The sequence below is a fragment of the Cricetulus griseus genome, chromosome 8, assembly GCF_003668045.3.
Source record: "Cricetulus griseus strain 17A/GY chromosome 8, alternate assembly CriGri-PICRH-1.0, whole genome shotgun sequence".
In the NCBI taxonomy this organism is placed as follows: domain Eukaryota; kingdom Metazoa; phylum Chordata; class Mammalia; order Rodentia; family Cricetidae; genus Cricetulus; species Cricetulus griseus.
In genome coordinates, this window is record NC_048601.1 from 89703877 (window position 1) to 89825772 (window position 121896).

Here is a 121896-nt window from a genome sequence, read left to right on the forward strand (position 1 = left end):
TCATATGTTGAACCATCCTTGCATCCCTGGAATGAAGCCTACTTGATCATGGTAGATAATTTTTCTGATGCGTTCTTGGATTCAATTTGCCAGTATTTTATTGAGTATTTTTGCATCAATGTTCATGAGGGATATTGGTCTGTAGTTCTCTTTCTTAGTTGTGTCTTTGTGTGGCTTGGGTATCAAGGTTATTGAAGCCTTGTAAAAGGAGTTTGGCAATGATCTTTCTGCTTCTATTGCATGGTACACTTTGAGGAGAAGTGGTGTTAGCTGTTCTTTGAATTTCTGGTAGAATTCTGCACTGAAGCCATCTAGCCCTGGGCTTTTTTTGGTTGGAAGACTTTTGATGACTGCTTCTATTTCATTAGGGGTTATAGGTCTATTTAAATTGCTTATCTGTTCTGGATTCAATTTTGGTAAGTGATATCTATCCAGAAAATTGTCCATTTCCTTTAGATTTTTTTAATTTTGAGGAGTACAGGTTTTCAAAATATGACCTGAGGATTCTCTGGATTTCCTCAGTGTCTGTTGTTATGTCCCACTTTTCATTTCTGATTTTGTTAATTTGCATGGTCATTCTCTGCTGTTTGGTAAAGTTTGGATAAAAGTTTGTCTATCTTGTTGATTTTCTCGAAGAACCAACTCTTCGTTACATTGATTCTTTGGCTTGTTTTCCTAGTTTCTACTTTATTGATTTCAGCCCTCAATTTGATTATTTCCTGGCATGTACTCCTCCAGGGTGAGTTTGCTTCTTTTTGTTCTAGAGCTTTCAGTTGGGCTATCAATTCTTTAGTGTGACTATTCTCTAGTTTCTTCATGTGGGCACTTAGTGCTGTGAACTTTCCTCTTAGTTCTTTGAAAGTGTCCCATAAGTTTGGGTATGTTGTGTCTTCATTCTCATTGAATTCTAGGAAGTCTTTAATTTCTTTTTTTATTTCTTCCTCAACCCAGGAATGGTGCAGTTGCACATTCTTCAATTTCCATGAGTTTGTAGGTCTTCTGCAATTTGTGTTGTTGTTAATTCTAACTTTAAAGCATGGTGGTCTGATAAGATACAGGGAGTTATTCCAATTTTTTGTACCTGTTGAGGTTTGCTATGTTGCCAATTATGTGGTCGATTTTAGAGAAGGTTCCATGTGGTGCTGAGAAGAAGGTATATTCTTTTGTGTTTGATGGAATGTTCTATAGATGTCAGTTAAACCCAATTGGGTTATAACTTCTGTTAGTTCCTTTGTTTCTTTGTTAAGTTTCTGTCTGGTAGTCCTCTCTAGTGGTGAGAGTGGGGTGTTGAAGTCTCCCACTATAAATGTGTGAGGTTTTATATGTGATTTGAGTTTTAGTAATGTTTCTTTTACGAATGTAGATGCCTTTGTATTTGGGGTGTAGATGTTCAAAATTGAGACTTCATCTTGATGGATTTCTCCTTTGATGAATATGAAATTACTTAATTCATCTCTTTTGATTGATTTTAGTTTAAAGTCTAATTTGTTAGATATTAGGATTGCTAGTGCCCCGCCCCATTGTTTCTTGGGTCCATTTGATTGGAAAATCTCTTCCCAACCCTTAACTCTGAGGGGCCACCTGTCTTTGAAGTTGAGGTGTGTTTCTTGTATGCAACAGAAGAATAGATTCTGTCTTCATATCCATTCTGTTAGCCTGTGTCTTTTTACATACGAGTTAAGACCATTAATATTGAAGGATATTAATGACCATTGTTTGTTCATTCTTGTTTGTTTTGGATTTGTTGGTGGTGGTGGGATTGTGTATGGATTTCCTCCCCTTTTTTCTTTTGGCTGTTGGGAAAGTGGAATTATCTATTGCCTATGATTTTCTGGTTGTAGTTAACTTCCTTGGGCTGGAGTTTTCCTTCCAGTATTCTCTGTAGGGCTGGATTAGTAGATATGTATTGTTTAAATCTGATTTTGTCACAGAATATCTTGTTTTCACCATCTACAGTGATTGAAAGCTTTGCTGTTTATAGTAGTCTGGGCTGGCATCCATGATCTCTTAGTGTAGGTAGAATATCTATCCAGGACCTTCTAGCTTTCAGGGTTTCCATGGAGAAGTCAGGTGTAATTCTGATAGATTTGCCTTTATATGTTACTTGACCTTTTTCCTTTGCTGCTCTTAATATTCTTTCTTTATTCTATATGTTTGGCATTTTGATTATTATGTAGCCAGGGGACTTTTTCTGTGGTCGATTCTCTTTGGTTATTCTTTAAGCTTCTTGTACTTTCATTGGCATGTCTTTCTTTAGGTTGGGAAAGTTTTCTTCTATGATTTTGTTGAATATGTTTTCTGCACCTTTGAGGTGGGTTTCTTCACCTTCTTCTATACCTATTATTCTTAGGTTTGGTCTTTTCACAGTGTCCCATATTTCCTGGATATTTTGTGTTAGGGATTTGTTGTACTTAAGATTTTCTTTGGTCGATGAATCTACTTCCCCTAGTGTATCTTCAATGCCTGAAATTCTCTTCCATCTCTTGTATTCTGTTGGTTACATTTGCATCTGAAGTTCTTGATTGCTTACCCAGCTTTTCTATTTCCAACATTACCTCAGTTTGTGTTTTCTTTATTGTCTCTATTTCAGTTTTCATGTCTTGAACTGTTTGAATTGTTTCCTTCATTGGAACTGCCTGATTATTTTTTCTTGCCTTTCCTTACTTTCTTTAAGAGATTTGTTGATTTCTTGTAAATTTTTTTGGTTTGTTTTTTCTTCCACTTCTTTAAGGGATTTTCTCATATCCTCTTTGAGGGTCTCTATCATTTTTATGAAGTTGATTTTAGGGTCATTCTCTCCTGCTTCATCTGCATTGGGATGTTCAGTTCTTGTTGGTGTAGAGCCCCTAGACTCGGGAGGTATCATATTGGTTTTTCTGTTGTTGAATGTGTTTTTATATTGTCTTCTTCCCATCCCTTCTTCCAGTGTGTACAGAAGGAGTCTCTTCCTCTCCTGGTGTGTACGGGACCAACGATCCCTTCCGGTGGGTGCAAGCAGGTCCAACACTCTAGATGGCTCTCCTCTTCCTAGTCCCATGGGCAGAAAAAGGGACTAGGGCACTGGCTGGCAGTCTCTGACTGAGTCCCTGCCAGGATGGGATCCACAGTCCCCAGGCCTCAGGTGGCTCCGAGGAGGGTACCGGAGGGCGGGCTGGAACCAGGCCCAAGCCTTTCTATAGGCTTCTACAGACACCTGTAATTCCAACACTTGGGAGGTAGAGGAAGGAGTTCAAGGTCATCATTGGTTATAGCAAGGTCAAGGCCAACCTGGGCTACATACCCATCTCAAGGCATATGTACTGGGAGGGATGAATGAGAGGCCAATCGAGGTCAACCTGGGCTACATAGTAGAACTTGACTCCAAAAACCAAATAAATAAACAACAACAAAAGAAAGACACACAGAAAATTATGATCACCTATACTTTTGGAATGATTACTGGAGTCTCAGAACAGTGATGATATACTTCTTAATTTGGACATGTGAGTGCTTAGACATTTTATTACGAAGTTTCACAACTCACAAATGTCATAACATGGCATTCAAAACTGTTCAATAAAAAAAGGCTAGGAAATCCCTCCCTTGTGAAAACTGAATTCCATTTATCTCTGGCGGCCCTTCCCAACCCAGCATCTCATCCCATATGCTAGGGCTGTATCCCACAGCTACTTCTCTTCCACAATGCACAGTAATCAGGTCAAGTAGTGCTCTGCCTCTACTGGCACTTTCGTGTGTTTCTAAATATAAGTGTGCTATGTCTTGTCAGAATGACATGGCTGGTTGCCTCTCCTCCAGAGCCTTCCCTGCCTGCCAACCTCGGAGAGCAGAAGGGGGCTTGTGTTCCCTGCTTCACAAAGACACTGGCCAACCTGTTGTTATCCACTCTGGTACCTGAGACCAGGGATACATCCTGTTTCCTTCAGGCAGCTTCTCCTCTGCTTTACCCTCCAGGGTCCCTCATGTCCTGCCTTGGTGTCCCCAAAACCATCCACAAGTTCTTCTACAGGTCAGAGAGCCTTCCACCTGAAACTGAGAACACAATGAGGGGCTGGCACGTCAGGGATGAGGACCCAGTGGTAAAGACTACAGGACTGGTAATAAGGCATTGCCTAATTGGGCTTTAAATATGTGGGTACTGTTTATTATACACCAGCATGGGCCCAGAGAGAAGGAGCAGCTCACACATGCTCTAGGAGCATGCCCCAACACAGGCCAGACCCCCGCTCCCACAAAGCTACCCACAGCTTTTCTTTGCTTGCTCATTTATTTGTTTATTTATTCCTAAGATCTGGGGTGGGGGAGGAAAGAGAGAAGAAGAGGGAAGTGATTTTTCTTCTTAATAGGTTTTCTCTTCTTACTCTAGGTGGGATCAATGCAAGTGGGATGGAACTTACTCCCTCAGATCCCTTCTTTCCAAGCTGCTTCCTCCCATCATAAATAATTCAAGCAAAATAAAATAATCATGTGCTGGTAATTACCAATGTCCCCTCCCCCCAAAACATACAATTCCTGAAATGCTGTAGATTTCCCCTGGAGGCCTGGGGAGCCATCCCCGCCCCCCCCCATGGCAATGAAGGCCAGTTGAGGCTGGACTATGTGTGAGTAAAGGTGGACAGCTATTCTGTGGTCATTCCTGAAAAAAAAAAAAAAAGGTGATGAAATGAGTTCCTTCCTGTGCTTCCATGGAAATACCTGGCATTCTGCTCTGGAGCCCAAAAGCAGCACATTCTGAAAAGGGCTTTCTTTATAGGCTACATAAGAAAATTCACCCTTGCCGATAGTTCTGCTGCTAGTTCTGCTTTTCATATTCCCCTCTCTGTGTGCCAGGGCAAAGCTCTTATGCCCGATCCAAAGCAGGACAATGAGCCTTTTCTCCATCTTCACCTGCATGTATAATTTCTCTAATTGTTTTATTTTTTCATCTGCATACCTTGCTTCATCTGCAGGAGCAAGGCTTTGAGACATCAGTTAAGTCCCGTGCAATATAGAAGATGGCACAAGAGTGGACATTCTCAGTTCTAGAGGAGAAAGGGGCAACATTACAAACACACACACACACACACACACACACACACACACACACACCACATACTTTTGTCTAGAAGGAGGAGGGGAGCTATCCTAACAAAAACATGTATGAGCATATGAAAAGGAAGAGACTGAACTTAGAAGCATGAAGACTAAATCCTTCTTCTCAATCTCAGCCACACCTCTGAGGCTGGGGGAGGAGGCCCTGAGAAGCACAGATGTGGCCAGCCTGCCCCAGCAGTCTTAACTCAAGGTCAGTGGTCACCCAGGCAAGAGGCTCTGAATCTGACTTGTCTGGCACTATAGCCACCAGGATATTTGGCTATTTACACCTAATTAATTTATTAAGTAAACCTTAATTTAAATAAAATAAACTCCTCAGTCACACTGGTCCACATTTCAGGCTCTCGAAGGCCACATATGGCTACTGACTGCCACACTGGATGTGGGACATCTCTGTCACCTTAGAAAGTCACGTTGGGTGGGTTGCTGTAAGCCTGACATTCGGGGAAAGCCTGGTGGGTGTGTTGACCCAAATAGAGGGGAAGGGCATGGGTAGGGGAAGGGACCCATCCTAAGTCACTTCCATCTTCAGAGGCTGAACTTTCTGCAGCAATTCCAGTAAGTAACACATCCATGGCAAACAGGCACCGCATCTGGTGTTTGATACCCGTTTGCACACTAATGACCCTCAAGATACAGACACCAAGGCAGAGCATTATCTTTTATTGCTGTTCTTTTTCTTCTTTTGAAAATAGATTTTTTTCGTATAATATATTCTGATTACAGTTTCCCCTCCCTCTATTCCTCCCGGTTCCTCTCTGCCTCCCCTCCCACCCAGATCCACCACCTTCTGACTCTCATTAGAAACTCTCATTAGAAAACAGGTGGCCCGATGTGTGGACTGCTCCACTGACAAGAACCCCATTACTATCCTCAGCAGAGCAGGTGTGGTTACCTGCAAGGTACCCCAGGAAAGGGCCTGCCAGCCTTCTCTTGCAGAAGAACGAACAGGGTAGGAATGTAACTAGACCACTTCCTGTGCTTACACCCACTCGTTCCCCGCTTCCCTCCAGCTGTATGTAACATGATCTCAGGAGGTGATAAAAACAGAGTGGATGGTGAATTGCAGTGTGGACTCTTGTCTCTGCACCTGTGAAGGATGTGTCATCCATGTGGATATGAGACTGTTGGGCTCTGCAGCTGCTTTGGGGTGCCCTGATTTTGGTAGTTAACCCCTCATGCATGATCTGTAACTCAGCTCAATTAAAAAAAAGAAAACAGGTAGTTAGGTGATGGTGGCACACACCTTTAATCCCAGCACTTGGGAGGCAGAGGCAGGCGGATCTCTGTGAGTTCCAAGCCAGCATGGTCTACACAGCAAGTTCCAGGACAGGCTCCAAAGCTACACAGAGAAACCCTGTCTCAAAAACAGCAACAAAATCAAAAATTTGTTTCCCCAGTGAGACTCCCTTGGAGAAAACTAAATTTTTATTTATAAGTGGTTATCAATTGGAGAGAGCTTCTGAATTAGGGATGGGGGAATGCGACCACTTCTCCTTTCAGTTTTGGGACAACAACTGGTGGAGACCTGTGCAGGCCCAGTGCGTGCTGCCTCAGTCTCTGTGACTTCATGTGTGCATGGGTCCTGCTATGTTTAGAAGACCTTGATTCCTTGGTGTCTTCCACCCTCTTATACTTTTCCCACCTTCTTTTCTGCAGGGTTCCCTGAGCTCTGAGGTAAGGAATTTGATGGAGACATCCTGTGTAGGATTGAGTATCCCAAGGTCTTTCACTCTCTGTACAATGTCTATCTGTGGGTCTCTGTATTTTTTTTTTCTATCTGATGCAGGAGGAAGCTTCAAAATGGCTGAGCAAGGCACTGACCTATGAGTATAGAATTGTATCATTAGCACTAATTGCATTGCTACATTCCTCTTATAAAACAGCAGCATTTGATTTTACCCTAGGTCCTTGGCTATCTAGTCTCAGGTTCTTGATCACCCAAGCAGCGTCAGGTATGGATTCCATCTCGTGGAGTGGGTCTTAAACTAAATCAAATATTGGTTGTTTACTTTCACTAGCTTTATACCATCATAGCACCAGCATATCTTGCAGGCAGAACACCATAGTAGACTGAAGGGTTTGTAGCTGGGTGGGTGTTTATCTTTCACCTTTGGTAGCACGCAGAGTACCTTCCAGTACCATAAAAACTAAGCCATAGAGGTGAAGGCTCTAGGTAGGCACCAGCTCAACTTCTCCATATTCAATGAGTTGTGTAGGTGTTATTTTTCAGCCATAGGGTCTGGTTGTTTTTGGAGAGTAACCTATAGCCTATGCAACAGCCTGTGTTGTTTGGGGGTTCCCACACGATCCCTTTGACCAACAACTAGCTTAGATATAACTCTTCCTGGTGCTGTAGCTGCATTTGGTGGTAAGAGATGTCCAGTCGGGGTTCTGTCTCTCCTATGATTTGACAATTTCATTTAGATTGCTTTCTTATATGTATATACTTGAGGAAGCTGCTACTGTATTAGGTTTTTCACACAACCCCTCAAGGGGCCCTTAATTTTAGCTGTCCCTATCTGTATTCCCTCCCTCATCCCCCTCTACCCTCCTTCTCTCTGTTTGATGCTCCCATTCTAGTCGCCATGACCCAGTGATCCATAGCTATCTGTTCTGTTCTGTTGTTCTGTTCTACTCTTTTCCCCCTTCTCATGGAGCTATGTACAGATTGCTTATCTTTGACTTAACAGTTAACGTCTGTCCCGACCTGCAGGACATCAACCTGGGGCAAGAGAGTCAAGGATAGAGAATGGGGACAAGAGACGCAGAAAGAACGACCACAAGACAGGATTCTGATCAAGTGGCAAAACTTTACTTTTTCCTCAGGCTAGCTTATATAGTTGGCAGAGCAGGATATGGGGAGGGGTAGAATGGGTTGTTTGTGAGCCAGGTGTTAGTGTAGGCAGGATATTAGGAAGCCACAAAGAGGATGTTTGGCAGGGTAAAGACTTTAGGAGTAAGAGGTCCAGGAAGGGTTGCCTAGGTGACTGAGCCTGTGGGTGGAGAACTGGGTCAGGTTGTTTCTTTTCTTGAGCTGAGGTTCTAAGGAGCTGCTATGTAAAAGTTAACTATGTGGCCTGCCAAGCATGGTCTAGGATCTCATGCCAAGCCCTGAGATTTGGCTCCCAATAAACATCCAGATATAAGTAAATACAATATTTGTCTTTCTGGTTCTGGGTTAACTCACTCAGGATGTTGTTTTTTGTTTGTTTGTTTTTCTAGTTCTACCTGTTTACCTTCGAATTTCATGATTTCATTGTTTTGTTGTTTTAACAGAGGAGTAATCTTCCATTGCATGAATGACCACATTTTCTTTATACATTCACCCACTGACACACAGCTAGGTTGTTTCAAATTTCTGAAAATTATGAATAGAGCAGCAATAAACATTGCTGTAGTGGGATGAAGCATCCTTTGGGTGTATGCCCAAGAGTGGTATAGCTGGATCCTGAGGTAGATCAATTCTCATCTTCCTAAGGAACCACCACACTGATGTCCATCGTGAATGTACAAGTTTGCACTCCCACCAGCAAAGGATGATGGTCCTTACTCCACATCCTCCCCAGCATGAACTGTCATTTGTCTTATTGATCGTGGCCATTCTCAGTGGTGTAAGATGAAATCTCAAAGTAGTTTTGATTTACATTTCCCTGATGGGTAGGGAGGTTGAACATTTCTTTAAGTGCTTCTCAGCCCTTTGAGTTTTCTCTTGAGAATTCTGTTTAGATCTGTACCCTATTTTTAATTGGGTTATTTTTTTCTTGATATTCAGGTGGGTTTTTTTTTTAGTTCTTTATATATTTTGGATATATATCAATCCCTCTATCAATGTGCAATTGGTTAAAAAAAAATCCCATTCTGTAGGCTGACACTTTTGTCCAAATGAGGTCCTGTTTAATTAATCATTCATCATAATGCCTGTATGATGGTGTTTTGTTCAGAATTTCTTTTCCTGCACCAATGAGTTCAAGGCTATTCTCTACTTTCTCTTCTGTCAGGTTCACTATATCAGGTTTTATGTTAAGACCTTAGATCCTTATGAGTTTTGTGCAGGGTGGTAAGTATAGATCTATTTGAATTCTACATGAAGCCATCCAGTTTGACCAGCACCATTTGTTGAAGGAGCTGTGTTATTTTTTTTTTACAGTATGTATTTCTTGCTTCTGTATCAAAACTCAGATGCCCATAGGTTTGTGGATTTATGGTTGAGTCTTCAATTCGATTCTACTGATCACCATGTCTGTTTTTGTATCAGTATCATGCTGTTATTATTATTATAGCTCTATAGTACAATTCGAGGTTGGGGGTGGTGATACCTCCAGCAGTTTTTGAAGAACTGTGTTGGGATTTTGATGGGGATTGCATTGAATCTGTAGATTGTTTTTGGAATCCTGGGCATTTTTACTGTATTAATCATACTGATCTATAAGCATGGTAGATCTTTACATCTGCTGATATGTTCTTCAATATCTTAGAGTTTGCATTACTCAACTGTTTCACTTGCTTGGTTAGAGTTACTCCACGATATTTTACATTTTTGAGACCATTGTAAAGGGTGTTGTTTCCCTGACTTTTTCTCAGTATGTTCGCCATTTGTATATAGGAAGGCTTCTGATTTTTGTGAGTTATGTTTGTAACCAGCTACTTTGCTGAATTGTTTATCAGCTATAAGAATATCCTGGTGGGATTTTTAGGATCACTTATATATACTATCATATCATCTACAAATAAAAATACTTTGATTTCTTCATTTCCAATTTGTATCCCCCGATCACCTTCAGCTGCCTTATTGTTCTAAGACTTCAAATACTGTATTGAATAGGTATGGAGAGAGTGGACAACCTTGTCTTGTTCCTGATTTTAGTGGAATTATTTTGAGTTTCTCTCCAGTAAAGTTGATGTTGGCTATGGGTTTGCTGTAAACTGGCTTTATTATGTTGAAGTATGTCCCTTGTATCTCTAATCTCTCCAAGACTTTTATCATAAAGAGGTGTTAGATTTTGTCAAAGGACTAATTATTTAATAAGATGATCATGTAGTTTTTGTCTTTCAGGTTGTATGGTGGATTCCATCTATTGATTTTCGTATGTTGAACCATTTCAGCATCTCTGGGCTTTTTTTTGGGGGGGGGGTAGTGGTTACTTCTATTTCCTTAGGGCTTCTAAGTCTTTTTAAATTGCTTATCTAATCTTGATTTAACTTTATTAAGTAGGGTATATTGAGAAAATTATCCATTTCTTCTAGGTTTTCCAATTTGGCTAAATACAGGTTTTTAAAGTAAGTCCTTAGTGTTCTCTGGATTTCCTCGGTGTCTGTTGTTTTATGTCCCTTTTCATCCCTAATTTTGTTAATTTGGATATTCTCCCTCTGCCTTTTAGTTAATTTGGATAAGGGTTTGTCAATTTTACTGATTTTCTTTAAAAAGTAACTCTTTGTTTCATTGATTCTTGGTATTGTTTTTTTGTTTGTTTGTCTCTATTTTATTGATTTCAGTCCTGAGTTTGATTATTTCTTGCCTTTTATTCCTTTTAGGTATGATTTCTTCTTTTTGTTCTAGATCATTCATGTGTGCTGTTAGGTTGCTAGTATGGGATCTCTCCGGTTTCTTTATGTACAGGCACTTAGTGCTATCAGCTTGCCTCTTAGAATTGACTTCATTGTGTCCCATAAGTTTGAGTATGCTGTTTTCATTTTCATTCAATTCCAGAACATTTTTAATTTATTCGTAATTTCTGTATTAATTAAGTTTTACAGTTTTCATCCAGTAGTGAATTGTTCAGTTTTGATGAGTTTGTAAGCTTTCTGTTGTTACTGCTGTTGTTGATACCCAGCTTTAATGTGTGGTGGTCAGGTAGGATGCAGGGAGTTACTTCAATTTTCTTGTATCTGTTGAGACTTGTTTTGTGTCTGGTTATGTCATCAGTTTTGGAGAAAGTTCCATGAGCTTCTGAGAAGGTATATTCTTTTGTGTTTGGGTGAAATGATCTGTAAATATCTGTTAGGTCCACTTAGTTTATAATGTCAGTTAGCTCCAGCATTTCTCTGTTTAGTTTTTGTCTTGCTGACCTGTCTATTGGCAAGAGTTGAAGTCTCCCATTATCAGTTTTAGGACTAATATGTGATTTAAGCTATAGGGTAGTGTTTCTTTTGCAAACTTGGATGTCTTTATGTTTGGAGCATAGATGTTAAGGATTGAAACATCTCCTTGGTGGACTTTTCCTTTGATGAATATGTAGTTTCTTCACTATTCTGAATAGTTTAGGTTTGAAGCCTATTTTGTCAGATATTAAAATGGCTATACCAGTTTGCTTCTTAGGATTATTTGCTGGGAATACCTTTTCCAACCCTTTACCCTGAGGTAATGTCTATCCTTGATGTTGAGATAAGTTTCTTGGATGCAGCAGAAGGATTATGTTTTCACCATCCACTCTGTTAGTGTCTTTTTATTGGGGAATTGAGACCATTGATGTCGACAGATATCAATGAGCAGTGTTTGTTGATTTTTGTTATTTTGTTCTTGTGCTTTGTCCCCTGTCCCGCTTTGATGTACTGGTTTGGGGTTATTTATTCCCTGTGTTTTCTTGTGTGTAGTTAACCTCTTCTGATTGAAATTTTCCTTCCAGTGCCTTCTGTAGGGCTGGGTTTATAGATAGATACTACTTAAGTTTGGTTTTGCATTGTAGTGCTTTTCTTTCTCCATCTATTGTGATTGAAAATTTTGTAGGTATTGAAGTCTGGGCTGGGCCAGCTTCTGTTGTCTCTTAGAGTTTGTAGAACATCTGCCCAGACCCTTCTGGTTTTTAGAGTCCCTGTTGAGAAGTTAGGTGTGATTCTAACAGATCTGCCTTTCTATGTTACTTGGTCTTTTTCCCTGACAGCCTTTAATATTCTTTCTTTATTCTGTACATTTAGTGTTTTGATTATTATGTGCCAAGAGGACTTACTTTTCTGGTCTACTCTATGTGGTATTCTGGATGCTTTATGTATCTTGATAGGTACCTCCTTCTTTAGGTTAGAGAAATTTTCTTCTACAATTTTGTTGAAAATATTTCTATACCTTTGGCCTGGGTTTCTTCTCCTCCCTCTATTTCTATGATTCTGAGATTTGGTCTTTTCATAGCATTCCAGATTTCCTGACTGTTTTGTACCTGGAGTTTAGTAGATTTAATGCTTTCTTTGAAGTATCCATTTCTTCTACCTTGGTCTCAATGCCTAAGGATCTCTCTTCCATCTCTTGTATTCTGCTGCTGAGGCTTGCCTCTGAGGTTCCTGTTCAAGCTCTTCATTTCCCTCAGTTTGGGATTTCTTTATTGATTCTATTTCCACTTTCAGATCTTGAACTATTCTATTCATTTCCTTCTACTAATTGTGTTTTCATAGATTTCTTTAACGGATTTATTCATTTCCTCTTTCAGGACCGCCATCATATTCATAAAGGCTATCTAGATTCAGGAACTGGTCTTGTGCTTCAGCTATGTTGCGTTTCTCAAGGTTTACTGCAGTAGGATAACTGGACTCTAGTGAGGGCATATTGTTCTGGCTGTTTTGATTGTATTTTTATACTGCTGTCTAAGCATCTGGGGTTGGGATAATTGCAAGTGCTGATATCTGGTCTTGTCTTTGTGGAGAATGGGCTATAAGAGGGTGAGGGAGATGAGGGGTTCCACAGGAGGGAGGAGAGCATTCTCCCAGAATACCCTGGGAGTGGGGGCAGAGAGGGAGAGGAGGCCACAGCAGGTAGTCTGCTACAGGGCTGGAGGTGAGCCTGGGGGTTGGGTTTGGAGGAGAGAAGACAGAGGTGAAGATCTGCAGTTAAGCTACCTGCCTTCCTGGCCTGTGTCAAGCAGAGCATTTTCACATGCTTAGTAAGGCAGCTGCCAGTTTGGTGAATCTGGCCTGTCTAATTGGGCTTATTAACTGCTCACCATAGCAAGACTTTTGGAGAACGGAAAAGAGCATATCCTAAGGGAATTTTTTTTTCATATTTTAAGAAAGATGAAAATACTGCATAAAATTCTGCAGATTGGCTTATATGAAATAAATTCCAAAGTATCAGTGTTTTGTGCAAAGGTTACATATGGTTGTTGTGCCTCTCTGTTCCTCTGTCCAGGGGAGCAGCCCAGCTCCACCTTTCCCTGTGATTCTAAGATGTCTCCATCAGTAACCAGGGACAATGGCCAGCCCTGGGGGGTGCAAGCTACGTGGATGCAAAGTCAACCTCACTGTTAAACCAGGAGTGGGAAGTAAAAATAGAGAGGAAGTGCCACCAGCTCTCAGCAGGAGGCAGCAACTCGCCAAAGGACAGCAAGGGTTCCTCCTTCTGCCAGGTGTGGAAGGAAGCCCAGCACTCAAGGCCAGCCTGGGCTACAGAACAAGACCCCACCTCGATAACCCAAGGATAGGATTGTTGCTCAATGGTACACAGCTTGCTTGGCATAGCGAATTCCATCTCCAGCATCAAAATTAATTAGCTTAAGTCTGTGCTTTAATGCCACACTTAAAATAACACAGATACTACAGTACTGACATTTTTCAAAGTAGTATGGCAGATGCAATATTGATTGATTAAATCTAATATTACCATCAGTAGGGGAGGGGAACACGTATATTTCTTATTCTTACGCTGAAGACTTCCTCAGACATGCAAGGTGCTCTACACTGGTTGCAGTGTACATGGCAGTCCTTTTCAAGGACCTGGAGTGAATTGTAATCACACTGATTTTCACCTCAGTATCCCACACATTTCTCTCCTCTTTTTTTTTTATGCTTTCTTTAGTCCTATGTTCACCTCTGTATGTTCTTTGTCTTCAACTGAAATACAGAGTCTTCTCACTCTACATGAGGCAGAGGTGAGGTTGTGGTGGAAAAAGCGCATCAAAGCCTTCTGGCTACTGGACTATGTTACGATAAATCTTTTTGCCAAATGTCGCCTGAGCCCCATCGCCACGTGCGAGCTTTACGCCAGCCGCCCGCCCGGGTTAGGACCAAATGAATATACAGAGATACTTGTATTAGTTACAAAGCTGCTTGGCCAATGACTAGGATTCTCATTTGTTAGCTCAGTCTCAATTACCATACATCTATATATTTTATGGGACTTATCTTATTGGACGCCTTATTGGCGTCCCTCCTTGCTGGTGAATCACATCGTCCCGCTGCAGCAGGAGCTGAGGGGAAGAGAGCAACACTTCCTTTTTCTTCTTCTTAAATATGAGTCTCCTTGCTATGTCACTTCCTGTCTGGAACACCACTTTTCTACTACATTTCCCAGAATCCTCTTTGACTCCTAGTCCAGCCTAACCTGCTGTCTCATTGGCCAAGCAAGTACTTTATTTATAAACATACACAGAAGTATTTCCCCCATCAGGACTAGGTAAGATGTTCATCTTCCCAAATAATAGTTACAATACTACTATAAAATATATATATATATATATATATATATATATAGAGAGAGAGAGAGAGAGAGAGAGAGAGTAACCTTATATAGGAAAGAAAATGGGTTCTCTTCGAGGTCCTGCGGTGTGATTTCCCTTTTCTTCCACTGCTTTTCATGTCTCTCTGACTTGACACACCTCCTTGGTGAGGCTGTCCTGCTCTTCTGCTGGACCTCAGCTCCACAGCTTTGAAATCTGCAGCTGTCTCTGGTTCCTTCCCTACATGTGCTGTCTTTACCGTGGTAATGAGGCCTGTTTCCTCCTGGAGACTGAAAGCTCTCTTATTGGACCCTCGCCTGCTGCCTGGCCCTCAGCACCCCTCAACTGAATACTATTGTAGTAGTCACTATTTGTATATATTGCACACACCTTTGTAACAGGCACTGAGGAGCCAGCAGCTTTTCCTAAGAAACCCTGAGTCTTCACTTGGGACCACAAGGAAACCGGAAGCAGGACGAAAGCCGGGTGCCTCTGCTTCATCTTTGTGTCTGTGTGCTTTACACTGGGTCAGATGTCTGCTTATCTCCGAGGAGGTCCAATAGTCAGCAGAGAGTATGTCTTCCTAGCCAGGCTCATCCCCTTGCAGGGCTGAAGGCACACAGATAAGTCACTGTCCTAAGCTGCAGTCACCCTGCATTTCAGGAGAAACAAATCGTCACAGACAGACCATCCCAAGATGGAAACAATTACCTATGCTGGAGAGGCTTCACCCTGGAGGACATAATCTTGTCAGGAGCAGATTGGTCCCCTCAGGTGATGACAGCAATTAACAGATTAATAATTTATCAGACCTCTTGCAGAAGCAGAGCTGAGACGATGATGGGCAGGACCTTACCTTACAAGGACTGATTAATTATGCATACCTTTTTTTTTTTCTTGGCACAGGGGCTCAGCACATAGCCCTGGCTGTCCTGGAATTCACTATGTAGACCAGGCTGGCCTTGAACTCACAAGAGATCCACCTACCTCTGCCTGAGTGCTGGGATTAAGTGTGTTCACCACCCTCCTAGCTAGCAAAATACTTGACACCTGCCTCAGTTCGGCCTCCATTTAAAACGAAAGCTTCTATCAAGACCTTTGAAGATGAACTCAGGGTCTCTAGACCCCTTGATTTGTTCCTCTTCCCAAAAGCATTGATTAAAGTCCTTTTTCTGTTTTTCACCATTGTTCGTGTCTTCGATTGGCATATTGGGACAGGTGGCTAAACCTTACCTGTTGCAGGTGCTAGTGCCCTGACACTCTGGATACACTTTGGCATGATTTATTTTGCTCTGTTCTGATTTGGCCATTTGTTTTGATTTGGTATTTTCTAAGACAGAGCTTGTGAAGCCGAGATTGACCTCCAGTTCCTTAGGTAACTGGGAATGATCTTGAACTCCTGACCCTCCTACATCTGCCTCCCACATGCTGCAATGACAGACCTGTGTCACCACAGTTGGATCTTGAGTCTTTCTTTCCTTATTGAAATACTTTGTTTTTATTTTCTCTTTACTATCAGGAATATCTACTGATATTCCCCCCATAAATTCTTACATAGAATCACCAAAATCCTATGTGATTTGTCCATGTGCCATAAACACTTGTCATTTTTACATGTGGAGGACCATTAGAAGGAAAGAAAAGCGGGTACCTAGGTGGACATAGCTGATTAAGAAAGGCTAGGGTATCCCAGGATCTCGAATCACCCATTGATTTTAAGATGCTGGGTTGGCCTCAGGGGAGAATGTCTCCTAGTTTGCCTAACAACAGACCTAGGCCCAGGGTGTGCTCGAACCTGTTCTGAGAGCTTGTTTACATGCCTAGGGACTGTTTATGCCACTAGGGTTAAAAGAATTTTTTGATATCAGCTTTATGCATGATAGTAGTTGTCTTTTGTGATCACCCCCACTGTTGGAAAGCTATTAAAGAGGATGCTTGAATAAACCGAGGACTCTCAGCATGAAGTGAGAGCCCTCCTGAGATGAAAGAGAGAGAGAGAGAGAGAGAGAGAGAGAGAGAGAGAGAGAGAGAGAGAAGGAAGGAAGAGAAAGAAGGAAGGAAGGAAGGAAGGAAGGAAGGAAGGAAGGAAGGAAGGAAGGAAGGAAGGCTAGGGTACACAGGGCAGCCTGGGCTGGGGAAAATACTCCTTTTTAATACTTGTCCATAACATTACAAATATCTACTTCTTTATGCGTGTGTTCATGTGTGTACACGCATGTGTCAGAGTAGGTAAGGGTGGAGGCTAGAAGCTGACATTGGTGTCTTTTCCAATCACTGTTCACCTTATTTTTTGAGACATGATCTCTCACTGTCTGGACCTCCCCAATTTGGTTTGACTAACTGTCCAGCAAGCCCTAGGGACTCTGATGTCTCCCCTCCCCGTCACTGGGATTATAGGCATGAGCCACCATGCACAGCTTTTTACATGTGTGCTAGGGATCTAAGTTGAGGTCCTGTTACCTCCGTCTGTGTCTCTTGATTCTTTCCTAGCTTTTACTTCTTCACTAAAAAGATAGCAAAGTTAATTCTGCAACTTATATTTTGAGGCATCATGAATTTAAGTGCCTCCTATGTGTTTAAGATTATATTCCAAGTCAAAAATGCCAAGTGTGGAAGGATAAACCTATAATCCCAGCCCTTGGAAGGTGTTGGCATTAAAATCAAAGACAGAAAATCTCCTGGGGGTAGGGGCACTGTTTGTATCCCCTGATTTGGGGGTGGGCATCAGAGCTGAGGAAATCTGGGGAAATCCAGATGAACAAGTGTATCAACTTGAACTATCTTTTGTTTTATGCTTTTTATGGTTTTGTTTTTACAGTACTTGGGACTGAATCTAAGGCCTTGCACAGCAGGCTAGGCAAGTGCTCCACCACTGAACAATAGACATGGCCTCTTTATTTTTTGTTTTGAATTGGGGTTCTCACTAAATTGGCCAGACAGGCCTTGAACTCATGATCTCCTGTCTTGGCCTCCTGAAACACTGGAATACAAGTCCGTGTGACCATGCCCAATTTGAAATGCTTTTCACCTTGGTCAGACCATGTCATTATGTCTGGAGAGAGGAAGCCTCGAAGCCAGGTGTGAGGAGTTGAAGGGAGGGTGAGTATGGTGGTTTGAATAAGAATCACACTCTCACACACACACTCACACACACACTCACACACACACACACACACACTCTCTCACACACACTCATACTCACACTCTCTCACACATACACATTCACACACATACACACACTCACACACTCACACACTCACACTCACACACACATACACACTCACACTCAGACACACACTCACACACTCACACACATTCTCTCTCTCTCCTCTCCCTCTCTCTCTCTCTCTCTCTCCCTCCCTCTCTCTCTCTCTCTCTCTCTCTCTCACACACACACACACACACACACGCACGCACGCACGCACGCACGCACGCACGCACGCACGCACGCACGCACACATCATAGACTCATATTTGAATGCTTGGTCACCAGCAAATGGGATTATTTGAAAGAATTAAGAGGTGTGGCTTGTTGGAGGAAGTGTGTCACTAGGGATGGGTTTTGAGGTTTTCAAAAGCCCAAGCCAGGCCCAGTGGCTCTCCCTGCTGCCTTTGGATCCAGATGAAGAACTCTCAGCGACCTCACCAGCACCATGACTGCCTGTGTGCCGCCATGCTTCCTGCCGTGATGATAATGGATAAAACCTCCAAAACCGTAAACAAATTCCCATTAAACGCTTTCTTTCCTAAGAGTTGCTATGGTCATGGTGTCTCTTCACAGCAATAGAAAACTCCCTGTGTGGACAGGACCTGGCAAAGCCAGCCAGTCTTTGGAAAGGGTCACTTGACACTTTTATTACGTGATGACTTTACAAACCTGCCTTCTACCAGGAGCCTCTGACCCAAGGAGCATGATGGTGTCCCCAGACCCAGGCAGAAACCCAGAGAGGGGCTTTTGGATACTGCTTAGTAGTTCAATGCTCCAATGACAGTGTCATGGGACTTCTTGCTTGTGCACAGTGGGAGAGCATCTTCACTACTGGCTGCTGAGTAAGCAGTTGCAGTGTGGGAAGAATGGGTGATATCCTGGCAGGCCAGTCTCTCATCTATACTTACATAGCAAAGAGAGCCCAGGAGGTAGGCCAGCAAGAGACAGCAAAAGCCAGTTGACCGGACATGGTAACTCTTTTTTTTTTTTTTTTTTTTTTTTTTTTTTTTTTTTTTTGCACTTGTAATCCTAGCATTTGGGAGACTGAGCTCAGAGGAATAGGTGTTCAAAGCTAGTCTGGGCTACATAGCAAGTTCCGAGGTCAGCCTGGACCTATGTAAAATCCTGTCTCAAAAAACAACATGGATAGCCAGATGGTGGTGTCACACACCTTTAATCCCAGCACTCGGGAAGCAGAGGCAGGCGGATCTCTGTGAGTTCAAGGCCAGCCTGGTCTACAAATCTATACAGAAAAACTCTGTCTTGGGAAAAAGAGAAAAAGAAAAAAAAAAAAAAAAACAGGGATCTGGAGGATGGCGTGGTGGGTAAAAGCATTCATCCCACAAATCTGACCAACCGAGTTTGACCCCCAGAACCCACATAAAAAGCTGGTGCAACAGCAGATATACCAGAAACCCAGCCTCAGCCAAGCAGAATGGCAAAAGTAACTCCTGCCCTGGCCTTCACATATGCATCATAGAACACATGCACATAGAAATGCACACACTGAATAAATTAGTTATATAATATATATAATGTGTACATATAACACTCTGGTAGAGTAAAGATGGTCTTTCCCCACACTTTGACTTTGGGCTTGGCCATGAAAATAGTTCTGACTAACTGGAAATGGGACAATTTAAGCTAAGGCTTGAATTGTGCTTGTGTGCTAGGGTTTGCCCATTTGTATTTCTGTCTGGACTTTCACGTATCCCTTGGTCCAACACAGTGCAGACTCGGACCTGCAGAATGAGACGGAACCAAGCCAGCCAGCCTGTAGATCCATAACAATAAATAGCATAATATAACCCTCACCTACAGAATCCAGGTCACTCAAAGCAGGGATCTAACATCCCATAAACTGTGCCTCAATGAACAGTTTACAGCCTGTCAAAGAAGTGTGGTTCCAGTAAGAAGCTGAGAGGAAGGGCCACATGTGAAAATTATTATTTCATTCCCACTGAAAGCAGTGGCGGAACAACAAGCATACAGTAATACAAATACATTTTAAAGAAAATATATTAGAACAAAGCAGTTATTGACCCTGGTTTTAGCAAAAGAAAGCAGAACAATAACGTAAAAGGGAAAACTGGCCCAGATGTGAGCTGGGGTCACCACCAGGCTCCTAGAGTCACTGCATTGTTTTTTTTTTAAGCTCATCTTCCTTTTCTTTTTTAGCTTTTTATTTTGAAATTGTTTTACACTTACAGAAAAAATTAAATAGACAGTTCCCATATTCTACACTCAGCTTCCCCTAATACTATATAAGCCTACATAAACTTATCATTCAAACCAGGGCATTCATTTGGAAAGACATTCCTGACTGTGCTTTAAGCTTGGAGCTTCTTCACCAGTTCTCATCCTGCCTGAGTTCTAGGACCTGATCCAGAAGCCCACACTACCTTATTTCTGTTCTTTCTTCCCATCCTCACAGTTCCTCGGTCTTTCTTGACTTTGGCATTTTTAAAGATGGCTGATCACCTCTTTTATAGAATTATTTCAACTGATGTGTTTTCAGTGTGTGTGTGTGTGTGTGTGTGTGTGTGTGTGTGTGTGTGTGTGTTAAAGAAAATGTAAGGCTGATGATGTGTCCCTCTAGCGTGCTGGGGCACACGTCTTGTTGCGGTGACATCAGCTTTGACTACTTGGTTGAGGGGCGTCTGCAGGAACTCACCATCATCCAGTTAGTGGTTTTCTTTGAGTTAGCAACCACCGTGGGAAAGAGGCCATAAGCAGCATGTTTCTCCTCAAGCTCTCCCTGGCTGACTTTAACCTTTAGCAGCCAACACTAGCTGTTACAATCACAACTGTTGTGCACAGCAACTTGCACACCTAAAGCTAGAGGGAGCCACTAATGAACTGTCCCTTTGACTCCACTCCCAACCAAACCACTAAGAGATGCAAACTAAGTATGCAAAGCACTAAGAAACAGGTCCTTCCTCGGACTGGTGACTCTCAGTCACCTCTCTGCACTGCTTCACAGAGTCAAGCAGTCTTTCACAAGTCTTGCAGAAGTCGATGAAGAGAACAGCCGAGAACACACCAGCTTCCATGTAGCCAAAGCAAGTAAAGCCAAGGTGTAGAAGAGAAAACCACAGGACCCTGGTTAGCACAACCAGGCACCCATCTTTACACAGCCCACTGCCTTACTTCCTGCTAGTTGTTCCATTAACAAAGCAATAGCCGCCTGGGAGCCACCACACAAGCAGAGCCCCAGACAACATCCTCATTTTCAATAACTCTTTCCCTTTATCTCACTCCGCCTGATGCCTAATAAGCTGATTGCTATTTACTTTGGACCAACAGCTAATCTGTTAATGATTGATTTTAAATTTTTACAGTCATTTGTCTCTGGCAGGACCTGAGACTACGGAAGGCAATCCTTTCCTAGCAGATGAATTGGCTTTTTCTTTAGGGGAAAGACCAACAAGAAAAAAAGAAAGAAAGATTTAAGTCAAAAGTCTTCATGGTTACATTCTGCTGACGAGCGGTTGACACCCAATGAGAAAATTCAGTGCAGAAACCCAAATGGTAACTCTTCCTGTGAAAGTCAGCTGCCATGGAATTGTCAGCAAACAACCTAAGTGGGCATTTTGCTAATGGTGCCACGGGGTAAAGACCGTCTCCAATATGAAGTAAATTGTAATTGTACTATAAATTTAAAGAGCCTGAAATTCTTAATTAACAAAATTGATACTCATTGCCTGGCTAGAATGAACTAGCTAAAACCAAAGCCATTACAGACCCTTAAAACAATCTAAACTGCACACCATACGATGTATGGATTTTTGCAGAAAATATGCAGTAGACTGGGTTTGGCATTCCATTTAAAGATGAGATGACTGTTGACTAGACAATTGTCGTTTTAATTGGCATTGCCCAACAGCATTCTGCAATTTAATCACTGCTTCTAAAACTGGACCGGTAGACAACTAGTGTGTTCTGAAAAGTGGAGGGAACACCATGAGTTAGGACTGTGCGTGTCCATGAGTACTGCTTCTTCCCAATGCTAAGCTCTTCTCTGAGACGCCATTTCTAATTTTGTAAATAAGAATGACCCCCAAGGCTAGCATCTCCATCAAATATTTATTAAAATGCACCCCAAGACCTCTAATCTCAAAATGGAATTAAATGCATCCAAGTGTCCCTGCAAGTTTCGAGTGATTTAAAATGAGAATCAGCACAGTGATGAAATGAAGAAGAGGATCACGGGGAAAGGTGGGGTTCGGGTGTCTGGAAGTGAAGGCATATCTTCCCGGAGAGCCAGTGTCTTACATTAACAGGCAGGACGCTCTACAGAGCCTCGAAAAGGAAAGGCTGAGCAGTCTGAAGAATAAAAGCCTTGTCTTATTAATATTTTAGAGCCCACAGGACACTGAGGCTCCATCTGCCATTACCAACACCTGAGAAAGGATGGGGGGACGGTGGGGAGTGGGGACCATTGCCTCCCCCTGGTCTGCTGACCTCCTAGAGAGGCAAGCACCCTGTGACAGCAAGTGCCTATCTAAGCAGACACACTGGGAATGGGAGAAAGTGTTAAATATAACCAGGTGGACAGTGATGAATTGACATACTGAAAAATCGAACGCTTCAGTAATCGGCCTAAGGATCTGATATCAACAACATTTTTCAGTTTTGTCCAAATTCATTGAAAGGCGTACTTTAGCAAGTTCACTTCCCATTGGTGAGACCTTTCATCTTTACACTGCTTTCCTGATTGGATTCCGTGTCACCGTCGCTTTGGGCGGCAGTGTGCACCAGTTGCTGACAGTTTGCTTGTGAGCAAAGGCAAAAGAAGATGAGCACAAGTACAAATGGGTTTTAGTCTACCATTAATTAAAAAACGATTAAATATCTATCAACATGGTTATTTAAAAAGAATTATGAAAGCCCTGCCATATAAAAATGCATCAGGTACTGAGCCCAACGGCACTGGGAACCAGAGATGCTGAAATATGGGTCTCTGTTTTGCAGGAAGGAGCTTCTATAACTATAATTCTAATTACAGAACTCTAATTAATGTCAACAAGGCTCCCGATAACTTCATTAAATCTTCGGGATATTTGTATTATCTTAAGACAATCTCTATCCATTAGAGTGAAGAAATCCTTTAAAATAACTTTTTCTAAATGCTACTGCTGCGTTTTTCTTCTTTGGGGACACAAGTCATAAAATTTGCTCTAAGGTTTCATTCATCTCCAGGGCGGTATTCCAAAAATTCTCAAACTCAAACACGCTTCTATTTTTTCCCCTGGAGCAGATGTAACATGGCTGTCAACCACGATCACTCTCTCCCTTAGGCTTAAATAAAAACTGGCTCCAGCTTCCATCCCACATCCTGTTGGAAGGCCAGCATCTCCCCACTAGATGTCTGAGAAGAGTTGAGAGCCAACATTCTCAGGGTCACTTGTCTCTCTCTCCAGTGGCTCCTTGCGGCTAGATTCTTGATCTCACTTGTCTCCTGTGGCCCAGTTAGAATCTAGACCCTGTACACAACCCTTTTCACTTTATTTCTGTCTCCCAAAAGACTCAAAAGTATACGTGGGAAGCCGACCTTCCCTTTGCAGAAGTTCCCGTTACTTGCCATCTTGCTTTCTCCCCCATTTCTTGCATCCCCACCTCCTCTCTCTCCTCTGTCTTCCTCCATTTTACATTCCTGTAAACTTCTTCCTCACAACAGTTTGCTATCTCTTCATCTAGCCCCAGCCAGTCCGAGCAGTCTCCTGGGGGGTGGGGGGCGCTTATCTTCATGGCCAAATGCCTCCATTAAGGTGGTAGACAGTCTCCTCCCTGGAAGGAATTCCTGGCCAGCTCTTAAAATAACAGCATTTTTCTCCAGGCTGCCCATATATTATGAGAACATCTGACTCATTCCTTCAAATGTTCAGGAAAAGGAAACACAAAGGACAGTTAATTTCAAGATAAGCACCATAGGAACTCATGGAAAGTGTGGAACAGATAGGAGCATAAGATCAATGTTCAGGTGGGGGGGGGTAACTTGGGGTTAGGGCCTCTAGGTGAATTTCAAATTCACCCTGCGAAATCTTATAAAAGTTTGTAAAATAACCAGAGAGCTATGTTAAACTGATAACGAACCTCCACCCTAAAAGCTTCCTAGGTCTCTAAGCTCCTGGCTTTTTCCAGAAAGCGCCCAATGTGAGATTTTTAAATAGTAATGTGTGAGAGAGGGAGACTGACTGATTTCCCATTGCAGACTAAGCCACATGCTTGGAAGGATACAAAGAATCCCAGAAACAGGCGAAAGGTCAATTGCTTTCCCTACCCTCTCAGAATGGAGGAGACAAAGTGTCTCTCCGCTCCCACACATAGCTCAGACTGCTAGAGATTATAAAGATAATAATTCAAGGTGCAACTTATATGCCCATGGTAGGTCACCAGCCTTAGCAGAGAGGGCACAGCCCCAGACACATGGGTGCGGACAGTGTCTCTATTCATTGCTAAAGTCAGACGCATCCTAACTTCGAGCAGGACAATTCATGAAGAAGAGAGTTAAGGTATCTAAAAGGGTCGCTAAGCAATGTATTTTTTTTTTTTTTCTGTCTGTTGTGGCACAGTACTAACAGTCTCTAAACAAGCGGTAGTTGTTAAGTCAACAAGCTTAAGCCTAAATTTAAAAAGCTCATGTTAACTCGATGCTGGAAACGTATATTCAGTCTACCATGCTTAATTCAGTGGGGGAAAACCGCCTACCAGAATACTCTAGCCAAATCATTTCAAACTTCTTGAGAGGGTTGCTAGGTTTGTTGATTACAGAGTTCATTAAAATATTGTGACTCAGCAAACATTTACCCCTGCTGTACGGTGGCTGCTGAGAGACATGCAGGGAAAACCTGCCCGTGCACTAGGGGGAGTGCTGCCTTTCAAGGGGACATGTCAAGAATTTCCTTCACACTTATGATAATTGCTCAAGAATTTGTTCTTTGAATCAGAGTACATGTGATTCAATCAAGTCAGGCTGAATTCATGTGTTCGAAACATGATATAAATGCAAACAGTTTAATAACACCGTAAGCCAAGCACTGTTATAAACTTTCTATTTACTAATTTATATGGCCTTTGCAAAACTAGAAGGCGGTACCTATCAACATTCCCAACTTACAGATGAAGCACTGAGGGGTGGAGATAGAGTAAAACTCACCTGAGCTCTCACCAATAATACATAGCCAAGCCAGCCATGACCCAGGAGTGTGACCAGCCAGGCTTCACACTCAGATGTCAAGCTGGGCCATAATCCAGCCTCAACCACATCACAGTAGCAACCCCAGAAACCAAGGCATGCATGCCACCTGTGATGTTATTGCCAACTTCAGTGCCCTGAGGTCTGAGGACTCCAGAAGATTCAATCTAGTGCCAGGGAAGATAGTAGCTGAACTAAAGGATTTGCATTGCCAAATATTTTAGGAGATACCACTTTGGCTAATTCTGCATACGGATGGTACCTTCACCCACAGGTCATTAATGAGTCAACTACAGGCTCTGGGGTCTTGTTTAAATAATATTTGTATATTATTTGTATATGATTATTTCACATGCCAGAGTATTAACACATTCTCTACACTACTACTTGGAGAGTCATTACTTTGGCATATAATTTCTCTCTTTAATACTGGTCAGCCTGTATTAGCCTGACCAAATGAACTAGTGTGTGCTCCAAAAGAAGGGGGATGCAGTCATGAGATTACACTGCAATTGTCATGGTGTATTTGGCCCTCTCACTTAATCCAGGAGACACTGTAACTCTGCAGACCACGTGACTTACCTAACATCATCTCACATCCCCTTTGACACAGCCACTAGGCAGCACTGCACATTAGTTCAGGTAGCTGGGTAGAGTACATTCTCCCAAATTGCCTCCAAATGAAATTCTCTCATTATCACCGGCCCTTAATACACACTGGACAAATTAATGTACACAGTCACATTTCCTGCTGTCCTTTTTACATAGTTTGAACTCTAAGCAACAGAAAGCCCCTACTCTACTTGCTGCCCAATGAGAGTTTCTTTGCTGCCAGAGCACTACAACTTTATCATTCCCTGTCAGGAGCCCTCTGTTGGCATATGACAGACACTTCCTCGTTTATGCACTTGTTTGATTTACTTTTGCTTCATTGCTGCCTTTCCCTGCAACACTCCTGTGAGTAGGTGCATGCAGCAATCTTTACTGCCCTTGCATCATCCTCTTGGGAAAAGGCCTGAGTACGTCCTCTTCCCATACATGAGTCAGAGTTCATCTTGACAGGGCCAAGCTGATGACTGATTTAGACATGGGCAAGTGAGGATCTCTGGAGTGGGCTTTGCCACTCTGGAAAAGACTCAAGACAGGAAGGGAGAGGAGCTCTCTGTTTCAACTGCCCTTACTTTGTCTAGAATTACTTTGTCTGGAATTACAGCAGTTGTTTGTGGCAATGAGGGCACCTAATCAGGGCAGATCGACAAGAAGGCCCTGGGATAGAGATGACGTTACTGAGCTATCAACGTAACTAATCACAAAGCTGTATTTCCAAACTTCTACTTGCAGGAGATATTCTGTGTCTCACTACGGGTCAGGGATTTCCGATGCTCAGATCTGCAAGTATGGAAGGAGCTGGCATGTCATGTGACTGTGGCCTTCACTTTTATTTGTCCAGAATTTGTTAATTATTTATCCATAGTCACTTAGGTTGTTATGGAGCTTGGGCACAGAACAATAAATAAAATGGGCAAGTCCCTGCCAATATGGAGACTTTGTTCTAGGAAATTCGCCCTGTGTGTTTGTGTGTTAGCCTTGTGCTTTTAGTGCGTCAACACGGGAAAAAGAAGACACCCAAAGCTGGCAGAGTGAGAATACAGTAGTAGCATTTACCATGTGTGAGAACACTTCGAAAAGGCTAACTCATTCTGTCACCACAGTCACATGGTACAGTTTCTTTAAGGTCCCCATTTTAACCACAAGAATGCTGAGACTCAGAGAGCATGAACACCACAGTCAGGTCAGAACCCAGGTCTGACTTCATCTCTTTTGGTCCTGAGTTCACCAAGCCAGCATCATAGGAAACAGGTCTGAAGTAATGGCAGAACAAAGCAAAATACACAGATCTCAGCATGCCAGATATGGAAATGTCACAGACACCCGTCTCTTACCTCATCTCAGGCCACTGTGTGCACATGATGACTGTAAACAGAACAAGACAGTAAAATTCAGAACAATCCAAAACGGATAGCTTCTGGCAAGAGTGAGATAAACACTCAGAGCTTTTGATGAGCTGAAGGCTGGGAAGGAAGGAACGGGAATCAGTACCCTGAAGGGTGTGTGATTTCCTGGCCTGTCAGGCCTGGGTCACATTGCTGTGAAAAGGATGGGGCCCCAACTTCCATAAAAGACCAACAAATAGCTTCTAGACCACAGATAGGCTGATTTAAAAGAAAAATGCTGCTTCAACTGAAAGCTGTGTATTTTGCAGCTATAACAAGTAAAGGAAAGCTTCTAGCATCTTCCACATGTTCTTAATACATGCCAGGAACTGCACTATGCTCCTTGCCTGTAGGATCATGTCACAGAGTGAATTCTACTGTTATTCCTATGTTTGCATGTGTGGAGCCATGAAACAGAGTTTTACAAAATCTGGCAAAGGTCTCAGAATAAGGACAAGACAGAGGCAGAGTTTCTACTTAAACTCCTTTACTCTGCTCCTCCCTCTGAGGGTTAATGGAGCTTCATGGTCCTTGTGCTGGCATTCTCCACTCTAATCAGGGGTATGCTTCTCAGCCTATCTACAGTGAGGAATTATTTGCTTATCTTTTTAGCCCATTTCCCATGGACTAATGCACGGTACTAATGTGTGGTCCTAATACGTTCGCCACCTAAAACTCACAACCCAACCTTCTCTAGATCCTACCTCTGACTACTTCTTAGACAGTACAACCATGAGTGCAAAGGGTTCCAAGCTCCTCTCAGTTTCTGTATCTGTCCATGTGGACCAGCACACTGTATAGAGAGTCATTAGTACAGACCCCAGTGCATAGCACTGACTTGGGACATTTAACCTGTAGCCCCTGAGACGGGCGAGGCCATGAATGCACTAGTCTATGGTGCATGTTTCTATGCACAAGTTCTCTAAGAAAGAAAGTCCAAATAAGGCTGAGAGTCTAGCTCAGTCACAAAGTGTGGACTTAGTACATGGGAGACCTGGGCTTCGGTTCCTAACACTGGAGACAGAGACAGGGAGAAGGAAGATGGGATGGAAGGAAAGAAGCTGGAAGGATGAGCTTTAGAGGATGTGTTGCTCAATTCACCCTTGCACAACAAGCTGCCATAGGCTGCGAGATTGGGTGCCTTAAACACCAGGTGTTTGCTTGCTGCCTATGCTAGTATCCCAAACCAAGTTCCTACAGGATGATTTCCTGTAAGAGTTCACTTCCAAAGCTGGGAGGTGGCGGCACACGCCTTTAATCCCAGCACTCGGGAGGCAGAGGCAGGTGGATCTCTGTGACTTCAAGACCAGCCTGGTCTACAAGAGCTAGTTCCAGGACAGCCTCCAAAGCCACAGAGAGACCCTGTCTCGAAAAACGGAAAAAAAAAAAAAAAAAAAAAAAAAAAAAAAAAAAAAAAAAAAAGAGTCACTTCCAGTTCTCAGACAGTTGGTGAGCTCTGCCTATCTTTTTGAATAAGGACACCAACTGTGTTCAGTGAAAGCTCCACACTTAAGCTCCCTGTTCTAATTTGCCTTTCTGTTCCTATGATAATGACCATGACCACCAAATCAGCTTGGGGAAGAAAGGGTTTATTTGGCTTGTACATCTCAATCACAGTCCATCATTGAGGAAAGTCTGGGCAGGAGCTCAAGGCAGGAACAGAGGCAGGAACTGAAGCAGAGGCCATGGAGGAATGCTGCTTGCTGGCTTGGTCTCTGTGACTGACTTGGCTTGCTTTCTGTTTTAACCCAAGACCATATGCCCTGGAAGTGGCACCACCCACAATGGCTAAGGCCCACCCACATTAATCATTGGTCAAAAAAAAGTCCCCCATAGGCTTGTCCATAGGCCAATCTGATAGAGGCATTTTCTCAAATGAGATTGCCTCTTCCAAATGACCTTAGCTTTCATCAAGTTGATGAAAAATTAACCAGCACACCTTTGATACTCTTAATCCCATCCATAAAGACTCTGCTTCCATATACGGTGACAGGTCTGGGGGGGGTGGGGGCTACAGTTTCACCAGATGAATTTGGAAGGATATAATTCAGTCCAGAGAAGTAGTAATATTAAATATTTTGATATAATATTTTATTAATTCTTTGAGAATTTCATATGTACATACAATGTATTTTGATCATATTCACCCTGACTCCGCCCCCAAACTCCTCCAAGATCCAGCCTTTACTGGCTCCCAACCTCATGTCCTCTCCTTTTTCCTTTTTCCTTTTCTTAAAACCCAAGTCTAGTTCGTACTGTGATATACTCATAGCTGTGGGGACAGCCACTGGAACTTGGTTAACCTGCCCAGGGCCATATCCTTGAATAAAACTGATTCTCCTTTGCCCAGAAGCCATCAACTGTCCACGGCTCCTCCGCTCTGGGTGGACTCGTGAATCCCACCCCATCCCATGCTAGACTGGCTTCATCTTATGCAGCCAACTACGGCTGCTGTGAGTTCTGAGTGTGGTGGTCCTATCATGCCCATGTGACACTGATTTGCCCCAGCCCTGCCTGACCTCTGGCTCTTACAATCTTTCTGCTCTGTCCTCTGCAGTGATTCCTGAGTCTTGGCATGAGGGGGTGTGGCCTCCATGTCCCATTTGTGACTGAGCGCTCCATAGACATTTATCCTCTACACTTTCGAATAGTTGTGAGTTTCTGAGTTAGCCATGATATACTGCACTAAGAAACTTCTCTGATAGGATCTGAGTACTGCATTAATTCATGGGTAGAGAGACATGAATTTAGAAGGCAGTTTGGATCAAAGAATTTTTAATGAGAAAATACCTAAAACGTTAAAGGAAACAAGATAAGCATACAATATACAATGGTACAAATATGATCTCGCCTCTAATGCATCAAAGCCTAGTGTTAAGACTCCAAACCACACCCTGCCTGGGGAGTGGTGGGTGGATGGGGTGGGGGGTAGGTTGGAGGTGGGGGAGAAGGAATGGGGGTGAGGGGAGGGAGAGGGAGAGGGGAATTACATGTGAAACAAGCCTGTTCCCTAACTTGAATTAATAATAATAATAATAAATAAGAGAAAAAAAAAACAAAAATAAAACCTTTCCTCCACAAAAAAAAAAAAAAAAAGACTCCAAACCACATTGTCCTAAACCACAGATTAGTGGATTACTGGCAGTTTTTGTACTCATCTTTAAAAAAAAAAAAATACCAATTATCTCACTTACTTATTGCAGGAAAGTTGTTATGAATTAATTCTCATTAAAGTACAGATGATGAATATATCTTATTATTATATTTAATAAGAGACAAAATTAGCTATCAGAAACTGATGGTCAAGTTGTTGGTTATGCCATGGCACTTGGAAACCAGTCATCGCATGAGACCTTTACCTCCAACCCTGGTCCCAGCTTTTCTCTTTCCAAATGAAAAAGAATGAATTCTTGCCTATGCCAACAACCCGGGAAACTAAGTATGTAAATGACTGCCTCATTTCCCAACTCAGGAGGGTTACTTAGGGAAGCTTTTAATTATTTGAGACTTAAAACTCACCTACTTCCCCAAAGAATTTGAAGACACTTAAGAAAACAGTTCTACTAAAGACAGAATAGAAATAGTTTACAAGAGCTAGAAGATAGATCTAGAGATATGAGAAAGCATCAGAGCAATGGATTTTGTTTGCATTTCCCTCCTAGGATGCAGTATTAGTTTTCACGCAATAACAATTTGTTGAGTGATTGCATGCCTTAAATCCCTTCCCACAGTAGGTGTTCAAAACGAACAAATTTAATCCAAGTGCATTAACTTGAAGGCTTAGCTTTCTCTCTCTAAGGAAACAGGAAGAAGTCGATACTCAAATTACCAAGTATTTTGTAAGTTCCAAAGCAATAACTTACTCTGATTATCATTTTATTTTTCTGCCAAGCCTTTCAAAGCATCTCAGGCCTGAAATACATGGTGTGTTATGGCTTTATAATGTATTTAGAAATCAGCCCACTTCCCTTCCCTCACCTCACCATCAGATGCTCCGAGTAGGTCAAACTTGGTGTCAAGCAAATTAAAGTGTTATTTTATTATCTGAAGTAATTGTTTCTGTATTAAAAGGCCATTATTCTGAATGGATTATGTTGGTGATTATGCCATTAAGGGTGTGGGGCTATCAGCAGAGCTGAATGCCCATGTTTGTGAAAAATCTTTGTGAAGCTCTCCTGGATGTGGCAAATCATTCTTAACTGGGTACTCCAAATGGTATATGTGCCTCAGATGCATTTTTCTAAGCCATTACCATCTTGAAGCCCCACCCCCAGGCCCCCCAGTGGACCATTAATTAACTGGATAAGAAGGAGCCAGGCCTCCCATTGTGATATGGCTGCCACTAACTTTCCAGCTATGGAGCACAGAGCCATCCCCTGGATGGGCTCAGAGTCACAGCAAATGGGCTATCACAGTGTAGGAGCACTCAGTGAAGATATCTGGGAATCTCAGTATTGGGAGAATCTGGAGACAAGTGCTTTAGCTTTCAAGCAGTTCCTGTGTCTGATGACCCACTAAGCACCAAGCAGTTTGAAACCTACAAGTTCCCCCCCAAGGCCCATGTGGTGTCTCTCACATTGCCCTTGGTAGCTCTCAGAGCCACTGCATCCCAGTTCCAAGCTTACGTTTTTATGCCAGGGAGCAACTTGTTGTACACATACCTAAGAACTCACACCAGACAACAAAACTCCAAAAAATTCCCAGAAATAAACTTCAGGAAACAAGTTAAAAGATAATGAGTTGGGTGTTTCGGGACACACCTGTAGGCCCAGACCTTACTTAGGAGGTAGAGGCAAGAGAGTCAGGGATTCAGATCATTTTCAACTACATTTCAAGTTTATGTTCAGACTGAGATACATGAGACCTTGTCTCAATCCCATGCCCCAAAAGAAATAGGTAAAATCCATTTCACACACACACACACACATACACACACACACACACACACACACACACACACACACACACACACACACGTGTGAGAGTATTCAAACAAAACATGTTTGACTCTCATATAAAACTCAGAACTATGAAAATTCCCCCCAAGTTAATCTATAGATTTATTTAGATATAAATGGCATAAATTAAAAAGATCTAAAGAAAACCCCAACAGGGTCTTTTTTGAAACTTTGAAAACTAATCCTTACATTCCTCTAAGGGAGCAAACATTCAAAATTAGCCCAGAAATTTCTAAAAGTGAGAAGTGAGATGCTAAAATGTATGGCACTGCCTCAGACACTGAGCAAATGACCTCCGAGGGCTCAGAAGCATGTGTGGACATTTAATGGTCAAGGAGAATTGTGTATCAGTGAACTAAGATAAATTATTCAAAGATGGTCTTGGAAAACCTAGCTAGCCATTTGGAAGAAATAAACAGAGCTCATCCCAGAGTCCTTCCTTATGCCATGTAAACTCCAGAGGAATCAACAACTTAAATGTGAAAACTAGGACAGCAAAAGTAATAGAGGAAAAACAGACGGAGACTTTCATTACCCAGGAGAAATGGCGGTCTATTCAATTATGAGTCAAAGGCCAGAAACAGAAAGAGGGAAAACTCGATAAATTTTATTTCATAAATAATGTAAAACCCTGTAAGTTTAGTGAAAAGGGCAAATGATAATCATAAATAATGTAAAACCCTGTAAGTTTAGTGAAAAGGGCAAAAGATTAACAATGAATTTGGTGTTCAAAGAGTTAATGTCACAAATCTTAAACAGAGTAAATAAAACATCCTCTGCTATATAATTTCCCAACACCATTTCTTTTATTTTGAGACAGGGTCTCACATAGCACAGGCTGGCCTTGAAATAGCCATGTAGGTGAGGACAAACCTTGAACTTGTGAGCCTTCTGCCTCTACCTCCCACATGCCAGGAAGTTACAAGCATGTACCATCACACTAAGCCTTATTTGACTTTGTTGTTGCCAGTCATGAACAAGGCTATCAAGATAGTGAAGGTACTCGCCACCAAACCTGATGGAATATCATTCCTCCAGGCCCACAGGCAGAAGGATAGAACCAGCTCTACTGATTGTCCTTTAACTTGCCATGCGCTGGTGAGCGCGCACACACACACACACACTCAGACCCATGCTCACACACAAAGGAACACATGCACACATGCATGCACACTAAATACATAAATGTGATTTTTTAAAAATGAACATAGAACACTTCTATGAAAACTTATTTTTATGTTATTTGGAGTGCTGGAATTGTTTGTTTTGAAGCAGGGTCTCATTACGTAGCTCTGCCTGCCTGTGTTTCCTAAGTCCTGGGATAAAAGGCATGTGCCACCAAGTCCAGTAAGAATTCTTACTTTTAGTGCCAGGAAAACAGTCCCCACGACACTGAATTCTCTGCAGCTCCATGGTGTGAAGCTGGTAAGTGGGTCTTCCTCAGTTAAGTGACTTTACGTAAGGGACTGTATCTTTTGTTGAGTTTGAATTGACTTATCAAAGACAGCATGAGCCTTCTAAGGTGGAAAATTTATTCTTTCTTGGAATTTTCCCGATATTTTTCTAAGTTTAGAATGACCTTTGCAGGCTCTTTCTCAATTTCCACCTTAATAATAAAAGCTTCTGGGTTTTCAGTGTTAAGACATTAGTACAGTTCATCAGGTATACGTGACTTAAAACTGTCTTGTTAGATTTCAAGTCAATTGTCACATGTCAAGATATAAGTGGAGTTTGCTTTGCTTTGAAAAGTCTGTCATTTTTTCTTTAATTTAGAGGCCTTAGGAATGTATTTTTTTTCCTAATTGCATCCTGTCTTTTTAAATTTTTTAGTAACAAGGAGTTATGTCTTTATTATCTACATATTGTTTCTTTCCTCATATCTAATAAACATATGAGGTAAGCAAAAATAATTCTGTAGCCTTTATATTGCTTAACTACTAGGTCCTACCATCCGCCTCCATGCATTCAGGAGACAGCTCCTTATTTAGCCGAGTGGTGATACAGACAAATGATCCAGCACGTGGGAGGTGGGGGCAAGAAGATTAAGGTTAGATGAGCTACATGAGATCCTGTCTGGGGGCTGGGGGCCCCTGGGTGTGTTCCAGTTGCTTCGCACAACATAGGCACAAAACATTGGTGCATACGGGTGTGATTACTACAGAGCAAGTGTGGCAGCCAGAGGACAGCCTCTAATGTCCTCAAGCTTTCAATGACTCTCCTGTCTCAGCTCCTGGTAGGGGATCACTGTGATTACAGATGTGTGTGCTGTTATGTCCAGCTTTTAGTCCTGAGAATTCAACCTCAAGCTGTCAGACTTGGGCAGGAGGTACTTGACCCCCCGAACCATCTCTGCTGCCCATTGAAACATCGTTTTAGGACATAATTCTAAAACCTGCTACTTCTTTCTCTCCAAAGGAGTGACAAAATCCACAATATCACTACAGTGGTATCTAATAACCTTGGTTGTTATTGTTGTTGTTGTTAGATATCTAGTAGCCTTGGTAAATGGCCATGAAATTTAGGGTACTGTTTTTCTCATAGGGGTGGGCAGCCGACATTATCTTCACACGGTACTCATGGCCCCCGGTAGTTACTCTTAGATTTGCTGGTCTTCACTGGAATAGAAACACTTGTTTCCTGGCCCTATTGGTCTGTATAGCATGCTCTTCCAGTCACTCTACTTCATATTGGTTGAGGAGTATGCTGTTTTACAGTGCCAAAAAGCCATATGGTCATAGATCCTTTTCTGAACAAAGATTTGTAGATCCCAGAAATCCTGACAATGAGTAGGTCCATCTTATCCAAGACTTCTAAGTCCATACTGTCATCCAGATAAACTGTGTATCTTCCCCCCAATACTTAGGCTTGTGTGAGTTTCTCTCCTGCAGCTGTGGCAAAACGCCATGCCCAGGGCAACTTATAAAAGAAAACATTTAATCGGGTGACGGTTTCACAGGTTAGAATTCATCAGGACGGTGGAGCAAAGGAACAGCGGCAGGAACAGCTGAGAGCTCACATCTTGATCAAGTAGGAGGCAGAGAGAGCACACTGGAATAGGGTCAATCTTTTGAAACCACTAAGTCTTCCCCCAGTGACACACCTTGTCCAACAAGGCCACACCTTCTAATCCTTTCAAAAAGTTTCACTAATGTGAACCAGGTATTCAAACATCTGAGTCTATGGGTGTCCTTCTTATTCAAACCATCACAATTCCTGGGGCAGCATGGCAGTGGGAAGCAAACAGCAGGCATGACGGCTGGAGAAAGCAAGCTAAGAGCTCACATTTTGAACCACGAGCATGAAGCAGAGAGGGTAACTGAAAATGGCCAGAGTCACTAAGCTCTCAAGGCCCACCTCTAGTGATGTACTTCCTCCAACAAGACCATGCCTCCTAAACCTCCCCAGACTGCACCACCAACTGGGGACCAAATGTTCAAATGTATGAGCCTACAGGGGATATCATTCAAACCACCACAAAACTCAAGATTTTTTCATGTATCTGAGTTTATCCAGACAAAAACAAAGTAAACATAAGTAGAGCATCCATAAGACCAACTATGTGTCAAATTATCATCTCTTATGATGTAATATGAAGGAGTTTTGTAACACAAATAATAAAAACCTAGAGATTGAAATTGGGGTCCTAGCTGATGGTCAGATAAGCAAAGTAGCCAGCCACTAGCTCTTACCTCTACCTCAGGCTGAAAGGGCTGTCCTGTCCTCAGTGTGGCTGGAGAATAAATCATGAGACCCTTTGGTTTTTCCTTTTATACCCTCCTAGTGCTGGGTTTAAAGGTGTGGGATCCCAAGTGCTGAGATCACTTTTGTGTGAGCTGTTTTTCTTTAGGGCTGGATTGATTTTATGTAGCTCAGTGTGGCCTTGAACATGTCTCTTGAGCCCTGGGATTAAAGGTGTGTGCCACCACTGTTGGCTCTATGGCTAACTAGTATAGATGCTGGTATTAAAGGTGTATATCAGTGTATCAAGAGTTCTAACAGGTCTTAATAATAAAAGCCTGGAGTTGGATACAGGGGCAAAAGCTGAAAGATTAGAGAGATGAAGGAGCAAGCCAGAGCCACACCTTACCTTGCTAAACTTCCCAGGTGAAAAGAGAGTGAGTTCCTCTTTCCTCCAGCCTATAATCCTTTCTCCTCCCAGTCATCTTACTTCCTGTCTGTTAGCTAGTGGCAAGCTCCACCCTCTGATCTTCAGACACACTTTATTTGTACAAAGAAGATATCACCACATATTACCATTGCCTGGCTCTGTGGCTTGTTGCTAGCTTTGCTTTCTGTACCCTCAGGCAAGCCTTAATAAACCATAAATAATATACATCACCACAGAGTTTGGTGAAATTCTGAAATAAGTGGAGAAGGCTCCAGTGTTGGCCCCACTTGTCCTTTTGGAGACTTGAACTTACAAAAGAAAACAAGAAGCCAGAGGGAATTGGGTGAGAACTTGCAGAATCTAGCCACATGCCTCATACATTAATATTAGTGATTTCTGAAATAGCTTCCAGTGAGATGGCCTTATACCTGGGATCCACTATGAAGACCTGTAGGGGTGACTCCTCACTGAACCAAACTTGGTATTTTATTCATGTGGAACCAAGTCTGACCAGCAAGAATATCTTTTCATTTTCTCAGAAGTCAAGGGCAGCAAAATGCCCTTGCTGTTTATAACTTTTCAATAAATATTTGCTGGAAGACAAATTAGTGCAATCTTGTTCTGGTTCTCCCACAGAGGTGAGCTATTGCCAAAATTCAACTAATCTTACTGTGATTTGTGGCTCAACCTTTTCTTTTCTTTTCTTTTCTTTTCTTTTCTTTTCTTTTTTTATCTTGACTGACAGGAGTTCCTACTCAATAGCATGACTTCTACTGTTGTTCACCAACAACTCACTGTTGTAAGACCTCTGGAAGCTCAGGCCTCCAGGATCTCAGCCCAGGACTGCAGTCACCCCAATCACCAGGCAGAGTCGAAAGCTTGATGCAAACTGCACAAGGCTTTATTGTAGTTGTTTAACGAGCTAACCCCATGTTAGCTTGGGCCTTCCAACCATCCACCATGGCAGATGGTTAGGAAAGACGGCTCGAAGCATCTGCATAGAGATCTTATAGGGCAGCATAAGGGGAGTGTCTAGGGGTATGCACAGGCTCAGGATTGGTGTGCCTCCAGGCTTGGAGAGTTTGTCTTGTGTTGATTGGTCAACTGGTTGTTATAGCCCATAGGCCCTCCCAGGGTGGTTGCTATGCTCTGTGCGCCATTGCTGTGCACTTTGTCCATAAAACACACCCAGAGCTATAAAGCATAGTGCCACCAGCTAATTTCTGATTGGTTCCCTGCCACGAGGCAGGCATCTGACCTCCTAGTGACCAAGACAAGGTCAGACAAGCACGTGTTAGGCTGTCATGGCTGCTGAAATGGGGGGCTGGTCTGTTCACTGTATTTATCACAGTGCCCAGGGCTGGACTTTCACCAAAAAGCTGAGTAGAAAACTTGATGGGAGAACTCACTGTCACACACATCAGAAGTGTGCTGTGGGATAAAACACGACTTTATCCAGGAGTGTGGAAATAGACGCACAGCTGTCCGTTGGAATGCAAGATGATTAACTTGGTAGTATGTGCCAACATTTAATTGTACATTTCTTTGCCTCAGAATTTCCACTGCCGAGAACTTTTCCAATGAACGTGCTTGTCTGAATTTGAAGGTGCAAACATGTAGAAGGGTATTCATTGTTGTAAAGGTAGAAATGGCAGGCCCTTAAGAGCTGTTTCATCATGCCTCAGGATTCTATGCAGGCCTTACAAAGGATGAGGAGAGACGCTCAATATATTATTAGTTAAAAGTGCAAGACCTTGAAGAGTAATGTTTCTTGTCAACTCACTTGTATAGCCAAACAACAGAGACATACAATTGTCTGTGTACAAAATTAATGGAAGGACTATACAAAACTTTAACAGTGGCTGTGGCATTTCAAAGTGTAGAAGAATTAGAAGAGGGAAGATTTTATCTTGTGTCTTATACAACTGAGCTGTTACTATTGAATATATTGCCTTCATGGTTTCTAGCATCTTCTATCTGCTTACTCACTTTTCCCAATCTTGAGTTAGCCACTGGGTTTTCTAAGGATTGAGGTTATTTATTTTTATATTAATTCTCTCTAGCATAAATCTATTTCCCAAGTGTGTTCCCCCAAAAACCATTTTTCCCCTTTAAATATGGCCTTTCATAGTTCTTTAACCTGTGATTAACAAGGAAAACCCGGAGTACATGAATCCCACTGTAAGTAGTGAGTTTCAAATTTTGTATGTAGGGGGAAGTCACAGCATGGACTGACACTGACGATACCACGGTGTCTGGATGCAGGAGGTCAAAGACCCAGACACCCTGTACTGGGAGCCACGGGAGGGCTTAACTGGGGCATTTCTGGTTGTGCCTTAGGGCCATGAGCACTCCAATCTCAAGATATGGCCATTATCCCCGGATCATTGCCACGAAAGACCCAAACAACTCCAGTCTATCGTGTCAATGTGTATTCTGGGAGTCTTTAGTGCACGGATCATTGGTGAGCCATACCATAAGAGCCCAGTAGGAGCCGTGGCTGCATGTGGAATCAGCACACACTCGGGGACTCCCCCAGGCCGGATCGTTTGCAGAGCATCGCTCCAATGCATACTTACTCTGCTGCCTGTGCACGATGAGGGACCATACACACCAAAGTACTTATGAAATAGTCACAGCCCATACACAGTATTCACTTTTCTAAACGACACGTCAGTGAGTTTAGTGTGGGACAAATAACTCCTAAAAGGCACAAAACATGCCTGGAAGCTAACTTCATACACAACAGGATTGCGGCATGGCTGCAGGCATCCCTATGTAAACAAAGGAAAGAACAGATGCCTTTTAAGTCACAGGCTCCACTCTGTGTTTTCAGGAGGTTCCATGCAAAGACAACCGCTTTTGATGACTTCCCTTTCCCCTGCCCACTTTCAAACCATCCTTGGAGGAGAGCAAGTTGGTACAGTCAGAGCTAGAAAGCTCCTTGGGTCTTCCACCTGCAGACCAACACGGTCCAACAGAAATCGAATACGAACCACAGACATAATTGTAAATCTTGTTCACAGCCACCCATCTTTAAAAACTAGACCACAATATTTGACCGTGGCACTATATTTTACTTCACACACTATATCCAGAATATGAATCTTTCAACATGCAGTTGGTTCTTAACAACGACTACTGTGTGAGTTCACCATCTTTCCCTCACACGGTATCTCCTTTGCAGAAGGATTTGGCCTGGCCACACTGCAGGTCCCAGGTGGCCGGGACATGCTGGTGAGCAGCCCAGCTGTCATGGCCTAGAGAAATGAATAGCAGGCATGAAAGCGGCCATGTCTACCCTCACGTGTCTAGACAAGTGTGCCTGTCTGTGCCCCTCCTTCCCTCATCAAGGCTGCTGGTCTTTTCCTAGCACCCTGGGTGTTCGGGTCAGATATGTGTTTTGTAATCATAAACATGCCCATAAATACGCATTCAGGAAGAGAAAAGGACAATCCTTTAGGCCCTATCGCTAATGCCAGGATTAGGTCATCTTTCTTGCCGCTGAACCTGAAGGCCATCAGGGATGGCTGCGAAGGGAGGAAAGAGAGCAGAATGGCCTTCAGCGTGGTTAGATGTGCATCCCGGGGTCGCGGGGTCACTAGACCTGGGGGCGTCGCTGATCTGGGACTAGGAGTCTCTTCAGAGACACAAAGGGGAGGGAGGAGCGTGACAATGGAGACAAAGCGGCTGGGAAGACAGAGATGCGGGCGCTGGCGGCGCAGCCCAGAGACTCAAGGGACGGCCGGGGCGGGGGCGGGGGTGGCAGGCGACACGGCAGGCGATTTGAATATCAGGCTCTGCCACACTCGGGGCGCCGCTGACAACTTCATTACCTCCGCATATAAAAATGACTGCCGGGGAATGCAAATGGCTCGCGCGTCTCGGCCGCCTGCCCCCCGCTCCGCCGCCGGCTGCGGGCCGGGAGCCGCCACTGCGCCGGGGTAATGAGCGACCCAAGGCGCCTCCTTCCCGGTCGGCGGGCAGAGCCGAAACGGCGGCCAGGACTTTGCCCAGGCTCGGCAAAGTCTCCCGTGCCTGGCTCTCTGCTCCCATCCGGGTACCGAACCCTGAACCCTGATGGCGCGGGTCCTGCCCATGCCCAGGGTCACCAACCCCAGGGACGCATGACCTCAGCCTTAGGCAGGGTTCTCATCTACCCAGCGGGGAGGGAAGAACTGCAGCTCGGGCTCCCCAGCCCTTCAGATCCTGCTGCCACCCGGAGGACATCAAGGCACCTGCAGGACCCGCATCCCCAATCCAGGCCTGAGTTCCTCCAGATGGAAACTAAGGCAAGCCGTGGGCAAAGGCAAAAACGGTTATTTAACAGAGCCTTTCTTCTTTGGCACCGAAAAAGGGAGGGTTCCCTCCTTAGCAAGAAGTCACGCCTTGTGACAACCTCCATGGAGGGAAGAATAAGTCCATTCTTGTGATAATAGCACTGCAATCACGGAGCGCACCTTTGAGGCTCTCTACTTACTAAGTGCAAGGCTCTGCCACCTGCTTTACACAGACATTTGCCACACACCCTATGGCTCTCCTGGAAACCTCGGTTTAGCTAATCCTGGAAAGGAGCCCGTGGTAACCTAGCTAGGAAGGGGTCACTCTCTCCACCACTCCGTAAAATTTCTTTCCTGACCCCTTCTTACAATAGTAAGAGTGGGACCTGCTACCTCACTCTGGCCATCCCTCCCTCTCCCCCTATGACCAGAGATCAGTGCAAGTGCTCTCAGTCTTCCATGACCATGCCCTTGCCATGTCCAAAGATTAGTTTGGAAAAGAGCGTGTGACAAGTCCTAAACAGCACCATTTGAAGGGACATCCGCCAGAAGACCCTGGAAAACAGGAACATCTTGTCCTGAGAAAGTATCTCATGGAAGAGTTGCATTCCTTGGCTGGGTGGTGTGTGACTTTCACCTGGTAACCACTGAAGAGCTAAAACTGCCTTTTTTTGAGGGAGAGTCAAGTCCTTGGAAACATACCAAGTTTTATGTTTTAAAAGCTACATAAGAATAAGGGCAACAGAGCAAGGTCTTGTCTCAAAGAAGCAAGGAAGGGAGGGAGGAAGGGAGGGAGGGAGGGAGGAAGGAAGGAGGAAGGAAGGAAGGAAGGAAGGAAGGAAGGAAGGAAGGAAGGAAGGAAGGACTTTCATAGTTTCTTTCAAATTGTGTGCATTTTTCATTTTAAAAAGCAGAACTATGCAAAATAGGTACTGTGATTTATTAATTTTGGAGTCAAGGGGTGATGACCTCAAATGATTGTTTCCCTCTGCCAAGGAAAGAACCCCAAATTCCAGAGCAAGACCTTCAAGACCCTCCAGGGTTTTTGCCTAACCCAACCTAAGTTATCTACCACTATTTTATAGTCATATTGTTGTGCTCCCCGCTCCCGGCCCGTGACATACACTGTTAGATGCCCCTATTCTCTAGTGTGCCCTTGAGCTCCATTCCAACCAGTCAAATATTGCAGATTCTTCCAGGTGCACCTTAAATCCACTCCACTCAACAAGCAGGCGTGAGCCATCTCTGTAACTACCACAGTCGGATGCAAGGTTCACCAAGTTCTAGCTCCCTTGTCCCTCGTCTTAAAGACCCACCACCACCACATTGCTTACTTATAATCTCGTGTGCTGCAGGGACATCTCTATGAACCAGAAACCATTAACTCCAGTGGAGAAACTGAGACCCTAGAGTTTAAGGAACTTTCTGGAAATTATGCTATTAATGACAGCGTGAGCAAGCTTCCTTCTTTTCTTGTTGGTCTATACGGCACACCATGCTTTTGATGGTTAACTTGAAGGGCAGAACTCACTCCAACCAGGTGGCTCCATTAGACCCATAAATCAAGATAGTATTGCCCATTTCAACACAACTCCAAAGGGTAAGGACCTGGAGACCGAGGGCATCCTCTGGCCCCCAGCCCATCATACCCAGGGATCCTACCCTCTACCCCCTCGGGTCTCACACAGGTCCCTGATATCTCCTCTAACCCTTGAAGCCTAAGCATTTCTAAATCTCTTCAAACCTAGTCCTCAAGAGCATACTTTAGCTAAGCTCTGGATTCCAGTCTGATCTGCCCAAGGAGAAGGGGGAAACAGAATGGAAGTGAGCATTGTTGACCATGCTGTCACCTTCACAGTGAATTGAAAGCCTGCTGTTATGGTGAGTCTGACTGCTTGGTGGTTCAGTCATAAGAATAGGGGGTGTTATTTGTGGTGCTGGGGTGGAGCCCAGGGTCTTGCACTTGCCAGGTGAGTGCTCTGAGCTGTATCTCCACTCCACATAGTATATTTTTAATTCTCAGACTTTTGTTGGATTTTCCCCCTGGAATCAACGTTTGGATTTGGAAGCCCAGGAAACTGTATCTTTTCAGTATGGAATGCTTCCGTTGGCAGCAGTCATTCAAACCCACAAGCCATTTTGATCAAGTCATACATCTCCAGACAGAAGGAAGTAAGACGTGCTTCAGTTCACTCTGACTTTTAATCCATTAAAGCACAGCCAAGGAAATGAAGTCTAACCACTACTCCTCTTCTTCCTCTCCTCCTCCTCCTCTTTGACCAACAATTGCTACGACCCACACTAACGAGGCAGAATATGTTAGGAACTTTCTTCACTTAACGTTGCTCAATATTCATAAATTTTGCACTGACAAGTCTAAAGCGAACACTTTGGATTTATGCACCTAACCTAATTACATATGCCGCGTGCACGCATTTCATTATTTACTTGACAGATTCATTCCTTGATATCATAAATAATTAAACAAGAATCAAATATTAACAATCAGATACATGTTAATTCTTCTCAAATCTGAAGAAACAAACTATATTTTTATCTCCAGTTCAACAAGCACTGATTAAAATTTTTTCATTAGGCAAATTTCATAAGCAAAGTTCTCGGTCTACTTTTATTTCATCAAAAATTAAACCTAGAGCAAATTATTCCAGGACTATTTCATGGGCAAAAACAAACGCAGCAGCATTTCAACAAACCACTGGATTCACAGCCTCTCACTTTTGGATTTCATTACGAAACATGAATCTGTGCATTCATTAATTTTCAGATGCAGTTTTTATTATGGGCTGGAAGCCAGTAGGATATTGGCCGCTAGTAGCATTTAGCCGGAGAGGCCGTATCTTGCGGGACAATGGTTTTAACCAGTCATTTTACTACACAGTTAACTTCCAAGGCACTGTGGATGAGGGCAGGACTCAGTGACTCTGAGCTCCGAGTTTTCTCAGCTGTTGCTCTTTCTGCTCCTGTGAGCTGCTTTAAGGTCTTCTAGCCATGTGCATCAACATCCTCCTTGATCAAACTGTTCTCACATTTTATCTGATTTGCTTTGGTGGAGCACACCATACAATTTCATCATTTAAGGAATATTAAAGATTCATAGATAGCCACATTACTCATAATACAAGATTAATGCTGGGCTGACAGGTTTTTGTAAAGATCTGCCTCTTTTTTCCTCGGTGCACACACCACATCTATGTGAAATGTACCTCTGATGTTGCATATTGATTAGTCCTTTCTCTTCTCTTTGAGTGCTAAAGAGAGAATATTATAGAATGATTGTCAGGGTCAGTGTGCCTCTGACCTACACATGTATGATTAATAATTTATGAACTGATTTGAAATACAGCACCAGGAAGCCAATGGAGGACCATGGCTGCTGTCTAAGGTGACACAGACTAGGGCCTGACAACATGTGCACCCACACTTTGAGGCTGTTAAGACATCTAAAGAGATGCAGACCCTCCAAGTATCAGGGTTAGCTGAATGGAAGAAATGTTAAAAATCTCAAGTGCATTTATCTCTTTCTATCTGACCCTTTCTACAGCATGGAGATTTCCTTTGAAAATTATTTAATCCCATTGTTAACTCCTTGTGTCCATATAAATAGTACAGAGTCTCAATTAAATAGTATGGGGGATAAAATAAAAGACGGTGCTTTCTCCTTGTCTGCCCTGGGTCTTCACACTCAGTGCTTGTCTGGGGTATCTCTCTCCAGACTGTTTTCTGTGTTCATGAAGGATCAGAGGAGGTGGGGAGCGAGGGTCCCCTCTGTGCTCAGACGTGATATGGAACGTGACATACTGTGCTGCCATTTGATCCTCCTACTCAGCAAAGTAACAGAGACACCCCAGCTTATCAGCACATCTGTCTGCCGCTCATTTTTCAAATCAGTGTTCTATTTGAAACTGATGGATGGATGCACAGTGGCGTCTTTACCTATACCCTTCCTGATGCATTCCTAAAACAATGCCGGACTGTAATCCCAGTGTTTGGGAGGCAGAGGCAAGAGGATTGGGATTTCAAGGCCAGTCTGAGCTGCATAGCAAAACCAAAAACTAGCAACAAAACACCGTATACACTGAAGGTGCATTTATGAATTCGCTGACCTCCTGCTGTTAGCTAGATTCCCGTTAGCGCAATCACTAGGTTAATAACTGATTTTTGAAACTCCTTAGTCCATTAATTAGGCAATAATAAAAAATATTCTTATTTGAGTTTTAAATAATGAACTCTTTCCTTAATAGAGGTGCCCCTAATATTTAAGCACATTTTAAAGGAATGTATGTTTTTAAAAAAAACCTAATAATACAGAATAATGCAGGAAAGGTTTTAAGCTTCATTTCATTAGTTTTATGTTTGAAGGACTCTATGCAAAAGCAAACGGAAGCCTACATGTTTAATGCTTTGGTAATATGTCGTCAAACTCCATGTCTGTATAGATAATATTTAGCATCAATATCCAAGCAGCCAGTCTGCATTTTAACCATGCAATATACAACTAACACCTCAAAGATGTGCTTATAGAGATTGACAACTGTTTAATGCTTTTCAAAACAGACTCAAGGAACTCCGGCTGTGAAAACACTGTGGCTGGCTAGGAAGTCAAATTAATAATAATGCTGTTATGTTTATTTGAAACCATCAGAAGCAAGCATATTTGTAAAATTCTCCACACTCAAATTGTGTGAAGCTTTCTACTATCACTGCAACAGTACCCAGAGTCTCTGTCAAGTTCTATTATCTGAAATAGAATATGCTTTCAGAAAAGATGCCCCGCATCCGATGACAGGCACTTGCTATCTGCTAGGACTCATAAAAATTGGAACATTGATCATTTCTTGTAGAGATTTGCTTTAGCAAGAAGATAAAGGAAAAACCTTGTTATGCCAAATGACTGACTAGTCAAAAGTAGCCAGGACATTGAAACCTGAAAACTAGTTAATGGTTTGTAACAAGTCAGAAATAAAGATGTTCAACCAAGAAAGTGACATTAAGCAGCACTGGCTATAAGAGGGAAGAGCAGCCTGTCAGAATCATGCTAGGGCTGTGGTGACAGCTAAACGATAAAATGGGATGACACTGCTTCCTCTCAGCAGGAGAGGCTGCAACAGCTGCCTCCTGGGAGTTTCCATGCACTTCCTCATAGGAAGCCTTCCCTCTAAAGATGGCAGCAGAACCCTTGGAGGCCTTATTAAAATTCTCTTTCTGTGTTACAAAGTGTGTCACATAAGGCTGTTGACAGTACCCAACAGTTAATTCTTCAAGGCATAATGGAAGGGGGGGGGGACGCCAGTCACACCCGTCAGGTAGCTCTGTGGCTGACAAGCCAGTAGCTTTGCACAGTAGGCTTCGTGAAAGAGGGAAATGAGCCCCAGGGAAGGTGGACCACAACCCCTACGATGTCAGGCAGCATGAATCCAAACAGAAGCAGTGAGGCACAGGATGAGTGTTTCCTGCATAGACCAGAGTGTATTATATCTGCAAATGTAATTCAGATACTGGCTTAAGCAGCATGATTGGGCTGGAAAAGAACAGGGCACATAGGACAGACAGGTAACAGAGAGCCCAGTGGCTGTCCAAAGATGTCCATTGCATTCATTTATAAATTCCAAAATGACACTGTTGCCAATTCTGTTACGTAGTGGGTTCCAGTGTTGTTACATCATATCATACGTCTATTTAAAATGTTATAATGCCTCTAAACTAATTTCCAACAGAGTAATTGCTGGTAGAGCCATCTCTTAACCATTTCTCTCTTTTTATTCTATCCTCAGCATAATCTTAAGATGTATGACAAAATAAACATTTCATAACATTTTTCAGCTAAAATTTTCTTCTACTAATGTCATCTCAACCAGTGGGAGGTCTATATTTTCCACACAGCGATGCTACATTTAAAATTATTTCTGCTATAGATTAGCTGTCCCTTGGTGAGCTATGAAAGATAAAATCTTAGCCTCTTTAAGCCCATCTTGTTTGACAGCATGCAATATTTACGTGGAATAAAAAGCAAATATTTGTTCTTTTCTTACAAGCTGTCGTCAGCACAAACTTGGGTTGTTTAGAAACCTGTTCAGACAAACAGAATTGGTTTTTACCACATGATCTATGCTAAAAGGTCAACAACAGGTAACAATGAAACTTATTTGAAATAAAAGAAAATGTAACGTGCATTTATGGAATCAAAGGTGATAGCGCTAGGCTTAAAATTATCAAGTGTATTGACAGTTGAAACTTTTTTGTTTGCTTCTTTAAGACAACATGGGTTGGGCTGGTGAGAAGACTCAGCACGTAAAGGTGATCGCAATGCAAACTTCATAACGTGTTGAATCCCTGGGATCCATGTAAAGATGGAAAGAAAGAACCAACTACACGAAGTTGTCCTGACCTCCACATATGTGCTAAGGTATGTGTATGAGGGCATACATACAAACATACTATACACACATATACACACACTAATACTTTTTATTTAATTTTTCATAAAAAAAGAAAATGTGGTTTAAAGCTAGGCATAGTGGTACAGACATATAATCCTAGCATCTGGGAGGCAGAGCAGACCAGAGAAAATCCAAGGGCTACAAAGCAACACCCTGTCTTAAACCCGCTCTCCACAAACCGGAATGCCTGGGCTTCATTCTAATTTTATGCTTGCCAGAGTATTGACTTCAGATCTACTATAAGGATATAAACAGAAGAAAATGTTTGCTACCTTGAAAAAAAATCAACTAAAGTTGTTTTGGGTCTCCGGTCTCTGGGGAACCTTCTAGCAGCTAATAGAAACACGTTCTGAAATGAGAGGATCTGACATTGTAGTCCACTAATCAGAGTCATGGAGCCAGCCCAACTAGATGCCCAAATAAGTTGTGCTTCTGCTTGGGGACTTGGTCACTCCTAAATACACAGGAGCAAGTAGCTGTTGACCCCTCTCTAAGATATACCCTCATGCTGGGCAGTGCCTCAGGCTGAGGGTGACTTTCACATGTCCCAGACAGAATCCATTCTGAAGCCATGAGCACAAACCTGTTCTGCCTCCTGCCCACAGTGCCCCATCTGCTGAACAGACATTTAATCCGTAAACTCCATCTCCAGGAATAACACCTATTGCTATTAACCAGAAAATAGTATCTTTACAAGATTCCCTGAGAAGAGTCCCTGTCAGTGCCACTCAGGCTACCTCCAAAGACAAGTCCTTGTAATTACTTTCTCCTCTTCGATGCCCTGTCTGGGTAAAGCAACAAGAGCAGGAGAACCTATTCATTTTCCCCAGATGCCTTCCAAAACGCACATCTGCTCTGCAGGCTGGATCAGAAATTTCATTATCTGTATTTGTATTGGTAATTCACTGCACAAAGAGAACAGGGGCCAGCGGAGGAGAGCAAGCACAGAAGCAAACATCAGACACACAATTGTATGTATGCAAATGCTTTCAAATTTCTGCCAGCATGTCCCTGTGTATAACCAAGCAACAGCATTCTTCTGACTTTTTTGCTATCAAACATGATTGTAATTTTGGAGGAAAAATATCAGAAAATCTTGAACTTCCAGGCACAGGGACTGAATCTAACTCCAAATTTGCATCAATGGCCAATGCTAAAATAAAGCCATGGTTTTTGTGTTTTGTTCTGTTTTAAGACGGAAGATAATGAAGCTTCTTTTGAAAACAAGATGCCCTGTGAGAGGTGGGGGAGGGGCGTCTCATGGAGTTTTCCAGCCTGGTTGGCAGAGAAGTAAAACCCTGTCACTAAGGTCACACATGTGCATAAACAGCCTACACAAAAAGGCAGATGACAAACCACAATAAAGAAAATGTTCAAATTCAAACTCACAAATGCAAATGCTCCATGTCAAATAAATATGCAAGAGTTAGAAAGACTGAGTATGTATTTGGTTTGTCTTGAAATCAATTATTTCAAATAATAACAGCTGCAAGCATTTACAGAACTTCCTTTGGTCATATGTATATCTATTTTCTATCCACTGGAGATCAGTAATGGTAATAACTCACCCAAATGTGTACAGTAGTTCAGCTCATCCTTAAAATAATGCTTGAGGAACTGGTCAGTTATAGTCTTCTTACAGGTAAAGAACTGAGGCTCCAAAATTCAGAGATTTACTCAAAGTCACATAACCAATAAATAGCAGAACTATAGGTCAAAAAAACTCTCACAATGAACTTTGAATGCCAACTGCCACCAGACTGCTGTGATTTGGGTGTCCCTCTAAAGCCATGTTGGACTTTAATTGCCCTTTGACAGCTGTAAAGGATAGGACCTTAAAAGGTGATAGGTCATGAGAGCACCAGCCTCATGAGTGGACTGAGGCTGTAAGCATGGAAGTGAGTTAGTCAACCCAAGCAAGTGGATTAGTTGGAACATGGCTTCATAAACTGTGGGTCAGGTAGGGGTGGCAATATCTGAATTGTGGGGACTGTAAGGAAAATGCCAATAGGATAAGACTCCTGGATGCACAATGGCCAATAGTAATTCAATGACCGACATTAATTCAAGTTCACATGAATAATGAATCCAAGATGTCTCTGGCAAGGCTCACCAGCATTTCATGGTTTCATGGCAGCCTTGGTTCTAAGAGCACGATGTGAGCAAGACAAAGAACCCAGTTCTTGTGTCCATGTGTCTACCCCTCAGAGTGGAAACCCTCAGAATAAGGAGTGTATGTTTACCATTGCGTCTCCCAGGCCCAGGAACAATCCTCTGCAGTCAGGTGCTCTGATTTCCCATATGAATTGATTCTTTTGCTCATTTCAAGTTCTAGGACATCTTGTCTTTTTATCACACAAAAGAGCACAAAGTCTCAAACCAGTATGCATCTTGTCACACACAAGTTCATGATCCCAAAAGCAAAAGCAGATAGGCTGTTTTGTTACTTACACACCTAGTGGCCTTCTCTCCTCTACCATCCTCATCACCTCAGATTTTACACAGGTGAAAGGAGACTGCAACTCTGCCTTCCTAAGCCAGGCAGTTTTGCTGTTGTTTCCATTCAGCAAATGTTGCATTTGCTAAAAATGCAAAGCACGTGCTTCACTGTGTCCTCCTCAGAGGCCTCCAAAAGTGCAGTGTCATCGTTTGGATTCTACTAGAGTAGAAATGACTGTGGCCTTTCCTTGAATAATTTAATTCAATCTAAAGCCCTTTTCAAGCACCACCATCCTCAAATTTTCAGTCCTGGGACTGAGATATGGCCCAGCCTGGGGCTGAGATCTGGCACAAGCAGGAGGACCCAAGTTCAGTCTCCAGGACCCATGTAAATCTGGGCCGATGGTAGCATGTCTGTTATCCCAGCACTGGGGAAGTCTATCCCTAGAGTTCACTGGTCAGCCATCCCAGCCTACTGGTGAGAGACCTGTGACCCTGCCTCAAAGGAACCAATGGGCAACGTTAGACAAGGACACCTGACAAGCATATAGATCCATACAGACAATAATACATGCATCATTCTATGAATAAATCCTCTGAAAAGTAAGATAAAAACAAAGTCAACGTCTTCCAAGAAACAACACCCAAGTTTGGCATCTAAATCTGTGACCCTAAGAATAGCATCCCCCTTTCTTCTTGGGCTAGGTGTGGCTATATGACAGAATTCTCATTAAGTAATAGAGTGATGTGTACACTTCTAGATCATCCACTTAAAGATGCCTAGAGCTTGGTTTTAAATAATTCAGAAAGCTGCTGGGGCATGGGGCATCTTTGAAGGACTGAGTGGTGTCTGTTGGGCCCTCTAAAAGTAAGTGGTTGGTATACATGGCTGTGGGGAAGTATGATATTACATCATTCAAAATTGCTACAAACAAACAAACTAGGAGACCAGTGAAATGGCTCAGTCAAAGGCCTGACTTTATTACTTTAATTCCCAGAATCCATATTGTAGGAAAAAAGAATCAACTCCCACAGTGGTTGTCCTCTGACCTTTACACATGAGTTGTGGTACACACGCGCTCGCGCACACACACACACACACACACACACACACACACACACACACTAAAATAAATAAATAGCAAAGGAAGAACGAATCAAAATGAAAAGGTACTCACCCCAGTTGTGTTCTGTCTTCTTTCCCACTGGCTGGAGAGAGTACTGACTAGACCAATGGTGAAAACACACTTTGCAGACAGCAGGCTCCTCCTGGTCCCTGGATGCCTTCCTGGGGCCAGGTTTGCCCTCCTGCCCTGGCAGAGCTGCCTGAAAGAGAAACCGATTTACCAGCCGTGTGAGCCATTGTTCTTGATGTCTCCCTAACAGTCTCAGGCGTCTCCAGGTAAGTCAAGCTCCTCATCGGTTTCCATTCAGTTTAAACCTGTCTCCTTTACTCTAACAATACCATAACCCATATACTCTCACCAGCTTTCAACAGCCCTGTACTTCTTTTCCGGTTGTTTTGTTTGTTTGTTTGTTTGTTTGTTTTGGTTTTTGTTTTTCGAGACAGGGTTTCTCTGTAGCTTTGAAGGCTGTCCTGGAACTTGCTCTTGTAGACCAGGCTGGTCTCGAACTCACAGAGATCCGCCTGCCTCTGCCTCCCGAGTACTGGACTAAAGGCGTGCGCCACCAATGCCTGGCTTTCCGGTTGTCTTATAGGACAAGGACAGTGCATGTTAGAACACCAAAGTATTCACTGTGGTCATATATGTTCACTGTGGTCATATATGTTCACTGTGGTCATATATGGTTCATAGTCATTATCTCCTACTCTGGAGATGGAGCTGCACACATACCTAGACTCTCCTAAAACAACCTTACTGTGTTGTGTGTGTGTGTGTGTGTGTGTGTGTGTGTGTGCACATGTGTGTATATGTGTGAGAGTACAGACACACTTGTAACACTGCACAAAGTTGTCGGAGGACAATTTTCAGGAGTCAGTTCTTGCCTTCCTCCTTGCTGAGGTAGAGCTGTGCTTATTTCTGCGGTCTGCTGTGTACTCTGGCTTTGCTATCCCTCAAGCTCCTGGACAATCCTCCTGTCTCTGCACCACCACTGTGTAGGCTCCTGGAACCAAGCCTGGCTCATAAGTCTTGGGCAGCTAGTATTTTACCGGAACACCAGTTCCCTGGTCCTTATTTTTTTTTATTTTTGTGTGTTTGTTTGTCCTTTGTTCTTTTCTTTTTTTTTTTTTTGTTTTTGTTTTTGGTTGTCTGTCTTTTAAGATAGGATTTTGCATTGTAGCCCAAGCTTGCCTAGAATTCACTTTGTGGCTGGTACAGCAACCTTGAATTAAATTGTTCCTAGCCAGGTGTTGTGATTCCCACTTCTTGCATTAACACCACCACTATAGAGACCAAGTCAAGAAGATCAACCACTATGAGTTCTAGGCCAGCCTGGGCTACACAGTGAATTCCAGGAAAGCCTGGGCTGCAAAATGTGATTCTATCTTTAATATAAAACATGCAAATAAATAAATAAACTGCCCCTGTTACAACTTACTACCAAAGCCCTTTACACAAATATCACACTTTGGAGCTTGGAACTTGACTCTTTAACATAGCTGTAGGCAAACTTTTGATCCAGAAAAATATCATAAATCATTATATCAAAACTGGGAATGTAGAACACTTTCCAAGCATGCAAAAAATAACAAAACAAAACACACAAACACCAACAAAAGGGAACAAGTTAGGATAGAATAGTAATGTTGAGAACATCTCAACCAGAAAACAAATTGGTTTACTGCATGACTCACTATGTCACACAACAGCTTCCATGACGAGATTTTCCCCTTCCTTCTTTCTTTCTTTTTTCCTTCCTTCCTTTCTTTCTTTCTTTCCTTCTTTTTAATTCTTTTTTCTCTTAAATTTTATTTATTTTATTTTGGGAGAGGGGAGGTTGTCTCGGAAACTAAGGAACAGGAAATGAGTGGGATTGAGATGCATGATGGGAGATACACAAAGGATAAATAAAAAGAAAGTTTAAAAAAAAAAATAAAGCCAGGCGTTGGTGGCGCACACCTTTAATCCCAGCACTCGGGAGACAGAGGCAGGCGGATCTCTGTGAGCTTGAGGCCAGCCTGGTCTACAGAGCGAGTTCCAGGACAGCCTCCAAAGCTACACAGAGAAACCCTGTCTCAAAAACCAAAAAAAAAAAAAAAAGGTTAAGAAAAATTTAAACTGGTCATGGTGGCATTTGTCTTTAATTCTAGCATTTGGGAGGCAAAGACAGGCAGATCTCTGTGAGTTTGAACCCAATATTGTCTGTGATCTACATGAGTACAGGCCAGCTGGGGCTACATGGTGAGACCCCATCTCAAAAAAAAAAAAAAAAGAAAAAAAAATTGTTGTTCACTTGATAGATGACTCAGCAATTAAGAATAAGAACTGGCACCGGGCGGTGGAGGGGCACGCCTTTAATCCCAGCACTCAGGAGGCAGAGGCAGGTGGATCTCTGTGAGTTTGGGACCAGCCTGGTCTACAAGAGCGAGTGCTAGAACAGCCTCCAAAGCCACAGGGAAACCCTGTCTCGAAAAAAAAAAAAAAAAAAAAAAAAAGAGTATGAACTGGCAAAGCACTGATGGTGCACACCTTTAATCCCAGTACTCGGGAGGCAGAAGCAGGCGCATTTCTGAGTTCAAGACCAGCCCGGTCTACAGAGTGAGTTTCAGGACAGCCAGAGCAACATGGAGAAACCCTGTCTCTAAAGAGGGAGAGAGGGGAAATGAACTACCATTTTCTCCAATGGAATGTCACTGTGGTTCTCAACTACACTCCAAGGCAGGCCCTACTCCCAGAAGCAGTTGGCCAACACAAAACAAACTCCATGGCTGTTTTTATTTTTGTTTTGCTCTTGCTGGACTTTTCATTTAATTTTGTTTTGTTTTGGCTTTCTTCTTCTTCTTCTTTTTTTTTTTTTTTTGTCTTATTGGTGTCTTGTTTTTTTATTGTTGCTATTATTTGTTGTTTTGGTGTGTGTGTGTGTGTGTGTGTGTGTTAAAGGAGAGGAGAAACAAAGTTAGGAGGGTGGGTAGGGAGGTGAGGAAAGTTTGAGAGGAGTTGAGGAGGAGAAACGTGATTAATATATTGTATGAAAAAATTCAAATAATAAAAAAGAGTGTACACTACCCTTGCAGAGGCCCAAGTTCAGTTCCTAGCACCTAAGCTGGGCACTTCACAACCACCTGTGACCCAGCTTCCGAAAAGCCAGCGCCCTCTTCTGGCCAATGCAGGCACTCAACTCATATGCACATCCCCAACCTGAACACACAAACATAATTAAAAATAAAAATTAAAACTCTTTTTCTTTTCAATCCTTAAACACAGCTAACTTTAAGCCACCTTGTAGCTAGGACTTTTTTTCCCCCTCTCTCTAAATTGGGAAGAGTTCAACACTGTATTCAGGCTTTGTGCATTTCGGTGTGCTGAGAGGGCAGTCTGCCCACCCTGGTGGCCGGCCCCATGGTGTGTGTACACAGAGACCTGAGGCATCTGCCATAGAATGGGCTTAACCTGGAGAACAGGTCATGTGGGTGGGAGATGTCTTCTTCCCACCTTGTCTCTCATCCTTGTCATGGATTTCCTAGAGATCACCATGATTTTAGGGGCAAGTTTTCTAAAGTCAGGGAATAAATTTGATAGACAGATCTGCAAAATGGAAAGCTGAAATCAGATGCAAGTAGTGCTCATTAACCTAAGCAAAGGGAGGGATTTGGCTTCATGATGAACCCTGTTCACTGTGCCGGACACCACCAGCCTGCGTGTGCGTACACACACACACACACACACACACACACACACACACACACACCCTCCCTTCTTCTTTCCCTCACACCAGTGCTAGGCTATTATTGGTTGGGGTTGGAATTGGTGTAAGTGCAGTGAAGGTCAGAGACTGCAGACATGTACAGAGCCCTGCTGGAAGAGGAAACAGAACTAAGGAGCAGCAGAGAACAGGAGACAGAGCAGAGCCAGAGGGGCTGGCCTTGGCAGTGTGGGAAAAGGCTGAAAAGTGGCAGAATGGGTGTGTGTGTGTGTGTGTGTGTGTGTGTGTGTGTGTGTGTAGAGAAAGAGAGAAAAGCCAGACTTTTAAGAAGCTTAAGGGGTTAAGGAAGTTTCAATTGCTTGATGGCATAGGCCTTAGTCAAGCCTTAAGGTCCTTCAGAGAGTTTGTCAATGTCACCCTGGCTCCAAGCTTATGTGGGCCTCTGTGACGGAAAAAGCAGACACCTGTCTGCAAAGTTGAATATTTCAACCTGCTCATTAAGTGGCTGTGCTACCTCATATGCTTTATAGTAGACACAGCACCTATCAGAAACAGGTTGACTGAAGCAGTCAAAGAAGATATTCCAGAGAAGGACCAAAGAAGTCTCCTTCAGTCACAGCTTCAAGCTATTTAGATTCTCTTTCTTACAACAGTTTAAGGACTGCCTCCAATGCCTTTCTGTTTCTGACACACAGCCACAGGACATAGCAACACTAAGAAGTCCTGTACAGGTTTAATGCTAATCTAACTCGTTTCAGTGGGTCTGGAACACTGTGGGCCATTAAAACCTCCATCCCTTTTATCTTAGGAATGTTGGCTTGGGTCTCTCAGACCCAATGCTCTCGGGGACATCCACAGGACACTCTGTACCCGGATTTCCTGTAACACTGATGTGGAAATGGAGGAGTTGGGAACTGCCCTTGGGTACAATCCGGCAACCGAGCCAGAATCTGGTTTACCAGGCTTCCACATCAACATTGTGTCTAGTTACCTGCACATCGGTCTGTCGGTTCTATACTCCTGCTTTACATAAAGAGAATACACAGAGTTGATAGCGTCACGATTGTCAAGTTACACATGCATCTCCCTTTGTTTAAAAAAAAGAAAGAAAGAAAGAAACGAAATCCCTATAAGAAATCTGAGATGGTGTGCATAAACTTCCAGTGTGTTCACCTACACTATTAATAGCCTGTCAGGTTTGTGCAGTTGCCTAAGCCTTGCTATCAGTTGTTTATCTTCATTGCCGTCCCACTGAAATAATAATACCAATCACAACTACTAACTCTTCTTGCTCAGTGTGAAGGATGACGTTAATTTATTGACGCAAATGCCGAGTGTTCACCACTGCACATTCATTTCAATGGAACAAAGTTGAAGAAATCACTCCTTAACGAGGCCGTCCCAAACAAATTTCTCACCGAGTACTTTGATAGATCAAACCCTACTAGCCCGAACTAAAATTCTTCACTGTGGCATTGGTTGGAATCAAGACAGCAAAAACACAGGGGGAAAGGAATGGAAACCGGTTCATTTCCTCCCAAGATTTACTAACCACGTTTGTCCTATTAAAACGTAAGTTGTTATAATGGCAGGAAGTTTTTAAGGTGACAATTACAAACAAAGTTCAAGAGCAATCAATACTCAACTCTGAAGAGCATTTATGAATAATAATGCATTAGGAAAGGTCAATGGGACTTTTGGTCTAAGTATCCTGGGCCTCTGCTCTAGATTTGCTAGCAAAGTCTTCCTTATCGGCAGAAGGAGGCAAATGATCCCAGCAAACGTTTTAAATGTGCAACTTTGCTTATCTTCCTGTATTAATGATCCTTATGGCAGTTGTTGTATTAACCTTATCACACAGCAGAGCAATAAGGAAGGCCTAATGTGCAAGAAAGGGGAAAAACATTCCGTTTAATCTCAGGGACCTTTTTCTAACCTAGCAATTTTCTGACTGTCAAGCAGAGTAAAAAATGGAAGTCGGGCTTTTACTGGGTTTTTGTAAAATCACAAAGAAGCTGATGCTTTCAAATGGGTGACTCACTAAACATCAGTGGGTAGGGAATCCAGATTAAATTATGCACTAATGCCTGGGCCTTCTGAGGTCAGCTAAGGAGCTCCGACCAGGAGACAGGAAGTGGGTCTTGGGAGAGCCAGTCTCCTTCGGGGCTCTGAATTGCTCATCTGTGGGCAGGCAATACCAGAACCCCAGACTGTCCCTGGAAAGTCCTTTATCATGCAGTCCCTGTCCACATGGAGGAGATTCCAAGGCTCCCAATTTTTATTCCTTCCTAACTTTGACAGCAAAAGGAACCTCGACTCCAAGACTCTTCCAGCTTTTATCTCAGGGTACTCGAGAAACCACCTAACTTTAAGATTGAGATTAGTTATTTTCATTCAGCCACAAATGCTTGCACTCACCACACACAGCAGCAGGGTAAACTCAGGCCCTTCCACTTGCCATGCCAGGTAATTTTTTTTTTCATTATCCCTTTAATGCAAAGCAGGGCTACTGATTACAAAAGAGCAGTTTGACTCTAGCAATAGGTCTTCTTCGGTAACCCTCACTGTCATGGAAATTCCAGCTGCTACAAGAATAAGAGGCTCAATCCATATTTGCCAGCTCTAATATGAAATCTGTCAGAGCCCAAATTAATGAGTTCCAAATTCCTTACATCACGATAACAGGTTAAGACTGGTCAATTAATTACATAAATCCTTCCCGATTCATTGTGCGTTTGCAGCCCAGATTGTGTCTTACATTACTCCATGACACAAGGCCTTTTGGCTCCTGTTGTTCCGAAGAAAGGCCCCATTTAAGTGGAGGCTGCCTGCCACTGCAAAATGTTAAATGTCACACGTTAAATGTGCACTTTTCTGTAATTGCTTTTGTTAAAAAAAAAAAAATTAAAGTACGGGGCTCCTAACACACCACCCTTCGTGCTGAGAGGGCCGGATTGTTCTGAGCAGAAGCATGGTCAGTACCTGTGCTCTGACTTCGACAATTCACAGACTTCTCTACACCCAGAGGTTGTGTTTGTGAGAATAAACCCAGTTCCCCTAAGATCAGTTGTGGCAAATATAGACAGTTGAAGATGCTCTCCTCTTATTCATTTATTTTTTTAATGAAGGGATTAAGAACTGACTCCAGCTTTTCTTGTCAGGCAGTAAAAGTACAAATTAAATGTGTAACCCATGGTGAACCTAGTTAAATTGAAAAGGAAGGCACATTATACAAGTGTACACGGTGTATGTATAGTTCTTGTCGCCAAAAAGGATGCTCCTGGCGGCTTTGCTATTTGGATTTGTAAGTGATGTGCACATATAGGGGGTAGAATTGAGGACTCAGAGGGCCACGAAGTCATCCAGGCCAAACGTTTTGTTTTTTAAAAAAAAAAAAAAATCAAAACCTGTCCAAATGAGCTTGGAGTCACAGGTAGGTAAAGCGTGATCTGAAACCGTGACTCTGGACTCTTAGCGCCGTCTCCCCTTCACCCCAACGTATTGCTTTGTGGCCGGATGCAGAGACAAGTTTCCTGAACCCTCTCACGGCAGCCTTGGGGTCTGGAGAGCACTGGCGAGCAAATGATGCTTTGGGCAGAGCCCGCAGGGTACCAGCTGCGCCGCGCTGCCCGACAGCGACCCCGTCCGTCGGTCCGTGGCCTCGCACCGCCGGTCATCCTCAAGTGACCTGGCACAGCAGCCTGGGGGGACCTACATCTCCCCAAGCGTGACACACCGGCCTCACCCAGGACCAGGACGCGTGCGCTCCTTCCCCAGAGGCCCAGTTCTGCCACCCGGCACAATTGTCCGCGCCGGGTCCAGAGGAGAGATGGACGCGTTAGCGTACTGATCTCGGATCTGGAAGGCTCCAGGTTCCTGGGGTAGCGCACAGCACAGCGTCGGGCCAGCCAAGGCTGGATGCAGCCGGTGCAGCCATGTGCACGCTCTCGGCGGGCGGGCGGCGTCTGAAGAACAAAGGCCCACGTGCCTCCCCCACCCGCGCCGGCTCGTGCGCGGAGGCTTTGTTCGGTCCTCACTGTCCGGTGCGGGACGCTGGCGGTGCCCGAGGCAGGTGGGCCGTGGTAAATCGCTCTCCACCCGCCCACTCCAAATGGCTCCACCGCCCCACCTGGTTCGGCAGAGCAGTTGCTATGGGTTACCAGGGCGGTTGCCATGGGTTACCGGACCGAGGAAGCGGGAGCGTGCGTGGGATGGCGGGAGCGTGCGGGCTGCTGAGCCGAGGCCCACGGGGGTGGGGGCTGAGCTATAAAGAAGGCCCAGGTAAGAGCCGCAAATACACGCGTTATGCCACGCAGAGCCTGCCGGCTTCGGCAGCATCTACCCTTCTCTTTAGCTTAAAGCATTGTGGATTCTGCAGAAATTTTTGCAGCTTAGTTTTCTTCTCTCCCTCTTTTCTGCTCTTATCTTCTTAAAAGAAGTCTTTTGAAGAAAAAGGGTCATGAACTACCAGAGTTTGTGCTGCTAAAATACATTAGTGTCCGATGCACTGTTCTTAATAAGGACCTAGAAGTTTCCTGCAAGAAGAAAGAGCAATTGTGTTTGACTTAAGAGGACAATGGTGACGTGGTGCATATGGCCAAGAACAAAGCCCCAAATCCTTTGTAAATACATCAAAATCCGAAGTTATTGTTTCGTTACATACTGCTTTTTTATTTTTTTGCTCCATTCTATTAAAATGTCTGCGTCTCCTGCATTGACTTGCAAAAACTGCATCTACACCTTTAATGAATGTCAAGTTGCCACAACTAAGTTCAGACATTTTATATTTGGACATGTGTCCATAGCAAATTAAGAAACAATTTTCTTCCTTAACAAAACTGTTTTGAAATTAAATGTTTCCTCTGTGAAAAAGATGCTGCACTGTATTTATAAGGTACCAGCTAACTAATTTAAATATTAAGAGGAAGACGATTTAGAAACAGAATAACCTTATTAATTTTTGCACCAAAAAAAAAAGAGGCCTTTCATGAAAAAGGCACAATCCTTAAAACCTTATTGTACACACTTAACTCGATGATAAAGCACCAAAATGAAGCTGAGTTCAAAACAACATCCAGCTACCACTATTGGATATCACATGGCTAAGCTAAATAAATTTGTTAAAATTCTTAATATCATACAAGACATTCTGTGCTTTGACTTCTATATGTTACCTATAACTTGTTTCTATTTAATTGTTAAATAACATTTGAAGTAGACTTTAACAGTGCTGGCAATATGTATTTAGTATCTTAAGGAATGACAAGTGATTAAGACAAACATCTGTGATTTCCCCCTAGTGTCTTTTTTTAAAAAAACTGAAAATTTTAACTAGAATTAAAATCACTTTTTAGCAAGTGAGACTTTAAGTCTTAAGTACCAGGTTGTTGATTTTCATTGTTGACACCTTTAGCTACCTCTAAAGTCAGCTTTAAAACAAATACATAGGACTATGACCTTCCAGGTATGAGATCTACCTTGCAGAATTAGCCAGGAAAACAGAGTTTTGCTAAATGTAAATCATAAGGCATCCAGAATTAGAACCCTAAATCGTAATTCACATTAAAAAAAATAGGACTAAATGTCCGTTGTCTATTTAGTTACATGTGTGGCTACTTTGCTCTCCTCCATACATAAAAGTAAAAAACAAAGCAAGTGACCCACTGGAAACTGAAGTTCTTCTAAATATCGAGGCCCCCAAAAGCCAGTTTGAAAAAGCAAGTGCTTAGATGTCACAACAGCTAAAAAGCAACTGCAGCAAATGTCAAGCAAGTCTTAGTAAAGTTCTTTAGTAAAAAAATTATCAGTAACTTAAAAAATACTTAGTTTAGTCTGAGTCAGAAGAAATGTATTCTCTTATGTAAAATAAGTGCTCCAACAACGTTGGGTTTTTTTCATGTTTAATGTGAAAACAATATCCTCATGAAGTTTACAGAGCAAATAGTAAGCATCAATATATTAACTTCAATGGTTACATGATTATCTCATTAAGAAGTAGTTTGATAACTGGTGGCACAATATATGCTTTTCAAAAATGCTATAAAACATAAATGTTGTGAATTCATGTCTACTACTGAGAGGACACTGCACTAAAACTTTCCATGCAGCAAGATAAGCAGCTGCCAAATCCTTTTCTTCCGGCAGTAAGTTCATATTAGAGAACAAGATCTAAATCAAAACATTTACAGATGTTTCAGACAGTATTTTTTTAAAAGGAGAAATTAAAATATTCTAAATTTAATGTTTCTGTTTCTTTTTCACCAATTCTTTGAAACAAGCACTACAAAGGACAAGTCAAAACTTTTTATTAATCAATAACTACTAAACACCCAAGTAAATGGCTGCTTTTTGCAGCAGCTTTTCCCCCAATGAGAGTGGGAGCCATTCACTGAAAGCAACAAGTTATCCCACTTGGTGAAAATACCTTCTGAAGATGGCTGTGCATCCTTAGCAGGGAGGACTTGGCTAATTATCCCAGGAAAATGCTGCCCCATCTGAAACTGGAAGCTCAGAGTGGACCCAAGACATCTCATCTTCAGGCCACAAGGGGGGGGGCTATTTTATTCAAATTAAGCCAATCTTCAGGTAGACACCTTAAAAAAAGGGCTTCTAAAACAATATGAGCTCTGACATTAGCAACCTGACTTCCACTCCAAAATTATTGAAATATTTATGGGTAAAACTAACGTAAATCTTATAAATACCTTCTTCTAACTTTAAAGTAAGTTGTGAGGAGCCACCACTGCAGGTGATTTTTTTAATGCACATTTTTTTTAAATATCAGAAAATAAACTATAAGCTATGATTCTAACTACACAATGGTAAAACGACTTGTTGCCAAAAGCCATGTTTAAGCTCATTTTTGGACAGTGAGAATGTATCTCTAAATCTACGGATGGCAAATTTAAGCAAAATTATGAACGTATCTTCTATTTTTTTCCCTCTAAGATGTAAACAGTATTTTAATACATCTTTATTTGTAAGACATATTTTTCCATTTACATGTGAAATAGTATACTGGAAAGCTTAAATACTCTTAAATATGTCAACCAAACACCCAAAAGCAAAGCATTTTCCAGAGTAGGGGAAGTCTCCACAAAACAAGAGCCACGTGTCAAAGAGGCAGTGTGATGTACCGTGACTCTGTACCCTGGCTCCAGTCACACTGTTTACTGTAACTTCCCCTGACGCTGCAGGGATGTTCTGTCTGGGCTTGAAATGCTGCTGATACACCCAGTTCTTTAAAATTCAGTTAAGACCAACTGGATTTCATTTTTATATATACAGCATCTAACTCACCACACTTGAGAACAGGATTGTATTTACAAGTATTATATGGCAATAAAGGGTTGTATGGCATTCACAGACCTTACGGCTTTATACAGAAGCCTGGCTAAAATTAGACAACATAAAAATGCTACCACTAAGAACCCACCACTGTTAAGTATTTAACTACCTAAGATATTGACAGTGGCATTAGATAAGGATCTGTCGTGAGCAAGCGTTCTCTCTGGCTGGGCGCAATTCTGTGCCTAAGGTAGTGGCCCTAGGACTCCTTCTCAGGACTCCTGAAGAGCCGGGCTTGCTTTACATCCATGTGAGCTGCTGTCATCACTACTGTGTCCAAGCCCAGAGGATGAACTGGAAAAGAAGAGAGGGGAAAATAATAAAAAGAGGAAATTGGTTTTCACAACACACTCAAAGCCTGAGTAACAGAGGAGAACTTTAATTATCTCCAGTCACAAAGAGAGACAGGAAATTTGGACTTTTAATTAGCCATTTGGAGTGCAGTTGGATATTTTTTTAGCTAGATAATTTAAACGCGAATAATTCAAGTCTGACTAAATGAAAGTCACATAATCAGAATGCAGATAATTGAATTTCTGCTGCATTCATTAATTCAGTGTGGAGGTGTGTGTGAAGACCACTGTGATGAGCTGTCACAGCTCAATAAAATCTCAGTCAATTAATTTTTTCATTATCTTAGTATTACATCAACAAAAAGCAAAATGTGTATATATCTACGTGCATGCACATGGACACTATGTGTTATATAAATATGTCTGTTAAATCAAAGTGCAAAAAAATACCTCTCTGAATCATAATCTACATCGTTGTCTTTTTTCCCTTCATCTTCTTCGGGGAACCGTCTATTCATCAAGGCAAACTTGTGAATTGCCTCTTCCACCGAGTACTTGGTCTGCCCAGAAACGCATGCTTCAATGTCCTCGGAGTTGAGATGGCTCTGCAGGAAGAGGTGGAGGCTGCTGTCGGAAAGCAAAAGTGCATTCTGCAGGACTCTGTAGAAAAAGAGGAACAAAAATAATTGATGAGCAGGCATGGGCAGAGATCAGGTGGAAGACAGCAAGTCCTTACTTATGCCTGTGCCACTGATCTCTCTGCTCTGAGAACTTTGCCCCGATGCTGGGCTCTGCCCACCAACGGGATGAAAACATATGCTAACTTTTGCTCAATTATTTGGAATCTTAGGTGAGTAAAAACATGAAGCTAATGGTTGAGGACATCTGTTAAAAGAATAACTTCAAGGACAATTCTTCAATTTAACCATCTGTTAAGACCATGTGGATTAATTATGGAAATATTTTGCTTATATGGTTATAGAAATTTAGTCTGCTTTTAAAAATGTATGGCCAGCAGCATGTCAGTGCCACAGTCTTTGGATAAGCTCTCATGAAACATCAAAACTTTCAACTACCATTAAAATTATATGAAAATCCAATATACTCCCCAGCACAATCTACAGTTGAAAACTTTATTAGTGTACTATGTACACAAGTACACGTTTGCAAGGGCTCCTTTGAGGTGGCTTTTCTAATACCTAAAGTCAACTAGAAACTTCTGCAGAATCTTCAGCAGCAGTGTATCTCTTGTCAAAATAAGCAACCAAGTAATTTTGATTCCAAGCCTCTTTCCCAAGTAGGATAATCTGGTGCTGAGTACACACTGGTTGTCTAACAGGACAGACTGAAACTTATTACAAAGACAACACAAAACTGAAGCATCAGAACCAGACAGAGGGTTAAAAACTGGCCCTGCAGCAAGAATATAGCTTGGTCACATTCATACTCCCAGCCTAGCATGTGCTTTTCTGGAGTATCACAGAATAAGAAACCAAGGCAGTATCTCCTCACACTTAAATAAAAACTAGTTTTTTAGCAAATATTTTTGAGTCTCTATTAATTGTTCAGTGGTGGTGTCACAGGAGATGCTAGGACCAGGACATAAGAATTAAAGGTAGACACTACAACCCATGAGTCATTTTGCCTAACATGGGATTTTCTCATATGGAGACTATGAAAACTAGATCATATATTTCAAATGAAATGAACTTTGCTTTATATCTTGTATTTTTAAACAAGTAATTAGACAGATAATTCTTTTCTGGCCATTAATACCAATTTTGTTAAATACCAAAGGCATCACAATACCACATCCTTTGCTCCCAGATAACAAAATTATTTCTTGTAGAAGGCAAATGTCTACAAATGCGTGAATCCAGTCATCCCCTTTGCCTTAACAGACTTATAAATGTAACTGGCCGTGGTGGGGGGGGGGGACCTCTTTACTAAAAGCAAAAGCAAGACTATTGTGCTTCTCAAAGAGAAAAATCTCAAGCAAAGAGTCTAAGTGCTCAACTCTGCGTGTCCTCTACACTGGTCCCCCCTGAATATGGCCATATCAAACGACAAAGGTTCATTTGTCAAGCAGTAAAAGCCTTTGACTGCACTAAAATCTATCTTCCTCGTTTACCAACGCTTCCCATTCATGTCCTAAGTAATTCAGATTAGGAAAGAGTTTTATGGAAACAAGCCCCTGATACGAACTTGGACCCACTGTGAAGTCTGAGTCTCACGTTTCCTGTGGCCTCCTGTTGGTAGCTTCCCACCAGCCACAGGACAAGTGGCTGTTCATAGGATTGTACACACGGCTTTGTTTCTGTTGGAAATGTGTTTTATTTTCTCTATAAAATAATGGGTGATCTTTAAAATTGATTTTAGATGGTTTGAGGCATTACAGCACAGAAGTAATGTGCACTAATGGCAACGATATCGGACACAAATTCATTTTAGCTTTATTTCATGTCTAAAGCAATTCTACTGAGCCTTGAACTGCTCACGTGCAGTTATTAACTTGCTGGGTACCTAACACATGGGTACTGCAAACAAAAGTGATCAGAGTACAGGCTGATGGAGACCTCAAGGCTACTGTCCCTTTTCTTCTGCTATAATTCAATTTCCAATTTGACTGTGCATTAGTCTCCTTAGTTCCCAGTTTTTCTGCTGCATACTGCCACCTGGAGGACACGAGGGTAAAAGCGAGAGAACAGATAAGCTGGGTCAATAGGAAGAGGGGATCAAAGTGAGACCTGACACAGACACACCCATGAATATTCACACTCCCGGGGCACCTGCTAAGTTTGATTTGATTTTTTAATTTTTGTGTCTTGATGGCTAAGTTTAGGCCACCGGGACCATACAGGTATGGATCTGAAACAAACAAAAATCTACAAAAATGTATGTATTCATGTTTTCATTTTGTGGTCAGGTAGTTTCCACTGTAAAATTTAAAATGCAAATCTTAGAGTTGGGAGGGTGGTACTCACCTATAATCCCAGAGTTTAGGATTAGGAGGCTGAAGCAGGAGAATCAAGAGTTCCAGGCTAGCCAGAGCAGTATTGTGAAACCATCTCAAGTAATAATAAATTTAAAATATTTTTTTAATTTAAAAGATGTAAACTTTGGGAGGATGTGAGGTCACAAGAGCCTCTTCTGAGTGACAGTTTTACTATCTGAGTCGTTGTGATGGCACACACTTTTAATCTCAGCATGGAGGAGGCAGAGGCAGGCAGAGTTCTGTGAGTTCAAGGCCAGCCTGATCTACAGGACAACCAAGCCTACACATTGAGACCACCACCCTCCCCCAAAAAATAAATAAAACAAATGTATATTATTTTCAAGCAATTATAGTGGGAGTTTCACAAAGCAGCCTACAGAATTTTAAGGGAATTTCTGAAAATATATTTACAATGGAAGTCAAAAGTTGCTTCTCCACCCCTAACAATGCTAAATAAAGCAAGGCCTGCTTTTCCCCTTCATTGGACACAGTAAAGTCTGGTTTTCCTTAATGTGATTTTACTAAGCATTTTACACAGTGGTTCAGTTGAAGAATAATATGGTACACAAAAATCATTTAATTCTACAGATGGCCTGGATATTCTGAACTCAACATGATGCTCCCTACACACATCTGTAGTGTATGGGTTTGATGTTGGGAGAAAAAAAAAAGTAACTCAGCCTCTTTACTTACCACAAGAGAAATAATTTGAACCTATAAATATTCATTGAAAGATATTCATAATCTATGCTGTGGTGCCCTCTATTGAACATGAAGATTTATAAAAAACAAAAACAAAAAAACTGTTGTGTACCTGTGTGTGTGTGTGTGTGTGTGTGTGTGTGTACCTGTGTGTGTGTTCCTGTGTGTACCTGTGTGTGTACCTGTGTGTGTGTGTGTGTGTGTGTGTGTGTACCTCTGTGTGTGTGTGTGTGTGTGTGTGTGTGTACCTCTGTGTGTGTGTGTGTGTGTGTGTGTGTGTGTGTGTGTGTGTACTTCTCTGTGTGTGTGTGTGTTTGTGTGTGTGTATGTATCTCTGTGTGCATCTGTGTGTATGTATGAATGTATCTTTTGTTTTTTAAAAAAAAAAAAAAAACCAACTTTCTCACCACAGTCGTCCTGCATTCCATAACCAGCTCAAGGTCAGCCTGGGCTGTACCAAAACAACAACAAAAAAATGAATAAAAATTATATAAAAACACAATAGAAAGTCTGAACTGTGGAATGTGTGCTGTCACCAGAATATACTCTGTAAACAAGAGTCAACTCATTTGGAGACTCACGCAGACTTTACAACTCTAGAACGTTCTGTCTCTCTTACAGCATAGAATGAGGGGAAAGAATACAAAAGAGAAATTAGTCACAGGGAAAATAAATGTTTTGAAACCTCACAATCACACTGAGCAGTTCAGCTTGCAGTGGCTGCACCATTGATCATAAACACAGCAGTTCCCAGAACACAGGACCCTGTCTTCCGTACAGTTAGCTAATTTGTACAGGTGAGACAAGCCCCACCTTCCAAGACTAATAAGTACCAAAACAAAACACCTACAATGTCCAGCGTGCACAAGATCAACGCATAATCTTCCCCAACAACCAAACAGAGAAGCAATCTCCAATTCCTCCATGAGCGTCAGCCAGAATGTATTGTGACTGACCACATATTATTACGAAAATAGCCTTAAAATGAAAATTTCATTTTACATTATATACACATACATATGCAGAAGTGCTTTTGCCTTCATGCAATTTTAATAATTGCAGAATGTATATAAAAGTCAAACATTTTAAATATATGCTAGAGTCTGTAACTAGCACATGTCATATTTCAATGCTATTGATTCGAGAGGCCTTCCACCAAACTAGGGATGACCCTACTTAATGGGGGACTAGTGATGACTCAGAGGACAGAAACTAAGGTGTGGTTAGGTACAGTTCTGAAGTGTACATCTCACCCAGCTGCCCTAAGTGGCCTAGGGCTGAATGTAGGAGGGGCGCCAGGGGTAAAGACACAGATGGCTGTCACTCATGCCCGAACTGGACCAAACAGAACTGTGTCAAGGAATGTGACACAGAAAGGAAGGCTCAGACACTGGGCCCAGTCCAAAGCAAACTGAGAACCATTAATTATTTATTCCATGTGCTATGGGGGAATGCTTGCATGCCACGGTATATAGTTCAGAGGACAACTTGCAAGCGTCTGTTCTCTCCCTCACCACGGGGGTTCTGGGGACCAAACTCAGGCTGTCTGGCTTGGCTATAAGCACCTCTGCCCACTTTTATTTTGCTTTTAACTTTCACATTAGATTTATCCCGCTGATTTTGTGTGTTTTGCCTACATGTAGGTATGGCCACCATATGTGTGCTTGGTACTCGTGGAGCTCAGAAGATCATAGCAGAGCCCCTGGGACGACAGTCACAGATGGCTGTGGATCACCATGTGATTGCTAAGAAACAAACACTGGGTCCTCTGCAATAGTAAACAAGTGCTCTTAACCACAGGGCCGACTCTCCAGCCCCTCCCACTTCAGTTTTCATGTGAAACTAACTCATTAGAAACAAATGTTCACATGGAGCAAACAGCACCCCAGGAAAGCAGCTGCTCCGTGATTTGACCCTCAGATGGCGATCCATATACCCGTTTTCTTAAGTGTCAGACTGATTTATTTTTATTCCATGTATATGAGTGTTTGGCCTGTATGTATGTATGTATGTGTGTATGTATGTATGTATGTATGTATGTGTATGTATGTATATGAGTGTTTGGCCTGTATGTATGTATGTATGTATGTATGTATGTATGTATGTATGTATATGAGTGTTTGGCCATGTATGTATGTATGTATGTGCACCACACAGGTGCACATGTATATATCTGGTGCCCAAGGAGGTCAGAAGTGGGCTTTGAATCTCGTGGAACTAGAGTCTCAGAGGGTGCTGAGCTGCCGTATCAGTGCTGGAACTGAACCTGGGCCCCCCAGAAGATCAGCACATGCTCTGAACTACTGAACCATCCCTCCAGCTCCCAGGTCAAATTAGAATTACTTCAGAGCTCCCAGTGAGAGAGGAAGCTTCTCGGGAAAAACAACTCATAAGCACTCTGCCCAGTCCTGTACTGTGTCTGTACAGGGCCTGTAGCCCCGGCACACAGCTAGTGGATGAGCGTTAAGCATGCACTTTTCAGAGGCCTTTCCAAGCAGTTAGCTATCGGAACAACACAGCCACCAGCAAGGACAGCCAGCAATGCACTAGCTCTCCTGCTCCACTCCACAACCAAAGCAACTAAGGGACTCAAGAGAATGCAGGTTTCATAGCCCAGAAAATACCAAGAGTCAGAAATGATGGGGACTTACAGCTGAGTTCTCTGAGCTCTTGAAGCAGGGTGCTCGCCACTGTGACATGTGTGCCAAACAAAGCCAGTGAACAACCAAACAATACACGGTACAAACACCTCTTCCATAGCACAATCCCGTGGGAGCAGATGCCGGGAGACCAACTGTGAAAGTACAGTGCTTAAAAACCAGAAGCAGAGCATGGCAGCACACGCCTGAAATCCCAGCAATCTGGGCAGGCAATCAGGAGTTCAAGGCCAAAGTCAAGTAAATAGGGTTTGAGGCCGATCTAGACTACATGAGGCCCTGTTTCAAAGACCAGCAACAGAGGAATGATTGGTGCCCTGCATTTACCTAGTGACATAAACACAAAGATGCTTCTTGTCCCTGAACCTGCAACAGCCCAACAGTTCCCCAGTGCTAGCCAGGGCTATTTGTCTGTTCCTGCCCAGGCCAACCAGGCGGTAGCCAGGCTGCAGGCGTCCCTGGGGGAGCATCTGAGATGAGGCCGCTCTGCAAACATGAGCTACATCTTAAGGGAGAAGCCATCGGCCACCTGGGCACCTTAGAGACAATTAACAGAAGGGGAAAAGTGAGAAAGTCCTGACCAGCTCTTGGTTCTGTCACACTTGTGACACCACAAAGGGCACTGCTGCAATGCCTTCAGAGGACTGAACTAATGGGTTCCTCTGAGCTCTTTTCGTAGTGACGGCTCGGTTGTGTCTGTCTTTCCTCTGCCCTTACACATTGCAAAAGCTTCCAGCTTTGACTTCTAGGAAGCAAAGGCACTGTGTCAATCTAATAGAGGTAAGGATTAATATTCATGCGCATACTGAATACCCAGGCCCTTTATCAGTGAGCCACATGGGACAGCAGCGTATTGTGTCAGACTAGTTCAGGATCCTATTTAGTCAACTCAGAAGGATCCCAAAGCCACTGGAGGAGAATGGACACTCGAGGCCCCTGCCTCTAACGGGTACTCACCTGACTCTGCCTACCTCCTTATCTAGACTGGGAAACAAACAAGCTCACAGCTATTTCATCCCTGAGTGCACTAAAATAATAATAATAATGGTCAACACCTGGAAATTAGGTTGCCAGGCACTGTTGTCAGTGCTCTGCAGTCCCTAGCCTACTTAACTGTCTCAGTCCTTCCGAGAGAAGAACTTTCATTGTCCCCGTTTTGCAGGTGGGGCAACAGAGACACAGAGAAAGGAAAAGGCTTGCCTAACTCCCAGATAGCAAAGTGGCAGATCCAGAATCTGGACCCCAGGAGCCTAGCTTCAGTCTGTGTGCCAAGCAGTGTGGGACAAGCCTCCTGTACCGGCAATCCAGAGAATGAGTGAGACAAGGGAGCACCTCCAGGCGAGAACTCAGGCAGCTCCCTCCGAAGTGTGTATGACAACACACACAACTGACAAACCATCTTATGCAAGGAAAAACAAAGCCATTCAGACGGAGAAGGGCCTCCAAGGCTCTGGTACAGACGACTAGGCCTCTTGATTCTAACTGCTACAAATAAAGCCAGTCTTAAGGAAATAATAAGGCACATTTATTCCCTGGGAATGTTACTTTTGTCAGACAGACTCCCGAGGAACTTGTATCTGCTTCACTTCTGCTGCTGTTTGCTTTCGGTTTGTGGTTGGTATTGTTGTTTTAGGGCAGGGGAATATTTGTTTGACAAGGACTGGCCCGGAACTTACTGCAAAACCTGGGTTGGCCTCAAATTCACAGAAATCCTCCTGCATCAACCTCATGGGTGCTTCCATTAGAAGTGAAAGCTGCCACTGTATCTACTTCACTCTTAAGAGACTGTTTGTTCTCTGATTAGTTGTCCATTATTTCTAGAAGGCTCGGTTCACATCAGCACCACTCAAAATAGGCCACCAGATGGCGCTCTAATACAGGATATAAACATGTGTGGGCCACAGTCCAGCTGCGTCTCCCACACAGGTTCTCTCTGTCCCCATCCCCAGCCTGGCTGCAGACCCTTACTTACTTTCTAAGGAAATCTTCCAAGCCCTGACGGCGCTGGTCAACATGCTGACGATTGTTCATGTTGAAAAATAGGTTTTTAGATGGAAGTTCTGGTAATTGTCTGTCGAGAAAGAAAAGAAATCGATCAGCAAATCAAGGTGACCGGGCTACAGAAATCCCTCCAAGTGAAAGCACGTCGTGCATGGTAATAATTATCACAGGGTGTCACATAATTATTGTATAATATTAACTTAGAGGAAAATGTGTTCATTCTGGGACCGTTCGTGGTTTCTAAATTCAGATGCAGCAGGCACAGAACTGACTAGAGGAAGCAAGGCTGTGACCTATCCTTACCCCATGCATCTTAACACTGTCCGCTTTCAGTTCTAGACTATCACAGACAGATCTCCGTAATTTAACCCCAAAGTCACTTACACCAGCAGTGCATTACTTTGGAGCCTTTGCCTCAGCCACACAAATTCTCTGTACCTTCTTCGTACACAAGATGTTTTCATGGTAAAACACATGCTATTAGTCTGCACAGAAACAGAAAAACATGAACCTCACCTAAGAGAAAAGCACTTTCTTATTACATACATAATTCATAATGTAATTGACGCATACCATGAGATATTATTTCCATTTATGAGGGCACTGTGAAATCGTAAATGTAACTCACCAGTCTCAGGCCTGAAGAGGCAACAATGACATGCATGAGCAGTGTTATCTCTGGGCCAGCATGGCCAAGCCCTGACCAGAATCCTGAAGGAAGCCTGTGCTCTCCTGACTACAAACATTGTTTCCAAAGATTAAGAAATAAATTCTGGTGGGCATGGTAGCCCACACTGTCATCTCAGACTCAAGGGGCTGAGGCAGGAGGACCAGGAGTTCAAATCCACCTGGGCTACACACACACACGCACACACACACACACACACACACAGCCCTAAAACATAAAATGCTTAGGGACATCCACTGCACTTTAAACAGCATCCTGAAGCTTTTGTGATAAAAACTGACCTCCCACAGTTCACAAGGCATCGCAGACACCTGTATCTCAACATGGATGCCACCAGTCAGTCACTGGTGGATCCTGAAGTCACTGTTCAACTAGACGACATTTTCCCATCCTACTAGACAATGGGGGGCATGGGTGATTTGAGTCAGGAAAGCAGTGGAACCCCAGTTCAGCATCAGTATCCATGACAGGCAGACATAAATGTTGGCCCTGGTTCTACTCCAGGAAAACGTTATCAGCTCTAGTTTCCTGAGTGGGAAAACAGGGTGGATATGAAGATGGACAAAAAAGCACCTGGCAAGGACAGTTAACGCTGTTAGTTGCTAGCTATCTGTTTCCCTGCAGCGGCCCTGAGACAGGCTCGAGAAAAACAGGTCCAGAGTCCCCAGCCTAAGCTATGCCGTAATGTCACTCCTTTGGGTAAACACAGATGAGTAAATAGTCTCCTTGGGGCAAAAGAAAAAGCTGACAAACATCTGTGCCTTCAAAACACAAGGTCATCTCAGCTGAGTGTCATGGCTCATACTTGGAACCCAAGGACTCAATAAGCTACGGCAGGAAGGTCGCCGCCACCTGACTGGGTCCAGCTTGGGCTGCAAAGTGAATCCAAGCAGTCTGGGCTACGGAGTAAGATCCTGTCTAAAATCTCAACCACCACCCCTAAATAAATAAATCAAATAAAACCTCCATATCCCTGGCTGTCCTGAAACTTCCTCTGTAGACCAGACTGGCCTACTCAGGGATCTGCCTGCCTCCCAAGTGCTGAGATGAAAGGCGTCATAATCATTACATTGCTAAATGAGAAACTAGTTTTTTGCTACTAAGATCTGTATAATTTTCAAAAACTATCCTGCCAATGAAGCCCAACCTTATCCTTGGAAATTTAAATGGCTGTATGCATTTGCCCATAGGCTGTCCCCATGAAACACAGGGCAAAAGTTCCTGGATTCGTGGAGGTTAAAAGACTCACCTGCAAAGGCCACATAACATCTACCCACTATTGCTGTTATAGAAACGAGGCCTGCAGGAGATAGGTACCTATGGCATCTTGACATTCAGCAGGTCAACTTCAAAACACGGCCTGACTCTAATGCGCTCCTTGGGGACCAAGGCTTTGTTATACCAGTATTTGGAGCCCTAACAAGGCCCAAGCAGCCATCTCAGTGCTCTCCTCAGAGAGTTCCAGGCTACCGCAGAGACTTCTGACATCGCCAGTACACACTAGACCCATTTAAATCCCATTTCCCAGCTCACAGTCACCAGGGGTGTCAATAACAAAAATTCACAGGATGCTGATACCAGAATAAGGTCCACGGGGTGAGAGTCCTTCAACCATAGGGCAGGCAGTTCTGTTATCTACTGCTTTATAACCCCAAGTAAAGATGGCCATTCCAGAGTCAGCTGGTATTATCTCCCTTGAGGTTCATTTGTGTGAACGGAGTCCCAGCTGATGCCCGTGGAGCTAACCGAGACTAGCCAAAAGGCTCACTCATCTACCAGCTTTGAATTGTAGCGCAGGGGTAAGTCTACACTGAGATCACTAACTGACTGGGTTCCTCTAAATCCATATGCTTGTCCCTGCCCTCCACCAAGACAAGAAGACTTGCTCATTGTCAACTAATGAACACTTCAGAGGAACGCCAGAACACCGCCAGGTAGATTCTGAATCATAGCATGCAATTTATTAGCACTTTATTAGCAATTTATTAGCACAGAATAATCTATGTTTCATTAACCCCTGAAAATCATCAAGTTTCATGATGCCCTAAAGTATGTGATGAGGGCTCACAAACTTGTTTAGAGGCAGTTAAAAGGCAATTAATTTTGTTTCAAATGCTTATTCTTTTTTTTTTCATATTCCTTCTTTTTGGAGGAGAGGGGAGAGGTGAGGGATTGAGACAGGTTCTCAGGTAGACCAGGCTGGCCCTGAATTAACTATTAGCTGAGGCTCCCCCATGGACTGAATCTCCACCTCTACCTCCCACATGCTGGGACCATAGGTGTGGACTGCCATGTATGTATGATTCAAAGGCCTATTCCTTTTAAAATCTTATTCATTTAATGGTGTGTGTGTGTGTGTGTGTGTGTGTGTGTGAGAGAGAGAGAGAGAGAGAGAGAGAGAGAGAGAGAGAGAGAGAGAGAGACCTGAGTGTAAGTATGTGTGTCACATGCCTGAGGATGTTGGTAAAGGGGCTAGATCCCATGAAACTGGAGTTACAGCCACTGTGAGCTGCCAAGGGTGCTGGGACCCGAACTCCCAAAAGCAGTGAGAGACTGTAACTGCTGAGCCGTCTCTCCAGCCCAAATGCTGGACAAAATTATATGTCCATAATTTTCCACAGAAAATGGATCCTTGGTGTGAGCTTTTGAATAAAAACAAAAGCAAAATAACTTATAGAGTGCCAGGCAGTGGTGGTGCATGCCTTTAATCCCAACACTCGGGAGGCAGAGGCAGGTAGATCTCTGAGTTGGAGGCCAGCCTGGTCTATAGAGCAACTTCCAGGGCAGCCAAGGCTACACAGACAAACCCTGTCTCAAAAAAAAAAAAAAAAAAAAAAAAAGCAACAAGCAAACAACTTATACAGCAATGTCTTAGAAAAATAAGAGAGAGAGAGAGAGAGAGAGAGAGAGAGAGAGAGAGAGAGAAGGCGAGAAAGAGGCTTTGACCTAGCTTATTTCCTAAACTGGGGACTCTCGAAAGAAGAAGGTTTAGAGTGGCGTTCTGACTTCCAGCATTCCAGACAACACTGAATGATGGTGCCATGTTACTTCCCTTGTGCTATGCAGTCCCCAGATACATCAGATCTGAACCGGACCAGACAAAAAGGTGAGTATCTTCAAGGCCAGTCGCCCACCTCCCGTCTTTTCCAGCAGTCATCACGGGGACAGGATCACAAACTTCATTTACGCCCTGTCTGTGCTGCTCTTGGCCCACCGCAGCTGCAGCTGACACAGGACACTCTCCATGTGGTACCATGAGGACAGGTGTGCTGACCTTGTTCAAGATGAGCTGCACACTCCGCACCACACAGACATTTCAGGAGCTTAGAGCTCAGTACTATTTCCGGAAAAGGTCACTTCTAGTTGCTTATTCTTTGTGCTAATGGCTCAAAATCTAGACTAAGGCAAACTACCTGCACATATTGACTTCCAAATTTTCCAATTCTATGTATAAAATACAACAAAATATAAAGGGGCATATGAGCAAAAATGCTACAATGAAAACCAACACCTTGTATTTATTTTAAAATGGTTAATATTGTATCTCCCTTTCCCCCAGAATTCTATGTTCCCTAAAAACTTAAGATTTACTAAACAATATATTATCTTGAGATACAAAATCACAAAGAAATACCATTGATGAGCTATGCTTTTTAACCATTAATTTTTAGTTATTCACATCTCTATAGGTAAAGGTAATAAACATTAAAATATTAGTAGTTTTTAAAAAAGCAAGTACAATATGAGCTTCCAAAAGCAATTCTCCAACTGCAAGATCATCTTACTGCTTCAGTTTTAATACAAGCTTACCTGGAATCATCCCAATTCAGTTCCTTGAATTAAGGGTTCTTTGTTGTTGTTTTGTTTTAGTTCTTAGCATCATTATATCACATAAAACATTCACCACCTAAAATCCCATTTCCTACAGCCTGCGTACTTACATGGATACAAATCTCGTAGTCAATATAGGAGTGCCAAAAGTCCTCCTTCTGGATCCTGGGGTCTCGGACCCAGACACTTACGAACTCCTGTAAGGGCATGGTGAAAAGAACAGCGTCAGGGTTATGGGAAAGGCTGGAAGTAGCTGGGGCGACAGAGCTGGAAGTGCCAGCCAGTGTGCTCGCTGTCCCTCAGAAAACAAGAAGTAGAGACCATGAATCAGGTGTCACCAGAGTCCACAAAACACTTCACGCAAACGGAAACTTTAAATAATGCACAACGCAGCCAGGAGCTTAGTAGGGACAGGGTTCCTGGAATCTGAAGACAGTCAAGATAGATTCCAAAACTGATTCTTGATACTCAATCAAGAAAACTAAGTTCCCATTTGCCTCAGCTTTTCAATGCAGCACTTACTTATCTCATCTCAAATATCTATAGGGCCCATCTAGCAAATTATTTTCTAGGTCACAAATAAGAAAGAGTAACAAAGGTCACATGAAAAGCCAAGCACCTGGGACTACAACTGCCCAGCCCAGTCCGTCCGTCCGTCCGTCCCTCTCTCTCTCTCTCTCTCTCTCTCTCTCTCTCTCTCTCTCTCTCTCTCTCTCTCTCCCTGCATCTGACATCCTGTCTCACTGGGTGTCCTTAGGACCTGGGGCCTGTGAGAGCATGTCCCAAACGAGCTTATTTTTAATGTTTGCACTGTACTTCTCCCCCCTTTCAATGTTTGGGACACAGTCTCATGCTTCAGCCCAGGCTGACCTGGAACTATGTAACCCAAATTAGCCTTGAACTCACAGCCGTCTGAGCCACCACCTCCTCCCTCCTTTGGTCTTCCTTAGACTGGGCTTACCATGTCATGTGAGCCAGGCTAGCCTCAAACTCATGATTTTCCTGCTTCTATATCTCATTTTAAAAATCATTCAGATACAGAATAAAAATCAGGTAACGATACAGCAAAGCACTATACATTTTGGCCATAATATTTATTTGTTTGTTTATTTAATCTGTGTTATATGTGTTAAATTCTTTCCTGTGGTCCTTTTCACATATACAAAGCTTGGGGATTTTTTAAAATTTGTTTTTAATTATGTGTTGGGAGTGGGTATGTTTAGGAGAGTACAGTGCCCTTGGAGATCAGAAGGCATCAGATCCCCTGTAGATAGAGTTACAGATAGTTTTTGTTGTAATCCAGGCAAACCTGGCCCTGCCTCTCACCCACCTGCGCATGGCAGGTGTATGTACCCTGGCTCTTTAAAAGAAAGACTCCACCCACTTCCGTTCTCTTTCCCGGCTCTTTCCTGCTGTTCCCCTGCTCTTTTCCTGTCTCCCTCTTCTCTTCTGTCCTATCTCTGTCTCTCTGTCTCTTTACCTCTTTTCTCTTTCCTTCCCCTTTCCTCCCCTTTCTAATAAAACTTCTCACTAAGGTCTGGCTGCCTGGCATGTTTGTCCCCACATCGGTCACCCTCACCTGCCATGGAATCGGTTTTGAGCAGCTTAAGAACTGAACTCAGGTCCTCTGGCAAGAATGGTATGCATTACCAGGCTGGGGTGGCGCATGCCTTTAATCCCAGCACTTGGGAAGCAGAGATGAGTTCTGAGATGGCCAGGACTACTCAGAGAAACCCTGTCTTGGAAAACCAAAAAGAAAAAAAAATAGTAGTAATGGTAAGCACTGCACCATCCTCCAGCTCCCACACATGATTTTTGCAACCAGCCAATCAATCATTGGTGAATCCATGACTAGAAAGATTATAGGCAAGTTCTCCTGTGGAACTCTTCTGCTCTCTGGGGTTCTTTCCTACTTTTCTTTAATCAATCTGTTTGCTTGGCCAGCAGGAAGGGAGGGAGGGTTAGGGTTCACAGCTGTACCACCTGGAACACATCCAATCTCATCAGATAAGTAGGTTGGGAAGAGAAGAAAAGACCACAGTCTGCAGAAGACTGAACCCTGTCCAATGGGAAGAGAAGAAAAGACCACAGTCTGCAGAAGACCGAACCCCATCCAAGGCTCCATTCTGGCTTCCATGGGTTTTTCTTTCACACACACACACACACACACACACACACACACACACACACACTTATACTATATTCATGATATGTTACATAATATATATGCATTTATTGCACACATACATACATACATAATCATATTTGACTATGTTGGTGTAGAGATGCCTAATGTTTCAAAGCCTTTCTTTGACCTAAAAGTTCACTCTTCTAATTTTAAAAGAAATTAAAGCAGTTTCACTGGCCCTCAAAAGTAACATTGTCCTTGGCACTGTGCCTAACGGAGGACTGGGGGATGGCTCTGAGCCACCATGCCCCGTGGAAGCCACATTCTCACAGAAGGTGTCAGCAGAATCAGTTTTCCATGGAAGAGGAAGATGTTCTCAGATGAGTCAAATGGAAGACAACTATTTCCAGCCACTCAGTGTCACACATGAACAGCGGGTGGAAAACATGGGCCTGCTGTTGAAAAGGTGGGTCTCTGCACAGCAGCATAAACAAAGGGGAAGCTGGGCATGGTGGCTCACACCTATCCTCCTAGCTCAGGAGACAGAGGCAGGAATGCCATGAGTTCAAAGCCCATAGGCCAAAAACTGAGTTCCCAACCAGTCAGGTCTACAAGATGAGACTGGGCCTCAAAAGAAACCCACAGCCAACGAATGGAAGGAAGGGTAGACACCTGTGTCAACATAGCACACATGTGTGATCTGGGATGAAAGCAAGGAATGTCTCAACTGTAAGTCCCACTGTTTCTACAATGCCACATACGCCCAACCACACTGCATATTAGTAATCCACTCTGGTAACTCAGATAAGTGGTTCGGAAGTCAATACATAAATTATTTTTCTGGGTCGGGTGTTGGTGGCGCACACCTTTAGTCCCAGCACTCGGGAGGCAGAGGCAGGCAGATCTCTGTGAGTTCGAGGCCAGCAAGTGCCAGGATAGGTCTCCAGAGCTACACAGAGAAACCCTGTCTTGAAAAAAAAAAAAAAAAATTTTTCTCACCCTGCTTCTTTGCTGTTGTCCTGTTGCTGGCATGCCTATGTTGAATGGAATTTCTAGTCACAAAACTACAAATAAATCCTGGCTCACCCACCTCCTAAAATTATTAATTCACCAAGCCTCACTTTCTGCCTCTGGAAATGAGAAGAATGTCTTTCCGATCTATATCAGCTGTTAGGTAGATCAAATATCAAAACACTGGGGAATGCTCCATTAAAACTAAGCAAATATAAAGCAAATCACACACAGGGAGAAGGCTTATCAACTCAGAGAGAGCATGGAGCCTTCCCGCAGGCACGGGCATTATGAAATAAGAAAATCTAATCCAGGCCTTGTGAGTGAGGAAAGGGAAACTAAAAACAGGATATACTGTATGAGAAAAGAATCAATTTTCAATAAAAGGGGAAAAGAAAGAAATAAAATCTAATCCAGGCCACTAGGATACACACCCATAATCCCAACACTCAGGTGCAAGAGGCAGCAGGGTCACCTCAGCTAGTTTCTACTTAGCTAGGCTAACCTGGTCTACTCTAGCGAGCACCAAGTCAGTCAGTAAGTCAGGGTTACATAGTGAGATTTGTCTCAAATCATCATCATCATCATCATCACCATCATCAATGGCCCTGCCTTCCTTCCGAGTTGGGATCTTACTATGTAACCCAGATTAGCTTTGAACCTGAACTCAGGCTCCCCACAACACACCTGCTTTTAGTAAAATATATATATATATATATATATATATATATATATATATATATATATATATATATATTTAGAAACTTATTAACAATAATGGGCAGTGGCGGGTGGATCTCTGTGAGTTCGAGACCAGCCTGGTCTATAAGAGCTAGTTCTAGGACAGGCTCCAGAGCCACAGAGAAACCCTGCCTCGGGGAAAAAAAGAAAAGAAAAAAAGGAAGGAAGGAAGGAAGGAAGGAAGGAAGGAACTTATTAACAAACACCCTAATAGTATAATTATTCAGCAAAGAGTGACCTAAGGTTGAACTGTACTTGTCCAATGTGTGCAAAGGGAGACACAGCACAGTGCCCAGCTCCGGGAAAGCCTCTCTTCCCACAGGCTGGAGCCTAATGTTTGCCTAGAGATGGACAAGTAATGTTTATTCTAAAACCATGCCAGAATACAGAAATGCATTTGTTGTTATTGTTTTGTGATAGGGGATGTCCTTCTGTATATATGTTTCTCTTATTGGTTGATGAATAAAACACTGTTTGGCAAATAGAGGCAGGAAGATAGGTGGGGCGAGGAGAGGAGGAGAATTCTGGGAAAGGTAGGCAAAGGGAGCCCACCAAGAGGAGTTACCATTTAGCCGCCAAAGGAGTAGCAGGTCCAGACGCTTCCTCCGGCAAGTCAAGACCACATGGAAATACATAGATGAGTAGAAATGGGTTAATAATTAAGACAGAGCTAGCCAATAAGAAGCCCTAGCCATTGGCCAACATGTTTTATAATTAATATAGTGTCTGTGTTTATTTGAGGCTGAGAAAGGCAGCAGGACCTGGCGGGACAAGAAAACCTCCAGCAACAGTTTTGTTTGTTTTTGAGACAGGGTTTCTCTGTGTAGCCCTGGTTGTCCCCGAACTACCTCACTGTGTAGACCAAGCTGGCGTTGAACTCACAGAGATCCTCCCGCCTCTGCCTCCCAAGCGCTGGGATTAAAGGTGTGTGCCACCGCCACCGCCACCGCCACCGCCACCGCCACCCCGGCCATTAGAAACATATCTTAAATGCCCACCCAGAATTCACTGGAGCACTAAACCTCTACATCATTCTTTAACACTGATTCCAGTCTAGGCCTCTACGCATTACACCAAGCCTCCAGCCTGACCCACCAGAAACCCATGAGTACCAAATGCCCATGCTCCCCACACCATTCTGTCCCTCAACTCAATAAACAGCACCCCACCAGCCCCTGCCAGTCTCAGTTCCCATGCCCAGACTTCTCCGATTGGCCACTCCAGCACACACTGGTCCACTCTATCAGACAAACCTTCCAAAAGCTTTCTCCTGTGTCTATACCCTCCCCACCTTACAGCTACGTGTGCCGTCAGCCACGCCCTTGAACAAGCTGGTCTTGCCACCTAGATTACTAAACCCAGGCCACTTCCTTTTTCTTTCTTTTTCTTCCTCTCTTTTTGCTCCCACATCCAATCATTTTTCAAACACAGCTCAGGTTTTCCTGGTGAGATTTATTTGACTGTCCTTGAAGTACCACTTGCTCCCCGGCTCTCGGTGCTAACCCATGGGCCTCCTCTCCTGGATCCCATCATAAGCAATTTGGGCTGGCTTCTGAGACAAGAATGTCTGCCACTCCAGTGTACCCACTGACAGCCAACCAATCCATGAGCACCTGCAGACACGGGCAAATCACCTGCAGGGGGAAACTAAATTCAACGTCAGCTGATAAAAACCTCTTCCACCTGGCCTCTTGGACACCACTTATCATTTGGTGAGGTATTTCATAGATGGCCTCAAGTTTATCTTAATTTACCAATCCCATCCTCCAAGGGTGTGCCAATTAACAGCAGAAGGTGACTGGTGCAATGCCGGAGATCTATGAGAGCAAACTGTCTTCAGCACCCTAAAGAACTTCAGAAATGCCTATTTACATAGAAATAATTGAAAACCATCCTGATGACCTCAGTAACTTCATCCCCTAAGACTTGTGCCAGGCAACAATTTGTTAGCCTCGTTGGAGTTAAAATATGTACTCGGATGTAATAAAAGCGCATTTATTTTAAAATATTCCGTAATTCAGATGGGCCTCTCCTCCCCCACCCTGCAATTAGTAGGAATTAGTGAAGTTTCAACACACTTCCAGCTATGAACAGCATGCCCAGACAGCCGAGGTTCACCTACAATGTCTTAATTAGGCGCATCCCTCACGACCTGCCCACCATCCTTCACGGGGGTGCTGACAGGCTGTCAGCCACATAGGACAGCCCTATGTCCCATACCTGGTGTCACATGGATTTCCTATGGAAATGGCTTCCAAAGCTGCTGTTAGTCAATTTAATAACCTTATTAAACACTTTAATGACTTCTTGGGCATAATGACTATATTTACTATGAAAGGAAACGACAGGAGGAGTAGAATTAAAAACTCAAAGTAACTGATCTTTCCTGCACTCCCTGAGAAAACAAGCCATGAGGTCTCCCTGAGAAAACAGGCCATGAGGTCTGTGAAAATCCAGGCACTGGGTACTCTGTGATTTCCACGGCCCCTGTTTCTCCCTGACCCCTGCCCCAGGTTCAGCCTTATCTGTCCATCTTGTGGCCTCTTCCCTAACAGCTTGGTAATATTACCCCAACTCTACAGATAAGAGAAGCTTAAGCAACTGGCCCAAAAGTCAGATGACCAGCACGGCTGGGCTGCACAGAGAACTCCATCTGCCTATTGTCCAAAGCCTGGACTCTAGTGGTTCCTTTAGCGGCAGAGTGGTATCTCTATGTTTTCTTCAAGTGGGATTTTGGTCATTGTGTCTCTTTAGGCCCCTTTTGGCCTGTGGTACTTGCATAGATATTTCTTGTTTTTGATTACCTTGACGGTTCTGAGGACTTGTTTTGTAGATGTTCCTCAGTTAGGGTTTATCTGGTATTTGTCTAGGGACTAGACCGGGTTCTGAGTGTTTGGAGGGAAAACCAGAGATAAAGGTCCATCCTCCATCAAATCTAAGGCACCTGTGTTCACTGGGATTTCTTCATTGCTGTTTACTTTGATCACCTGGCTGAGGCAGATATTGACAAGGCTTCCCATTGTATTGCTTCTTATCTGTTAATAACCGTGAAGATAAATTTATGCTGTTTTATTTTTTTTTCCAGTCACTTCTAATTTAATTGCAGCCGGCAAAGTAGTTCTTAAAATGTATTAGAATGTTGACCTGGAAGAGAGAGATGTTAAACTATAAAGTCTATATGGTCTCCATTTGCTAAAAGTGCATACACACAAGTACAGGAAGGGGCTGGAAAGAAATAGCCCAAGCTTCTACCTTTTCCTTAGAAGTTATATTCTACAGTGAACAAATCTTTTAAAATCTGGAGACGGAAATAAAATCTTTCTTTGGGACGTGGACAGAATGAAACAGATCCTCAAGGGATTGCCACACAAATGATCTCAGAATAGCAACAACCATGGGAACCTGCAGTGTGGGGAAGGATTAATATTCCAGGCTGCTTTTCTTACTGAAAGGTACTGTTATATTTCTACATTTTATTTATTTATTTTTATGCACAAGGGTGTTTTGGCAGAATGTATGTCTATGTACTACATGCATGCTTGGTGCGGAAGGAGACCAGAAGAGGGCATCAGATCCCCTCCAACTGGAGTTACAGAGAGTTGTGAGCCGCCATGTGGGTGCTGGGAATTGAACCCAGGTCTTCTCGGGTGCTCTGAACCACTGTGCCATCTATTCTTCAGTAGGAAAACCTCAATGGCTGGGTAGAATGCCAGTGGCTGAGAAGAAGAAATGGGGAGGGAATATGAAAGGAAGACAGAAAAGAGTAGAACTTAAGTTTAAGGGAGTGTTGAAGGTATCAGGATCCCAATGCTATTCTCTATCTTTTCAGAGATACTCATTAATTTAAATCTTAGTCAGTTTCCAACCAGCAGTCCAATATCAAAAGCTACACCCTCTTGTTTTCAGGCTACAGGGTGCAGCTCAGTGGTAGAGTGCTACATGTTCTCCAGTCCTGGCACTACAAAAACACAAGCAAAAATAGAATACCAAGCTAGGGGGGTTGAGAGATGGCTCAGAGGTTGAGAGCACTGACTGTTCTTCCAGAGGTCCTGAGTTCAATTCCCAGCAACCACAAGGTGGCTCATGACTATCTATAATGGGATCTGGTGCCCTCTTCTGGCATGCCCTGTATACATGATTTCTCTCTAAAAGTTCTTAAAAATTCTCTAAAGTTCTTTCTAAAAAGTCTCCAAAAGTTCTCCTGAGGTCTCTTTATCCCACAAGGCTTCTAGTTTTTATACCCACTTAACAACTCTCTGACAATAGGGCATGCATATCTCTCAGTGCCAGGAAGGCGGGTAGCACCTTGAGAAAAGCAGGTGCCTCATGTTTCTCCCCTGGATGTGATTTGCAAACTTAAATCTCAGGAGTGGATGTGACTTGTTAACTGACTAAAGGGGACTTCTCAGTGCTATATCAAAGGGGAAAACTACGGCGATGTAGTGTAAGATCCGTAGGCTGCGATCTTGCCACTGACAACCCCAGTGAGAAGGAATTCCTTTCTCTGGGGCCTATTTGAGAATACAAAGCCCCCAGTATATATCCTATATACAGCCAAATTCACAGTAACAAATATTCTAGAGTTGGCACCTAGAATATTAATTGCTACTTCTGTAATAAATGATAAAGGCGTCCAACAGTTTTGAGTCATAATGTAAATATCTGATATGCAGGGTATCTGATATTCGACCCCAATGGGGTCTCGACCCACCACCCACAGGTTGGGAACTGCTGTCCTAAAGGGAGAAAGCAGCTACCATGATCCAGGAAGTAGGGAGATGCCCAGGTGTATACATAGACACAGGCACAAAGACAAGTCTCGCCCCTAAGAGGGCTGTGGCAGTCACACCAGCAGCTGAGGAAGAAGCCCAGCACCTTCGTAGGGGAGCAGCAGCCTGAGGGTCAAGGCCAGGATATGAGTCTCCACAAAACAGTCTGTGTCTGTAAGGAGGTGCAGCTTCTTCACCCCTTCAGAAAGCAAGCTTTCTAAGGCAGGGACTGGGTCCTCAGTGCTACAGAGAAATCAAACTGCTCTTCCCAGGCATCAGAATATAAGAAGGGCAAAAATGCCTGACTCCACAAAAGATGCTGCCTGAAATGTGTCCCCTGTCACACCCACCTGCCTTTTCATTTGAATTCTGGGTTCTGTCTCATTAAACACAAGGGTTGATTCAGTTGGGTCCGTCTAATTATTCTTATTAAAATATGTAACCATAATATTTTAATTGTAAATTAAAGTTGCATGCATGAATGAGTCTGAATTCATTTTAATTTTACAATGGCCCAATGCCAAGGCCTTTTTATAGGGACAATCAATCAGCTGAGGTACTGCTCTCCTGGGAATTCAAGCCAATGTACAAATGGAACATATTTAACTAACAAGGGAGACTTTCGATCCCTTCTCTCCTCTTGCTAGATTTATTATGGTAATAAAGCTGCTTCAACAAGAGAGACATTTCCCAAATCTTAAAAAAAAAAAAAAATGACCAAACCTGAGGCTGGCACCACTAGCTCTCGAGAGCTGGCATGTCACGCCTGGCCATCTGCATCCTGAACAAAGATGGCAAGTAGGTCTTAATCCACATGCCAATCTGATGATTAATTAGTAATGGCTGCTATCTATAGGCACCACCTGGAAAGTGCGTATACAAATACTGGTCTAGCTTCCAGAACAATCAGTGCTACTGCATCGGACCCTTACATGTGTGACTGGGGGGATTGTGAATGACTAAAAGATAACCAGTAGCTAGGCGCTACAGACTTGGTGCCTCTAGCTGGCCTTGAGTGTAGAGTATTATTGGGGCAATCAAGGACGTGAAGATCCCTTTTTAAAATGAGGCTGCCGGAAGTCTCTTTTTGATCCCCAACTGAGGCCTGAAGGAAGAGAAGACAGCAGCAGCCCGATTCAGCAATGTATGAAAGCAAGAAAAACAGGAGGGCAATACTAGAAACAGCCCAGGAGACAAGATGGCACAGAACTGATGACGCTCCAAAATAAGCCTGCAAACAGGGAGCAAGAAGTGCCCCGGAGTAAGAAGGAGGTCTGGAGAAAGACTTTGGGCCTGCAGGTACCTAAAAGCCACATGCAGGGGCTCTGGCTGGCTCTAAAGGCCAACAGCTCAGCAGTCTGGGTCCACTGGAGAATGGACAGACAGCTATTGAGCAGCCAGATGTTAGACCACAGTACACCCTGGATCTCACTTCTCTATAATTATTTCTTACTGACAAAACTAAACTAGACTTTTTAAAAACTGTATCTCCATCCATTTGCAGTATGTCTTTTCCCTTTTCCAGTGAAGGAATTGCCTTTTTCAAATTCATTAATGATATAATATTGTTATATATGGTCACTTATCAGAGAGGACATTTTCAAGATCACTGATGCATTTATTTATTTGTTTGTTTGTTTGCTTTCTTTCTTTTTTTTTTGGTTTTTAGAGACAGTGTTTCTCTGTGTAGCTTTGGAGCCTATCCTGGCATTCACTCTGAAGACCAGGCTGGCCTTGAACTCACAGAGATCTTCCTGCCTCTGCCTCCCAAGTGCTGGGATTAAAGGCGTGCACCACCAATGCCCAGCCCTGTTTGTTTGTTTTCGAGAAAGGGTTTCTATGTAACTTTGGAGTAAACTCACTTTATAGATCAGGCTGGCCTCCAACTCACAGAGCTCTGCCTGCCTTTGCCTCCCAAGTTCTGGGATATAGTTGGTGTGGTGGATAATATTGATTAACTTTGCAGAATCTGGATTTACCAGATATGCCTATGAGGGATTATCTTGACTAGGTTAATTGGGATAGGAATTCTCACCCTAAACATGGATATCACCATTCCCTAAGCTTGGGTCCTGGACTACATAAAAGGAACAAAGTTGAACAAATTGAATTAGGGGAAATGGCTGAATTGGCAAAGTGTCTATTGTGCAAGAATAAGGAAGGACATGCGTTTGATCCCTTGATTAGCGCTTGGTGACACAAGGATATGGTGACACAAACCTGTAATTTCAGCACTGGGGGAAGAGACAAGGAATCCTTGTGGCTCATCAGCCAGTCAGTCTATCCTAATTGGCATGTTCCAGGCCCAAGTGAGAGCCTTGTCTCATAAAACTAGGTAGAAGGTACATGAGGATAACACCTGAGACTGACCCCTGGCCTCTGTATCCACATGTACACTCATAACTGCACACACACACACACACACACACACACACACACACACACACCAAGGCATGGTAGTACACACCTTTACTTCCAGTATTTAGAAGGCAGAGGCAGGGGGAATCTTTGTGAGTTTGAGGTCAGCCTGGTTTACATAGCAAATTCTATGAGAGCCAGGGCTCAAACAAACAAACAAACAAGTAAATAAATAAATAGAGAAGGACAGCTGAAATAGCTCTGCCCCAGATGGAAGCCCAGGAAATTGGTCTTTGTAGGCATTAAGTCCAGGATGCAGTCAAGAAAAGATAGTCTTGCTTGAGTCGTGTGGGAAACAAACAAAAACAAAACAACAGAGTTGTAAAAGACAAAGAACAGGTCAGTCTGAAACTAATGGCAGACACTTTCCTGGGTGCCTACTCAAAGCTGGGAGTACCCAGGGATGAGTTAGCAAAGCAGAAAACCAAGCAAGCAGATGAAGAGATGCTCAGGCAAAGAGTGAGAGGCAGAGCCCAGGAGAATTCTGGGTTTGGGAGGCAGTGTTTCGACAGATGAGTGGCTGGCAGAGTGCACTACAGCCAGTCACAGACAAGACAGGGAATGCCATGGTTAGGTCTATAGTGGGAACAGGCAATGTCTGTCTTCCTTCAGCCACTTTTGAGATGTCACCAGTTTCTAGTTACTACTTGGACCAATCTGTGATGAGCCAAAATTCATGGGTTATGTATTTTCAGGTTTTCAGCCCTGACTTTCCATAAATGAACAGGTAGTGTCTCACCTCTTTCTGTTGTTCAGGGAACATCTTCAGCTCAGGACACGATCAACCTGAAAAACAAGGTATCGTCAATACTAGTGACATCAAACTTCCACCATAGAGTCCCCTTGAGTCCCCCACACTCTTCAACCTGGGGAACTGAAACTTTGATTCACAACTTCCCATTCCCCTCCCTCCAGCTCTGTGAAAACAAATGATTAAAATGTGATGTTTGGTTAGGAGACACAGAATCCTCAGAGGGTAGAGTTGAATTGTGGCTGCCAAAAAGATTGACCTACGCCAACTGCCAGGACCTGTGGATATGGCTTTATTGGAAATACAGTAAAAAATGCAGATACAAAAAAAAAAAAAAAATGCCGATACAGTCATTCTTGCTTACTTAAGTGGGTCCTAAATCTAATGACAAGACTCCTTTTTGAGTTGAGGGACAGGGTCTCATATATCCTAGGCAGGCTTCAAATTCACTATGTATCTCAGGTCCTCCCATGTCTACTATCCAAGTGCTGGGTTTAAAAGTGCCCACCACCATACCCAGAGACAAGGATCCTCCTAAGACAAAGAAGAGGGCCAGATGTGGTGGCTCATGCCTGTAGTCCCAGTACTTAGGAAGCTGAAGCACTAGGATGGCCATGAGTTCGAGGCCAACCTGAGCTACTGAGTGAGGCCCCCAGGGAGGGGTCAAGGAGGATCCTTTCCTAAGCTTCTAGGGGGAGGAGCATGCTCAGCTCCTGACTTCCAGTGTCCAGAATTGTGTAAGGATACATTCCTGTGGTTTGAAGGACCCAGTGTGTGGTAATATAGGACACGTGTACAGAAGAGACCTGTGTGGAGTGAAGTAAAACTGGGCATGAGGGGAGTCCAAGCACTGGCTCAACAAGAGCAGACCAAGTCCCCACTGTATGCCATGTGCTGACCTAGACATACTCAGAACACAAAGCAGGCTCGGCTTGTGAGATAATTATACAATTACAGTATGGGGACGACATGAACAGGACAGGGCACGGAACCCTGGGACAAGAATGGAAGGACATACACCACAGATGAACATGGAGGCCACTATGTCAAGGGAAAAAGGGACCATCACAAAAACACAAATATGCAGGAAATGCCTACAGTCATCACAGACAGAAACAAATGGTGGTTTCCAGGAGGTGGCAGGTGGGGGATCGGTATGGTTCAAGGGCAGTTTCAGTTCACAAGTTAAAGAATTCTGGAGGTGGGCTGGAGAGATGGCTCAGAGGTTAAGAGCACTGACTGTTCTTCCAGAGGCCCTGAGTTAAATTCCCAGCAACCACATGTGGCTCACAACCATCTGTTATGAGATCTGGTGCCCTCTTCTGGTGTGCAGATATACATGGAAGCAGAATGTTGTATACATAGCAAATAAATAAAGTCTTTTTTAAAAAAAATGCTCACACATAAAAAAAAAGAATTCTGGAGATCGACTGTACATTGTCTATGAGAAACTAAATCTCAAACAAACAAATCTTTTATCTATCTTATATATTTTATGATATATAACAGAGCAGAACTGTGAGGGAGACCTGAGCATGCTCAATGTACATAGCTGAGGATTTCCCAAGGTCGATTAAGTGAAGGAATGAGCGAAAGTACGGCTTCAATTCCAACCCATCTGTTTCCCAACTCCAGTACCTAACACTGGCTCCATGGTGATATAATACAGATAAATGGGTCAGAGGTGAGGACTTCCCCCAGTGTGAGCTTTCCTTACCCAAGCATTAAGTATGGGTGGATTCGTACCTAACTCTAGAGTGGAAAGGGCCTAAGACACAGGGAGAAGTTAGTGGGTTTTATTGTTTTGGTTTGGTTTGTTTTAGTTTTTCGAGACAGGGTTTCTCTGTGTAGCTTTGGAGCCTATCCTGGCACTCGCTCTGGAGACCAGGCTGGCCTCGAACTCACAGAGATCTGCCTGCCTCTTCCTCCCGAGTGCTGGGATTAAAGGCATGTGCCACCAACGCCCAGCTAGTGGGTTTATTGTTAAAGAAACATGTTTTTGTTTTTTCTCTTTTATTGGCTGCTTTAAGAAAGGTAAGGGAGATGGCTCAGTCAGTAAAGGACTATACAAGCATGAAGTCCTCAGTGTGATCCTAGCACCCAGATATGATGACATGCATTTGCAATCCCAGCTCTGAGGAGGCAGAGACAGGTAGTCCCCTGAGGAGGGGAGCAGGGAGGAAGAGGTAGAGGAAGGGGGAGGTAGGAAGGGACGGAGGGAGAACATGAATAAGAACCATCCAATAATCCTTGACTGAATCTCCCTTGTGGATGTGGGGCCGGGTCCCAGGAGCTGGACGCCTGAGTCTGGGGACAGAAGGACACAAATACTCCTTTCTGGTATTTCCCTCTACACCTTACCATCTTGCCTTGACACTGCCTCCTCCAGTGCACCACCTTAGTCATCAATGACATCGCCTTATTAATACTGAAGAGACTCCCATGAGACACTTGTACCTAGGGGAGGCATCAATCATACTTCTCATAATTCTGCCTGCAGAAAGGTCATTGCTATAGTCTAGACCTTAACTACCTGCCAAAGACCCATGTATTCAAGGCCCAGCTCCAAGTCTACGTGCTCTCTGGAAGTGGTGGATCTTTGGAAGACAGGATTAGTTCAAGGGAATAGTCATTGGGGGATTCTTCCCTTAAGTCACTGGGACCCCAGTCCCTCCTCCTCATACACTTCCAGCTATGACTTACTGTCACATGCCCTAAAAGAAACAGGCTAACCAACCCCAGACTGACACCTCTGAAAGCATGGACCAAAACAAACCTCACCTGCATATATGGTTATTAGCAATGGTAGAAAACTGGCCAACACCGATATTTTATTTAAAAAAAAAAAAGTTACATACATGAATCTTAGTATCCAGGGGGAAAAGAACATGGGGCAGGAAGGTCCCTATGGGGCAGGACCCATGTGAGGGGTTAGCTAAGCATCCTGGGTCAGTCTCAGGAGTATCTAAGAAACTGAAGAAAGGTGAGTGTTTCCAAGACATCTGAGAGTTGTGCTGGTTTACAGTTCTCAGAAACTTATCACTTCTCTCTCAAGATGAAACCTCCTTAACCTAACACCCAGTTCCTGAGAAGCATTTCCTCCAGGGAGAACACAGGAAGGAAAACCGGTTGTGTCTACTCTGGACCCACCAGTTCACTGCCCAGCAGGGGAATGCTGGTCATCCTGGGGAGTTGACACTGTGGTCACTGGGCTAGGAAATGCCTCCAGCATAGAGGGTCCCTAAGCAATGCGGCAACACACAGACAACCAGTCCTGGTACCAAAGTTAGTAGTGTACGACAACCTACAAAATTACAAAGTCAATAGAAAAATTGGGAAACCAGTAATTGATATAAGCACATGAGAATTTAAATCTGCGGTTTGTCGGGGGGTGGGGGGGTACAATAGAGCTGGAAAGTATTTGCTGGTCTTGTAGAATACACAGGTTCAGTTCCCAGCACCCATTCCAAGTAGCTCAGCCACCTGTAACTACAATTCCAGAGATCAGAATCACGCTTCTGGCTTCTGCAGATACTGACACACACACAGACAACCAGGCACACACACCTACACACAAATAAAAATAAATATACAAGAATGTAAAATAGGCTGGGTGTTGGTGGCGCAGCCTTTAATCCCAGCACTCGGGAGGCAGAGGCAGGCAGATCTCTGTGAGTTCGAGGCCAGCCTGGTCTCCAGAGCGAGTGCCAGGATAGGCTCCAAAGCTACACAGAGAAACCCTGTCTCGAGAAAAAAAAAAAAAAAAAAAAAGAATTTAAAATAGACAAGTCTAATTATAACATATGTGAAAAAGCTGAACAGATCAATTCATGAAATGCTCTTGCAAGTCTCCCAAAGAATATTTCTGTAAAAAAAGGTGAGCAAAGGTTTTCAGCAATCAACCCATAAAACTAAAACCAAAAAGGTATTTAGATAAAATTTACAGAAAGCCTTTGATATGGCCTGAGTCGAACATTAGGTTCAACAGACCAATTAAACCAGAATGCAGTCTCCCATGAGGTGCCAAACAATCAGTGAACCTTGAAGTTCATACCAATGAGTCACAGGCTCTTTACACAGGTGGTAGAATGAGCAAGGCCATTCTGTTTTAACCCAACAAGGAAGCGATCAATCCAATTCTTATTCCTTGTTCCTGTCTCTTGCAACATGTCTCTTCCTTCAGCCCTTCAACTGAGCTTGCCAGTCTCTGCCTACAAAGCCAGTCTTCTCTGCTCTGCTCGTCAGAGTTCATCATCTGGTCATATTTGTGTGTGTGATACAAGGAACTGAACTCAGGATCCTACACATGCTAGGCAGGTCTACTAACTGAGCTCTGTCCCCATCCCTCATCTAACCTTTAAATAACATACTCCCTGGCTCTTCATCATCATCACCATCATCATAATTATCCTAAAGCCAGGTGATGGTGGCGCGCACCTTTAATCCCAGCCCTCAGGAGGCAGAGGCAGGTGGATCTCTGTGAGTTCAAGGCCAGCCTGGTCTACAGGGCAAGTTCCAATACAGCAAAGGCTATACAGAGAAACCCTGTCTTGGAAAAATTAAAATAATAATAATAATAATAAATATTTTTGAAAATAGAATTCCCACACATAGCAATTCCACTTCTGAAAAAAAATATATATATATACATATATATGTATGTATATATATATTTTTTTTATTTTATGCATATGGGTGTTTTGTCTGCATTTATGTCTATTGCCACATGCCTGCTTACTGCCCTCAGAGGTCAAAAAGGGTGTCGGATCCTTTGGAGCTGGAGTTACAGATGGTTGGGATCCATAATGTGGGTGCTGGGAATCGAACCTGGGTCCTCTGGAAGAACAGCCAGTGCTCGTAACTACTAATCCATCTCTCCGAGCCCTGGGTATGTATTTAAAAAAAAAAAAAAACTGAAAGTAAGTTATCAAAGGGATATTCATACACGTGTTCAGAGTAGAACTGTTCACAAGACTAAGATAGAGAGCAAGTGTCCATGGGTGAAACAATAGACAAGATGCGAGATGTGCACAGGACAGCGTTAAAGGAGTAATTAGCACACGCCACCACACACATCAGTGGCTCTCAACCTGCGAATCACACGCCACCACGCACATCAGTGGCTCTCAACCTGCGAATCACACGCCACCACGCACATCAGTGGCTCTCAACCTGCGAATCACAGGCCACCACACACATCAGTGGCTCTCAACCTGCGAATCACAGGCCACCACGCACATCAGTGGCTCTCAACCTGCGAATCACACGCCACCACGCACATCAGTGGCTCCCAACCTGCGAATCACACGCCACCACGCACATCAGTGGCTCTCAACCTGCGAATCACACGCCACCACGCACATCAGTGGCTCTCAACCTGCGAATCACACGCCACCACGCACATCAGTGGCTCTCAACCTGCGAATCACACGCCACCACGCACATCAGTGGCTCTCAACCTGCGAATCACACGCCACCACACACATCAGTGGCTCTCAACCTGCGAATCACACGCCACCACACACATCAGTGGCTCTCAACCTGCGAATCACACGCCACCACGCACATCAGTGGCTCTCAACCTGCGAATCACACGCCACCACGCACATCAGTGGCTCCCAACCTGCGAATCACAGGCCACCACGCACATCAGTGGCTCCCAACCTGCGAATCACAGGCCACCACGCACATCAGTGGCTCCCAACCTGCGAATCACAGGCCACCACGCACATCAGTGGCTCTCAACCTGCGAATCACACGCCACCACACACATCAGTGGCTCTCAACCTGCGAATCACGACCCCTTTGGGGGAAACACAGATATTTACATTACAATTCATACCGGTAGCAAAAATCACAGTTATGAAGCAACAACAAAAATAATTTTATGGTTGGCAGTCACCACAACTTGAGGAACTGTATTAAAAGGTCACAGCATTAGGAAGGTTGAGAACCACTGACATAGATGAACCTTACACACATCAGGCTAAATGAAAACTTAGTACAAAAGACAAATCCTTGGGGGCTGGAGAGATGGCTCAGAGGTTAAGAGCACCGACTGCTCTTCCAGAGGTCCTGAGTTCAATTCCCAGCAACCACATAGTGGCCTACAACCATCCGTTATGAGATCTAGTGCCCTCTTCTGGTGTGCAGATATACATGGAAGCAGAATGTTGTATCCATAATAAATAAATAAAATCAAAATAAAAAAAAGACAAATCCTTGATGATTCCACTTATATGAGGTTTTGTGTGTAATATATGTGCAAGTACCTAAGTGCAAGTAGGTGCACATGTGCACAAGCGGAGACCAGAGACTGATGTCAAATATCTTTCTCAATTCTTCTACCACATTTTTAGAGACAGGGCCCCTCCCTAAATCCAGTGCTCACCAATTAATTGGCTAGACTGAATAGCCAGGAGACTCCAAGGATCCTACTGTCTTCATCCACCCTGCAGTGGAGTTACAAACACATGTCAGTACATCAGGCTTATTACATGGTGGGGGAGGGGAGGGGGGAAGTCCAAACTCAGGTCCTCATGCTTGCACAGCAAGGGCCTTACCAGTTGAGCTATTGCCCACACCCTCCTGTGAGGCTTTTAACCGAGTCAAATTCAAGAAGTAGGCAGGGGCTAGGGAGCAAGGAGGAAACAGCATACTCTTCTTCTTCAATGGACAGAGTTTCAGTTCTGCCAGACACAAAACGAGCTAGAAGGGTCTGGCACACAACATGTGTGCACCACACATGACTGAGCCGTGCACTAAATGGGTAAGAGAGTGGTTTTCAGGTCACGTTTCCTACCACAGTCAAGACTTACAATTTTTAAAAACTCTAAAGTACATTTAAATACTTAATCTTTTCTACTAACAGAAACTCGAAGACACCAGATACCATAGCTGTCCCTTTAAAGATTTGAGGTTGGAGAGATATCAGCGGTTAAGAGAATCACTGAATGCTCTTCCAGAAGACTCAGGTTTGGATTCCCAACGCACGCTCTTACACACACACACACACACACACACACACACACACACACACACACACAGAGAGAGAGAGAGAGAGAGAGAGAGAGAGAGAGAGAGAGAGAGAGAAAGCAGCTCACAGCCATCTATAACACTGGTTCTGTGAGCTCTTACACCCTATTCTGGTCTCTTCGAGCACCAGGCTTGAACCAGGTGCACAGACATACATGCAGGCAAAAATTCATACAATTTTAAGAGAATAAAAGTAAAGATTTGATGATAATATCCACTACTGTCAAGAATCATTAGAAATGGAAATTAAATACTATCAGCAGGAATATGAGCTACATCAATGCCATGAAAAACAATGAAGCCGAAACTGGGTGTGGTGATGAACACCTATTATCCAAACACTTAGAAGTCTGAGAACAGAGGTTCATTCATGAGTTCAAGGACACTCTGAGCTACTGAATGAGACCATGTCTTAAAAAAAAAAATTCTAAGCAGGGTGGTGGTGGTTCATGCCTTTAGTCCTAGCACTCGGGAGGCAGAGGCAGGTGGATCTCTGTGAGTTCAAGACCAGCCTGGTCTGGTCTACAAGAGCTAGTTACAAGACAGCCTCCAAAGCCACAGAGAAACCCTGTCTAGAAAAAAACAAAAAAAATTCTAAAATGACAATTCAACCTTATATTTCAAAAGTGTCAATAAATTGTTTACATTCCTTAACTCAGAAAATTCAACCTAAACAGCTCAATACAATTTGTGCACAGTACATACATACCAACAGACATCCCCAGTGTGGTTTGCCTTAAATGGCACATTCTAGCACTGGGAAAGCCATGGCAGGAAGAATGATGCAAGTTCAAGGCCAGCCTGTGTTACAAGGTGAGAACCTATCTCAAAACCTATCTCAAAAAATAAATAAATAAATAAATAAATAAATAAATAAATAAATAAACAGCCAGGCATGGTGGCACACACCTTTAATGCCAGCACCAAGAAGGCAGAAGCAGGAAGACCTTTGAGTTCGAAGTCAGTCTAGTCTACATAGCAAGTTCCAGATCAACGAAGGACACACAGTGAGATCCTGCTCAAAACAAATGAATTGGAGTGGAGAAATGGCTCAGTAACGGTTCTATTCCCAGCACCCACCTGGTGGCTCACAATTATCTACAATAAGTCCTGTTCCAGTGGATCCAATGCTGTCTTCTGGCCTGTGTGCACAAGACATGTACATCGTGCACATACATGCACGCAGGCAAAGCATTCATACACACAAAATAAAATAGATAAATCTTTTAAAATCAAAAATAAATACAGGGATGAGAAAGATGAGTTAACAGGTAAAGGTGCTCACTGTGGAGCATGACAACCTAAATTCAATTGCCTGAACCCACATGGTAGAAGAGACCCCATTCCTCCAAGTAATCCCATGATCAACACACACACACACACACACACACACACACACACACACACACACACACTCACACACACACACACTCACACACACACTCACACACACACACACACACACTCACACACACACACACAGGCAATGAAGAGGTAGCCCAGTGGTGTAGCATTTGCCTAACAGCACAATCACTATTTCACTATTACAAAAAAAAGTAGGAAGAGAATATGAGAATATAAAATATAGAATGTTTAGACCAACCAGGCAGCACCATAAGTGACTTTTTCAAGGTATATGTTTGTTTCTTTATTTACTTAAAACTGGGTCTTACGTGACCAAATAGGTGATGGTCACTTCTGGGTAGTGGAATGATGACTATTCTAAATTTCCTTCCAGATGGAGCTATCTACAGAGATGAGGTGTAATGTGCAGCGGGTGCTTAGGGCTGGCAGAGAGGAAGGAACCCCTAAAGGAACAGGAAGTGGCCACTGAAAGGCACAGAGATGGATTTTTTTTTTTTAGGTAATGAAACTATTCCAAAATTGACTATGTCAACAGCTACCCATAACTGTGAATAAACTGAAGACCATTGAATTATATACTTTGAATGGATGAACTTTCTGAAACCTATCTCAATAAAGCTGTTTCTAAAAATGCTATTTGAAATCTATGAGTGTTACCCACTGCATGCACGGTCCTAGTATCCACAACACCCTTGCCCCACCCACACCCACACCCCAACTCCCAAAGCCACAGGTCTGGCCTCACTGGAACCAGCCACCCCTGGGGTCCTCTTCTCTCGACCTAGACCCAGCCCCATCTTTCCCCTACACTTCTTTTCCGAACCTCCCGCTGTCTCCAGAGCGCTCACAGAAGCCCAGCACCCCCATCCCCACCCCTCTCGCCTTTGTGTCAGCCTGGCTCTGATTTCCCCCTCCCCTGGTAACACTCGGTTTTGTCCTATCAAACCCACAGCTATAGTTGTCCTAAATGTGGCTACAGAAGAAGCCCCTCAAGTGTGTGGGGGACCTCCCTAGATGAGATCTGTTGGGGTTCCGAGCAAGGTTCAGTGCACAGCATTTCCAGGAAAATGTATTACAGAATGGACGCGGTGTCCCTTTGCTGGTCCGAGAGACGTTCTCTTGAGGTATGACTGTGGCCAGAGGTCACAGTGTGGCCTTTATATGAGGATATATGGAATTTGGGTTCGGGTAGCCATTTTTTTTTCAGTGTTTTAGACAACAACCTAGATACCCTTATCAGTTTTTAGAATGTTCAAAACCTTCCATTCAATCCTACAGTTGGCTGGTTAGAATTGTCAGGGCACTCTGTTATCAGTCAAGACACAGAAGTTGAAGGAATCAGGTAAATCCAGTGTGCCCTCTGAATAGCTCTTACAATCTTCCACACACCTACCTGGTGTGCAGTGTCCCCTGAACTGCTAGGAAGGGTTGGGATCACACTAAGGGCTATTTTCCTAATTTATGAAACACCGCCAATAGAATCCACACCAGAAGAAAATACAGGGTCTTCTTACAAGACCTAAAATTCCAACTCTGTAAAGGGTTACAGTGATGCAAGCAAGATCCCCAGAAATGATGTAAATCCTTCCTTCCCCAATCCTATGGGTCATCCAACCCCAGAAATCCCTCAATGCCTGCCACAGCCACTCCTGCCTTCTAAGCCACCAACCACTTTTTACCATCAACTGAGTCTACACCCTCCTCCATAGACTGGGATAGACATCCATTCCTCACCCCATGGCACTTACTTTAAATAGTTTCAGTTCTAAAAGACTAACCACATTTCTAACAATGCAACTATTCTCTAATATATTTTATACTTATTGTGTGTGTGTGTGTGTGTGTGTGTGTGTGTGTGTGTGTGTGTGTGTGTGTGTGTAGCATACATGTGCACCACAGTGCATGTGTGGACATCAGAGGACAAGTTCCAGAAGCTGGTTCTTCCCTTCCACCGAGTGGTACCTAGAGATTTAATGCAGGTAGTTCCACTTGACAGTAAGTGCCTTAACTCCCTAAACCATCTTAGGTGCCCCAATCCTATTTAGTTACACACACACACACACACACACACACACACACACACACACGGACTTTGTTTCACATGTAACCTATATGTGTCCTCTAGATGCCTCTCTACTAGCAAGCTATGGAGAAGTCAGATATAAACCTGTATTCGACATATTTTGTAAGGAGTATTAGTCAAAAGAGAGAAACAGAAGGTAGCCTTTAGTAGTACTTTGGGAAAAGAGCAAGGTTACAGGCCTGTGAGGTCATCTAAATGACCCCGAGCATCTTGAACATGCTGTGACCTAATCTTACCAGTCACGGGAGCACCACCACAAAATGGGAGCATCACCACAAAATGGGAGCACTGTACCACTGAGGCAGGGAGGAGGTGCTTCTCATCTTCTGGGACCAGTGTCTCCACTGCTTTTCAAAGTACCAAAACAAAGAAAGAGAGGCAGAAAACAACTTGTCTTTGCTTTGAGACACCATGTCTATAGCTTAAGCTCAAATTCCTATGTAGCCCAAGACATCTGCTCCTCCTGCCTCAGCTCTCAAGTGATGGATTATAGGTTTGGGTCACTGAAGGGACTCTGGCCAGCTCAAGCATGGTGAGCATGTGGCTCTGGCAAGCCTTGCCTTTCTCCCCCATACTCTCTGCCTTGCTATAAAAACTGTCAGATTATATTCCTAAAGCTAGCCACCCAGGCCTATTCCCTTATTTGACCATTTCCTCCTCCTGAGATCAACTACCAAGGACCAGCTGTCAAAGTATTGAAATCCAGGAATCAAATGCCCCCTTTGGCTCAACTAATTAACATGCCCAATCAAACACGTCATCCTAACACAGGGTTTCCACTTTTACTTTTACAGACTGCCATTTGTCTGTGGGTCATGCCTGTATCCTCTCTAGCCAGAGGCAGTCCTTTGTCCCTCTGGGACAAATATCCCTGCCCCCATCCCTTGTCCCCTTCCTTTTTTCCCTCATCCCCTATCTCCTTTACCACACATCCTAGCCCATCCTAACACAGACCTCTCCTTTTCTCCTCTTAAGAATGATACCTGCAAGGTCATTTGCCTGAGTCAGAAAGCAGCCACTTGCTGGGCGGTGGTGGCACATGCCTTTAATCCCAGCACTCGGGAGGCAGAGGCAGGCGGATCTCTGTGAGTTTGAGGCCAGCCTGGTCTCTAGAGTGGGTTCCAGGACAGCCTCCAAAGCTACACAGAGAAACCCTGTCTCGAAAAACCAAAAGAAAAAGGAAAAAAGAAAGAAAGCAGTCACTTTAACTTTTCTTTCCTGCTTAATAACGGATCTCTCTGGGAAAACAAATGTTTGGATGTGGTTTGTGCCTAATCTGAGGTCTGGGAGGGAAGGAGGGAGGGAGGGAGGGAGGAGAGGGGAGGAGGGAGGGAGGAGGAGGGAGGGAGGGAGGAGGGAACACAGAATCGAAAGAGGAAATCCAGCCTGTGAGTCTTTTTCTAGGAAGCTGATCTGCTAATCTCATGAACAATTCAAAGTGCATGGCTATCAAAATGCCTGGGCAAACAGGTTTGGAGGAAAACCAAAGCTTTATTCTAGGAAGGGAATGAGCTAACAGAGGTTTCTAGAACCACTGCAGCTAAGGTGAGGTTCTGGGTTAACAAGCTGTGTCACTGTATTAGTCAGGGTTCTCTAGAGGAACAGAACTGCTAGGATATAGAATTATTATACAGAGAGAGTTGTTAAATTGGCTTACAGGCTGTGGTGCAGCTAGTCCATCAATGGCTGTCTACCAATGGAAAATTCAAAAATCTAAGTTGTTCAATCCTCCAGGCTGCATGCCTGAGCTAGTCTTCAAGCTAAGACAGAATCCTAAGAAGTAGGCTCTAATGTTGGTGAAGGAATGGGCTTGTCAGTGAGAGCAAGGAGAGAGAGAAAGAGAGAGGGAGAGAGAGAGAGAGAGAGAGAGAGAGAGCGCTTCACTTATCATTTATATAGCTTGCCAACAGATATAATCTAGATTAAAGAGGGACCTTCCCACTTCTAAAAATCCAGATTAAAAATGTATCTCCTCACCTCAAATGATTTAATTTAAAAAAAAAAAAAATTCTTTCACAGGTGAGCTCAGCCTCTTGGGCTTTAGTTAATCCCAGATGTAGTCAAGTTGACAACCAAGAATAGTCATCACAGTCACCCTCACCTTATCTGAAGAGGTAAAGGATGGGTGAGTCACCATCCTCAAGGAACACCTTTGCCTGGACACAGGGTCAGATCTCTGTGCTATAGCAGAAGATGCCGTAGGGGAAGGGTAGGATCATTGACTCCAGTCCAGAGCTCAACAACCCTGACTAAAACCAACTGTCTAGGAGACAGTCCTTCAGAAGTCAGCCCAGTCCGGGTCACAAAGCTGCTCCCCGGGGTGGCTCACTGCAGCCCTGTTTTTTGTTTGAGTTCTGTTTTTTTGGTTTGTTTTGTTCGCTTTTGGGTTTTTTGGTTTGGTTTGGTTTGGTTTTTAGAGGCAGTGAGTTTTAACCCAGGGCCTGGTACATGCTAGGCATGTGCTCTGCCATTGGGCTCCATCCCATCCATTCATGTTTATAACCTACGACGCTGAAATGACTGAAATGCTCCCTAGTGAGGAAATGACGATGTAAAGAACAACAAACACATCTGCGGAGATCCCTGGAGTTCAACTGTGCAAATGCTGAGCCAGGGCGACATCCCCGATGCAGGGAGCGGAAAGCGCAGTGCACCCACCACTGTGAAGTGTAATTCTGCCGTAAGTGCACACACACACACACACACACACACACACACACACACACACACACACACACGAGTAATCTTGCTCTAGTTTTATTTATCTTTGAAGATGGGCTGCCTGTGGGCCAGAAGTCCTTGTCACATAGGCTGGCAATATTTGTTGGGTCTAACATGGCTGGCAGAGTGACCACCTCTCTCTTCATTGTACATGCTAAATGACACACAGTGCTATGACAGCTAGCAACTGCCATGACAACAGCTGCAAATAGCCATAAAATGAACAAAAGGAGGATGAGGAGCCCAAAGTTCCAGAAAATCTCCACCCATCCCCAGAAAAGCAATGATATTCCTTCCCCTTGTTAACCAATTCCTCCCCTCATGGCCCACCAAAGGTGGTGAGGCTGATGTGTGAGGTTTTAGCCACTTCTCCTATTCTTGACCAAGAATAAATGCAACGTCGAGCCAGGCAGTGGTGGTGCACACCTTTAATCCCAGCACTGGGGAGGCAGAGGCGGGCGGATCTCTGTGAGTTCGAGACCAGCCTGGTCTACAGAGTGAGTTTCAGGACAGCCTCCAAAGCCACAGAGAACCCCTGTTTCAAAAAACAAAACAAAACAAAAGATGCTGGCTCGGGGTGAGGGGTGTATACCCAGTATCAGCCAACAAGATGGCTCCGAAGGTAAGGGAACTTGTCACCAACCCTGCTGACCTTGGTTCAATCTGCAGAAGAGAACCAACTGTGGTGTGCATACTGCCCCCCCACACACACACACAAATAAATAAAATGCAATTTTGTTGTTGTTGTTGTTGTTGTTGTTGTTGTTAGAGGCAGGGCCTCTCTGTGTAGCCCTGGCTGTCCTGGAACTTGGTTTGTAGACCATGCTGACCTCAAACTCACAGAGATCCGCCTGCCTCTGCCTCCCATTTGCTGGGATTAAAGGTACCCTGCCTATATAATGTAATTTTTTTAATTCCAAGATACATTTCCTTTGTATAACCTTTCTAGGAAGATCTGATTGCAATATTTTTAGCCTTATCTGGTAAACCCTGAATTACAATCTGCCTCCCGATAAACAGCACAGCTCCTCTCCACACTTGTTTATCTGGGACCTCTAACCTCAACCTTGATAGCACACACTGCATTCCCTGTCACATTACACTCACAAAATGGTAGTGGAAAAACAATGCCCAGAAGTCACCCAAGGGTTAGGGCACCACCACACTAACAAAGCATAGGGTGCCCAGTGTTCACCCTCACGTTGGTACTGGAAAGCCAGATCTCAGAGTATACACCCTCACTATGGTGGGCCCAACAGCACTTGTGACTGTGAACTGCAAAGTCTGACTTCGGCTCAACCACTGCCTCCTCGTCAGTCACACAGACTCCTGCTAAGTGGTCTTGGCTCACCTGCTTCACCTCTACTTTCCTGGTAGCTTTACATATAAAATGAGAGCTGACAGGAGAACCTGCTTCTATAGCTTATTGCTATAGTTAGCAATAAGCAAAGGAATGTAAGGAGAACACCTCAGACTAAAGTCTTGCTATAAAGACACCCAGACACTTACTGCTGCTAATGGCTGCTATTAGGCTTTAAAAAACATGAAACCACATGCTGTAAGGCTTTGCTTCTCCTCTGGTCACTTCATACATACTATTGTTTAAAAGATGATGAAATTGCACCACTGAATCATGCTTCCCAGCAGTAACACTGGGATTCTGGACAATCCTGGGTTACTTTGAGTTCTGAAGACATGTGACTCTAGGTCAATTTACTTAACCTAGCTGGGAGTCCCAGGTATCTCCTGATCAAGGAAGAGGGTCACTTTGTTTACCAAGGTACAATGCTAAACATATTGATATAAATACCAAAATCTCAAACTTGACAGCTTCAAGTCCACACATACAAGAGAAAACATCCTTTTATAGCTGATTTCCTAACAGAAAAAAAAAAAAAAAAAAAAACTCTTGATTGGTTATCCCTACTAGCTATCATGAAGTTAAAATACTATCAAGTACCTTATGTTTTTAAAAAGTTATCAAAAGGGGCCTGGTGGTGGGGACAACCACCTCTAATCCCAGCACTCGGGAGGCAGAGGCAGTGTGAGTTCAAGGCCTGCCTGGTCTAGAGCGAGTGCCAGCACAGAGGCTACACAGAGAAACCCTGTCTCAAAAGAAAGAAAAGAAAGAACTGAAAAGATAGATAGATAGATAGATAGATAGATAGATAGATAGATAGATAGATAGATAGGAAGAAAGTTATCAAAAGGTGTTGGGAGCCATACAGCTTGGCATGAACCTTTAGGCCAACCTTGGCAAGCCACACAGTTGTAGAACTGTCTTTGGATTATAAATGGCATCTAGAAGCATGAGCACCCAGAAGGAACATGGCCCAGACGTCAATCCTTTGTTCCAACCACAGGCCCACTTACCTAAGCAACCCTCCTGAGTCCCAGCACTCACCTAGGTAACCCTCCCTCTCCCCACCACCCATGAACTTTTTGCCCTGCCAACATCCTCCTTCTATAGTTTTCTGACATCCTGCTTGAACTAACTCCTGGCTCTTGGCCTCTTTACCCCCTCCCCTTTACCCCACTCTACTGACTATATAAGCTAGCCTGGGAAAAATAAAATTTGCCACTTGATCAGAATCCTGTCTTGTGGCCATTCTCTCGTGCATCTCTTGTCCCCATTCCCTTCCCTGGATATCTTGCCCTAGGTTGCCATCCCAGGTCGGGACAACTACAAAAAGGGGTTGGAGCGATTGCTCAGTGGTTAAGAGCACACATTGCCCTTACAGAGGCCCCATTTATTCCCAGCATCCACACTGCTGGCTCACAACAGTGGCCTGCTGTAACTCCAGCTCCTAGAGTCTGACCTCTGGCCTCCTCAGGAACTCACACGTGCAGACCTACGCAATCAGCCCTAGCAGGCCTGGAACTTGATATGTAGCCCAGGCTGGTCGCAAACTTGTACTGATCCTCCTGCCTCTGCCTCCCAGCTGCGGAGGTTACAAGCATGAACCACCATGCTTGGCTTTAGGCTAGGCTCCTGAATACAGATATCCCATCTAAACCAGAGTTCTTTCTGCTCTTACACAGAGCTACTCTTCACCAACCCAATGAACATTTTCTTTGAAGTGCTCTTCTGATCCGTTCTGGTTAACTCTTTCCATCATATATGGAGTCTTAATATTTGGCTGTTTTCCCTGCTATTTCAATCTGATACCTCCCTTCCGATCTTTCTTCTTAAAATGCTTTCAGCAGAGGCAAATACAGCACATGGGCTTTGCCTCTGACAGTAGGCTGTGAAAGTGAAAGCAACTGGAACTAGCTGGAAACTTCAAAGCAAAAGAAAACCCTAATTTTTCCCTTCCAGGATCTGAATTCCCCACACTCACACCCAGTGGCTAACTACACTGTGACTACAGCTTCAAGGGCAGGGGATACTGTCTTCTGGCCTCCACAGGCACTGCCACACATGAGACATACACTCACACAGAAACACAAAGAATCTTTAGCCAGACGGTGGTGGTACAGCCTTTAATCCCAGCACGTGGGAAGCAGAGACAGGTGGATCTCTGTGAGTTCTGGGCCAGCCTGGTCTACAACGTGAATTCCAGGACAGCCAGGACTACACAGAGAAACCCTGCCATGAAAAAAATAAAAACCTTTTAAAAATAAAGAAGGAAATGAGATGGCTTAGTGGTTAACAGCACTTGATGCTATTCTAGAAGACCTTGGTTCCAAGTACCCACACCAATAGCTCACAATTCCTGCAGCTCCAGTTGCAAAGTATCGTCTGAGGGTGCCTGCATTTGTATGCACATACCCGCACAAATGATGAAAAGCAGAATAAATCCTTTTCTTTGAGCCACTATTAAATCTCAGCACTTGCTCACAACAGGTGAACAGTCAAGGAAGTAGCCCAAGGTTTCAGACCAGTTGATTTTAAACAACCTCACAGAATCACCACAGCCACTCAATCACAAACCAAAACCACTTAACAAGTCAGGCACCAACCTGTTAAAAAGATGGACTTTGAAAAGGCATCCCAGGAAACAAGCCACTTCTGTCAAATAAAGCAAAAGGGAATAGAGTTTAAGAAAGAAAATTGTATTTCTACCTCTCAGGAGTTCTTAGGGGCTCTGGGTTTGCTCATCAGTCTGATGACAGACTGGACATCCCTGGGTTTTTTGTTCTTACAAATCAAACCCGCCAGAGCCTTAAGAGGAAGAAGGCGGAGACTTGTGCACAGGGGGGGGGGGGGGCTTGTTACACAAATGATTAGGCAAAAACAAAAAACAACACTGGGCACACAGGTTTCATTTGCCTGATGACTAACAGTTTAACTCTGTCGGCAAGTATCTTATTCCACTGAAGCTCACACCACTGCAGCTCATCAGAGAGAGGCTCTCTCCTCCACAGGCTAAACAACCTCACAAAGTGAAAGGAAGCAAATGCCTGACCCAGAAAGTGTTACAGGCAGAGGAGCAATGGCCTGGGGGGACAGGGGACAGGGGACAGACATCAGGTCAGAAATTCTGACGACATCAAGCACACTTCTTCAGAGTCTACAATATCATACTCAAGGCTAAAAGATTAAGAAGATAATATCATGTTAAGTGTTCTTCCACATTAAAAAAAAAAAGTCAGGGCTGAGCAGGTGGCATACACATTCAGCCCCAACAGAGGCAAGCACGTCTCTCTGAACTCAAGGCCAGCTTGGTCTACATGGTGAGGCATGTTTCAAAAATTAGTAGTCTAGATTTGGGCAGGGTGGGCCAGGCATGGTGGTACACGCCTTTAATCCCAGCACTCTGGAGGCAGAGGCAGAGGCAGGCGGATCTCTGTGAGTTGGAGGTCAGCCTGGTCTACAGAGGGAGTTCCAGGACAACCTCCAAAGCCACAGAGAAACCCTGTCTCAAAAAACAAAACAAAAAAAAAAAAAAAAAAAAGATTTGGGCAGGGAGGTGCATGCCTGTCATCCCAGAACTTGGGATGTGGAGTTGAGAAGAGCTGGAGTTCAAGCACACCATTAGCTTCTAAGTTCAAGGCCAACCTGGGCCACAAGGGGACACCCTGGACACTAGGTAACAATGCAATGCTGGTAACGCACCCGTCTGCCCATCCCAACTACTCTTCACTTTCTTTGTTATAGCTTTTTAAATTTTAACACACTTAGGGGATTGCACCACAATAAATAGAAGACCCAGAGACAGACACTGGGGTTCAAGCTTCAAACTGAAGATCAGAGAAGCAAAGCACCCATGCCAGGAGCTCTTTCCTCTACCTCAGACTGAAGTGGCTGATCCTGTCTGTCTCCATGAGCTCTCACTGAGTCTCAGAGGCAAAAAGGCAAAAGGCTCTCAGTTCCTGTCTCCTCCTCCTCTTATTCCTTTCTCCGCCCAGCCCCAGCCGTATCACTCCCATCTCCACCTCCCTAAAGCTAGGATTAAAGGCGTGTGATCCCAGGTGCTGACATCACCTTTTGTGTGAGCTTTTTTTTTTTTTAGGACTAGGTCAATTTTGAACTAACAAAAATCCATCTACCTCTTAATCCTGACTCCTGGGATTAAAGGTGTGTACCACCACCGCCTAGCTTCTAAAACTAACTAGCGTGGCTGCTTTGCTATTTTGATCTCTAGTGGCTTTAATAAATCATAAACAATATACCAACCACCACAGGGGATGGTATGATGCTCAGCAGTTAGACTCACACGCTGCTGCTCTTGCAGAGGACCTGAGTTCAGCTCCCAGCACCTATGTAGAGCAACTCACAACTGCCTTTAACACCAGATTCAGGGGGGACCTGAGGCTTCTCTCGGCAGGCACCCACACATACATGCATGTGCATGTACGCATGTGCACACACACACACACACACACACACACACACACACACACACACACACACACACACGTACTTTTCAAAATAGATTCTGCAAAGGTTTATTTACTTAATGTATGAGTGTTTTGCCTAGATGTGTGTCTATGTACCACAGGCATGTCTAACACCTGCAGAGGTCAGAAAGCATCAGATCCCCTGGAACTGGAGTTATGGACAGCTATGCGTCCCCATGTGAGTGTTGGGGACTGAAACCATCCTCTGCAAGAACTGCAAGTGAACCATCTCTCTGGCTCTCTTTTTTTTTAAATAATAAAAGTATTTTTAGCCGGGTGGTGGTGAATGCCTTTAATCCCAGCACTCGGGAGGCAGAAGCAGGCGGATCTCTGTGAGTTCGAGGCCAGCCTGGTCTACAAGAGCTAGTTCCAGGACAGCCTCCAAAGCTACACAGAGAAACCCTGTCTCGAAAAACAAAACAAAAAATATTTTTAAAACATGTTTTTAATGTAACACAGTTGGAGATGTGAAGCTATGACTACAAGATGAACCCCCCCTACCCCAGCCTTCCTGTCCTTTGTCGTTCTTCTTGAGGCACTTTATGGATATGCAAGTATACATTACTTCACGCCCCTCCTTTCCTGCAAAGGGTAACAACTCACACGTCTTACTATGCCTCAGTCTTTACATTTAACCACGGAGCATGCGCCCAGCTATCCTCAGAACGCTCTCTTTCACTGCACACTATTCCACCATGAAGATGTACCCCAATCCCCCAGGCACCCACTCTCACACTCTTGTGCTGTTACCAACAGTACCCAGTGAATAGCCCTGGGAGTACAACTGAGAAACAAATGTCTACAAGCAGAATTTCTCGGTTCATAAGGTCAGGTTGAAGGGATCAGCTCCCCATTTCGGCAGCCATGACAGTAACACGTGCTTGCCTGACCTTGCCTTGATCACTAGGAGGTCAGATGCCTGCCTCGTGGCAAGGAACCAATCAGGAGTTAGCTGGTGGCACTATGCTTTACGACCCTGGTTGTGCTTTACGGACAAGCGCACAGCAATGACTTAGAGAGCATAGCAACCACCCTGGGAGGGCCTATGGGCCATAACAACCAGTTGACCAATCAACGCAGGGCAAACCCTCCAAGCCTGGAGGCACACCAATCCTGAGCCTGTGCGTATCCCTAGACACTCCCCTTATGCTGCCCTATAAGATCTCTATGCCGTGGCTTCTCGGCGTCTTTCCCAGCCATCGCCATGGTGGGTGGATGAAAGGCCTGAGCTAACATGGGGTTAGCTCGTTAAACAACTGCAATAAAGCCTCATGCAGTTTGTTCAAGTTTTCTCCTCTGCCTGGTGATTGGTGGTCCTGGGCCGAGATCCTGGGGGCCTGAGCCTCCGGGGGTTCTTTCAAGGTGAACTATTAACTATGACAGATATGTACCCTCTGTTGAGAATTCACAGTCGAGTGAGTTGTTTTCCCAAATCTTTCCTAATATGATAAGTTCCCACGATTTTCCAGGGGAATAAGACAGGTCTACAAAAGTGACTTGATTTAATCACATTTTTATTTGCATGTGAGCTCGAGCACCACACCAAGGCTTGTGTGCAGAGGTCAGAAGACAACTTATGAGAGTCGATTCTCCTTCCATCATGTGGCTCCCAGAGACTGAATTCATGTTACCAGGCTTGACAGTAAGCACCTTTACCTGCTGAGCCAGCTCTATTTAAGTGAGATTTAAGTTGTTGTTAGATTTTTTTTGTTGGGGGGGAGGGAGCAGTTTGAAAGCCAAGGTCCTTCGGTGTGCTTATGAACCACTCAATTTTTTTTTAAGATTTTATTTATTATGTATACAACATTCTGCTTCCATGTATATCTGCACACCAGAAGAGGGCACCAGATGGTTGTGAGCCACCATGTGGTTGCTGGGAATTGAACTCAGGACCTCTGGAAGAGCATCAGTGCTCTTAACCCCTGATCCATCTCTCCAGCCCCATCCACTAAATTTCTTTTGCATGTATTGTTTGTATCCTTTAACCATTGTTGTTTGGGGTATTTTTGAGACAGGTTGGGCTTGAACTCTTGATCCTCCTGCCTTAGCCCCTCCAGTGCAGAGTGCTTATTCTTTTCTTGGCTGATTTATAGGTTTTTTGTTTTGTTTTTGTTGGTTGGTTGGTTGGTTTTTGGCTGTTTGTTTTGTTTTGATTTTTAGGAAAACTGATACTTAACAACATGAATTACAAAGACATTTTTTCTGGTTTTTCAGGTGTAGTCAGCTCTGGGGGTTTGCTGCACTTTTTTTTATTTTAAGTAATGAGTTTTATTTATCATTCTGTTCCCAATGATGCCCACCATACACAGAAAGGCCATTTGTGTCCTAAATTTACAAGACTGGTTCCCTTTGAGTTTCCTAGAGAGAACCCAGACATGAATGATGACGCTCCCAGACATACTGTATGGAGAGGAATCACTACTGTTCATAGAGAATCTAGACAGTTATTCAAGCAGGCTGTGCAAGGCTTGTGTGTCCGTTGCAAAAGAGGTGTGGTGCACACAAAAGCCCCAAGTGCTAATTCTTCTCTCTTGGTTGTACATGACCTCTCTTACCAAACACACAGCACCCCCAAGGCACTAAACTACGAGGAGGGGCTGAAGGTAAGAAGCATCCAAGTCACAAACATACAATGCCCTACACGGCAACAGGCCCACCTGTGCACCTCAGGCCTCTCCGGTGTATCTAGGAGGGGAAAACTGTGAAAACCCCATTCCAGAGGATAGGTCTTACCTGTGTGAGCTCATCTCCCTTACCCAGTCACCACAACGGCTCCTTCCTTCCCACCCTTCAGGTAGGCCTCTCCACCTCCTTGGAGAGGCAATGCCCCATTTTTTTAAAAACCTTATCTTTATTGTGGTTGGTATTGTTTTAACCATTCACTTATTTCTGTGTTTATTATCCATCATCTGAAGGGACCAGCTCCCATTTCAGCAGCCATGATAGTCTAGCACGTGCTTGCCTGACCTTGTCTAAGTCACTAAGAGGTTAGATGCCTGCCTCGTGGCAAGGAACCAATCAGAAGCTAGCTGGTGGTGCTATGCTTTACAGCTATGGGTGTGCTTTAGGGACAAGGGCACAGCAATGATGTGCAGAGCATAGCAACCACCCTGGGAGGGCCTATGGGCCATAACAACCAGTTGACCAATCAACACAGGGCAAGCCCTCCAAGCCTGGAGGCACACCAATCCTGAGCCTGTGCGTACTCCCTAGACACTCCCCTTACGATGCCCTGTAAGATCTCTGTCCCGTGGTTTCTCAGGGTCTTTTCCCCAGTCCTCTGCCATAGTGGGTAGATGAAAGGCCCGAGCTAACATGTTAGCTCGTTAAACAACTGCAATAAAAGACTCATTGCTTTTGCATCGAAATGGGCCTCTTGGTGAATTGGGGATTCAGAATTTGGGCACAACAATCTCAAAAGTCCCCAGAGGGCAGGGGCCTTGTCCAAATCATTTATGCTTTAAAACTCAACATTCACTTAGCATGGTGCCTGGCAGAGAGTCAGTATTCAATAACTGCTGGCACATTGAACCTGACTGAATGAGTTCCAGAAAATTCTCTCCATTTCTGCATCATCAAGTTTTTGATAAGCCCAACCACCTGGGATGGAAAGGTGGACATAAAATAGTAGCCTCTCATGCCAGCCCACTTCTCTCTTTCATAGTTAACCCTTCATTTCGTGAGGAAAGAAAGCATTTCCCCAGGACCGGCCACAGCTAGTGTGCTAAAGAACACATTGCTTTCACTGTCTCCTAACAATGTTAACATTTTTGTCACTAAAAATTCAAAAGGGAAGGGCTAAGGCCCTACCTTTCCCTGAGGATTTAGAGGCAGTTAATAATTGATGGGTATGTAGGTTTGAATGAGAATGGACCCCTAGGTTCATATTTGCATGCTTTGTTCCTCAGACAAAGAGCTGTTTGGAAGGATTAAGAAGTGTAGCCTTGGAGTAGGTAAGGCCTTGCTGGGAGCGGTGTGTCACTAAGGATGAGCTGTGAGTTTTTCAAAAGGCCAAGCCAAACCCCAGTCTCCCCTCCCTCCCTCCCTCCCCCCCTCTCTCTCCTCCCTTTTTTTCTCAGATCAGGATAAAGCACTTCTCCAGCACCATGCCTGCCTGTGTTCCACCAAGCTTCTTGCCATGATGATAATGGATTAACCCCCTGAAATTGTAAGCCAACCCCCAATTAAATGCTTTTTTTTTTCATTAAAGTTTCCTTGGTCACGGCATCTCTTCACAGGAACAGAACACTAGGTAAGGTAATGGAGGAAGGAGAAACATTTTTCTCAAAGCTCTAATCCACTGGTAAATTGTTCATGCTCCTGTAAACAGCCCCTCCCCCATGGTCCTGTATGTAACCAATCCAGCAGAAGAGGGGCTGGTTTGGAAAGAGAAAGGAGGCCACCAGTGTGGTAATCCAGGCAAATCTGGCCCCACCTCTCACCCACCTGTCCTCGGCGTGGAATCCACTAACGTCCCCCTGGAGCTTTATTAAAACAACCAGGAAGGGACAAGAGACAGTAGTGGGGGAGAGTGTGATCAAAATACAATACCTAACCAGCCCTTTCATCATGAATAGTTCACATAAGCTACCAAGACATCTTTTAAAAAGAAAAAGGTGGATGTCTGAAGATGTATGTCAGTCGGATGAGTACCTCCCACATGTAGTGAAGGAACCAGCTTCCCTTTTGGCAGCCATAACAGCCGAACACGTGCTTGCCATAAACCTGCTTTGGTCACTTAGAGGTCAGATGCCTGTCTCGTGACAAAGAACTCATCAGAAGTTAGTCACTAGAAAGTCAGATGCCTGTCTCGTGACAAGGAGCCAATCAGAAGTTAGCTGGTGGCGCTATGCTTTACGACCCTGGTTGTGCTTTACGGACAAGCGCACAGCAATGACTTAGAGAGCATAGCAACCACCCTGGGAGGGCCTATGAGCCATAACAACCAGTTGACCAATCAACACAGGGCAAACCCTCCAATCCTAGAGGCACACCAATCGTGAGCCTGTGCGTACCCCTAGACACTCCCCTTACGCTGCCCTATAAAGATCTATACACAGCGGCTTCAAACCGTCTTTTCTAGCTATCCGCCATGGCGGGTGGGTGAAAGACCCGAGCTAACATGGAGTTAGCTTGTTAAATTACAATAAAGCCTCGTGCAGTTTGCAGCAAGCTCTCGAATCCGCCTGGTGATTGGGGTGACCGCAAACGTGGCCTGGGACGTTCTTGAGTTTTCGGGGGTCTAACATTAGGAAGTCCTGTGTTTAAGCCCTAGCACCACAAGAATGGGGTACATGCCCATAACCCCTACTCTGGAAGTAGAAGCAGGAAGGTCAGAAATGTTGAGAGAATCCTCATATGTAATGATTTCACAGCCAACCTGGGCTACAAGGGGCAGGGTATCAAAAACAGAAAGGCAGGCAGCAGACAGCCAGGCAGGCTTGCACACCTTGAATACCAGTACTTGGGAGCAGAGACAGGGAGATCTCTGGGAGTTCTAGGCCAGCCTGGTCTATATAGCAAGTTCAAGGGCAGCCAAGGCTACTTAGAGAGACCCTGTCTCAAAACAAAAGGTGGATAAAGAGGTGGCCCAGCAGTTAAGAGCACTGGCTGCAGCCGGGCAGTGGTGACGCAGGCCTTTAATCGCAGCACTCGGGAGGCAGAGGCCACCAATGCCCAGCTAAAATAATTTTTTAATTAAGCTTTTCTACTTAAAAAAAGACAAGAAGAGCCAGGCGTTGGTGGCGCACACCTTTAAATACAGCACTCAGGAGGCAGATGCAGGCAGATCTCTGTGAGTTCTAGACCAGCCTGGTCTACATTAATGAGTTCCAGGACAGCCAAGACTACACAGAGAAACCCTGTCTTGAAAAACCGAGAGAGAGAGAGAGAGAGAGAGAGAGAGAGAGAGAGAGAGAGCTATAATAGAAAATGCCAATCCAAACACTGTTATTACCAAGTATTCACCTTCTTCAGGATATGAGGTAGGCCAAGTTCTGGAAAAGCCAGCATCTGAATGTGACCTGTTCAGGGTCATTAGCTATGAATGCTCCTCAAGGATATCTTGAGGACAAGTCAACCCCACTGGATAATCACTGAGATTTGTTCCCGGTAAGTGACACTGCCTAGTCTAAGACCTAAAGAAGCTTCAGCACAGATAAAAACAGGTCACTTGTGAAGCAAAGCTCACTGTACCAAAAATATAGCCCTGGTGACAGAGCTATAGAAAGGAGGAGTTGGGCAGGAAAGGATTCCAAGAGAAGGCCGGAGTCAGGTGGCACACACATTTAATCCCAGCACTCAGGAGACAGAGGTAAAAGTGGGTCTCTGTGAGTTCAAGGCCAGCCAGGTCTATTATAATTCCAGTTCAAGGACAGCCAGGTCTACACAATCCAGAGACCTTTCAAGAAAAAGAAAGAAAGAAAGAAAGAAAGAAAGAAAGAAAGAAAGAAAGAAAGGAAGGAAGGAAGGAAGGAAGGAAGGAAGGAAGGAAAGAAAAGGAGGGAGAGAAGAAAAGGCATGAGCCAATTAGCTAGGTCTTGATACTGGAAAGAGGACAAGCAGGAAAACCAGGACTAGCCAGGGGGCTCTTAAGGAACGAGGCAGATGGCAAGATGGACTGGAGAGTAAAGGCACTTTCCATGCAAGCCTAGTGACCTGAGTTTAATCCAGAACCCACATAAGGGTGGAAGAAGAGAACAGACTCCACAGCGGTTCCAACCTATGACACTGGAAGTCACTGGAGTTTTATCCTGTCCCAAGGCAGGGGCCCCAGGTTTGACACCGCCATGCCCAAATTCAATGCTTCCGTCCGTACATAACCCTCCAATACCTGCACACACACTCCTATATAACTGGCTCCCAAAGGTTTTGTTATTGCTGTTGTTTTGTTTGTTTTTTGAGTTTGAGCCCAGGCTAGCTGTTGTGTAATAACCTTTTTGTACATTGTAAAGATGTCTTTGTCAGGGCGCCTTCTGATTGGTTTAATAACTAGCTGAATGGCCAATAGCTAGGCAGGAAGAGGGTAGGCGGGACTTCTAGATGGGGGTCGGGGGAGGAGATGGAGAAGAGACTGGAAGAGGAAACAGGAGGTGCAAGATGGAGGAGAGGGGGCTGGGCGGTGGTGGTGCACGCCTTTAATCCCAGCACTCGGGAGGCAGAGGCAGGTGGATCTCTGAGTTCGAGGCCAGCCTGGTCTACAGCAAGAGTTCCAGGACAGGCTCCAAAACAATACAGAGGAAACCCTGTCTCTAAAAACCAAAAAAAAAGTCATGAGGCAAAACATAGATTAATATAAATGGGTTAATTTAAGTTAAAAGAGCTAGTGGGATAAGCCTAAACTATAGGGTGAGCTTCCATAATTAGTAAGTCTCTGTGGCATTATTTGGGGGCTGGCAGTCCAAAAAGAGCCTGTTACAGCTGGCTGCAAACTCACCACACAGGCAAGGATGTCCCTGAACTCCTGATCTCCTGATCAAGTGCCAGGATTATGGGTATGAGTCCAGTTTTATTACTTAAAATCTCTAACACAGCATCAACACATAGCTTCAGTTCATACAGACATGCTGTAATACTCCATGGCAAATTCAAGTTCTGCTCTCCCTACATCTTCTGCTCAGTTTTGCTGTGAGCCTAGAGACCTGGGGGCAGGGAGGCGGGGCTGCACCTGGAAGGAGTTAAGGGGAGGAGTTGGGTGCGATGTGGCTCCAAATACATCGAATGAATTATCAAAGCATTAATAAAAAACGTTCACAAAAGGAAATAAAGGCCACTACGTAACAGGAAAAACCTGGACAGAGGACATGATGGAAAAGGCAGTCGGATGACTCACAGACCAGTGGCTGGAAGAAGGGTGGTGTCACAGGCAGGACGAGGAAGCTGCAGAGAGGGTCAGAAAGAAGGCTGAGCTCAAGAACAAGCTAGCGCAATGTAGGACATTGGCCATTCCTGTTTGGGACTAAGATTAGGAAGGGTACAGGTGTGAGGGTTAGAGAAAACTTCACCAAAAGTTCTGCCTTTCACACTGACACCATCTCCTTGAAAAGGGAGAGGTGGGGCCAGGTGTGGTGGCTCACACCTGTGACTCTTAGCAGCTGTTGGAAAGCTAAGGAAGGTTTCCTCAAATTCAAGGGTAGCTTGGATAACAGGGTGAGTTCCAGGATATCCTGTGCTACTGAGGGAGATGCTGCCTCAAAGTCACAAAATGGAAACAGAAAATAGAAGTATTGCAACACATGGGCAATCACCACCTTTTTCACTTGGCCTCAGACGCCAAGAACTGGTGCTGGGTGGAGTTTTAGTGGCCTGTGGGACTTTACAGAAATTACATCAGAAATTACATATGACCTACTTAATCAGATTCAAACTACCCAACAGAATACCGCTCCAAAAGTGAAGAACTGACAAGCAAGCAGGAAGGGTTGTGAGCAAGCAAGGAACCTCTACACTCAACCAAGGGCATATTGAATGGGGAAGGTGTTCATTGCCAAACTCATGGGCTGTACAATCACAGTCTGCCCTTGGCCAAGGGAAATATCATTTAATACCTCTGTGCCTCAGTTTCCTTACCTATAAAATGGGCCAACTGTGCACTGCATGGATATGCTAGAAAGAGCCAATGAGAAAATATGGAAGCTGGTGCCTGGTATTCACTATGCCAGCTCCTATCATTCGGTGTTTTGTTTTGTTTTGTTTTGTTTTGTTTTGTTTTTTTAAGACAGGGTTTCTCTGTAAAACAGTCCTGGCTGCCCTAGAACTCACTTTGCAGATCAGGCTGACCTCAAACTCACAGAGAACTGCCTGCCTCTGGCTCCCAGGTCCTGGGATTAAAGTCATGAGCCACCACTGCCCAGCAAAATGTTTTCAATATCTATGTTCTGCAATTCACCTGCAAGTGTAAAGCACACATTGTGGCCATCACCTCCGAGAGTCAAATCACTAACTCTTAGACATCCAAGGCCCAAGAAGCCGAAGGTAAAACACTCAGAAAGTCCTTCTAGAAGGAGGTGAAATGCCAAAGTTATTCCTAACTCCATTTCTGGCAGAAACACTGAAGTAATTCAAGGGCATCTGATACGTATCTACTCACAGACTCAGCTCCGCCAAGTTCTCAAAACAGAGGTCACAGTTTTTCAGTTTTCCACTGCCGCTCAATCATCAGAGAACGGAGCTGAACATAAAGAGAGTGATGGCCTATGGAAGGCCTCACCCTCCCTGGGGAGCAGAAAGGATATGTGATAGGTAGGGTTTTAGTTGGGGGGGGGGGGGGACTGGGATTGACATGTAAAATAATCTTGTTTCTAATTCAAATAAAAAAAAAGAGAGAGTGATGGTCTGCACCCTGATTCAAATCCTAACACTGATTTCCCAGCATAGGGAACATAGCCGTGGGTTTAGATAAGGGTCTGATCACTGCTAGGCAAACAGATGAAGAGGCTACAAGTTCGTTATTCCCTCTGAGACCCACATTCCAGCCTTCCAAACCAAGCAGGCCCCCAGCCTGCACACCAGCAGGATCAGCGTGCCTTTCCCACTCCTCCAAAGCCTTCTTCTACCTGCTCTGCCAGGAAGAAATCATTACTGAATCCCAGCACCACGCAGAACTCCTGGAATGTCTGTGTCTGGGACTTCTGACCCTAACACTTGCCTGCTATGGCACATGTGCATACACAAATAAGTGCACACATTGCCTGTCACATGTGCCGTGTCTTAGTTACATTTCTATTGACCGAGGCTATTTATAAAAGAAGTGTTAGAGGTTGGAGAGAGGTCTCAGGGGTTAAGAACACTTGTTCATCCAGGAGACTTGGGTTCCATTCCCAGCACCCACATGGTGGTTCACAACTGTAACTCTAGTTTCAGGGGATCCAACCCCTTCCTCTGGTCTCCAAAGACACCAGGCACACATGTGGTGGACTGATATACATGCAGACATGACACCAGTACACACAGAAAACAAAAATAAATCTTTTTAAAAAAAAGCAACAAAACAAATAAGCACTTAATCTGTCTTATGGTTTCATGATGACAAAGCAAAGGAATATTGGAGAGCTCATAACCAACAGGCAGAGGAATCATCGGAGTCTTTAGAAACCTCCAAGTCCACCTCCTCCTACAAAGCCACACCTCCTAATCCTTCCCAAATAGTTCCACCAACCCTCCACCAAGTATTCAAATATATGAGCCTAGAGGGGCCATTCTCATTCAAACCACCACATGCCTTTACATATACATCATAAGGAAATAAATAAAGCTAAAAAATCAAAGAGCAACTGGGTGCTGTCCACAGTAACAGAACAAAGGTTCTGGAGCACAGGGGACCACAGGGAAGGAAAGATCTGGAGGTACACTGGTGGATTCTCCTTTAACCTGGTAGAGTCAACTGACTGACAAACCCTAGAGTAGATCTCTCCATCAGTGAGGCAGGGGCTATGTCTGTGAAACAAGAACTCAGAATTGAGGACTGGGGATGCAGCTCAGAACCTCATCATTTGCCCAGCAGGTTCCAGGAGGCCCTTGGTCCATCCCCAGCACAGAAGGGAAGTCTCTGGCTTACCAATCATTTGTGAAGCCATGGAAAAGAACAAATGCCACTTGTACAGTCTCTGTACCAACCTTGGAGAAGGAAAAACAAGCCTACTGAGCCGTGAGGCCCAGAAATCTGCTTCTACCCACAAGGTTCTTATGGACAAAATGTCTAAGGAGTCAAAGTAGATAGCATCGCTTGCCACCAAGCCCAAAGACCTGAATCCAATCCTGGGGCCACAGAGTGAAAGAGAACCAACCTCAACAAACTGTGCCCTGATGGTTTCCACACCTGCACGCCATGGTGCACAATACAGACACATTTAACATAAACACACACACACACACACACACACACACACACACACACACACACAAATAAATAAATGGTCTTTATTTTTTTTTAATGTTTGAAAACCACAGATCCAGAGAGTCAGTATCCACAAGAAGATGCATTGGAAGGGTCTGAGGGACGTTGAGGATCAGGCCAGAATAAGGCACAAGTGGCCAGAGAAGGAGAGGATGGCTGAGGGGCCCGGAGTCAAAATGAGAAAGATGACTGCATGAGAGCATGGCAGGCACTAAGCGAAAAGTCAGGCGTGGTCAGTGCCAGGCCAGCCATGGGAGGTGCATGCAAATAGAGAAATCCCAAGGAGAGACACTGAGAAGGGGATCCAGGAGCCTTTAGCCCACGGGAAACGGGGGCCGTGTGCTTGAATGTGAGGCTCCAAGCAGCTGTTCCTCAGCAGCCTGGGGTGTCCTTCCACATGCTCCCATTGCTAGTACCAACTTGAGGGGGGTCTGTCTCTGTCTCCTTTGTGTGCCCCCTTTGACTTCTCTCACCCCCTTTTCTCTCTTTCCATCCTCTAATCAAAAAGGGCTCTAGATATCCTTTTTTTTTTTTGGGGGGGGGGGGTGTTTGTTTTTCCAGACAGGGTTTCTCTGTGGCTTTGGAGGCTGTCCTGGAACTCACTCTCTGTAGACCAGGCTGGTCTCGAACCCACAGAGATCCGCTTCCCTCTGCCTCCAAGTGCTGGGATTAAAGGCATGTGTCACCACCACCCAGCCAGATGTCCTTTCTTTCCATTGTAAATTGATCCATTTTCATGTGTAACTTAACAGTTATGACTGGGTACCTCCACAGTTTAAAGAGATGCATTTGGTGTGCAGCTCTGCAGGCACATGGCGGGAAGGTCTCCAAGTGCATGGAGCATGCACAAAATAAAGACATCACATGGCAGACAGAACACCAAAAGGCAATGCAGAGGTCAGCCTCCAGCGTTTATAACAACTTTCTCACAGGAGATTTAATTCAGGGTCCTGGGAGAACTTTCTTTGATCCCTTTTAAGGGCAAAGCCCCCAGTAACCTAAGGACTCCCAATGGGCACCACCTCTTAGAAGTTTTACAACCTGTCAGGGGTTCACACTGGGGACAAACCCTTTGACTCTTGGGGGACAATAATACAGCAAACTGACTCAATACTAATGTTGACAGCAATCAAATCTAGTATGAACAAATGTACACACACACACACACTCACACAGACAGACACTCTCTCTCACACACACACACAGACACACAGACACCCACACACACATACACAGACACTCACACACACACACTCACACACACACACACACAGACACACACACACTCACACAGACACACACACTCTCTCACACACACAGACACCCACACACATACACAGACACACACATACACACAAACACACACACACACACACACACAAATGAAAGTGTAGTTTTTGTTGTTGTTGTTCTTTGAGGCAGGATTCTCCGTATTGCTTTGGAGCCTGTCTGTCCTGGAACTCACAGAGATCCACCTGCCTCTGCCTCCCGAGTGCTGGGAATAAAGGCATGTGCCCAGCAAGAGTATAATTTTTAAAAATACAAAATGTGGGGGGCTGGAGAGATGGCTCAGAGGTTAAGAGCACCAACTGCTCTTCCGGAGGTCCTGAGTTCAATTCCCAGCAACCACATGGTGGCTCAAAACCATCTGTTGTGAGATCTGGTGCCCTCTTCTGGTGTGCAGATATACATGGAAGCAGAATGTTGTACATAATAAATAAATACAAAATCTCTTAAAAAAAAAAAAATACAAGACCAGGCGTTGGTGGTGCACGCCTTTAATCCCAGCACTCAGGAGGCAGAGGTAGGTGGATCTCTGTGAGTTTGAGACCAGCCTGGTCTACAAGAGCTAGTTCCAGGACAGACTCCAAAGCCACAGAGAAACCCTGTCTTGAATGAATGAATGAATGAATGAATGAATGAATGAATGAATAAATAAATAAATAAATAAATAAATAAATAAAATAAAAAGATAAAATAAAAACAGGGCCAACCGGGGCTGGAGAGATGGCTCAGAGGTTAAGAGCACTGGCTGCTCTTCCAGAAGTCCTGAGTTCAATCCCCAGTAACCACATGGTGGATCACAACCATCTTCTTCTGGTGTGCCGATATACGTGGAAGCAGAATGTTGTACACATAATAAATAAATAAAATCCTAAAAAAGGGGGGGCAATCACGGTGACACCTTTAATCTCAGCACTTGGGATGCTGAGGCAAGCAGATTTCTGAGTTCAAGGTCAGCCTGATCTACACAATGAGTTCCAGGTCAGCTGTTTTCTTATTTTTTGAGACAAGGACTCAAGGTTAAGGATGGCCTTAAACTCCTGACCCTCTTGCTTCCACCTCCCAAGGGTTGGGATTACAGACATGCACCACCATGCCTGACTCTGCCAACAATAACTTGAGGAGCAAACAAGTGTACCAAGATCTCAACTCAGAATGGTCTGAAACCAGAAGCTGTGGCCAGTGCACACCATTATATAGTTTCTAGCTGGGACAAGGTCTGTAGAGCCTATTGTTAACTAAGAAAAAGACTTTTGTTGATAACAGCCTTAAAATCTGGGGGGACGTTCCAGGAGTCCACCATCATCTTAGCCAACATCCTTCTCTGCTATCCTTCAAAATAAAAGTCTTTGTAGGCTGACCCTGTTCTCAGGCAGCCAGTAGCTCTTTGCCTTTCACAAGTGGTTGTTACACCACAGACCTGAACTAAAAGAGGAAAAAGAAACCAGTTCCCCCAATGGCTTAACTCAAAATGAAAGGAGTGCCATGCCAGGGCTGAAAACGGTCAGGAGTGCTCTAAACTGCAGTAGGGGAACACAAAAGCAACTCTTTAAACAGGTAGAAAGAACAGCCATCTCTGAAGGTCTTCCATTCTCGAAATAAAAGGAGGTGGGTAACACAGTCCAGAGCGGAGAATGAGCCATGATGGCCAAAGATAGCAAGCCAACCCCATGGCCACCATAGGCACGCCTCCCTGAGGGCAGTGCCAGCCTGTCCCATTTCCATAACTAAGAATGCGCTGACAGAAGACACCCAGGTGGATGGTCAGTTAACTACAAGTAGCTGCTAATGAGATCTTTTACATCTTCACATAGTCACTTATATCTAAATATATATCTACATTTATATCGTTATTCAAAACAGTCTGTCAGTCAATCTCAAAATAAAATAAAGAAACGGGGGGGGGGGGGGCTGGAGAGATGGCTCAGAGGTTAAGAGCACTAACTGCTCTTCCAGAGGCCCTGAGTTCAATTCCCAGCAACCACATGGTGGCTCACAACCATCCTCTTCTGTTGTGCAGATATACATGGAAGCAGAATGTTATATACATAATAAATAAATAAAATCTTTAAAAATAAATAAATAATCGGGGACTGGGGTGTAGCTCAGTGGTAAGACGCTTGCTGATACGCTCAAAACCATGGGCTCCATCATCCCCAGGACCAGAAGGGAGGAAGACACCTCCTAGAGACTGGGTGAGCCCGAGATGAGTGTCCGGGTGTATCCTAGCCTTAGGGAAAGGAATCACGCGAAGTCATGCAGACTCCTCAACCTCAGTTGAGATATTGTTGCCAGGACACGTAACCTCCACCTCCTGAAAAGCCCCTCAAAGATGGGCCAGGGACTGGAGGAGTCTCCTAAGGCCCCCAAGCCCCTCTGGCCACTCCCACAAGTCCACTCCCAGGAGAAGAGGGGTTTTCATGCACCCCTTCTGCTCCCCGCTGACGGACCTTGGTTTCACCTGTCGCAAATTGAAAGGGTAGATGGCGATCAGGTCAAACCCCACTCTGCTCTCAATTTCTAATCCTTCGCTCTCCAGGAGCTTGTGCCTTTCGGAAACAGACATCATCCCGTGACCATCCCCTTAACAATCCTGGTAATTTTAGCAAAGTGTGATGTGTCCAGAACCGATAAACAGGCTGTTGCTTCCCCGTGTCATTAAACCCGATCATCAACGTGGGCTCCTCCGCGGCCTTTTCCATCAATCCCACAATCCCATGAAGAAGAAGAAGAAAAAGAAAAAGACCTTCCTTGCCCCTCCCAGCCTCTAAACTCAAAGGTGTCTGGCCTTGCATTCAAAGGGGGCTGGGGTGGGGGGACCGCCCGCCAGCATCTCTCGCGTGCCCGGCCGGGCTTAGCAGGTGCGGGGGCGGCCACGGCACCCGCCGCCCAGCTCCCTCCCGGAGGCTCGGCTTACTCACGCGCGGTCCTGGGCGGCGGCGCGGGGCCGGGAACACCACGGAGTTTGCTGACTCAAGGCGCGGCGGCGGCGGCGGCGGCGGCGGCGAGCGCCCAGGAGCGCACCCGTCCAGCGCACGCAGAGCCCGCCCCGCCCGCCCCGCCTGCGCGCCGCTGCCCCGCCCCGCGCCGCTGTCAGCCTCCGACCGCAACGTGGGGACAGCCACACTGCTAGTGGGTCTTTCTCTCTACCCAGCAGAGAGGGATGGGGGAGGCTGGGAACAGACTAGCATGACTCGGTGCTAACCACGGGATCTCCACGCAGAGCATGCGATTGTTTGCTATACAAATATTCTTAACTTCTCTGTAATTTTTTTTTCATGAACTATGAAGGAGAAAACTATGCGATCTGCCAAAGATACGCACATTTCCTAAATACCATCTTGGGCTGGATCTCACCCTCCTGTGTGCATGGAACACCTCAGTGGTCCGGATTGGGAAGATGGCCCAGGTTTAAGAGCACTTTTTGCGCCCTTTCAGAGAACCTGGTTCCCAACACACACACACACACACACACACACACACACACACACACACACACACACGGCAGCTCACAACTGCCTGTAACTCCACTTCACCACTCTCTTCTGTCCAGTCACCCACGTGGTGCAAATACAAGCTGGCAAAATACTCATAAAATAATATGAATAAATCTAAAGGCAGAAAAACTCACTGATGGCCGGGTGTTGGTGGCGCATGCCTTTAGTCCCAGCACTCGGGAGGCAGAGGCAGGTGGATCTCTGTGAATTCAAGACCAGCCTGGGCTACAAGAGCTAGTTCCAGGACAGCCTCCAAAACCACAGAGAAACCCTGTCTGGAAAAAAAAAAAAAAAAAAGAGTTGCTATAGTCGTGGTGTCTCTTCACAGCAGATAATATGTGACCATCACTTTTTTGTTTCTTTAACCTTCAAATCATTGTCTGAGTGAGTAACATTATTCACTGCCTAAAAACAAAAAATGCAGCATGTCTAAGATCCTGAGTGTCCAGACTAATCAAGAACCTGACTTCAGACTTCCAAGTTTGCTGGAGCTCACTGCGTAGACAAGGCTGGCCTGGGACTCACTACAATCATCCAGTCTTGTCTCCCAAGAACTTGGCTTACAAGTACAGATGTTCTCTATGACACACATCTAAGAGCCTGACTTTTTTTTTTGGGGGGGGCAGGGTGTCAAGACAGGGTTTCTCTGTGGCTTTGCAGGCTGTCCTGGAACTTTGTAGACCAGACTGGTCTCGAACTCATAGAGATTTGCCTGCCTCTGCCTCCCGTGTGCCACCACTCGGTGGCTTTTTTTATTTTTTAAGATTTATCTGTTGCATATGTATACAGCGTTCTGCCTGCATGTATGTTTACATGCCAGAAGAGGGCACCAGATCTCATTACAGATCGTGTGGTGCTGGG

General features: G+C 44.0%; 1 protein-coding gene across 3 annotated transcripts; it reads right to left on the reverse strand.

Annotated features, from left to right (window-relative positions):
• Positions 1–59863: 59863 nt before the first annotated feature.
• On the reverse strand, positions 59864–120574 carry Snx10 (sorting nexin 10). 3 transcript variants are annotated; one of them, XM_027429621.2, is made up of 7 exons: positions 120460–120574; positions 86301–86347; positions 74605–74691; positions 70360–70460; positions 69947–70045; positions 62071–62280; positions 59864–61621 (listed from the first exon to the last, which is right to left on the reverse strand). In XM_027429621.2, exons 2-7 carry the CDS (start codon positions 86322–86324, stop codon positions 61540–61542), a joined length of 603 nt encoding a protein of 200 aa, XP_027285422.1. In that variant the 5' UTR covers positions 86325–86347; positions 120460–120574; the 3' UTR covers positions 59864–61539. The 3 variants fall into 3 exon arrangements, with proteins under 3 accessions (XP_027285422.1, XP_027285423.1, XP_027285424.1); XM_027429622.2 differs by lacking the exon at positions 120460–120574 and adding an exon at positions 103583–103662; XM_027429623.2 differs by lacking the exon at positions 120460–120574 and adding an exon at positions 103480–103613.
• Between the last annotated feature and the right edge of the window lie 1322 nt (positions 120575–121896).

Bases quoted from the DNA above. Each gene is read 5' to 3' on its own strand.
- Snx10 (XM_027429621.2), bottom strand. From the start codon at position 86,324: ATGTTCCCTGAACAACAGAAAGAG. The intron at 70,461-74,604 runs GTAAGTACGCAG...GTTTCTGTGCAG, and splicing joins ACTACGAGATTTGTATCCAT to ACTAATAGCATGTGTTTTAC. The intron at 61,622-62,070 runs GTATTTTTTTGC...CTTCTTTTCCAG, and splicing joins GTAGATTATGATTCAGAGAG to TTCATCCTCTGGGCTTGGAC.